The sequence below is a fragment of the Chrysemys picta genome, chromosome 2 (genome assembly GCF_011386835.1).
Source record: "Chrysemys picta bellii isolate R12L10 chromosome 2, ASM1138683v2, whole genome shotgun sequence".
NCBI lineage: Eukaryota > Metazoa > Chordata > Testudines > Emydidae > Chrysemys > Chrysemys picta.
The window spans coordinates 148,196,993-148,333,985 of NC_088792.1; the positions used below are offsets into that span (position 1 = coordinate 148,196,993).

The 136,993-nt window shown below is 58.6% G+C and overlaps 8 protein-coding genes across 18 annotated transcripts; 3 read left to right on the top strand and 5 right to left on the bottom strand.

Moving 5' to 3' along the window:
* The first annotated feature begins 2,235 nt into the window (after positions 1-2,235).
* TMEM150A (transmembrane protein 150A) lies at positions 2,236-23,897 on the top strand. Of its 8 annotated transcripts, none has more exons than XM_065584294.1 (9): positions 2,236-2,384; positions 3,891-4,098; positions 8,235-8,282; positions 8,883-8,969; positions 11,073-11,140; positions 15,361-15,474; positions 21,304-21,431; positions 21,867-22,044; positions 23,015-23,897. In XM_065584294.1, exons 2-9 carry the CDS (start codon positions 4,034-4,036, stop codon positions 23,254-23,256), a joined length of 930 nt encoding a protein of 309 aa, XP_065440366.1. In that variant the 5' UTR covers positions 2,236-2,384; positions 3,891-4,033; the 3' UTR covers positions 23,257-23,897. The 8 variants fall into 8 exon arrangements, with proteins under 8 accessions (XP_065440366.1, XP_065440370.1, XP_005279309.1 ...); XM_065584298.1 differs by having other exon boundaries at positions 15,361-15,426; XM_065584295.1 differs by lacking the exon at positions 2,236-2,384 and adding an exon at positions 2,494-2,896.
* Positions 23,898-25,036: 1,139 nt separating this feature from the next.
* On the bottom strand, positions 25,037-27,237 carry RNF181 (ring finger protein 181). The gene is made up of 5 exons (XM_005279250.4): positions 27,078-27,237; positions 26,820-26,953; positions 26,348-26,463; positions 26,039-26,113; positions 25,037-25,399 (listed from the first exon to the last, which is right to left on the bottom strand). The coding sequence occupies exons 1-5, from the start codon at positions 27,161-27,163 to the stop codon at positions 25,340-25,342; spliced, it is 471 nt and encodes a 156-aa protein (XP_005279307.1). The 5' UTR covers positions 27,164-27,237; the 3' UTR covers positions 25,037-25,339.
* Positions 27,238-27,706: 469 nt separating this feature from the next.
* Positions 27,707-30,350, top strand: LOC135981525 (zinc finger and SCAN domain-containing protein 20-like). The gene is made up of 2 exons (XM_065584301.1): positions 27,707-29,089; positions 29,745-30,350. The coding sequence occupies exons 1-2, from the start codon at positions 28,411-28,413 to the stop codon at positions 30,188-30,190; spliced, it is 1,125 nt and encodes a 374-aa protein (XP_065440373.1). The 5' UTR covers positions 27,707-28,410; the 3' UTR covers positions 30,191-30,350.
* Positions 30,351-34,645: 4,295 nt separating this feature from the next.
* On the bottom strand, positions 34,646-43,983 carry VAMP5 (vesicle associated membrane protein 5). Its single transcript, XM_005279249.5, has 3 exons — positions 43,570-43,983; positions 36,012-36,149; positions 34,646-35,695 (listed from the first exon to the last, which is right to left on the bottom strand). Exons 1-3 carry the CDS (start codon positions 43,570-43,572, stop codon positions 35,471-35,473), a joined length of 366 nt encoding a protein of 121 aa, XP_005279306.1. The 5' UTR covers positions 43,573-43,983; the 3' UTR covers positions 34,646-35,470.
* A 6,066-nt stretch (positions 43,984-50,049) lies between these two features.
* VAMP8 (vesicle associated membrane protein 8) lies at positions 50,050-55,860 on the bottom strand. Of its 2 annotated transcripts, none has more exons than XM_008173926.4 (3): positions 55,721-55,860; positions 52,449-52,610; positions 50,050-51,350 (listed from the first exon to the last, which is right to left on the bottom strand). In XM_008173926.4, exons 1-3 carry the CDS (start codon positions 55,721-55,723, stop codon positions 51,207-51,209), a joined length of 309 nt encoding a protein of 102 aa, XP_008172148.1. In that variant the 5' UTR covers positions 55,724-55,860; the 3' UTR covers positions 50,050-51,206. The 2 variants fall into 2 exon arrangements, with proteins under 2 accessions (XP_008172148.1, XP_065440376.1); XM_065584304.1 differs by lacking the exon at positions 55,721-55,860 and adding an exon at positions 55,191-55,321.
* Positions 55,861-59,476: 3,616 nt separating this feature from the next.
* GGCX (gamma-glutamyl carboxylase) lies at positions 59,477-79,498 on the top strand. 2 transcript variants are annotated; one of them, XM_005279247.4, is made up of 15 exons: positions 59,477-59,633; positions 60,063-60,266; positions 62,303-62,461; positions 69,807-69,972; positions 71,277-71,355; positions 72,490-72,596; positions 73,498-73,661; positions 74,123-74,400; positions 75,068-75,199; positions 76,285-76,436; positions 76,819-76,988; positions 77,305-77,435; positions 77,721-77,868; positions 78,106-78,301; positions 78,661-79,498. In XM_005279247.4, exons 1-15 carry the CDS (start codon positions 59,606-59,608, stop codon positions 78,815-78,817), a joined length of 2,271 nt encoding a protein of 756 aa, XP_005279304.1. In that variant the 5' UTR covers positions 59,477-59,605; the 3' UTR covers positions 78,818-79,498. The 2 variants fall into 2 exon arrangements, with proteins under 2 accessions (XP_005279304.1, XP_065440374.1); XM_065584302.1 differs by having other exon boundaries at positions 59,551-59,633; positions 60,045-60,266.
* Positions 79,499-87,640: 8,142 nt separating this feature from the next.
* On the bottom strand, positions 87,641-96,785 carry MAT2A (methionine adenosyltransferase 2A). The gene is made up of 9 exons (XM_005279246.4): positions 96,618-96,785; positions 93,576-93,653; positions 93,325-93,447; positions 93,017-93,129; positions 92,744-92,887; positions 92,276-92,494; positions 91,061-91,243; positions 90,194-90,327; positions 87,641-89,259 (listed from the first exon to the last, which is right to left on the bottom strand). Exons 1-9 carry the CDS (start codon positions 96,706-96,708, stop codon positions 89,157-89,159), a joined length of 1,188 nt encoding a protein of 395 aa, XP_005279303.2. The 5' UTR covers positions 96,709-96,785; the 3' UTR covers positions 87,641-89,156.
* A 20,657-nt stretch (positions 96,786-117,442) lies between these two features.
* Positions 117,443-127,759, bottom strand: SH2D6 (SH2 domain containing 6). 2 transcript variants are annotated; one of them, XM_024110515.3, is made up of 13 exons: positions 127,309-127,759; positions 127,127-127,179; positions 126,290-126,371; positions 125,694-125,807; positions 125,020-125,048; positions 124,197-124,248; positions 123,992-124,067; positions 123,508-123,538; positions 123,311-123,335; positions 122,765-122,814; positions 122,319-122,402; positions 121,629-121,787; positions 117,443-121,374 (listed from the first exon to the last, which is right to left on the bottom strand). In XM_024110515.3, the coding sequence occupies exons 1-13, from the start codon at positions 127,391-127,393 to the stop codon at positions 121,258-121,260; spliced, it is 957 nt and encodes a 318-aa protein (XP_023966283.3). In that variant the 5' UTR covers positions 127,394-127,759; the 3' UTR covers positions 117,443-121,257. The 2 variants fall into 2 exon arrangements, with proteins under 2 accessions (XP_023966283.3, XP_065440384.1); XM_065584312.1 differs by having other exon boundaries at positions 124,983-125,048.
* Between the last annotated feature and the right edge of the window lie 9,234 nt (positions 127,760-136,993).

The window sequence follows — 136,993 nt, forward strand, 5'->3', positions numbered from 1 at the left end:
AACCCAAGGGTGAGGGGATCTGAGTGTAGGGCAGAGCATGACACCCACCGCTGGGAATCTGCAGCACCTGCCAGCCAGGGATCCCCAGCCACTGCATGCAGGAGCGACCTAGCTGCACAGGGCAGTGTCCTCTCCTCCAGGCTACAGCTGGGGAAACTGAGGCACGGAGTAGGGAAGTGGTGTGTTGAAGGTCACATAGTCCGTGGCAGCGATGGGGCTAGAGCCCTGAGTCCCAGCCCCTTTGCTCCAGCCCACCAACACGCTGACTCCTGGAGCTACTTTGAACTGGGACCTGATGAATTCCCATTTCGCTCCCCCCATACTCACCCAGTCTGCTGTCAGCAGCATTCCCGCCCAGCTGCCCTGCTCCTCGTGGCTCTCGTTCACCCCGCTACCCTGGCAGCAGCGCGGCCCAGAAACCTACAGCCAGTAGGGAACGGGCCCTGGGTTGTCAGATCCATGGTCTCCCATCCCAGGGCCTGCAGCCACCAGGGTAGGAGTGATTTTGGGAATATCCAGGGGACTTGTTTATAATCTCCCAGGCTCGGCTCTGGTGTAACTCCAGAGCCGAGATTAGCCCCCTTCCCGCTGTCTGGGATGTTGGGGCTCTAAGGGTGATGTGGGGAACCGACAATGCAGTCGTGGCTGCTGGCTTGGAGGCAGTGGCAGATTAGTCACTGGGCCAATGGGGCCCGTGCCCAGGGACCCTGGCCAATTGGGGGGGGGGGACAAAAAATGGGCAATCCCGTGCCCCGACTCACTCCGCCTGCCCACCCAGCGCTCCTGCCGGGGAGCAAGGGAAGCCCCCTCATCCCAACCTCATTTCCCCGGCAGGAGAATGTGGGGGAGGGGACCCCACTTGCTTTGGTCCAGGGCCCCACAAAAGCTTAACCCGCCTCTGCTTGGAGACCTGGGGTCAGCGCTGGCATGGTCCTGGAGGGCAGAGAGGGTGAGTCGCAGGCTGCAGGCTTCTCCAGACCTAGGGAAGGCCCGAAAGCAACCGGTGCACCCCTGACACCCATAAGATTGTGGCTGAAGAGGGATTGTGTGGTGGGGGATGGGGCCTGATCCACTCCCTCATCATCTGATTTACATGGCTGGCGGGATGGGGGAAGACCCCTGATCCCAGCACTTGGCAGGGAGAGGCGTCACTGCCAGCGTGGCCAGAAGATCTCACCCACACGGAGCTGGTGGCACGGGGCAGCACTGAGGTTGGGTGGATTATTTCCAGCCTCTCCTGGAGGCGGAAAGCTTCTTGGCTAGACATGCCAAACCTGCGGAAAAAACGCAGAAATTGGGCTTGTTTTTGGCTTAATTGGCTTGTGAGTTGCTTGTTGGCTAGTTTGGAGTTGTAGCTTGTTGTAGTTCCTTCTTTTGTTTTATTAGCTCCCAGGAAAGGGGGGGGCAAGCAGGGTCCAGGGCGGGAGAGAGTCAGAGGTGCACAGCAGGCCCCAGACTGCACGCCGGGGGGATCTAGTCACATGGAGTGTTGGGGTTCTTAGGGATTGGCTTGTTTTGGCCTTGTCTGGATGGGACTAGCTTGATTTTGGGTTTATTGTGAAAGTCAAGGTGCTTAGTTACTGCGGGAAAGTTGGCAACTGTGTTCTGGGCTGATCCACTGCCAGGCTGTTTGTCTGGGGATGGTTGGATCCATCGGGGCGGAGGGGAGCCAGCAGTCAGCGGGGTGTTAAGGATGGTGCACAATGCGAGCAAGACACCCCAGAGTGCATGGCAGGGCCAGGGGCACCAGCCCTGTGCAGCTCCCACCTGCTCCGTGGTAATATCTGCTCCTCCTTTTCCTGAATCCGCATGGGATACGAACACCCCCCTGGCTGCAGCCCAGGCTCCTGACCTCAGACCCACCAAGGCCTGGACTCAGCCTAGAGCCAGGATTTAGACCCTGAGCTGGGACCCCTAATTCAGGACTTGGACCCGTGGCAGGACCCCCCGTATTGTGCCCCCCCCGACCTGTGCTGAGGACAGGACTCGAACCGCAACACAGGAATTCCCGAGGGAGGGGAAACATTGACTCCCCCTCCCCATCTCAGAGATGGGTCAGTCCAGCCTGACCCCCCCATCATTCAAACGTCAAACCCCGCCCCTTCTCAGGGATCCCTGAGAAGCCGTCGTAGAAGCCACGCCCCGTCCGATAGAGCTCCAACCCAGCCCCCTCCGCTCTATTGTCCCGGCTGTGGTCGCTTCGCGCTGCATGGCGGGAGTTGTAGTCCTGCACAAGGGTGGCTCGGAAACGACAGCTCCCGTCGGGCCTTGCGCGCCGCGGTCAGCTGCGTGGGGGCGGGGCCGGCCTGGCCTGTTAAAGGTCCGTGTGGAGCCGGCAACCCCGGCGCGCTGGGGCCGGGACGGGAGGTTGCGGCGGGGAGCGGGTAAGAGACCCCCCCGCCCCCATCCGTGGGAACGTGCCTGGCCCCCTCCCCCCAGAGACCCGGATCTGCCCCCCCCCCGAGACCCGGGTACCTCCACACATCTGGGTCCGCCCCCCCTACTGGCCCCCGGGTTTGTGAGCTCGCGAGCGAGGGCGGTGCGGGCTCCCGTCTGTCCGACCTCGCTCCGGGGGCACTGGGTGGGCGCGGGCGCTGCAAGACCCTGGGTGGAGAAGCCGGGACCCACCCCGCCCCCCCGCGGCCCCAGAGCTGGCAGCGCTGCAGGGTCCCTGCTGCACCACCCCCGGGATCCCGGCAGCGCGGGGCCGGGGCCGGCTTTGCCGGAATGACCCGGGAAACCCGCGGGGATCCAGCGCTGGCGGCGGCCCGGAGGTGCGGGATGAATGAAATGTTGCTGTCCCTGACCCGAGCCCAGCCCGTAACCCTGATACTTGGCTGGGACGCGAAGCCTTTAGGTGTGTGGCCCCAGGGGCTGCCAGGGCCTGTCTCGTCAGGTAAATCGCCGTCCCCTCGTGGTAGCCGATCGGAAAGCGTCCAGGCACTGGCTGTGCCCTGGAAGCTGAATTCTAATCTCACTGCTAGGCGGGGTCCCTCCAGGCCAGGGGGATGGGGAGAGAGAGGCCTTGTCTCTTCACCCCCTGCTATGGGGAGAGCTTTGTTCTCCAGGGCTGCCTAGCTAGCCCAAGTCCCACGCAAGGAAGGAGCGAGTGCCAGAAAGTCTGTGTCCTTGAGCCGCTGGATCAGTGCATGGGGAGGGTGCTAAGCAACAGGGCCAGGGATGGCTGCCAAGCTGGGCCCTTGGCTTCGAATCCAGCAGCATGAAGGTGAAGTAAATGTCCTGCTTCCTTGGTTGGAAGTGCACAAGGAGCTGGAAAGAGAAGGGTGGTGGGGGTGCCTGTAGCTTTGAGGTGGGGGTGTGGCTTAGTGGCAGTGGGGCTGTGTCAGCGGGAGGGGGGGGTGTTGTATCAGTATGTGGTAATGCAGCTGTAGCACAAAGCGGGGGAGCACCCAGGAGCTGGCTGCCCAGGGGCACAGGAGAAGGGTGGGCTGGAAGAATCTGCAGCTGCCCTATGCCCAAGAGGGTCTCCCTGCCCCGATGGAAGCATGGTCATGAAGAACTGCCTGCTGCCATCCTGTGACACTTGCCATATGTCCCAGCATTGACACGCATTGTGCCCTGGCTGCAAGGTCAGGGGTGAGTGGGAGAGGGCTTTGTAGTGCTACCAGGGATTTGGTGGGAGAGCACAGGTGGTCTATACATTGGCTAGAGCCAGGGGGTGGGCCTGGGGACTCCTGGGTCGGTGGGTGGGATGATGGACACCTGCTGTCCAAGGGATGTGGCTGTTAAAGAGGAAAACAGTCCCAACCTGAGGGGCTCCAAGGTAGTGGTGACCTGACACCACCTCTTCTCCCCCCCCCCCCCTCGGTGTAACACTAGGTCTGGCTGCTGTTGGTTGACATTGGCACTTCTCTCTCTCTCTCTTCCAGGCAGGTGCCTTCTGATGGTTCCGAGTGGAGGCCTTGGATTGTAGCTGGTGCCCATCCGTCCCCCCCCTTCTCCCTTCCCTTCCCTTCCCTCCTCATCTCCGAGTCCCCCCACACACACACATGTTCCGTATCTGGACTCACTAATGACAGCCTGGATCATCCTCCCCATTAGCCTGTCCACCTTTTCCATCACTGGGATATGGATCGTGTAAGCAGCCACTTTGCTCTGGTTTGTGTAGTGATGTGGGGAGGGTGCTGGCTAACCAACAGGGGCTGGGATCTGGCTAATGAACAGGGTGCTCCAATAGCCATGAGATTGGGTGGCTAGTCCATGGGCTGCTTCCTCTGACAGTCTAAGCCCCAAACCAGGTGACTTTGAATCCAGTGAAGGACAGGTTCCCGCCTCTCTGTGGGCTAACAACCCCTCCCTTTAGTAGCCTCCTATTCTGTGAACTGATTGTTGCCACCATGTTTTACTTGAGTCTTGGATTCACTCCAGTTCTGCCCCCTCCTGGTGTAACAGTGGCTGGCGGCTCTTTGTGTCCCCAGCCCAGCTCGGGCTCCAGGGTGGCCGCTGTCTGGGGTGCTGGTGTGTGTGGGGGGGGGGTCACGGAGTGAGCACTGAGGTTTGCATTGTGATGGGGTGGGGAAAATGGAAAGGTGGGGTGGGATTGGGAACAATTACTTTGGGAGGTGCAGATACCACTATTCCAGTGCTGGGGGCACCTCTGGGTCCTCTCTGAGCCCTGCCCCTCTGTGATCAGGGCATCAAACCGGCATAAGCTGTGTGATGAATCCTCAGTCGCCAGGCTCCATGAGCTGGGAGCCATAGCTACCTGTGGGCCTGGCCAACATCCTGCCGCTTACACTTCAGTGCGTTCCCCTTGCTGTAGCCCCTTGGCCTGTCTGACACGGGAGCCTGTGGGGGAGGGTTAACTGGATCCCCTTTGCACCAGGTAAATGGTGGTCACTACAGGGCTCAGCATTCTTGTGTCTGACCCATGGTGTCTGCTGAGTTTGGCTTCAGGACTGGCCTTGCGAGCCCAGAACGGGACTTCCTGCCTGCAGGGTGAGTGGTTCGAGGGCTGTGTTCCAACCCAGGACAGCAAAGGGTCCACTGACGGCCGCTCCTAAGGGGCGCAGTTCAGTGCTCCCGCGGGTACAGCCCTCTGGCACTTACCCCCTCCCGCCCCTCCCCCCAGTGAGGGGGAGCTATTGGCCAGTGTGTTTTCAGGCAGACCTAGATGCTAGTGGAGCTGGGTGGGGTCCCTCTCCTAATCCTCCCCAAGGTGCGGTTGGCGTGTCTCCCACGGTCCTCAGCACGGCTGCCTTGACAATAGCCGCCCTTGTCCTCATCTCTGAGAGAGCCCCAGTGTGTCCCTAACTTACCCTGCAGTACCAGGCTCCAGCCACTGGGGGGACCCTTGTCCTCATCCACATGGGCAGAGCCAGGGTCACCCCAAACCGTGTTGGGCTGAGTGCCCCTCTGCAGGAGGGGAGTCCCTGGGGGCTGTCGGTGCCAGGATTGAGGGGAGTGGCCTTGCAAAGCTGCCCATGAAACAGATGGGAATTCAGATGCAGAGTGCTAACCTAGGCGTAATCCCCTGGATCCGGCTGCTGCCTCACCTGCAGGGCCCGCTGCCCCATGAGGTCTCCACAGAGCCCGCTGGGGCAGGCTGGCCAGCCGGGCAGCCTTCCGGGACCCCATCACTGCCCCTGGGAGGCTCTTGTGCACGCTGGGTGCTTAGAGCATCCAGCAGTTGTTGCTGATGGCTCCAGCCCTGGCCTGGGACCTTGGCAGTGAAGTGACAGCTTGGTTAAAGGCAGGGAGGTGGGAACTCGTTATAGATGGTGACCGGGGGCTTGTGCAGTTACACAGAGGGTAGCTCAGAGCCCCTTGTATCTCACCCCCAGCTGCTCCTGGGGTTGGCAAAACCCCCCCCACACACACACACACACACACACATGCTCTCCTGGAGCCACTCGGGAGTTGCAGGGAGTGGGGAGGCTGTGCCAGTTTGACCCAGTCTGGAGTGGCAGGAGCTCAGAAGGGCGCAGGGGTCGGGGGGGCCCTGCCAGGGCTCAGCACCAGCTGCTCTCACTGACTGTAAGTGGAGGTGAGGACTCAGGACCCTGATGGGAAGCAGGGCCTGGTGAGAGCGGGGCGGAGGCAGGGCCCTCGGCCAGGGGGGCTGGCAGATGCGGTGTCAGGCCAGGCCATCAAGGTCAACCCCATCTGCTCCCCCAGTATAAGGAGGTATTGGGGAGGGGGCTGTGCTGGGGGCAGCTCTGCACCAGGTGGGGGAGGGGTCAAAGGTGGCTGGAGGCTCCTCAGAGCAGTTTGCCCCTGACTTTGCCTGTCAGGTGACCTTTGACCATACAGGGTCCTGGGCAAGGAGCGCAGGCCTCCGCATGCACCGGGAATGAGCCGGGCCTGGCTGCCCCCAGCAGCGTGGACACAAGGCTCAGCCCTTCACCCCTGCGGCCCCGCACGTGCCCTGCTCAGGTAGGGGTAGTGACAGAGTGGGGAGAGGGTCGCAGGCTGGGAGCTCAGCTGCCCCTCCCCTGCCAGCTCCCAGGCCTTTCTTGTGCTCTCTTGGGCCAGGCTATCAAACCGTAGTGCCCCAGCCTTGCCAATGCAGGAGTCTGGGCTCCGCAAGGAGTCATGGCGGTGACACTGCAGTGCCTTCAAACTGCCCCAAATCTGGCCCCCCCAGCCCTGCTCCCCACGGAATAGCCCCTGGCCTGCATACCCACTGCCAGCCTGGATCACAGCTCTGAGCCGGTGCCCCCAGGCCCCAGGAGCAGCCCCTCCCTGCCACCACCGCGGTGCTCTTTGCTCTAGCGTGATGGGCAGCTGGGGCAGTGCCCCCTCACCCAGGGCAACAAATGGGCTGTTCCACCCTTCTGCACCAGGGAGCCGATCTCTCCCCCAAGGCGGTTCTGCCATGGGGTTGGGGCGGTGGGATCTGGGCTGTGAGTGTGGATGTTCAGGGCCTGCGCCAAGTAGTGACTGGCTGGAGCCCAGGGAGACTGGCTTGTCCCTGCGCTGGCACCAAAGGCGGCTGTTGAAGCTAAACAGCCGAGCGTGGCAGGACGAAGGGCACATTCCTTCATGTTGCCCTGGCTGCTGCTTGGCTCAGCTCCCCGGGCCGAGTGTGCATCGCTCCACCAGCGGCCCAGATGCCAGGCTGATCTGAGCCATCGTGCTGCTGGGGGAAGGGGAGCTATGGGGAAAGTTGGGGACCTCTCAGAATTGCTGGTAACTTTCCAACCCCCCCCCCACACATACACACACACTTGGTCTTTCCGAAGGTGAGACACCTGGGAGTGGCAGGGGAAGCCGACTCGCAAGACTTCCACTTCCCCAGCTCAGGGATGGCCGTGCTCTGAAACGTCCTGGGGCACGTGCCCTGGTATCGGGTGTGCTGCGAAGCCAAGCAGATCCCAATCCCCATTCTAGTGCCGTTCTGCTCCCTGAAGGGAGAATTTTGGGGGGGGGGGTGGTCCTGCTGAGCCCAATGCCCCCCCAGTAATTCCCCTTAACCCTGCGGAGATACCACCCATGGCAGGGGCTGCTCCTTGGGCAGCATCAGGCAGCGAGGGGCCGAGTCGTTTGGAGACCTCTGTGCGCCCTGTCACCATGCAGGGCGGAAGCCAGTGAGGGAAGATCCCAGCGTTTGCAGAGGTTAGGAGAAATTTGTCTCTGCGCCTGTGACCCAAGGCTGCTTGATGGAGACTTACTCGGGGGACAAAGACTGAGCCCCCCAGTGCTATGGCCGGTTGCTCTTCAGAGCAGAGCCCTGCATGCAGCGTTGGCTACAGAGCCCCTGGCTGCCGGCGCTGCAACAAGACCAAAGAATGGAGCCGTTTGGTTCCCCCAGCAAAGCGTGAGCTGAGCGGCTCCCTGGGCTGGACAGGGCACTGGCTCGTGTCCCTGGAGGGGTTTGCAGGGGTGAGAGTGGTGGTGCTAGGGGGCAGAGGTAGCTGGGTATTTGGCCTGCATGGCACAATGGGCAGGGCCTGTGTCATGTACCCCCAGGTCGGCTGGGTGAGGGGGTGTGGATGACACTGACAGGTCTCTCAGTGCCGGTGAGCTGGCCTTCCCAGTGCTGTGTCCATTCCCAGCATCCCCCGGACTCTTCAGGGCACCTGTCTGGAGATGGCACCATTACCCAGGGCTCGGCTGTGGACACTGGATGCCTCTCCAGGGGTTCTTAAGTTGGGCTCCCCTGCTCCAGTGGCTGGGGAGGTGAGAAGGCTCCTATGGGACAGGAGGCCGGGTAGGTGCATTAATTCCCCTCGCTAGTTCAGGTATGGTGACCTTGGCTCTGCTCCTCGCAGGTACGCCATGGCAGTGATGAACCACCACGTGTGTCCCGTCGAGAACTGGTGAGCAGCAGCCCCCGTGGCTGGCAGTGCATGGGCAGCCCCTGCCAGGTGCTGCAGCCCCACCCGCTTCCTTCCTTGCCCTAGCCAATTGTAGTACCTAATCTAACCAGTACGGTCAGGCTCTGGGGCCAGCCCCCGTGCTCCAGTCCAGCTCCTTGGCCTGGATCCGGAGTGCTGCCCCTGGGATGGGGAGAGCAGGATGTGCCCAGGATGATCCAGAGCACCAGCTGCCTGGCTATAACCTTCCCCTGCCTGCCTAGTGCGTGGGGCCTGGCGGCAGCCATGTTACAAAGGCCCATGGTGGGGGAAGCAGTCCCTCTGTGCTGCCAGGGGAGGGTGCCAGGGCTTCTGGGCAGCTTGGCGGAGGTGGGGCCATGTATCCAGGCCCCCAGGACAGGGAGAGGAGCCCCTATGGTCTCCCCTGCCTATGGAGGGCACCGTGCCCAGGGGTGGGTAATACGGACTATACCACTGCTCTGGGAAGCAGTAGGGCAGAGGTTAGTTGCTCCTGGCCCCCATGTCAGTTCCTAACTCCCCCCCTCCCCCCATGCTGTTCTGGCCCCTTTCATCCCCCACCCCCCACTTACCAATTGATTTCAGGTCCTACAACGAGTCATGCTCCTCCAGCCCTGCCAAGCATGGCTACCCCAAAAGCTGCTGCACCTTGGAAGATGTGCCTCTGATCAGGTGAGGCTGAAGCGGGGGTTGGTGTGAGTGGTATCTGGGGTCCATCACGCTAGGGGCAGTATCCCACTCCGAGGAGTTTACATGAGGCCAGAGGAGCTGCACCCTCTGCCCTAAGTGAGAGAGCGTCACAGCTCCCTCACCCCAGGGCAGCCGCAGCCTCGATGGCTGCCTCACTGTCAGTCTCCTCTTGCCGCCCGCTTCCCCCCCCTCCATGTATCACTCAGGGCTGGGGACAGGGGTGCCGTGGTGGCTGTTTGCTGGGCTCTCCGGAAGTGCCAGTTGCCCAGAGCCCTCTGGCAGCATGTGTTGGAATGAGTCATGGCCAAGCTGCCTTTGTGCAACAGGGAAATGGTGCTGTGGGCCACTCAACCCACAGCCGGGGGGCCCAGGTGGGCACCCACAGGCCTGATCCCACCCTGCTGGGGGCAGCAGTGCAAACCAGCCAGCTCACCCCTGAGCTGCAGGGCCGGAACTTCCACTAGGCGACCCTAGGCGGTCGCCTAGGGCAGCAGGATTTGGGGGGCAGCATTTTGCCACCCTTGGCGGAAATTCGGCGGCGGGGGGTCCTTCCGCTTCGGGTCTTCAGCGGAAATTCGGCGGCAGGTCCTTCACTTGGGACTTGCTGCTGAAGTGCCCCGAAGACGTGGAGCGGAAGGACCCCCACCGCCAAATGCTCAGAGGAGGAGCGCTGCCGCCTAGGGTGGCAAAAACCCTGGTGCTGCTCCTGCTGAGCTGTGGCATTGCATCACGCCAAGTCACGTGCAGCATGTGTGGCATGGTGGAGGGCGAGTCAAGAAGGGGATAGGGGAGCAGCACACCTTGGGGGACCCAGGGCCTGGCGCAATATGTGCCATGTGTGACAGGTTCCCCCAGGGTGCCACCTGGGGCTGGGGTACCACTGAGCCTCTGACCCACCAGCCTGGGCTTCCTCTCACACTGTGCTGCTGTGACAAGCTGCAAAGCCCTCCAAGCCTGCACTTTCACCAGCATTCACACAGGTGCAGTCACATGCAGGCTCTCTGACCACCAGCTTCTCAGCCTAGGCCCCCAGAGCAGTACCGTCCTGCCCTGCTCAAATCTGGCCAGTATATGGGTTTAATACCTGGTCCGCCGCTCCCTCAATGTGAAGAGGACCATGCACACTTGTGGTAACCAAGCTGAGATTTTTCCCCAGGCACCTTAGTCAAACACACACGTGTTTAGATTAAAACTTTAAAATAAGTGTATGAATTCCAGATAGATGTTAAGTGATTGTAAGTGATAGCAAACAGATCAAAGCAGGTTACCTAGCAAATAAACCAAACCACAAACTGAGCTTAACACACTAGATAGCTAGGATATGAATTAGCAAATTCTCACCCTGAGTGATAAACAGGCTGGCAGATTCTTGGCTTTGCAGCTTGGCTTTCCCCGGCTTTAATACACAGGCTAAAAATCCCTTAACCTGGGACCATCACTTCCCCCCGTTCAGTCTTTATTTATCAGGTGTTTCCAGGTGTGGTGTTGTCAGGAGAGTGAGGCCCCCTCACGTTGTCATTGCCCCTCTTTTAGATCTTCCCCCACACTTGCTGGAAAGCTCTTTTGCTGTGACCTGGGTCAGACCGTTCCCATTGTGCAGTGCTATCTCTGAGAGGTTTCTGTTGCACGCAGTTCCTGGGGTAATCCTGGTGCTTGTGCAATTCCTCAGTAAGCCATTAACATTGTTTGGCCTTTTTACAGTTGTACCTGAAAGGCTGCTTGTGGGTGTTTTCAACCTCACAACATGTTTCCATAGCCCATACATAGCCAAACTTCACATACGCCGGTAGCGCATACAGTCCAACGAGATATTACTGTTGAGCAGATCAAGACTTAGATCCCTCACAAGGCACACTTTGTGCAAAACAGAATAATTATATGACAGTGGTGAATATTGGGGTGCCAAGGTGTCACCATGCCCAAGAGGCACGCGAGGGCACAGCTGCCAGGAGCCAGGCAGGTGACCGGCCCAGAGGGGTGCTGGATGGGGGTCACACCCACCCCCTTTCCATGCCCACCAGGGGGAGGCATGTGCTGCTCCGATCATGTCCTGGCTTTGCTGACTGCTTTCTCCTTGCCCTGCAGTAAGTGTGGCACATATCCCCCAGAGAGCTGCCTCTTCAGCCTTATTGGGAACATCGGGGCTTTCATGGGTAAGTGTCCACCCCACCTGGCCCGCTGAGGAGCCGCTCTGTGCAGAGGGCCCCTCTCCTGTGACTGCCTTGGCCTGCTGGCCACGTAGCCCGCACCAGGCTCAGCCTCCCTGCTGTGGGGCCGGATCTGGGACTGCATTTGCTGATCTGGCTCAGTAGAGGGGACCCATTGCTGTTCTGTCCCCAGCACTGCTTCTGCATTGGACTGGGGCCCGACCTCCCCACTGGGCAGGCAGCAGATCCCCACCGGGGCATGGAGCGGGCTGCTCCCTTCCCAGGGTGGCTCAGTGGTGGGTGGAAGGCGTTCTTTGCAACAGAAGTGCTGGAAACTGTTTAAAAATGTTATGCTTGTGGGATATGCTGAGGACGTTGTCACAGACGCACAGGTCATGCCCACTCTCTGAGCCTTTGCACGCCTGTCTCTCGCTGTGGGCCCCCTCACTCTGGACCCCCAAGGCCTCCACTCCCAGAGGGACTAATGCAACCCTGTTCTCTAGACCGGAGTGACTCTCAGCCAGCATAGAATAGGAGGGTTTCTTGAGTGGCTGAACACAGCATAGGAAACTCTCAGGGCCTCAGGCCTGGCCTCCCTCAGCCCAGCACATCCAAGTCTCCTCTGCATCCAGGTGGGCTCTGCCTGTTCCCCCTCTCCAGCCCCGAGCCCCCCTGCTTCCCAGCTGGGCATCTGAGATCACCGGCCCCAAGTCCCGCCTCTGTCCATTGTCTTCTCTCCAGGGAAACAGGGTCACCTGGGCCTCCTCTCCTCTCTTCTGTTCTCTGGCTGGAACCGGTTGGTCAGGTCACTGGCGTCCTCTCTTTATAGCCCATTGTCCTCCCACTGGCCAGAACCGGCTGTGACTCCTGAGCTGGGCCTCCGGGTCACCAGTCGCTGGGGTCTCCATTCTCCAGGCCATGGGCTGGGGTCCCAAGTTCCATGGCTGGTCCTCTGTAACAACAAACTCCCTCTCCCCTCGCCTCGTTAAACCAGTAACACCCAGGGAAACTGCGTCCCACACCCTCTGCATGAAAACCATCGGAAAAAGACAAGAAACCCTCCCCCCCCCACCTCATCACAGGATCCCCCGGCCCAGGGAGTGGGTCTGTCACTGCCAATCCTGTGGCCTCAGAAGCTGCTGTGGCTCAGAGCCCTCACCCCAGGAGCCAGCCCATAAGTATAAAGGTCTTACCTTGGCTTCCATGGGCCTGGCTACACCTTTTATGGTGATCCCAACTGCCCTGCAGGTCCCCCTGGGCCTCCCCAAGTTCTTAACTACCAGACACTTTCCCCTCTGCTTTGTCATCCCTAGAGGTGTGAACCCAGCTCCCCAGTCACTGTGGTGGACACTCCATGCAGGTTGCACGCTAGCAAGCTGGTGGGGGTGAAAATAACCAGTTGATTTAATAGACCCCCCCCAGATTCAGAGATGAGATGGCAAGGGACTGAACAGCTTCCCCTGGCACAGTCAACATCTGCAGGCTTTCCACTGGCTCCCCGCATGCCCCTGCCACAGGCTCCAGCACTCAGGCGGCCCCTCGAGCTCTGGGGGCCTTCCATTGGGGGAGGGTGGGGGGTTTTCTCATCAGGCACTATTAATACGCACAGTGGGGGTGTGATGGGTTCCCTGTGGGGTGCCACCTGGAACTGGGGTACCCCTGACCCACCAGCCTGGGCTCCCTTTACCTAGTACTGCTGTGACCAGCCTGTCAAGCCCTTTCCCAGGCTCCAGCACACATACAGGTAGGGACACTTCCAGATGTTCAGCAGCTGGGTAAGGGGGTAAACAGTGAGGTGGTGAAATTTGCAGAACTACTCAAGATAGTTAAGTCCAAAGCAGACTGAGAAGAGAATCTCTCAAAACTGGGTGACTGGGCAACAAAATGGCAGATGAAATTCAATGTTGATAAATGCAAAGTAATACACATTGGAAAACATAACCCCAACTATACATATAAAATGATGGGGTCTAAATTAGCTGTTACCACTCAAGAAAGAGATCTTGGAGTCCATGGGTGGCGGGTATCGTAGGCATGGGAAGGCCAAACAGCCTGATATCCCTGGCCCGTGCTCCACCCCCATGCCCCACTCTGACTGCTGTTCCCTGCGGCAGGCAGGCTGGGGCCCACTCGCCCCTGGGCCTGGGCCCACCCCAGCCGAGCTGTCTGCCCACCCAGTGCTGGGGCCAACACCTCTGCTGGGAGGTGCCTTCAGAGGCGGGGGGGGCATGCCGGCCAGGGGTCGGGCCCGACGGTGTGGTGCTCCGAGTGGGGGCTGGGTTCTGGTGGGCACAGAAGGGGCAGGGCTGGGGGGCTAGCCTCCCCAAGCCAGGGGTTTACCCACCACCCATGTTGGACTCATTGCAGATAGTTCTCTGAAAACATCACTCAATGTGCAGCGGCAGTCAAAGAAGCTAACAATGTTGGGAATCATTAAGAGAGGGACAGATAATAAGACAGAAAATATCATATTGCCTCTATATAAATCCATGGTATACTCACATCTTAAATACTGTGAACAGGTTGCCCCATCTCAAAAAAGATATATTGGAATTGGAAAAGGTTCAGAAAAGGGCAACAAAAATGATTAGGGGTAAGGAACGGCTTCTGTATGAGGAGAGATTAATAAGACTGGGACTTTTCAGCTTGGAAAAGAGATGGCCAAGGGGGGATATGATAGAGGTCTATAAAATCATGACCAGTGTGGAGAAAGTAAAGAAGGAAGTGTTATTTACTCCTCATAATACAAGAATGAGGGGTCACCAAATGAAAATAGGCAGTAGGTTTAAAACAAACAAAAGGAAGTATTTTTTCACACAACGCACAGTCACCCTGTGGAACTCCCTGCCAGAGGATGTTGTGAAGGCCAAGACTATAACAGGGTTCAAAAAAGAGCTAGATAAGTTCATGGAGGAATAGGTCCATCAATGGCTATTAGGCAGGATGGGCAGGGATGGTGTCCTGTTTGCCAGAAGCTGGGAATGAGTGAGAGGGGATGGATCCAGTGGTGAGCTGGAGCCGGTTCCCACCAGTTCACAGGAACCGGTTGTTAAATTTAGAACAATTTGTTCCAGGACAACCGGTTCTAAAAGGGCTTTTAAATTTAACAAAAGCTTCAGCAGCTGTCCATCCTGTCCCCGGCCCCAGCTCACTTCCCCCTTCCCGCCTTGAACGCTCCGCCCCCCTTCTCCTCCTCCCCTGCTTCCCGCGAATCAGATGTTCGCGGGAAGCCTGAAACAAGCAGCAGGCAGGTAAATTGGGGTGGGGACGCGCAAGGAGGGCTCTAGAGAGGCGCGGCGTGGCCCAGTCCAGCTCCAGCTGAGCAGCTCCCTCCGGCCTGGCCCCCTGGCCCCGCCGAGCGCCCCAACCCGGTCCTGGCCACGGCCGAGTGCCCCCGGCTCCGGCTCCGGCCCCAGCGGTGCTGGCCCCGAGCGGCTCCGGCCTGGCCCTGCTCGGCTCGGGCCCCGCGGCACCGGCCCCGGCTGAGCGGCTCGGGCCCAGCTCAGCTTGGCTTGGGCCCCGCGGTCCAGGCCGAGCGGCTCCGGCCCAGCTCGACTTGGGCCCCGCGGCGCCGGCCCCAGTCCCGGCCGAGCGGCGGACGAGCGGCTCTAGGTGGCGCGGTAAGGGGGCAGGGGGCAGGGAGGAGGTGTTGGAAGAGGGCAGGGGAGTTTGAGGGGTTGTGGGGGGGTGGATAGGGGTTGGGGTGGTCAGAGGGCAAGGAACTGAATGGGGGCAAGGGTCCCAGGGGGGCAGTCAGGAAGGAGCAGGGGTTGGATGGGGTGGTGGGGGGTAGTCAGGGGCAGGGGTTCCAGGGACAGTCAGGGGACAGAGAGACGGGCTGGTTGGATGGGGCAGGGGTCCTGGGGGGCCATCAGGAATGAGAGGAGGGGTTGGATGGGGCGGCAGGGGGCAGTCAGGGGACAGGGAAGGGGGGTGGATGGGGCAGGGGTCCTGGGTGGGGGGGCATCAAGGTACGTGGGGGGTTGGATGAGGCAGGAGTCCCGGGGGGGGGGCACAACCCCCTCATGGGGTGAAGAGGAGGGAACCTGTTGTTTAATATTTTGGCAGCTCATCACTGGATGGATCACTTGATGATTCCCTGTTCTGTTCATTCCCTCTGGGGAACCTGGGATTGGCCGCTGTCGGCAGACAGGACACTGGGCTAGATGGACATTTGGTCTGATCCAGTATGGCTGTTCTTGTGTTCATACATATGCTGTGATCAGCTCTGCAGGGGGAGCCTACAGCTAAGGAACTGCCCAGCTGCTCAAGTGCACAGCCCACTCGAGAGTGTAAACCCCAAATTATACCATCTTGCATGGCACAGAGAACTGTACAGCGTAAGCTCATGAAATCGCCCCCTCCCTCAATGTGGAGAAGGATATGCAACAGCTTTCTGCCCCAAGTTAGGACTCCCCCACACTGGTTTTAGATAAAGCAAAAACAAGTTTATTAACTACAAAAGATAGATGTTAAGTGATTATAAGGGATAGCAAACAGATCAAAGCACGTTACCTAGCAAACAAACAAAACATGCAAACTAAGCTGTCACGGAGTATTGGGGGACTCAGGGCCCTGCACCCCTGGCTTCCTGCGATTCACCATGACTCTCAGCCAGCCAGTAAAGCAGAAGGTTTATTTGGATGACAGGAATACAGTCCAAGACAGGTCTTGCAGGCACAGACAACAGGGCCCCCCTCAGTTAGGTCCAGCTTGGGGTCCCAGGGCATCCCAGCCCACCCCCCTTTGGGGGGTCAGAGCCATCTCTGCCTCCCAGCCATCTCTCCAGCCCGCTTCCAGCACTCTGCCTTCAGCGACCCCTCCCACAGCCTTTTTTCAGTTTCCCAGGCCAAGGTGTCACCTGGCCTCCAACCCCCTCCTGGGCTCCCATGCTACATGCTCAGGCATTCGCCCTCGGGCAGACTCAGACTCCCATCCCCCAATGCAGACTATCCCAGCCACACTCCCCTGTCAGCATTCACAGACCACAGTAAGAACAGTCCCAGTTCGTCACATCTCCCCCCTTCGAGACCGAACTGAGCAGGGTCACTTTAGCCAGTGACCCGGGGAAGTTCGAACCTACCCCCGTTCCCATGGATGCCCCCGCATCCCTCCCATTCCTTGGTGAGAATTACACCAGGCCCCTCCAGTTTCACGCCCCCCCTTAGGTCGGGGGTGCTTGATGGCACTCGCAGTTCGCATGTGGGAAGGTTTATGCGGCCTGTGCCCTTTTCCCACCCCCATACCTCTGGGGTTCCAACTGGGCTGTGGTCTTCTCCCAGCGCTCCAGTCTGGAGGTCTGTGCTTTGGGCTCTCTTGGTTTAGAGCCGCCCTTTTAACCTTGGCCACCCTCCGGAAAGGATCCTTTATGCTGGGCAAGGGTCCTAAAGCTGTTTTCCCCTTGTCCTGGGCCTTCCTCCCCCTCTGACAGGGGTCACAGGATCCGCAGTACTGTCGGACAGTAACAAAGACCCCAGGCCAGTAAAAGCTCCGTAGCAGCCTCTGCTGGGTACGCCAGGTTCCCTGGTGCCCTGAGAGAGGAATGTCATGGGCCCGGCACAGCAGCTGGCGGCGATACTTCTGGGGTACCACCAGCTGCCCCCTGATCCCCCCTGACTCCATTTTCCCTGGGGGAGCCCATTCTCGGTACAGGAACCCCTTCTCCCACAGGAACCTTTTCCGGCCACCTCGTCCCATGGTCTGTACCGCATTGAGGTCGGCCAGGTCCCTTATCTTCCGCAAGGAGGGATCTCTCTGTACCTCGGCCTGGAACTCAGCAGCTGGGACAGGGATGGCCACCTGCTCTTTCTCGCCCACTGGGTCTGAAGCTGTAGCTTCCCTGAGCCGTGTCCCTGGGCGTTCCCTCCCCACCAGGTTAGGGTCCTGCGCCTCAGGCAAGGCACCCCCCCCCAAGGCCAGGGCGCAGTGCCCCTCGCCGGCTCTGACTGCGGGTCACAACCAGTGCCTTTTGGGGGTTGCTTGGCCAGTTCTCCAGGTCCCCCCCCATCAATACCTCAGTGGGCAAATACGGGTGTACCCCCACATCCTTGGGGCCCTCCTTGGCCCCCCACTTCAGGTGTACCCTTGCCACGGGCACTTTGACTGGTGTTCCGCCCACCCCCGTCAGGGTCAGGTAGGTGTTGGGCACCACCTGATCTGGGGCCACCACCTCGGGCCAGGCCAGCGTCACCTCTGCGCCCGTATCCCAGTATCCATTGACCTTCCTCCCATCCACCTCCAGGGGAACAAGGTACTCTCTCCGGAGGGACAGCCCCGCGCCCACCGTATAAACCAAAAACCCTGAGTCTGGAGCATCCAGCCCCCTAGAGGAGCTGGCCTGGGGCCCTTCTCTCTCTTGAGCAGTTGATAAGCTGCCAGCCCCTCTTGCGTGAGAAGCCTGCCCCTCGTCCGTCTGGGCCTCTACCAAGTTAACCCGGTGCGGGTTCGGTCTGTTCAGTCCGTCCTTGAGCTTGGGGCACTGGGCCCGAACGTGGCCTCTTCGGCCGCAGTAATAGCAGCTCATGTCCCGTGGGTCCCCTCGAGCCGGTCGGTTGTCCCTGACGCTGGGCATTCCCCGTGGGAGGGGATTCCCCATATTCCCCCTTTGGGAGGTCCCAGGGTGACTCTCTCTCTGCATCGCGGCGGGCCTGTTCCTTTGGGGCTCCTCCCTGCCACCCCCTGACCGGCTCTTTACAAACTCATCGGCCAGCCGCCCTGCGTGTCGCGGGTTCTCTGGCTTTCTGTCCACCAACCACAGCCTCAGGTCGGATGGCCTCATACAGTTGCTCCAGTACCAGCAATTTAATCAGGTCCTCCTTCGTCTGGGCCTCATCAGCCCACTTGCTGGCGTATCTTTCCATGCGGACGGCTAGTTGCAGATATGAGATCTCAGGGGTTTTATCCTGACTCCGGAACCTTTCCCGGTACATCTCAGGAGTCAGCCCAAACTCTCGTAGCAGGGCCTTTTTGAATAGTTCGTAGTCCCCTTTCTCTGCCTCTTCCAGTTGGCGGTACAATGCCACGGCTTTGGGGTCCAGTAAGGGGGTAAGGACCCGGAGTCTGTCCGCGGGATCAACCCGGTGCAGCTCGCAGGCCGTCTCAAAGGCCTCCAGGAAGTCATCCATGTCCTCCCCCTCCTTGTGTGGGGCCAGGATGCACTTATCAAAGCTCCGTGCAGTCCTGGGTCCCCCCTCACTCACCGCAGCCGGGGGTTCGCTGCCCTTCAATCTTGCCAGTTCCAGTTCATGCTGTCTCTGTCTCTCTTTCTCCTCCCGTTCATGCTGTCTCTGTCTCTCTTGTTCACGATCCCCCAGCTCTCTCAGTTTTAGCTCTTTCTCCCATTCCAGCCAATTCTGCTCCACGGATGCCGAACGTCGCCGGGAGGATCCTCTGCTGGCCGGGGGGGTCACGGCGCCCTCGGTATTTGCTGGGCTCCTCCCCACCCTTCCCCTAGGCATAGGAAGGAGGGGTCTCGGGAAGCCCTCAGCAGCCGGCTGACCACTCCCAGCTGGTACAGACACTGGTGCCTGCGCTGCATTTGCCAGGCTGCTTCCCTGAGACACAGGGATCAGTTCATTCGCGCGATCTTCCGCCTCCAGCCGGGCAATGAGCTGTTCTTTGGTGAGCCTCCCACTGCGCAGCCCCCTCTGCTTGCACAGCTCCACCAGGTCGCTCTTAAGCCGCTTGGCATACATCTTCCTGCTGGCCACTCACCGGCCTGTGTGCTCACAGCTCCCCACAGTTCCCAGGGGGACCCCTAGTGTGCCAGCCCTTCTCGAGGTCACCACCTCTCTGCCAGGGTCGAGCTGCAGACTCCTCCGCCCCTGGGACCACTCGCTGCGATCCCCCCGGGGGACCCTGTTACTGCAAAAGTCCTTCTCGCTGGTCACACACTCCCAGGGGTAATAGCCGTCTCTCTCTCACTCTTCAGCCCGCCTGGTCCCTGTCAATCCCCCTTCGTTTTACTGCTCCCCAGTCACTTACTGCAGGAAGCGCCGTCCACGGGGTGCAGTAGATCCCGCCGCTGCCACCAGTTGTCACGGAGTATTGGGGGACTCAGGGCCCTGCACCCCTGGCTTCCTGCGATTCACCATGACTCTCAGCCAGCCAGTAAAGCAGAAGGTTTATTTGGATGACAGGAATACAGTCCAAGACAGGTCTTGCAGGCACAGACAACAGGGCCCCCCTCAGTTAGGTCCAGCTTGGGGTCCCAGGGCATCCCAGCCCACCCCCCTTTGGGGGGTCAGAGCCATCTCTGTCTCCCAGCCATCTCTCCAGCCCGCTTCCAGCACTCTGCCTTCAGCCACCCCTCCCACAGCCTTTTTTCAGTTTCCCAGGCCAAGGTGTCACCTGGCCTCCAACCCCCTCCTGGGCTCCCATGCTACATGCTCAGGCATTCGCCCTCGGGCAGACTCAGACCCCCATCCCCCAATGCAGACTATCCCAGCCACACTCCCCTGTCAGCATTCACAGACCACAGTAAGAACAGTCCCAGTTCGTCACATAAGCTTAATATACTAAAGAGATTGGATATGAGTAGCAACTTCTCACCCCAGTTGATGGTTCAAGCAGGCTGCAGAGATCCTTAGGGGGCCAGCTGCACTTGCTTACAGCTTAAAAGTTCCTCTAGCCTGTGTCCAGCACTTCCCCCATTTCAGTCTTTGGTCCTTGGGTGTTTCCAAGAGTCTCTTGGGGGAAGTCAGTGAAGAACCCTGATGATGTCACTCCCCTGCCTTAAATAGCTTTTGCATATGGTGGGAACCCTTTGTCTCCAAGCTTGGCTCCCATGCCTTTCAGTGGAAAAACACTGGGATTCCAAGATGGAGTCCAGCACCAGGTGACCTATCCCTGTAGTGCCACAGCAGCCATTGCTCAGAGGCCATTTGTAGCATCCTCAGGAAGACCCTCAGGTGGGGAATAAGCACCTTCTAAGGCCTACTGTTCTCCTTAATGATTCATTAATTTGAATGGGCCCTTCCCAGCCAGCCATCTAGACGAGTGATTTTCAAACTGCGGGTCGCGACCCAGTACTGTTAAAAGTCCCATCAGTGGTGCTGCCTGGCTAAGATAGGCTAGTCCCTACGTGTTCTGACACCGAGCTGTGCCCTGGAAGCGGCCAGCAGGCCCAGCTCCTAGGTGGGGGGGAGCCACAGGGCTCTGCCTTCTGCCCCCGCCCCAAGCACTGGCTCTGCACTCCCGGCCAATGGGAGTTTGGTGGGGGGGTGCCTGTGGGCGAGAGCTGTACGGAGCCACTTGTGCACCTCTGCTTAGGAGCTGGACCTGCTGCTGGCCACTTCCGGGGTGCAGCACGGTCCGCAGTGCCAGGACAGGCAGGAAGCCTGCCTTAGCACCCCTGCTGCACCACTGACCTGACGCTGCCTGAGGTAACCCCGTGCCCCAATCCCCTGCCCAGCCCTGAGCCCTCCCAAACCTGGAGCCCCTTCATGCACCCCAAACCCCTTGTCCATGGCCCCACCCCAGAGCCTGCACCCCCAGCCCAGGGTCACCTCCTGCACCCCAACCCCTTGCCCCAGCCCTGAGCCCTTCCCACACCCCAAATCCCTCATCCCCAGCTCTGTTGGGTTGCGGGCATCAACAATTTTCTTTAACTGGGTGCCCAGAAAAAAAGTTTGAAAACCACTGCCCTAGTGGGCGTTCCCCAAGCGTAAACACATTTGTAATACAGATACACAGTCAATATTTCGCAATTCAGATACAGAAATGATCCATGCACACAAGTAGGATAATCATATTCAGTGAAGCAGAACCTTTCCAATGACCCCTCCCATGCCTTATCTGGCATACAGTCTATCAGAATTGGGCCAGAATGCTCCTCGCTCTGAAGAATACAGGGTGCAGTGTCCCAGGAGCCATCCCCAGGTGCCTCGTTTCAGTGGCGTTAATGGCCCTGGGGTCTGCGAGGGCTTGTTGCTGGGGCTGTGTTTGTGAGCACAGCTGGCTTGGGGGCACCTCCCACAGCTGGCCGCGAGGTGGAGCTGATGGTTCCCAGCCCGCTTCTCTAGCCCCACACATCTCACGTCAGAGCCACGGCCCAGCCATGCAGCTGGAGTCCCGGAGGGGGAGTGCCCCATGGCTCCTGGTGTGGCTGGGGTCCTCTGGGTGTGGGGGGAGGTAGCCCCCAGCCCTGCTAACAGTCTGTCTCTCGGCAGTGGTGCTGATCTGCTTCCTGCGCTACGGGCAGCTGATTGAGCAGAGCCACCGCTCCTGGGTCAACACGACGGCGCTTGTCGCGGGCTGCACCAACGCTGCCGGCCTCGTCGTGGTTGGCAACTTCCAGGTGGGCTGGGCAGGAGCCACCCTGCTTGGGCCAGCACCTGGCAGGGGCCAGGCTCTTCTCCTGCCCTGGCACCCTCAGCCTCTATCCCCCGTACCCTAAGCTAGCTGTGATGTCCCTTTGCTGGGGGGAGGCTGCTGCCTGTCTGGCCATGGGGGGAGGAGGGGGCAGATGCTAGCTCCCCAGAAGGGCTGGGTGAGAAGAGAGGAAGGGGCTTGGCAGCTGTGGAGCAGGGCATGTCTGGGGCATGTGGGGTGATAGGGAAGCAGCACAGAATGGGAGGAGCTACTGGGGTACAGAAGAAGCAAGCCTGGGATGGGGGGGATTGTGCAGGGCCCCTGTGGTGTGAGATCAGCCAGGCTGAACTGGGAGGGGGGAAGGGGGGTTCTCAGGGGCAGGAATGGCCCAGGCTCATTGCTGTCCCTCCCTCTGCCCCAGGTGGACAACGCCAAGTCCCTGCACTACATCGGGGCAGGCATCGCCTTCCCAGCCGGGCTGCTCTTCGTCTGCCTCCAGTGCATCCTCACCTACCACACTGCCATCAGCGCCCTGGACGGCTGGATGGCGCACCTCCGCGTCTCGCTCACCGGCGTGGCCTTAATCGCCCTCGTCCTCAGTATCCTTCTGGCTGCGGGTTCCCAGCCACCTGCCTGGCCCCCTTGCTGCCCAGAAGGCACGGGGCACTAACCCCGGCTCGACATCCATGAATGTCACCTAGGTAACCGCGGGGCTGTGTCCTGCAGGCCGCACCAGGGAGCCTGCTGCCAGCTCTGAGCTAACGCAGCTGCCCCAGGTTTGATCCCTGGGCCCGATGTCCCCCCGTGTCCTCAGAGAGCAGGGTAGTTCCCAGGGCTGGAGCAGAACATCAGGCTCTTCCCTACTGCAGGGTAGGGGCATCACCTGGGGCCACGTCTGCTGCTGAAGGGGCTATAAACTAGCAGCTCCTCTCTGCGCCTCAAACGGGATGGCCTAGCACAGACACTGGGAAGGGCTGTGGCATATGGTGCCCTCTACAGCTCTGCCTGGCTGACCTCCCTGGTGCCAGTGTGCCCCCAGCATGCCAGGGGCTGGCCCTCTCCTGCTGTACTGATGATACATGGCAAGGTCCCCTGCCCCAGGCCTCACCTGTACCCACAGCCTCTAGCACTAGTGATCAGGGGCTGTGTGTTCCACCCTGCAGGCAGCACAGGGTTAAAGATACCCATTTGCCTGAGGCTAGAGCCACATCCCCCTCCCCATGGGCACCTCCTGCGGACAGGCTGGGGCGGGGGGGGGGGGAGGGGTAGTGAGCTCGAGGGTGGCCAGGCTTGGGGGCAGAGAAGGTTCATAAGGGTCATGCCAGGTGTGAGCTGGCCCAGGGGGCTTCTGGCATGCCTCCCCTCCCCTCCAGTGGGGGTATGGGGGTGGTGCCTGGAGTCAGTCCCCAGGGGGAGGGGAATGAGTGAAGCTGGTGCCCCTTCCCCCCATGGTTTGGGGAGGAGGGGCAGGACTCCAAGTCAGTGTGCAGGGTGGGGAGTGGGGTCTCTGTGACTCCACCCTCTGCTGAGGCCACCCCCAGTGGGTGCCTTTCCTTAGCCAGCCCCTAGGCGGTGTCTTCTTCATCCATGAGAGCCCCCTGCTGCAACACCTGGCGGCCATCTGCGAGTGGGTCTTCGTCATCGACATGCTGGTGTTCTATGGCACCTTCGCCTACGACTTCGGGGCCGTCTCCACCGACACCCTGGTGACGGCGCTGCAGCGGGCCAGCAGCCGGGGCTGCAAGTCGCCCGGTGGCAGCAGCACCTCCACCCACCTCAACTGCACCCCTGAGAGCATCGCCATGATCTGAGCAGGGGCTCCCCTCCCCCCCTCTTTGATTTTGTACCAAAAAACATTTTTTAAAGGAAAACACAGTATTGGGGCTGCCCCCCACAGCAGGGCCGAGCCCAGCAGACCTCCCTGCTCGCCAGCCTAGCTGCTGCATCGATGGCCAAAGGGCACCCTCGGGTGGGGCCGACAGCCTTCTCCTACCCGGGCTGGCTCCCGCAGGCCCTCACTCCCTCTGCAGATCAGACCCCTGCCGGCAGCAGCTGCTCAGGGAAAGGAGACCGGAGCTGGCTGCAGGGCGCGACTGCTCATGCAGTCGGGGCAGCCTCTCCTGGGCGGGAGCCCTCTGCACAGGTTCCCTTGCTCAAGCCCCTGCCCCATTCAGGAAGGATTTGGGGTAACCCCATAGCAAAGTGGGGGGGACGCACAGGGCTGTTCGAACATGTCTGACCTTCAGAGGGAGGGTCTTTTCTCCCCCACCCGTTAACCCCTCTCCTTCCTCTCCCAGTCCTGGGGGAGGTCTTGGCAGTGGGATGGGGGATGACGTGGCAGGGGGTAGAGGCCTCGATCCCCATCCTTCTGAGCCGGTTTCTTTGGGTAAACCGGATTGGTATTTTTAGTACTTTTTATATCTCTAAGGTGTATAAAGAGACTTGTATTGGAGCAGGGTGTGCTGCCTGGTCACTGGGGAGCTCCCTGCGGAGGAGCCCTGCATACCTGCCTGGGGTTGGCAGGGCTGTGCTGCCCACTGGGCCAGCCTTGGGCACGGCCGGCCAGGGCCTGGTTCCCCCCTTGCTCATGACACCTCGGAGCCCCTGTGGCAGGTGGCTGCCCCCTGCAGGCCCCAGGGGCAAGCCCTCTCGTGTAAGTGGGGTGGTCTGCTGCAGCTGGCTGGTTACTGAGCTGGGCCGGAGCAGGGGGCACCCACCAGCTTTTCATCCTTCATGGCCATGCCCTCCCTGCCTCCCTCAGCTGGACTTCCATTGCTGGGGAGCATAACCCCACTGGAGGCCAGGATTCTCTCACTGCCCCCCAGCTGGGTGATCTTGCCTGGGGGTGAGCAGAGAGTCCTGGGCCACACCAGGGACAACGCTGCCCAAATCCCTTTTCCATCAAGCTGGGGGTGGGGGGTAGCTGAATCCAAGAGAGGGTCCCCTGGGCCCAGCTGGGCTCCAGCTCCCCCTAACTGGGGAGGAGTGTCACACCAGCAGCCCCATTAAACACAGATTATGGGGAAACAGCCCAAATCCCCTGGCCCTCCCAGCCCCAGCTGTTCTGAGCTCGGTGCTGGTAGGGAGCAAGGAACACTGGGGCTGAACAGCAAAGGAGGAGCCCCATTCACTGCAGGGGACACCCCACCGCCACCCCCATCCCCCTCCTGGCACCAGCAACATGCTGTGATCTCCCTCTGAACAGCAGGGAGGGCCTGCCCCAGGCTGGCCTGCTATCACCCCACCACTGGGGGAGCTAGAGCCAGGGGCCCTGAGACAGCAATTGGGGGCATGCCCCTCTGAGTGGGGAGGGAGTTCCGCCCCCAGGCATGTTCCAGGCAGCCAGCTGGCTGTGGGGACTCTTGCAGGGGCCAAGGCTTAGGGCCCAGGGCAGGATCCAGCACCCACCTGCATGGGAATGAAAGACAGACCCACCCTCCTGGCCTTCCTCTACCCCAGCACAGTCATTCCTCCCCTCCCATTCCCTGGCTCCCCCGCAGAGATGGTTCCATACCCCAGACCCTCACCCCTCTGAAACCACACACCCCCAGCCCCTTTCACTCCCCAGTGATGCCCCATAAACACTCTGGGTCAGAGAAAAACCGCTTTAATCAGCCTGGGGAGATGGCTGGACAGGGGGGTGGGGGTTAGTCAGTTACTCCTGCCCCTGTGGTGATCCCACAGCGAAGTGGGGGAGACTCCCAGGGCTGTTCCATGGGGATGCTGGGGCTGGTCAGCAAAGGAGGGGCCCCGTCCATGTCAGGACACTCCCTGCGGACCCAGCTCTGGAATGTACCCACCCTGATGGGTCACCCCCACTGACCCTGAGAGCCCCCCACCCAGAGAGGGCATCCAATGCCCCAGGCAGGCAGGGCCCAAGGTGGGCCCCCCCGGTCACGTGTACATGGCCCCATGCAGGTACTCCAGACGGTGCTCACGCTGCTGCCTCCGCACCTGAAACATACCAGGGCAGGCAGTGGTAAAGGCGAGCATCACCTGCCCCACCTAACACATCGCCCCCCCCCCCCCCCAGCACGGGCAGCAGGAGGCCCTGGTACCCACCACGTTCCCCTCCCTCGCCGGGCAGTCTGCTGGGGCCCACAGCCAGACAGGGTGCTAAGTATTGGGCTTTAGCAGCATTTCACTGCAATTACAATCGCGCTTCGGGCCCGACCCCCCCACCATCATCATCCAGTGCAGCCAGACGAGTCCCTGGGCTGCCACCTCCAGCCTCTTCCCCAGGCATTGGGTGCCCTGTGACAAACATACCCATGGCCGGCCAGGCAGGCTCAATTCTGGGCTGGAACAGCGGGGGGCTGCGGGTCAGCAGGGAGGGGCACCGGCAGAGCTACCAGGGATGGGGAAAACTGGCACTACTCCACCCGAATTACACCCCAGCCCAGCAGGCCCTGAATTCTCCCCCCTTCCTGGGCTCAGCGTTCAATTTTCTAATGCTTTGCTCCCCAGCCACTTGGCTTTAACCATTTAATGGCAGGAACGGAGCCTTTCCGTGCGCACCCACCCCTGCAGTGGGACCCCACACTGCCCACCCCTGGCTCACTGCAAGGGGCTGCGTGGTAACAAGCACCCCACCTTGTCTTTCTTGTACTCTTCGTACTCCTGGTCGTCCGTGGGCAGCTCGTGGCGGCACAGGGGGCAGGAGTTGGTCTGGGGGAGAGAAGAGAAATCTCGCTGACGCACCGTCCCCTCGCCCACCCTGGCACCTGCAGCCCCAGACCTTTTGGGCATCTCCTTGGCGCTGCCAATTCAGCAGAGGGTCACCTCCCATTGTTTCTGCTTTCAGTGACCTGGCTACAGCCAGCAGCTCGAAAGGGGCCAGCCCCAGCCAGGGGAGCAGAAGCACAGCTGGCCCTGCAGGCTTGTGAAAGGAGTGGCACTTACCTTCCCCAGCCAGGGCAGGATGCAGCCCGAGTGGAAGAGATGCTCACAGGGCATCTTCCTGGCCCCCTCATCCTCCTCGAACTCCAGCAGGCACACGGGGCATTTCAGCCCTTTGTCTGGGCAGCAGCACCGGGCGGCGGGCAGGGGAGAGAGAAAAGCATCAGGCTCATCCCGCCCACTCCCGCACCCGACGCCCCAGGACTGCGTGGAAACGGGCACCAGGACCTCGTCCTGAGCGCCACGGTCCGGCACTGACCCACCCCGCGGGAAGGGAAGCAGAGACCCCGAGTGCAGGCGCAGCAAAGCGTTTCTGTCAGCCGGACACCTGGGTCCAATCCTTGGTCTCATTCAGGGGCGAGGGGGCCCACAGCACTCCGCGGGGAGGGGGTTGGGGCAATGGGGCGGGGCACCAGCAGAGCCCCCAAGCTGCCCAGGCCCTGACGGGGGGGGGGGGGGGGAGGGGCTCCCTCACCTGCCTGGTCCGGCGTCACCCGCACCGTGGGGAGGCTCAACACGGCCCGGCGGGCGGCCGGCGGGGGCAGTCGCTGATCCCAGTCGGTGAAGTCCACGGAGCCCAGGTCGATCTGCTGCCCATTGAACAGAGTCCTGCGGGGAGAAGCCGGTCAGGGGCGGGGCCAGGCTCCTGCAGGGGGGCGTCACGGGGGGGGGGCACGTTCCCTGACCTCCCGGGGTACACGCGCCCCGCCCCCCGGGGCTGCACCCCCCTCACCGGGCGAGCTCCAGCAACACGTTCTCCCGGGCGCGCTCCGCGGGCTCGCCGGGCTCGCAGTTGTGCTCCTCGAAGTAGGAAGCCATCGGGGCCAGTGACTCTCAGCCCGGCCCCGGCCCAATGGCCTCCCGAGACGGGCCGCGCCAGCCAATCCCCGCGGCCGGGGGCGGGGCTGGATGGGGAAGTAGCAGGGGAGCTAATCGCCAATTGGCCGGAAGTGAGGCACAGGGATGCAGCCAGGAGCCAATTGGAACGCGCCGTGCGGAGAGGGGCGGTGATTCGTGCGGGACTGTCTGAGCCCCGGCCCGGACTGAGAGGGGGGCGGAGCTGGGAGGGCACCGCCCTAGGGGCGCTCTCAGCTGGGGAGGGAGGCGCTGCTCTGGGAGCGTAGGCGCACACATCCTGCGGGGGTGCTGCCCTGGGGAGGGAGGCGCTGCTTTGGAGAAGCTCATATCCTGCGGGGGTGCTATCCTGGGGCGCTCACAGCCGGGGGGGAGGGAGATGCTGCCCTGGGGGGACACAGCCTGGGGGGGGATGAGGTACTGCTTTGGGGAAACTCACATCCTGGGGGGTGCTGTCCTGTGGGTGCTCACAGCTGGGGGGGGGTGCAGGCACTGCCCTGGGGGTGCTCACAGACTGGGGGGAGGGAGGTGATGCCCTTGGGGGGGCACTCAGCCTGCAAGGGGAGGGGGTGAGGCACTGCTTTGGGGAAGTTCACAGCCAGTCGTGGGGTCATTCAGGATAATTGTCTTCAGTGTTATCAGGGACTCGGGAAACAGGTCCTGCCATTGGTGATGAGGAATGCCCCTCCCCCCCTCCATCCTTCCAAAACCGGTTATAACCATGGCAGGAATCATGCCTCCTGGGCTCAGTAAGACCAAAGGGATGGAATTTCTGCTCAGCAATGAGCAATGCCCATTCCTCCTAAAGAGAGACCGGTGAGGTGTCGCCTGCAGAACCGCTGAGCTACCAGGAAGCTCTGGAGATCAGCCATGAGCTTTTAGAGACATTTGCCTCTAGGTTCCAGTCCAGCCCAGGCAGTAGCATAGCTGGGGGGGAGCAGGGGGAGCGGCCGCTCCCACACTGAGCACATGGAGCCTTAGGCCTTGGCTACACTTGCGAGTTACAGCGCTGTAAAGCCTCCCCCAGCGCTGTAACTCACTCCCCGTCCACACTGGCAAGGCACTTACAGTGCTGTATCTCCGTGGCTGTAGCGCTGCATGTACTCCACCTCCCCGAGAGGAATACTGTGTATTGCGCTGCCACTGTGGCACCAGTGTGGCCGCCCAATGCACTGTGACTGGCCTCCAGAAGTATTCAGCAGTATCCCACAATGCCTGGTGTAGCCACTCTGGTCATCAGTTCAAACTCTACTGCCCTGGCCTCAGGTAACCAACCATGTGACCCGCCCTTGACATTCCCCGGGAATTTTAAAAATCCCCTTCCTGTTTGCTCAGCCCAGTGTGCTGTGGAGTGCTATCAGCGAATCTTTCCAGGTGACCATGCCTCCATGCGCCAAGCGAGCCCCAGCATGGAGCAATGGCGAGTTGCTGGCCCTCATCAGTGTTTGGGGGAAGAAGCTGTACAATCCCAGCTGCGCTCCAGCCGTAGGAATTACGATACCTTTGGAAAGGTATCAAAGGACATGATGGAAAGGGGCCATGAGCGGGACGCCCTGCAGTGCAGGATTAAAGTGAAGGAGCTGCGGAGTGCCTACCGCAAAGCCCGCAACGCAAACGGCCGCTCGGGTGGTCCCCCCGCGACCTGCCGATTCTACAAAGAGCTGGATGCGATACTTGGGGTTAACCCCACCTCCACTCTGAGCACCACCATGGACACTTCAGAGCTGGGGTGGGAGGAGGAGGAAAATGGGAGTGAGGGTGGTGGGGCGGATGGAGACACCCCGGAATCCCTGGAGCCATGCAGCCAGGAGCTCTTCTCGAGCCAGGAAGAAGGTAGCCAGTCGCAGCGGCCGGTACTTGGTGGAGGACAAACAGAAGAGCAGGTTCCCGGTAAGCGGGTTTTTTTTCTGGAAGGAATTTTTTCGGTGCAGGCTCTTTGGGAGAGGAGGGTTAGGCATGCATGCCTAGATGCGGAATAGTGCATTGATGTGGTTTATCACATCGCGGTAATCGGCCTCGGTAATCTCTTCGAATGTCTCATCCAGAACGTGTGCAATGCGCTTGCGCAGGTTTATCAGGAGAGCCACCGTGGTCCTTGTCCCAGCCCGGCTAACGTGTCCGTGCCACTGTGCCGCGAGGGGCGGGGGGACCATTGCTGCACACAGGCAAGCTGCATATGGGCCAGGGTGGAAGCCGCATTGCAGTAGAAGACCTTCCCTTGCTTCCCAGGTCACCCTCAGCAGCGAGATATCATTCAGGACGAACTCCCGTGGAAAATGTTGGGACAGTGTTCAGTGTAGGTGCCCCCTGAAGCTGTTGGCTCTCCCCAAGGCACAGAAACCCAGAGGACAGTACAGCCCTGAAACACAGTCCCCCTTACTCACCATTTTGAGGCTCCCGTGGGATACGTGTGCTCTGTTTCGGACAGGAAAATTATGCTATTGTGTAGACCCTGTGTGTGCCCTCCTTAAGTGCGAGGGAAATCATTACTCTGCCTGGTATAAACAATGCTGCCTCTCTTAAATGTTGCATTTTGCCTATACAGCTGCAACAACCTTGAGACCTCAGCCGTCCCTCTTATCGCCTGCTCAGAGACTGCAAAGACTCAGGAAGAGACCGCGAAAAAGCAAAGAAGACATGCTGCAAGAAGTGATGCAGCAATCTATTAAAGAGAATGAAAAAGCACAGAACTGGAGGGAGAGAGAAAGCAGGAACCGCCAGGAAAATGCAGCGCACCGGCAGCAAAGCACCGCACACCGGCAGCAAAGCACTGATAGGCTCATAAGCATCCTGGAGCGCCAAGCAGATGCTATCCAGGAGCTTGTAGCCATGCAGAAGGAGCAGTACCGCAAGCGCAAATGCCCCCCCTCCCCCACAGCCCTTGTCCCAAAACTCTTTCCCTTGTGCCTCACTGTTACCTCCAACCCAACTTCCGGGTTCTTCACGCCACCAGCTGCCTCCAACACCAGTATCTTCACCACCCAGCCCTGAAAACCACGACCCTTACCCTCTGCACTCAACCCCCATCACCATGCAGTATAGCTGTCCTGAAGTGCAGCTCTCACTGCACAGCACACCAGACAGGACATACGCGAATCTGTGATTGTACCATTCCCCACTCCACCCCCTTGCCCTTTCTGATTCCCAAGCAACTGTGTTTCTTTTCAATAAATAAATTTTCTTATCAATAAATGGATTTTTTGGCTTTGAAAACATTCTTTATTATTGCATAGAGTAAAAGATTCCTTAGCCCAGGAAATAAACAGGCACTGCAAGTCTGCTTAGCAAACACTGATTCCTAAAGATTGGAACTACTGCACTTCACTCCCATGCAGGGCACCAGATATCACTGCTGGTTCTCAGCCTCAAATTGCTCCCTCAATACATCCCTAATCCTTGCAGCCTCGCTCTGGGCCCCTATAATAGCCCTGCTCTCTGGCTGTGCAAATTCAGCCTCCAGGTGTTCAACCTCGGAGAACCATGCCTGAGTGAAGCTTTCACCCTTCCCTTCACAAATATTATGGAGGGCACAGCACGCGTATATAACCGCAGGGATGCTGTGTTCGGCTAAGTCCAGCTTCCCATACAGAGATCGCCAGCGGCCCTTTAAATGGCCAAAGGCACACTCCACAGTCATTCGGCACCGGCTCAGCCTGTAGTTGAACCGTTCCTTGCTGCTGTCAAGGCTCCCTGTGTAGGGTTTCATGAGCCACGGCATTAGCGGGTAAGCGGGATCTCCAAGGATCACAAAGGGTATTTCAACTTCCCCTACTGTGATCTTCCGCTCTGGGAAAAAAGTCCCAGCCTGCAGCTTCCTGAATAGCCAAGTGTTCCGAAAGATGCGTGCGTCATGCACCTTTCTGGGCCAGCCTGTGTTAATGTCAATGAAACGCCCATGGTGATCCACAAGCGCCTGGAGAACCATAGAGAAATACCCCTTCCGATTAACGTACTCGGATGCTAGGTGGGGTGGTGCCAGAATAGGAATGTGCATCCCATCTATCGCCCCTCCACAGTTAGGGAAACCCATTTGTGCAAAGCCATCCATTATGTCCTACATATTACCCAGAGTTACGGTTCTTCTGAGTAGGATGCGATTAATGGCCTTGCAAACTTGCATCAACACGATTCCAACGGTCGACTTTCCCACTCCAAACTGGTTTGCGACCGACCGGTAGCTGTCTGGAGTTGCCAGCTTCCAGATTGCAATAGCCACCCGCTTCTCCACTGGCAGGGCAGCTCTCAATCTCGTTTCCTTGCGCCGAAGGGTGGGGGCGAGCTTCTCACACAGTCCCATGAAAGTGGCTTTTCTCAGCCGAAAGTTCTGTAGCCACTGCTCGTCATCCCAGACTTCCATGACAATGTGATCCCACCACTTGGTGCTTGCTTCCCGAGCCCAAAAGCGGCGTTCCACAGTGCTGAGCATGTCCGTGAATGCCACAAGCAATTTCGTGTTGTACGCGTTACGTGGCTCGATAGCATCGTCGGACTCCTCACCCTCACTCTCACTCTTACTTTGGATCTTAAGGAATAGTTCGACAGCCAAATGTGACGTGCTGGCGAGACTCGTCAGCATACGCCTCAGCAGTTTGGACTCCATTTCCCGCAGACAGATCGCGCTGCACAGAAACCATTGAAAGATGGCGCCAAAGGTGGACGGAAACAAAGGGATTTCTGGGATGCGAAGCGATGCATCACGGGGTGTTGGGACAGGACCCAGAATCCCTCGCACCCACGCCCCCTTCCCACAACCCACGGCGCCAGAATGGTAAAAGGTGCTCTGTGGGATAGCTACCCATAATGCACCGCTCCCAATAGTGCTGCAATTCCCGCACATGTGGCCACGACAGTGCGCTGGGCAGCTGTCAGTGTGGACAGACTGCAGCGCTTTCCCTACTCAGCTGTACAAAGACAGGTTTAACTCACAGCGCTGTACAGCTGCAAGTGTAGCCAAGGCCTTAGTAGAAAAGGTCCGGGATTTCCCCCCCCTTCCCTTTCCTCCCATGCAGAGTGTGGCACTGCTAATTGGCCGCCTGGGCCGAGTTGAGCCGCTCCCATTGGGCCTCCAGCAGCCAGACTCCCTCCTCCCTCAGCACGCCACAGGGGAGGGGCTGTGTGCTGGCAGCATGTTTAACTTTGGCTCCAGGGGCAGCCAGCGGCTAGAGCTGCATGGTGGTAAGGGGAGTCCCAGGGGGCAGTCAGGGAGCAGGGAAAGGGTTGGATGGTGGGGTGGGGACTTTCTGGGGGTGGGGATGTGGAGAGGGGCTAGAAAATGCATCCCGAGTGATTCAAAGGCCCCAAACATTGCTGAAAGAGCTGGGAAAGTTGCAAGCTTTCTCTGCTTGGCTTTTCATCTGCAATGCAAACCTGTTTGAGGCACCGCACAAGAGATATTTATTGAGGAAGTTCATGCATCTCACAGCTTAAGCTCTTCTAAGTTGGCACAAAAGGATGTGGGAGCAGTTAACAATTCTGTGTGGTTAAGAGATTTTAATTTCCTGGGCCCTGCTACCCAATGCCACAGGGGAGACTGAGTGAGTAGCCCTGCTTGTCCTCTGCCCAGACACAATCCCTTCCCTGCTTCTTTCCCTTGTGTTTGCAAGGGTCTCATTAACATGCTGCATCCGAATGCCCCTCCCCCAGGGCTTCCCTCCAGAGACACAGCCTCCTGGCTTCTCCTTCTTCCTCACTTTCTCCTTCTCTCTCTTTCTGCAGTTTTTCTCCATGCCCCATCCCTTTGTCTGTACTCCCTCCCCACCCCATGCACTCTATTAAGCACGGCTCTGCCTCTCTTGTTTATGGGCTCTGTGCTGGGAAGAGGCAGTGCTACTGTTGTGTTCTCTGCTAGGTCTGTTTGTACCAGACTCTTAGCAGTATCCCTCTGCCTGCTCGCAAAGGCTTCTGGCTAAACACTAAAGCCAGGTGCTAGGGCAGAAGCAGCTGCCCATGTACCTTCAATGGCAGGAGCTGTGTGTGGTCCCTCGCCCCCCCCCACTTTGGATTACGGGGTGTGTCTTGGTGTATATTGGGGTTCCTGTCAGGGGCAGGGAGTGGTTGGATAGGCGTGGAAGTCTTGGGGGTCTGTCTGGGGACGGGGCAGTCGGACAGGTAGGAGGTAGGGTCCTAGGGGGGCAGTTACGGTGGTGGGGTCTCAGGAGGGGGCAGTCAGGGGACAAGGAGCGGGGTGGTGTTGGAGTTCTGAGGGGGGCAGGAAGTGGGAGGGACTGGATGTAATTAGTAATTTGATATGTCAGGTGGCACCTTTTTGTGTGTGTTCACTCCCCCCGATGTTAGAACCTGGCTACGCCACTGAGCCCAGGGTGGGAATGGCTGGCAGGTCTCTGGTGGCTCTGGAGTTGGCAGGTCTCAGCCCAGTTCTTAGCAGACAAGTGCCCACATCCCAAACACTACCCACTGTGCTGGGCACAGTAGGTTATTTATGAAGTGTATTACAGTAATGCCCAGGGACCCCAGTCCTGGACCAGGACCCATCATGCTACATATATTTTGGTAGCACCTAGGAGCCTCCCTCATGGAGCAAGACCCCATTGTGCTGGGCGCTGTAGAGACCCAGAGCCAACAGAGGGGCCTTGCTCATAGGTGCTGGGGGTGCAGGGTTTAGTTTGGTTCACTGGCTCTCAGCACCCCCACTACACAAATTGTTCTGCTCCAAAGAGTTAATCTACATATGAGATGAGACAAACAGTGGGAGATGGACCAGGAGCACCAGGAAACCACAAATGGCTATTTCCACTCAGCCATGGGCTCAGCACACCCACAACGTAACTGCTGTTGAGTTTGTTATAGGCATGATGGCAAAGGAGCGTGCCGACCTCTGCTCTGAGCACACCTTCGCTGCGAGCATCTGGGTCTGACTCTAAGAACATTAGAGCGGCCAGACTGGGTCAGACCAAAAGTCCATCTAGCCCAGTGTCCTGTCTGCTGACAGTGGCCAATGCCAGGTTCCCCACAGGGAATGAACAGAACAGGGAATCATCACGTGATCCATCCCCTGTCGCCCATTCCCAGCTTCTGGCAAACAGAGGCTAGGGACACCATCCCTGCCCATCCTGGCTAATAGCCATTGATGGACCTATCCTCCATGAATTTATCTAGCTCTTTTTTGAACCATTACAGTTACGGGCATAAAGGATGTGGTGTGTGTCTCAGCTTAACCTGGAGATCCAATTTGACTCTTAACCTGGAGATCCAACTTGACTTCGGGTGGTGGGGAGTTGGGGGAACAATGGAAGGGATCGGGCACCCCCGGGCACAGATTGCTGCTGTGAGCAGAGAGCTCTAGGAGGTGGGGAAATCAAGCCAGCCATGTGAGGCCAGCAGACAAAGAGGTAGGGAAGATGGTGGACTCTCTATCGGTTTATCCGTCTCTCTGTCCATCCCCATTTGTCCCTCCCCGGCAGCCATATCGACCCACAAACACGGACATTTTACAAACAATCTGCCTTTACTGACCTGCCCACAGCAGTGCTGGGGCTGGTGCGAAAGGCTGCGGCGCAGGGCAGCAAGAGCTTTAAACAGATCTGGGGACCGGTCTTAAAACCAGGTCGAGTGGTTTTAGCACAACTAAACTAAAGTACAACTGTCTGCAAACCTCTCCCCCCACCCCTATTATTCTAACTAAAGCTTAAGGCACTTGTGAGCGTTCATCTACCTGACCTGCCAGGAAACCTAACGCAGGGGCCTTCTCCCTGGCTGGGGTCCCTTCCCAGGGACTGCATGCGTTATTGTAGGGTTGCTGGGGCTGATCCCAATGGGTTGTTATTGGGGGATTGTATGTCAGAGCTCAGCTGCACACACTGGTTTGTTACTGTAGGGTTGCTCTTGAGCCCTGGGCTGTATAAGTAGGGGCATTGCCAGCAGATCGAGGGACGTGATCATTCCCCTCTATTTGACATCTGGAGTACTGTGTCCAGTTTTGGGCCCCACACTACAAGAAGGATGTGGAAAAATTGGAAAGAGTCCAGCGGAGGGCAACAAAAGTGATTAGGGGGCTGGAGCACATGACTTATGAGGAGCGGCTGAGGGAACTGGGATTGTTTAGTCTGCAGAAGGGTTGCTCCCTGGAGCTGGACTGTCGATACTGTTTCCCAGTGTTGTGACCCATCTGCAAAGGGGCCTTTCTAAATAGCTAAAGAAAAGCCCCAGCTCCAATGGTAGCCCCTGCAGTCTCCATGCGCACGATGTCCATATTGCACTGAGCCCAGGGCACCTGCATCCCTAGCAGAGAGGGCACTGGGTTGTCTCCTTCCCTCAGTCAGCCTGCGTGATGGTGGCCTGGCTCTTGGTGGCCTGGTTCCCGGAGGCCCGGTTCTCAGCGGCCTGGTTCCCGGCCCCGCGCAGCGACAGCCATAGAACCACGGCCAGGATGATCAACACCACGACCACCACTACCACCGCCAGGAATATCTTGTACTTCCTGTTCTCCCAGCGCTTCTTCTGCGCCACCGTCTTCGTCGTCTTGCTGAAGGTAGAGCTCTAGGAGGAAACAAAGCAAGAGCTGTCAAGGGGTGGCCAGGCCCAAGGAACTCGCCCCAGGCTTCAGCTTCCCTCCGCTCAATCCCTGTATGGCTGCCACTTGTAACGCCGGTTTCATCACTGCCCCCTGCTGGCCAGAGTCGGAACCAGGCAGCTGTGTGTCATGGGGCCCGTATTGCTAACGGGAATTCTCCTTTTGGCCCCGCACTGGGAGCCCATTTGCACACCCGTGGTCTTGGATTTGTTCCCCCAGGAAAGTGATGGTGCACAAGCAGCCCCCCCCCAATTGCTCCCTCTCCTCACCCCCCCAGCGTACCATGTTGCGGAGCTCATCTGCTCTGTCGTCCAGGGTGCTGAGCTTGGCCTCCCGGTCCAGCACCTTGGAATAGTTGACCAGCATAATCTGAGTCACCTCCTCTGTCTCCTTCTGGCATCGCTCCAGCTTCTCCTCCACCTGTGGGGAGGACAGGGTTAAACACAGGAAGGCTGGCTTCAGCCTTCTGGGCCAGCTGCTGGGAGGGTTGGTGGTGTGAACCCAATGTCACATTGGGGGCCCCTTTTGGCCTTCAGGACGGCAGGAGCAGGTCCTGGGGGCTAGGGGGAGCTCACTTGTTCTAAGGCTTAACTCACTGTTTCCTGAACTTTGCCAAGCTGTGCCCCCTGGGCTCATCTCTTACTCCCCCTGGGCTCATCTCTTACTCCCCTGGGCTGCGGGAAGATCCCACTCTGCACTCACCCAGGCAGTGGCAGCTCCCCACTCCGGGCGTCACGACCTGGCGCACATGGTCACAGTGCCACTCGGCCTTGGCCCATCTGCCCCTCCGTAGCTGGAGACCCACAACCCCCCCCCCCCCCCGGCACCCTTTGATCCACAGTTTGGGAACAGATGGGTTAATCCCAGGCACAACAGCAGCTGGTCCGGGGACCAGTTCGTACAGGGGGCTTAGGAACCAGCCCAGCCTTCCCTTGTGGTCCATGGAGGGAATGATTTTGAAAGCCCAGGGGTAGGTGGGGGAGGGCTCCCTCCTCCCCATAGGGCAGCATATTGTATTTAGCTCTGCCTGTGGTCTCTTGTGCCCTGCACCTTCAGATCCCTCAGGGCCATGCCAGCTGCAGAGACCACAGCAGGATTGTGTCTGTGGAGACTTTACTTATGTTCTTTCTTGATTCATTTATCCTTAACTTTGAGACACATCATGCCCAAGAGGCCCCATTTGCTCTGTGCTGGGGAGGGTGCAGCCCCTGGCTGAGAGGTGCTGATCAGAGCACGCTCTCTCTGGCACATCCTGCGTGAGTTGCTCATGGAGGACCGGGTGGCCAGAGCAGGAAATAACCACAAGGATAAATTCTCGGAGCAGACAAGCGGATGCCCTCTGACCTCCACAATTCCTGGAACGATGTTCCTGGCTCCTGGGCTGGCGGGATTCAAATCCCCCAGGGAAATATTCTTTCCACAAAGAGGTAAAAGGAATCAGACCAGACCCCAATCAAAGGGTGGAGACGCCCGAGCCAGTCTCTGATCGCTGGGCGGGACAAGTGCACTGAGTCAACTCCAGCAGGAAAGGGGAACAGTGGAGGAAAAATCCTTCAGCGATTACAGGATGCGGGGCCGGAAGCTAAGATCTCAGCGCAACCAGCAAGAGCTGGGCTTCGGAGGCGAGACCTTCATGGAAATGCACAGCATGCTGCAAGGAGCGGGCTGTGGGGCTCAGGATGGGGTGCTGTCCCCTTGAAGTCAGGGAGCGCTCTGCCGCATGGAGCAGGGTAGGATCTGTGTGCCCAGCCCCACTGCTGTGACTACTGCACCCCTCTCCCCTCCCAGAGGTGGGGCTAGAACCCAAGAGTCCTGGCTCCCTGCCCCACCCCCGCTCCTCCCAGCATGGCCAATGCACATGTCCGCAGCCCCTCAAAGGCTCAGTAACGGATACTGAAGATGACACCACACAAAGGACCCTGCTGCTCTCAGCCCCCCGGTCCCCGAGCTGGAAAACCCCCAGCTCATAGCTCCCCACAGGTGCCCATCTCCTAGCACCTGCTGCGTAGCCCCCCAAGGAGAACAGGCATGGGGCTGTCTCCTGCCCCCCACCCAGCCCCCCCCTTTCTCCCCAGCCTGTGGGGGGGCTGGGCTAATGTATCCCTCTCACTGGGTGCTGGGGTTGGGGGTGCGGAGGGCAGGCACTGGGGGGTTAGGAGTTGGGTGCGGAGGTTGGGGTGTGGGGGTGCAGAGTTGGGGTATGCCGTGCGGGGGTTGGGGTGTGGAGCGCAGGGATTGGGGGTTAGGAGTTGGGATGCAGGGGTTGGGGTGCGGAGGGCAGAGACTGGGCGTGCAGGGGTTAGGGTACGGCGTGCAGGGGTTGGGGTGCAGAGGGCAGGAATTGGGGGGTTAGGAGTTGGGGTACAGGGTGTGGGGGTTGGGGTATGGCATGCGGGGGTTGGGGTGAGGAGGGCAGGGACTGGGCATGCTGGGGTTGGGGTACGGCATGCGGGGGTTGGGGGGTTAGGAGTTGGGGTACAGCATGCAGGGGTTGGGGTGCGGCGTGCAGGGGTTGGGGAGCGCAGGGACTGGGCATGCAGGGGTTGGGGTACTGTGTGCAGGGGTTGGGGTGCGGAGGGCAGGAACTGGGCGTGCGGTGCTTGGGGTACTGTGTGCGGGGGTTGGGGTGCAGAGGGCAGGGACTGGGTGTGCGGGGGTTGGGGTGTGGGGGCTGGAATTGGGGTTGCATTCGCCCATGCTGTGGGATTAGCTCAGGGACAGTGCCCCCCTCCCTTCGCCCCAGCCATGGCTGACCCCAACCAAGCCCTCATTCCCCCCCCGCCCGAGCCTCTCTCTCTCCCTGCCCACTCTGCTCAGCTGAGGACAATGCTCAGGGTTCCTCCTGCCCACCCCTGACCCGGGGTCACCCCCACGAGTCTGGGGCGCCGAGACACCCCATGCTAATTTGGTCCCAGCCTTTCTCATAGGCCATGGCCTGGCGCCAGCACTGGGCCAGGGGGCATTTCCTGTGGGGGACCGAGGTGTCGGGAGGTCTGGCTGCTGGAGCGCGTCCCAGTCTCTGGGCGGGGGGGGGGGGGCGGGGAGGGAGGGTTTACGGGAATCAGCCATGTCACTATTGTTTGTTCCGGGCTCCTTTGATTGATGCCTGGAGGCAGCGAGAGCTGGAAAAACAAGTCACCAGGGTAGGGAATTCCCAGCGCTACCAGCGTGGGCTGGACCGGGGGCCCTACAAGATGGGTTCAGTTCCTGGCTCTGCCGTGGACCCCCCCACGTGACCACAGACCAGTCACTGCATCTGGCTGGGCCTCAGCACCCAACCTGCAATGGGATCCTTCCTCCTTCCATCCAGTCAGACCAAGCTCTCTGGGGCAAGGAGAGTCTCTGGGGATCTGGGCAGCGCCCGGCATGATGGGACCCTGATCTCGGGCAGGGTCTGGGCAGCACCCGGTACAAGGGGGCCCTGATCTTGGGCGGGGTCTGGCCAGCGCCTGGCCCGACGGGGCCCTGATCTCAGTTGGGATCTGGGCAGCGCCCCATACAAGGAGGCCCTGATCTCGGGCAGGGTCTGGGTAGTGCTTGGCACGACGTGGCCCTGATCTCGGTCGGGGTCTGGGCAGCGCCCGGCATGACGGGGCCCTGATCTCGGGCAGGGTTTCTAGGTGTGACTGGAATAAACACCCCTCCCTCTCCATGCAGTGGCAATAGCCCGTTAGGCAGCAGGGCAGATCTGGGGCGGATCGCAGCGGGGGCTGAAACAGGAGGATCGAAGGGGGTTTCGGAGCAAAGGAAATGCGGGGCTAGTGGCACGTGCTGAGTCCGTGCTGACGCAGGCAGGTGGGTTCAGAGGCCCACATACCAATGAGGGAATCAGTTGGGGGGGGGGCTGGATTTCTTGGGGAGCCTGGGGTGTGACTTTCCAGGCTACTGCAGGTGCTTGGCTCCTTGGAGACTCCCTGCCCTGCAGCCCCCACCCTGGGGGTGTCCTCCCAGCGGAGCAGCACCAGCCCCTCGCAGGCCAGGGGACGGGAAGGGGCACGACCTGCCCTGAGCAGCAGGGCCCCCGGCAGCCTGAGGATGGGGGACCCGGGGGAGGGGCAGAACAAGCCGCCTTTCCCCACTCCCTGCAGTGGGGCAGAACAACAGATAAACCCACATGTGCAGGGGGCTATGCTCCCCAGGGAGTGGGTGCAGCCAGTGGGCAGAACCCCCTTTGTCAGGCAGGGTCTTTCTCCACCCTGCTCTTGGTCAGTCCCATCATCCCTGCTCGGCTCACAACCAGGTCAAACAGACCCCCAGGCTGGCAGCAAACCCCAACCCACTGATCTCGGGCGGGCACTGGGGATGTTGCTTTATTAGGGGTATTACGGTAGCAGGTAGAGGCCCCAGCTGAGATGGGCAGCCCACCATACAGGTGCTGGCCAGACACAGCCAGAGACACCCCCTGCCCCCAAGAGCCGAGAGCCTCATCAGAGAATAGAGACAAAGGGCCATTATCCCTCTTTCACAAATGGGGAAACTGAGGCCCAGAACAATTCAGTGACTGGACCAGCATCTGTGCAGAGCCAGGAATTCACCTGGCTCTCCTGAGGCCCAGTCCAGCCCCTGATCTGCCAGGCCACCGTGTGAATCTCTTTGTGAAGCTCAGAGCCCTTGACACTGACACCAGCCCCCCTGATCTAACAGGGCTCATCCCAGTGGCTCGGGATCCTGATCCCGCATCACACATGGGGAAACCGAGGCCCAGAGCAGGGGAGGGACTTGCCTGAAGTCACCCAGAGAGGCAGAGCCGGGAATAGAACCCAGGAGTCCTGCCTGCCAGCACAGTCCGGTGGGAAAGCGCCAAGTCCTGTGATGGCTGCTCAGAGCAGCATGTCCCCAGGGAGCCTTGAATAATTTAAATTTCACACACCAGCCCTCTCCCTCCCCCCAGCAGGATGTCCAGCAGCCCTGGGCTAGGCTGAGCCCCCCAGGAGGCAGCCAGGGCCAGCCTGCTTGCTCCTGTCCCTCCCCGTTCTTTGGCTTAGGGCCGTGCAACACCCAGCCCCACGGAGGCCCCAGTCTCAGTCTGGGCTCCTGGGCACCAGGGGATTAGCAGCGCTGGTGGGCACAGCAGATGGCAAATCCCCCTGCCTAGAGGAGGCCGGCCAGCGCATGGCTGCCACTTGGGGTGGAACAAGGCTTTAAAAGTGGAAGCAACTGAGGGGAGGAGGGGCGGGGGGGGGGCAGTTCCCACAGCCCCTGTTCCTCTCTGCAGTGCTAAAGGAAACGAAGCTCCTTAGCCACAGGAGCACGCTATCTACCCACATCCCCAGGGCCAGGCTCCCGGGGTCCCATCTGCCATCGCCCACCCAGCCGGGGGCTAAAGCTGAGCCTTTTGCACTGGGGGGGGGGAGGAGAGGCTGAGCCCCGGAGTTGAAACCAAGATACGGGCCTCTCTGCACAGAGGTTTCCTGTTGCCTTTTGCAGAGAGGGGGAGGGGGGAGGAGGGGCTGAGCCTGGGCTGTTTGGTGGAGCTGCCCTGCTGGTTCCCAGGATCGGGCCCTGCAGCCCGCAGACAAACACCCAACTCCCTGCGAGGGAGGGGGGCGGGTGCCTCCGAGAGACCCGGGTGCAGTATTTACAGCCCAGCGCACGGCGGCTGGAGTCCACGAGCCAGACCCCTGGCTGGCGCACATCACACAGCTGGCTCGCCCAGGCTGGCCGCACGATGCCACATCTGGAACACCAAGGCGGGTACGGGGCAATAGCCCAGCCCTTCCTCAGAGGAGAGCTGCCAGACCCCGCTCCCCGCAGACCCCCCCACTCCACAGGCCCTTCCTCATCTCCCCCAGGAGGGGCTGGGGCCAGGACCGGCTGCCTGCCAAAGCAGATTAACCCTGTAGGGACTGTCACATGCACCAGCATGGCCTTTGAAGGCCTTTCTTCCGTGCATCAGAGTGGGTGAGACAGAACCACAGGCCTCCCTAGGATCTGCCCCAACAGCTGGGGGTCACTATGGGAGATCCAGGGGGCCTGACCCCTACATCTGGGGCGCACTCAGGCTCCCTGACCCCTGGGGAAGGGGTTTGCAAGGGGAGCTAAGGCACAGGCAAGCTGCCACCCATGGGTCCCTGCACCAGCAATCCCTCCCCATACCTGTGAGCAGCTGCTGGGCAAACTCCCCGATCTGTCGGGGCCAGAGATGCTACAGAGCCACAAGGGGGAAATCTCTGGGCTTGTCCACACTACAGTTGCAACCACATCAGGGCCCCAGCAGCCCAGGTGTGCTGTGGGTGTGCTCGTCCCGGGGGGACCCTGCGAAGGGAGGGGCGGCCTGGCAGCCTCAGTGGGCCTGCAGGCAGCACAGCTCTTGGGAAGCAGGGCGAAGTGAAAGCCCTCCCGAGACACGTCGTGGTGCCGTGACGCTGGCGAGCCTGACACAAGAGCTGGGGCTTTCGCACAGAGATAAACGGAGGCCGACAGCTGGGCAGACTCTTAGCTTAGGGCAAGGCCTTGAGGCGTCAGCTGGGGTGGTGCCCTCAGAGCAGCACGACCCCACAGCGCAGGAGCGATGGGAGCCTTACACCGGTACAGCCGAGGGCTGTCTCCCCGGGGAAACCGACCAGCACAGCTAGCGTGGATCACCTGCTTTCCCCCAGCGAGCTCCCTGAAGGGACACAGCCACTTTCCTCTGGAAACAACCTCAAGCAAAGAAAATCTTGCTCCACAAACCCTGAGCCTGCCAGGGCAAGGAATCTCTGCCAGCCCCTCCACACACACAGCAGGTCGATCGGCTCAGCGGTGGCCCCACCAACACTTTTTACTCTTTCTTTTAGAGGAAATGGGAGGGGGCGCCGGAGATATTTATTTATATCTATTTGTACATTGAATAAGGTCTGGGGGGGCATGGGAGGGAGAAGCACCGAGCTCAGGTATCAGGGGCCAGGCCACCTGGCAAGGTTGAGACACAAGGCCAAGGGCTTGGCCACACAAAGACATTTACCAGCCTAATTACAGCACTATAGTGACACCGGGCTAATTCCCCACTTCAGTGCAAGGGTCTTTTCTTGGCTTAGCACTGAAGAGACAAACTAAACCAGAGCAAGCCCCTTTACACCAAAATCCGCGCGTCCACATAGGGTGTATAACCCATGAGGCAGAGCACAGGACTGGCACGTGGGAGACCTGAGATCTAGTCCCAGCTCTGCCACTGAAGTTCTGAGTGACTTTGGGCATGTCTCTTCCCTGCTGTGTGCCTCAGTTTTCCCCACTGGTAAAATGGGGTAAGGACACCGACCTGCTTAGTAAAGCACTGTGAGATCTACTGATGGAAAGCCCAGGAGGTTGCACCTAAGCCCTCCTAGCGGAGACAGCAAAAGAACTGGTGTAGCGCTTGGCGGATAGCCCAGCAAAACTGCCTGGTGTGGCCCAGGCCTGAACTGGTTTAAGATCTCAGCACAGGTTGTCCCGGGGTGGCTGTGTGTACACAAAGCCTCTGCTGACTCCGATTAACTGGTAAACGATTGACTCGATGGGGACAAAGGGTTGCCTGGAGCCGGGATCAGGATGTGGCCTTTGGCTTCTGGTTCACCCGGTCCGGCGTCCGGGAGGGGCTGGGCAGGAAGGCGCCTGTGGCGGGGCAGGCGACCGGAGAGCAGCGGGGGTTGCCACAAGCAGGGAGGAAAACGGGGAGATAGAGGAGGGCACAAAGTTCAGTTATGGAGGGCGGCACCGAACTCGGGTGGGGGGGTGTCAGGCACTGAACAGCATCATGTGCCCCCCCGGGCCAGCGCCCCACCGGGGCCCCGTGACCTCGCAGGGCCGTGGGCAGGGTACCGGAGTCCCCGCGTATAGAAACCGAAACTGCTGCCCGCGGCCGCCCGCGCCCTCCGCCGCTCACCATGGCGCTGGCTCTCGGGAAGCCCCGATCCGCTCTGCCCGGGCCGGGGTCCTGCTACGCCGGGGGGTCCGACTCCACCAGTTGCTCCGGGGCCCTGGGCGCTGCCGGGCAGTCGGGGCTTTCCCAGCTGTGGACGGGGGGTCCCAGGCGGCTGCCTCCCAGCCTGCCCCACAGCGGCCACTGGAGAGGGGAGGGCGGGGCGGGCGAGGGGCCGAGAGGGGCAGGGCCACGAGAAGCGCCTGCCCAGAAAGGCAAGGAGCGCCCTGGAGCCGGCTCAGCCCAGTCCGCAGCGCACTTCTCTCTGCCGTCCTGGCGGCGTCACTCCGGAGTCACACCAAGGTCCCACACTGGGTCACTCCGGAGTCACACCAGGGGGCAGTGTTGGGCGCTGGGCTCTCAGCCTCTCTCTCTTTCTTTCTAGTCTTTTCACTTTCATTCCTGTCCTAAATCTATTCTGGAGTGAATCTGGCAGGGCAGGAAGGGGCCGGATCAGCAGCGGCAGAGGTGGACGTCTCTGGGTGATGGGCAGGGCAGTACGTGGGTTGGGTTCCATATCTGGCTCTGCCGCTGCCCTGCTGGGTGATCTTGGCCAAGTCCCCACCCCTCACTGTGCCTCAGTTTCCCTTTCTGCAATATGGGGATAATGACCCCTCCTTTAGTGAACTGCTTGGAGATCTGTGGATGGGAGCTCAAGACAGGCCTAATTCGGGGAGAGGATGTTTAGCCCCCAGCCCTGATTTGCTCCTGCAGCACCTTTGGGTGTGAATGCAGGGCTCAGCTGTCATGAACCCCAGAGGGATTCTTCCCTGAGCCTGGGGCACTGCCGGTGTAAGCTGTACGCAGCAGGGGCCCGCTGGCTGCAGGTTGGAAGGGAGCTCAGAAGGGGAGGCTGCGAGGGACATTTGGGGGTGTGGTAGAGAGATGGGCAGGGATCTGGGAGGAGACAGCCTGACCCTGGCTCTGGGGAGAAGCAGGCGGCAAATGCTGCTTTGTATTTAATTGCCACTCCTGGGAATTGCTCACAGTTTCCAACCGGCTCGTTAGTTTCTTTCCATGTGCCCAGGTGAACACTGGACTCCCAGGCCAGCGCCGGGGAAGCAGGAAGGTGAGGGCAGGGTGTGTGGCCTTCTCCACGGCATGTGGCAGAGGGAGCAGCGCACAGAAAACACTGCGCGTCAGTTACTACAGGCCACTGCTGCCCCACCTGGCTTCTCGGGGGGGCAGGTTGCATGGGGGGGGGAGGTGTCGATTTCTGGTGTCTCACTGCACGAAAAGCCCCCCCTTTCACTCTTCCAGTCCAAGTGCCTCGCCAAAGGCTCTGGAGGACACGAAGCAGTCAGGGAAAGAGGGAAGGCCCTGGATCAGTAGCTGTTAGACAGGAAACAAAGGGCAGGAGGTGAATGGCAGGGTCCCCTCAGACTGGGCTGTTCAACAAATTCATTAATGATCTGGAAAAGGGCGTGATCAGTGAAGTGGCAACATTTGCCTATGAACTAATATTGTTCAAGACAGCTGAGTTCCGGGGGATCTACCTGGCCAGGGGACTGAAATTCAACATGTCGAGGTGCAAAGTAATGCACCTTGGGGGAAACAAGCCCAACTCCACAGAGATGGGATCTAGCTCAAGAAGGAGACTGGAGTCATGGGGCTAAAACTCCAGCTCAGTTCCCAGCAGTGATGAGAAAGACGACTAGGAACTACTAGCACAGGGATAGAAAATAAGACAAAAGTTATCACACCCCCCACATCAATCCCTGGTGCTCCCACCCTTGGAATCCTGTGCCCAGTGCTGGTCGCCCCAGCTCCAAAAGGAGAGAGTGGAGCTGGCAAAGAGTCAGAGAAGGGGAACAAAGATGGTCAAGGGTGTGGAACAGCTTCCCTATGTGGCGAGAGTGCAAAGTTCAGAGCTGTTCAGCTTAGAAAAGAGACAAATATGGGGGATGGGCTAGAGACACATACGCCCACAAAGGGTGTGGGACAAGTGACTGGAGACATGTTATTTACCCTTTCCCACAATACAAAAACCAGGGGCCACCCGATGAAATTAAGAAGCTGCAGGTTAATACAAACAAGAGGAAGTACTTCCTCACACAATTAATCTGTGGAACTCCTTGCCAGGGGATGTTGTGAAGGCCAAAAGTATAACTGGATTCAAAAAAGTATGAGATAAGTTCACAGAGGCTAGGTCCCTCAATGGCTATTAGCCAGGATGATCAGAGCCACAACCCCATGCTCAGGGTGATCTTAACCTCTGACTGCCAGAAACCAGGAGGAGAAGATGGGTGGATCTCTCCAGAATCGCCCAGTGCAGTGAGCTCTGCCTGAAGCACTGGCCATGTCTCAGGTCATGCTGCAGGGGGCGCATTAAGGCCTTGCCAACACACAGAAGTGGCATTTGGGCATTCACACCAGGGAAGTGCATTGCATCCCCACACCAGCCCACGGGGTCAACGAGAGCGGGGTGCATTGCTCATTTCCGCTGTCATGTATTGCGGGATCCCAGCTCTGTGGTGTGGGGTTCCCATTGGTGGCACAGGGGATGCTGGGAGCGGGAGGTTCAAACACCCATAACCCACTGGGCCAATGGCAGGAACGTTGGTGTCAGCCCTGTGGCTTTGGCACAGTTACACCTGAGATGGGGCAAATCTGTCACTGGTGCCAAATCCACTGATCCCCAGGCTGTTGCACTTGGGATCGCCCTGCCCCAGCGTGACGGTTGTTTACCGTTTAATTACCTAATGGGAAGTGGGCTCTAACGAGGCCTCTCAGCTCCTGGGGGCCGGGGAGGTGGCTGGGGAGTTGCACACTTCCCTTCTTACGCCGTGATGGCGCAGCTGTTGCACAGCTCCTGCAGGGGCTGGCACAGGGCCCCGCGCTGGGAAGGTGGGTGGGGTGGGAACCGGTGCCCGGATTGTCTACAGCTGGTCTCAGTCAGCCTGGGCCGGCTTTCAGGCTCATGGAGCTGGGGCCAAGGCTTCAGCTTTCGTTACACAGTAATTAAGGCTCTAGCCGTGGTGCTGTAAAGAGCCGGCAGAAGGTGACTTGAGCAGAACTGATGCAGCCATGGGTCCCTGAGTCTGCAGGCAGCTACTGTGCAGGCCCCATTCCCCTCCCCCCGTGTTAACTCTGAAACCTAATGTTCACAGTGTAATTGGAGCTGTTCACTAGTTCACTGTAGATCGAATTCCATGACATAGGGGGGGGGGGGCTGATGATAGCAGCAAGAGCTGGGCACAGGCTAGGCCAGTGGCAGCTCAGGCTGGCAGCTTGGGTGTGTGGCACCTGATCAGTGATGAGACCTGGTCTATGGGTGACGCTGACAAGCATGCACACACACACACACACACCTGCGTCCCATTCCCCAGGGCTCCAGGCAGCAGATTTCCACATGAGGCAGCACCAGCTGAGTGACAAGGAATGGTCAGGTGCTGGCCCAGGCCCAGAATGTGCCAGTCCCACCCACTGGCTCGCAGCATGAGATGGGGGTGTGCAGGGCAGATGGGCTGTGGTGGGGAGCCTGCCGGGTCAGGGGGGGACTTGGAGGTATTGGAGTCTGTTGTTAGCTGCTCCCTTCTCCTGGGCCCAGGGAAGAGTTGAGGGGAGGGGGGCAGGGTTGTGGTTGGGGTAACTGGGATGCGGGGGGAGGGGCACTGAACAAAGTGCCCAGGACTTTACCCATTTCAGGGTGTAACTGCATGGGGGCGGGTAGATCCGGGGGTGGATCGAGTGAGGGAGGCCAGGGCCAGTGCTGGGGCTGCAGAGGGGATAGATCAGGGGGTGGGGGTGGGAATCGTGCTGGCACTGAAGGGGGTAGACACAGCGGGGATGGGGTGGCAGAGCTGGGCTGCAGCAGTGTAAACCCAGCTGAATAGTGCTGGCGCCAGTCCCTTTGGCTCATCGCATCTCTGCCCTGGCAGGGACCAGGTGGCACCGGCCTCCCCAGCCCTGAGGCGCTGCAGCCAGTGCCTGCGGCTGGGAGCCACCTGGCAGTGCCCACACGGCGGCAGCTGCTCCCACCATCCTCCCAGTGGCCAGGAGCTGCCAACCCCCCTCTACTCCCTGCCTCCCTGAGCCATCAGACAAGGCCTCAGCCCAGCCTCCGTGGCACCCGCCCAGAGCTGAGGCCCAAGCAGGGAACGCGAGCTGTTCCCCACACACTGCACATTGTCTGTGCCACCCACCCCGGCTGCCCGGGCCGGCTCTGGCACAGAAGCCAGCGTCTCAGTGCTGTGGGCAGCTGCTTAGGGGAACACAGAGCTCCCACAGCCCCATCCAGGAGCGGAAGCCCAGCCTCGGAGCCAGCTGCCCCACTAGCAGATCATGCCTGGTATCCTGGCTCCCACAGCAGCCAGTTCCAGCTGCTGCTGAGGAACGGGCAGGAAGCCCATGGCCTAGGGCCATTGTGGTGTCACCTGCCTATGGAGGGGGTTTCGCCACATCCCACCAGCCGGGGGCTAGCTCATATCCTGAGGCAGGACTCAGCCTAACAGGTTAGAAGTCTCTGAGGTCCCCCCGGCAGCTCTCATCACCAGCCCAATGTCTCAGCCTGCCCGCAAACGCTGCTGAGCTTCTGGCCTCAGGGACACCCTGGGGCAGGGAGTTCCACATGTTAACACATGCTGGTGTGAAACAGAACAGAGCCATGGCAGGGGAGCAGAGGGCATGGCCCAGCCACAAAAGGGTCCATCTGCTCACGGACACGCCCGGTCCTCAAGATCTCTGACCAGCCAATGGAAGTTTGTGCCAGTGATGGAATTGCTTCTAGCTGGTGTCTCATTAGCTGAACAGGTTGCTACCTCTAGGAGGAGCTTGTTTAATTTTTCACATTTGTTTGGTTCTTTTAAGTATCCCTCATTGGATTTGAGCTCTTGATCAAACATTAAAACCAACAGCTGTTACTGCCCTCTGCTGGGTGGAATCAGGTCTGCTCTCCTGTGTGTCATAGCCCCAAAGGGCTAAAGGGGATTCTCCAATAGCCAACTGAGGCAGAGAGGCAGCCACATCTCTCTGCTCAGCAGAATCTGGTTACCCCTGGCCAGGGGATTGTCCGGGAATGACTCCTGGGAGGGTGCTGCATGGGGAATCGGTGATGGTACCTTCTAGTGGCTGAGCCCAGAGTGGACAAGGGGCCAGCAAAAGGCAAGGCTCCTGAAACTCAAGTGCTAGGGGCCTGGGCTTTGGGCCAAGGGATCCCCTCTCCCTGTGTGTGTGGGTGGGGGGGGAAGGTCACCCAGTAATCTCCCCTCCATTGGCTACAGCATGTGGCCCCTGGGCAGTCAGGGCAACATCAGCCTTCACCAGCTGCCCTTGCCAACTTCACCCACATGGGCACTGGTGACAGCCTCGGGCACTGGCTGCAGCCCCACAGGGCTGGGGGGACCCAGTGCCATGGGTGATGTGTCCCGCAGCACCCCCCCCCCATCCCCACCATGGGATCAGCCCATTCACAGGGGATGGAATAGCATCGGCTATGCTTTCTGTATAGGAAATGCTAAGGTGGGGAGAAGCAGCATGGGCAGGGATAGCTCCGAAATCTGCCTCCTCCAACCTCCGGCCCCATCTTCACCACAAAGCGGCTGGAGGAAGGGGACACTTGCTGGTGCTGGTCACCACGGCCCCCTCCCAGCCTGGCCTGTGCCCAAGCAGATGCTTTACGTCTCTCCGGCAGTGGGAATCAGGGACAACAAAGAGCAATAACCTGCTGTCTGTGGGAGGGGCTTCAGCCCATGCGAGGGGTTGGGGTGGGGCAGGGCCGGGTCCTCACTTCATACAGGTGTCATATCCCACAGGGCGGGGCTGTGGTGAACACTAAGGGGGCTCCTCAACAAGGCACAGACAAACGCTGGGGGTCTCTCTCTAGTTCTCCGCCTGCACTGTCACCATTGAGATTCTGCCTTGGGTCAAGCAGTCCCAGGAGGGAACGCTGCGCCCTGCCCCACATGCTAGCCCCAGCCCCTAGCCCTCCCCCAGCTCTCACAACCAAGCTGCTGCCACGTTTGTGCCAAGAGACATGGGCAGGATCCCTGGGTTCTCTTCCTGGCTCTGGCACGGCCTTGGCAAGCCACTTCCATGCCCCAGTTTCAGGGAGTGCAGCATGGCAGATCCTCACCTGGGAGGGGCCCTGGAAAGAGCTGGGGGCAGGGCTGGCTGCCGGGCGAATCCTGCACTCTCAGCACAAGAGGGTGAGGGGCTGAGGGTTACAAGTTGGTCACGGCCTGGAACGCAGGACCACCACAAACATCCCTCCCACCTCCCGCTCCCCGGGCCAGCACACTGCCAGCCTGTGCAGTCCCAGCCTCTCCCAGCAGGGGGCACTGTGGGGAGCAGGCGAGCAGCACAGGCTGGTGCAGGGATCCCAGCTACTCCAGACCCAGCCTCTCCCAGCAGGGGCCACTGTGGGGAGAGATTCCACCGGGACTCAGCAGACAGAACAGAGCAGAGGCGGAGGCTGGTTCCTTCCAATAAATCTCTATTCTCCAGTGAGGTATAAATACATTTATTACAGGGAGCGCAGCCTGCGTCTCTGGGGGGCGAGGGGGGGGGTAGCAGGAAGACTTGGCCTCCCACTCCAGGGTCGGGGGGGGGAGGGAGGCTCTGTAACTACTTCTACTGCTCGGCACAGGGGACCCCCCCCCCCGGTCCGATGGGGGAGCCTGGTCATAAAAACCTAAGATCCACATACACAGCCAAACTCAGGGCATGTGGGGAGGGGGCGGGGTGATTGAGGCTGCAACAAGCTCTGCTCACCCCTCCCTGCCCCCCAGTCGACAGGGCATCCGCCAGCTCCCAGCTGCTCCCCTTGGCAGAGTCTCCCCCTGCAGGCAAGAGGGGGTTACTGCACCCCCAAGAGCACCTGCCTCTCCAGGCAGGACAGGGGGTGCACAGACTATTGGGGTGCCATGGGGTGGCGGCAGCTATGAGAACCTAGGGTGTGAAGCCCATGAGCCCCTGGCCTGGACAGACAGAGGTTGCTGACAAATCCCCTGCCCCCTCCTGCAGGGATCTCTCCTCTCGTTATTTATTAAGGCAAAAGGTAGATCGCTCCTTGCGGGGCTGCGTCTGGCTCAGGACAGAGCAGCCCTTGCCCACGCCCAGCTCTGCCACAGAGAGGGCACGTGCGGGGAGAGGGGGGCGGGAGAGCATTCCCCAGATCCAAGCCCATCACCCTAGCCCCAGGAGCGCCTTCTCCCTCAGCTGGACGAGAGCCAGCCACACTGGGCAGAGGGCACAACCCCGCCCCGTGGAGCCGAGTTGGGGGGCCACGGCCATGGGCGGCAGATCTAGCTCCGTTGGCCACATGGAGAGGGGCTGGGAGCTGCTCCCGCGTGGCTTGGCTCTGCCAGCCTGGGAACACCGATGGGGGTGCCCGGGAAAGGGTGACAGAGGGCTTGGGGGAAGGGAGCTGGGCAGAGCCAGAGGGAGCAGGGGAGTTCCCCTCAGGGGGCTACAGTCCCCAAGGAGCTTTCATGGAGGCAATGGGGGTCAGGGTACGAGTGCCCTCCCCCTCCTGGCATAGGGAGGGGCAGCCTCAGGGGGCTGACAGGAGGCGTTGCCCCCCCCCCAGCCCAGCGACCCTCAGGCAGTGGGGACAGGGAAGCTGTGGAGTGGGGGAAGAGGAAGAGGCTGCGGGGCGTAGCCTATGTGGGGATGACGTTGGTGGCGAAGAGTATGATGAGGATGACGATGATGGCCACAATGACGCAGATGATGGCGATCATCTTGACGTTCTTCCACCAGTACTTGCGGGCCACCTTCTGCGAGGTCGTCTTGAAGTGCTCAGACTGGTGGGAGATATGGGGGAGTTAGCACTGTGCTGACCCAGAGCCTCCAGCCCCTGCCTGGCTTGGCCCTAGGCAGCTGGACAGCCCCCCACCTGCCGGGGGCAGCTCTAACCAGAGGGATTGGGGGGGGGGGGGGGGACATCCGCACCCCCTCAGGGCGAGGCTGCACCTGGACACAGACTCACTGGGCTGGCAGATCGGACCAGCACTGACCTTCATCCATATCTACACAGGCCACCCCAGTTCGGTGCTGGGTTACCAGACGCACCCACCGTCAGAGCCAGCACTGGGGGGTTCACCGGGGCATTTCCTCCCGCTGCAACTACACCGGGCCCGTGGTGGGCCTGGGCTCTCCAGCGTGGCGGATAGAAATCCAGTTTCCACCGCTTTAACTCACATGGGCAGATCTGCAGGCACGAGCAATGGCAGCAGGCGGGTCCACATGCGGGTGCTGCCCCAGCTCCGCTCCTCCAAGCCAAACCGGCGCCGGGGAGCTATGGGCACGTTATTCCAGAGCTGACCACCAGAGGGTGCTTGTGTTTCCCTCGGCAGCTGCTGGCACGGGCCCGGGCTGAGTGCTGAGAGCCTCAGATAAGCAGCGCCAGCGCGGGACAAAGGGCAGCGCAGGGACAGCGCCTCGCTGGCTGCCAGGGTTTATCAGGGGCTGAGCAAACAGCCCCGCCCCGCGGGGAGCGGGCGTCATGCAATGCACGTGGGCAGGGACCAGAGGACTGGCAGGATCCGAACTAGAGTGAGACGTCACTCGCCCACCCCCGCCGAGCAGCCCTGTGCCTGCTTGGCACCGTCTCCACGGCGGCAGCATGCCCAGCTGAGCCTGTTGGGGCAGCAGCGGAGCCCCCACAGCGAGGTTAGGGGTCACGGCAGTGCCCAGGCCTGTCTTAGCTTGGGTGGCACCAGAACCAGGGGCACCCAGTGCCAGGCCTTTGCCCCAAACCCCCTATCGGGCTCCGGCCCCCACCCCCTGGAAATCAACTCCAGACTTGGGGTCCCCATGACCTCACCAGGAACCTCATGAGCACAGGGTCGGGGTCTCCCCCAGCCTGCTGCTCCCCGGTCCCCACCCCCACCAGGGCTCACCGTCGCCTCCAGGTCCTCGGTCTTGTTCCGCAGGTGGTCCAGGTTCTCGCCCCGCGCCAGGATCCGCTCCACGTTCTGCGACATGATGTTTTTCACCCCCTCCACCTCGCTCTGCAGGTTCTTCACCCGGTCTGTCGCCATCCCGCTGCCAGCAGTGCCCTCCTGTAGGGAGAGCGCCCGCCAGGGGTCAACAGGAGAGCGGCTGTGGGAGCAGGACACTTGGCCCAGGCAAAGCCTCTGGGGGCCCAGAGAACGGAGGTCCAAAGGCAAAAGGGGGAGGGGCCCTCGAGAAGGGGCCCAGCTGCAGCCCTGTCCCTCTGAGGAGCTCAGAATGCTTCACAGACTCTGTTCGAGCCCACAGCCTACCACAGGAGAACAATCTTGTGCGGAAACTGAGGCAGCTGACATAGCAAACCCAAAGGCAGGGGCAGAACCAGGAATAGAACCCAGGAGTCCTGTCTCCCAGCATCCCCACGCAGCACTAGGAATAGAAGCAGGTGTCCTGGCTCCCAGCCCCCTGCTCTAACCACTGGACCACAGCACTTCAGCCAGCATAAGGAAGGGAGAGGAGACAGCTGGGGAAGGAGGGTGCCCGGCCCAAGGCCAGGGGGATCCAGGACACCGAGGCAGAGCTGTGGGCACAGAGGCTGAGGGAGGTCCCACAGGGCAGGACTGGGCTGGGGGGAGCTCTCTGGGAGATGGAGCAGAGCACCCCCAGGGTGATTGCCCTTCCCCTCCTCCCCCCAACACTTATCACTGCGGAATGTCAACAGGGAACTTCCAGCGCCCTTGTCACATCTCCACCGCCAGCCGGACTCGCCCAGCCGGTCGGGTCGGTCCCAGCAATCTCCCCTCCTGCAGTTCTGCCCTCTGCCTGCAGGGGGCACGGGGCAGCAGGTGTGACACCGCCAGCCCAGGGGGGCCCAGGGCAGAGCCCTCTGCAGGGGTGGAGAGGGGGCTGTCTCCAAAGCTCTGCTTGGTCCTTGCCTCCTGCGGAGAAGAGACCCAGCAAACTCAGCCCACCCAGGGACCTGCGACAGCCCCAGGATGGAAGCACCCCCTGAGCCTGAGACACCCCCCGGGGGGGGGGGGCAGGGTCAGAGCCACCCCCTCGTCTCCTCCCCCTCCTGCTGAGCCTAGTCCAAGCGGCTGGGCTGGTCAGACCCAGGCATGTCGGGCTGGGCGGGTCCCAGGCCGGAATCTCAGAAACGCTGCCCTGGGCCAGCGCCCAAAGTACGTCAGGCACCAGGGAGCAGAGCCAGCCCAGGGCAGCACTGCCCAGTGCGGGCCAGAGGGAGCCCCATGGGAGCCCCAGGGTCTGTCTGAGTCCAGCAGCCCGCAGAGAGACTCCCCTTTAGACTGGCCCTGGCAGGCAGCACGACTGACACCTCCCCTTTCCGGCCGTTCATAGCAGCTCACCCAGGACCCCCCTCAACCCCCCAGCACCTGCTGCATTTAGCCCCCACCATGCCGATCCCCCAAATCTGACCCCGTTTTTAACCCAGGACAGGTCCAGAGGTGGCCAACATGACTCTAACGGGGGGTGCAGAGACCCCCACCCCATCCCTGGGGAGGTGGAACCCCAGGCCCCCAGCAGGAAGCAGACAGCAGAGGGCCCAGAGCACCCCTCCATTCCCACTGCGTGGCCCCTTTAAGGGAAACCTCCCCAAATCCCTACCGCACCCCTCACTGCCAGGGCACCTTGGCAACACCTGGGGCGCCAGAGCTCCTTCCCTTAACCCTTCAGATCCCAGGCAGCTTCCCCCCCCCCCGGGGGGCTCTGAACTGGGGTGTCCTGCGCAGTCAGCACCGGGGCCAGGAATTAACCCCTTCTCTCCTGACTCAGGTGAATTAGTGACCCCAAATGCAGGGAGCTGGACGTGCCAGCGAGCCTGGGCTGGGGGGGACGGGGACGTTAATCTTTTGCCTTCTGCCCATTTGCTTTGCAGCTGCTCACAGACAGCTCAGATGGACAGACCATGGCTCAGAGCCTCTGTCCCCCTCAATGGGGGATCACGGCTAGGGGGGGCCTCAGCAGCACCAGTCCTTTGGCAACCGCCCCCTAAAGACCGCCCCCTAAAGACCCCCCAACCCCCAGCCCCCTGCATCTTCCCAGCCCCCGCCAGCCCCACACAGCAGGTAGCTCAGGCCAGGAGCCCCCTTTTAGACCCAGCCCAGCTGTAAAGGACGCTATGGCCTCCATCCACTCCACCCGCCAACGCTGCCCCCAAACGCCCACTGAGCCATCTCCCCTCCCCAACATCCCACCCTGGCCCCAAAACAGCTCTGCAGTTCCAGGGGCCTGTCCCCCACCTGTGCCCGGCTCTGGCTGCAGAACGGGGCTTGGGCACTGCAGTACCCCGAGGGCGCAGGAACCGTTAGGCCGCCCACTTCCTCTTTCTAGGCAGCTCTGCAGGGATGGGGGGGGGGGGGGGCTGATGAGACCCAGCGTCCTGGGCGGGGGGAGAAAAGAGAGAGGGCCATGCAGCTCAGAGCCTGTGGATCCATGGGGGGCCTTGGCACTGGGCACAGGACACAGGCAGGAGCCTGTTACTTTGGAGATGGGGGTCTCTCTCTGGGCTCAAGAATGACCCTGCTCCTGCGCCCCCTTTGAGACGCTGCAGACCCCCCACCCCCATTCCCTTCCTAGAAAATATCCCAGCTGCCCCTTCCCCTCCCCACGCTGGCTGCAGCCATCTCCCGCCCCACAGCAATCGCTACCTGCACCCAGCCTCTGCTTACCCAGGCACTGCCCGGCCGTCACCACGGAGACGGCCCAGGGAACAGCCTACAGCGCCGAGCGCGCAGTTCGGGTCCCTTGTCTCAGCCCCCACTTTCTCCCTCTGTCACCCGGATCCTGTCCTGTGTCCCCCTCCCCCCAGCAGCCACCAGACAGGGTGGGCCACGCTCAGCTACACCACAGTGGGTGTATGGCCCAGCTGGGAGCCAGGACTCCTGGGTTCTCTCCCCAGCACTGGAGAGGAGGGGGACAGGTGGTGGTTAAGCTCAGGCAAGTCACTTAACACCCCCCCCCCCCCGCAGCGGAGAAGGGGCGGGGGAGGTGTGTTAGTCAGGCGGGATCCCCCCGCCCCCAGCAGCTGTTTCCAGTCCGCTCCCCCCCCCGGCCCGGCAGCCGCTGTGCAGCCAGCTCCCGAGCCGATCCCGGGACCCTCCCCGCGCGGAGTCACTCCGGATCCCCTCCGGGCACCAGAGACCCCTGTAAAGGGGGGGACTACTGCCCCCCGCCCGCGTCCCCAATCCCGGGCACTCACCATGCTCTAGGGGGCTCCGCTCTCGCCTCTCCGGACACTTCCTGGTGCGCGAAGTTTCAGCCCAAACTTCCTGCTTCCTGCAGTGCAGTGCAGCCCAGCCCGGCCGGTCCCCAGGTGCGAGGGGCGGGCCCGGCTCCTGCCGCTGCCTTTAAAGAGACACGGGCCGGGTCCGGCTCCCCCAGGCGGGGGGATCCAGGGGGTTCGGTCCCCCTGCCCCGGCACAGAACCCAGACATTGGGCCCCCAGTGATGGACTCCAAGCTTTGCCTGCCCCCCGTGTCCCAGGCACCCCCAGGTCACAGCCGCCCCCGCCCCCCCGCTAGGTCATTCACAGACCTGTTCAGGAGATCCAGCTCCCCCCCCCCCCCCCCCCGGGGCAGCCCCGATCCCAGCAGGTTGGTTCTGTGCACTGGGCTAGCGCTTTAGGGTTAAGGCTGGGGCCTTCCCCCACAGTGGGCTGTGGCGGGTCAGGAGTGAATGGCATCGGCAGAGCTGGGGGCCCAGGAGTAGCAGGGGTGAGGGGCATTGGCAGAGCTGAGGGCCCAGGAGTAGCAGGGGGGTGAGGGGCATTGGCAGAGCTGGGTGTCCAGGAGTAGCAGGGGGCTGTGAGTCAGGGGTGAGGGAATCCGCAGAGCTGGGACAGGAGACTCTCCTGGGTGGGGGAAGCTCTGCCCACTCCGTGTCCCATCCCAGCCTGGCTGAGACCAGCTGGTACAAAATGCTCCTAGGGCTCAGGCACGTCTAACGAAGGTGGATCTAGATGGAAACGGCCCTGCCCTGGCACATGGAGCTGATCAGAGCCCAGCGCTGCTCGGAGCAGATGTCCCCAGGGCTGAGGCTGCTGAGTGGAGCTGGTGCGGACCCAGATCCAGACGTCACTGAGTGGGACAGGCTTTGCTCGGCTAGCAATGGTGGTGCCTCGCTGGCAGACTGTAGGCCCGGACACATTGGCAGGGTCTGGGTGCGTGGGTAGGGACTGCTGGGCTGCTGCCCCACTCTGGGGAGAAGCCCATCTATCTCCAGCACTAACACAAGTGCCCATCTCCTGCTTGTACACACCCCCAGGGGGTGTCAGGCCCCTGCCCTGTGTTTGACAGAGAGAGGGATAAACTCTGCCCTCAGGGGATACTGGGCTGAAGAGGAAGCCAGCTGAGGTGGGGGATGGGGCCCAGCAGCTGCTGTCCCCCCCTGGGTTTGGAGATGTTGCCGGTGGGGAGGACAGTGGGGGGCCGGGTCCTGCTGCTTGAGGGGCTCTGGAGGATGCTGGTGCATGGATTGTTGGCTTTGCACGGCCTAGTGGCTGCCTGAACCTGGTCTCCCAGCAGCCCCCAAGCCCTGTGTCGCCCACCCTGCCTCTGGCACTGGTGCAGCATGGGGATTCCTGTTACCACCTCAGCTCCTGCTCACGCATCTTCATCGCCTGATGGGTGCAATCCTGACATACCCTGCTGCCTCCCCACCCCAATAGCCCCAGCTCCCTGCAAACAGGAGAGCCAGCAGGGGTCACAGGGACACAGCCCCTCTCACAAGAAGGCCTCTGGTGCCATGCTGCCCTCTCTCTGGGTTAAGGAGGTTGCTCCCCTCCAGCCTCCATCCCCAAATCACCTCCACAACCAGGGCATCTCCTCTTTCTTTTCTGTTACAGTCGTAATCAACTCTCATGCTCCAGGGTCAGGCAGGAATCCCTATCCTGCTATACAGTATCACGCAACAACTACGGGCAGCATGGGCGATTGGGTTTTCCAGTGCTCCTGAAGCAGCTCGTGCTGAAGATAGGTATGGGAGTGGATGGCTTAGGGTTGATCTGCTCTAGCCCTGCCTGCTCCCAACACGGAGCACTTTGTTTAAACCTGATGGAAACTGACCTGACGTAACTGAGGGAGGAACGGGACAGACGCAAGCCCAGGAAAAGGCTATTTCAGTGCAGTGTTTCCAGACGGCTGAAGCTGAGCCCCGCTTTGTGGGAAATTAATCCAGCCATGCCCCCCTCCCCGTATCCATCTCCCATGCTGTCCCCCCCGCCAAGCCCTTTGTACTCTGATCCTTCCTCTCCCCTCTGGAATAGTGAAGTGTTGCCATTTAAAGTGACAGCAGTGGACACCGGAGCTAGCCCTCACTGGAACAAATGGGGCTTTCATCCCGCACGCTCGCTGCTATTGCTTTGGGCCCTCGGCAAACTCAAGTAGGTGTTGCACTGGTTACCCCCGGGGCAAATCCTTCATCTCCGAGCGATTGGCTCAGGCTCTCTGCAAACTCAGGCAGTTTTCCTCAGGGTCACCAGGGAAAAGTTTTCTTCATACCGAGAACATGGAGTCTGGATTTTGTTTTGTAGCAAAAGCCGCAGCTGTGGGAAACGTTGGGGAGATCTCTCTGTCCCCGTGCCCCCACCAAGCTGGTCCTTTCTGCCTCCTCCCCCTCAGGTCGGAGCCACAGAGAATGTAACATTACGTATAAATATTTGCCTCTTCCCTTCAAAGTGGACGAGCTTGAAGAACCAGCCAGGCTGCACCTGGCCGAGCTCTGCAGTGGGAGCAAAAGGTGTTGGGGTTTCTACAGGGATGGGGAGCAAAGCAAAGACCAGGCCGTGTCGCCCCCTGCTGGCAGGATGGAAATGCAGATGAGAAAGGCAGTTGGGTGGGAGGGAGACGTGTGGTCGGTGGTTCTGCAGGCCGCACCCCCAGCAGCCTCTGTTTACAGCTTTCCAGCCCTGGGTAATTGTCGGTATTAAAAGTCTGTGTTGGTTTACGACTCTGTGTTCGGTGACCCAAAGCAGCAGTGCTGGTACCTGGCCCTTTCCTGCAGGATCCCAATGAGATTTATCAACATGAAGGGCCTCCTGCCCGCCCCCCGCCAAGAGGAGGGGTCAGTCTCATCAACCCCATTCTACAGCAGGGGAAACTGAGGCATTGAGAGGGGAAAGGCCAGAGTCACACAATGAGTCAAGAACAGAACCCAGGAGGGTTTTATTAGGTTTGAGCCCCCAAGCCCCTGCTCTAAGCCCTATATCACACTCCCTTCCCAGAGCCAGGCACAGAACCCCACTCCCAGAGCTGGTAAAACCCAGGAGCCGCCCCGCCAGCTCTAACCAGTAGACCCCACTCCCCTCCCCGGGCTGGTAACAGAACCCAGCACTCCTGCCCCCCAAGGAGTCTTCCCCCAGCCCCCACACTAGCTCCGCCTGGTGCCTGTCACGGAAGCAGGGGGACAATCTGATTAGGGCCCCACTCTTAACGACTGTCTCCTTATCTCAGGAGTTACTCGCGATAAGAGGCCGGCCTGTTACCCAAGCCGGCGTAAGGCCGTTACTGGGCAGGGACCCGAGTCTGCCGGCCGAGGAGCAGCAGCAGCATAAGCGGGTCCCAGCCCCAGCCTCGCACCCCCGGCCCCGGCCTGCCCGTCTCTCCAGCGCCGTTCACCCACCACCCCGCCCAGGCGGCCAGCAGGGCCCGGCCAGCCGCGCAGAGGCCACGTGGAGCGGTCGGTCCCCAGGCCAATTAAAGCCGCCCCGGACTCGGAGCTCAGGGTGGGACCGAGCCTGGGGGGTCCCGGGGGCGCCAGGACCCCGAGCGCGGGGCTGTCTCGAAGCGGGAGAACCCAGGCGTCCGGGACAGGGCCCGCGGGGGGAGGGGCCGCGCAGCGGGAGGAGGCGGAGTAGGATGGGACCCTGGACGCCTGGGTTCCGCCCGACTCAGCGCTGGGAGTGGATAGGGGACCCCCCCGAGCGGCCCCTCGGGGCTGCCGGAAAGCGCCGCCGCCCACCCCGCGCTTGCGACACTCCCCCGCCCACCACTTTGCGGCCGCCGCGCTGGTGACGTGTCTGCGGCCAAGGGGCTCGCGCTGGAGCGTCTCCTAGCAACCGGGGCGGGGCGCTGGGAGTCGCGCGGAGATGGAGCCGCAGCGGGGCCGCGCGGCAGGTACCGGGGCTCGCAGCCGGACTCCTGGGTTCCCGCCGGGCGCTGCAGCCCCCCCCCCCCGCCCGCGACACCCGCCCCGCGGCCCGTGAAGAGGCCCGGCCCGGCCCGGGGCAGGCAGCTGGGTCCCGCCTGGTTCTCAGTCTGCCCGGGGCTGCGGGTCGGGAGTGAGGGGCACCGCAGAGCTGGGTGGGGGCCCGGGGCTGGGGTAACGGGGCTGCGGGTCGGGAGTGAGGGGCACCGCAGAGCTGGGTGGGGGCCCGGGGCTGGGGTAACGGGGCTGCGGGTCGGGAGTGAGGGGCGCTGTTGGGGGACTGGCGTCTAGAGCCCGCACTGTGATGCTGTCTAGGATGCTAAGAACCTCCTGCCCCCCAAAGAATGAAGTGACCTGTCCTGTCTCTCCCCCCCCCCCATGCCCCTGTTGGTTTGCAGCTGCCCTGCTGTCAGAGTCCTTGCCCGGCCGGAGGCGGCGTGAGGAGGTGCGGGGGCCGCCGGAGCCCACACAGCAGAGCAGCAGTTGGGCCAAGCGCCTGCTGGGCTTCGAATGGGCTGATGTGTCCAGCTGGCATCGCTTCGTCTGCCTGCTCAACAGACCCACGGACCCGGCCTCCCTGGGCGTCTTCCGCTTCCTGTTCGGTGAGTGCCCTGGGCAGGGCACGTGCCCTTGGGATCTCTGCTCCTCTGGGGAACCCGACTGGTGAGAGGGCACCTCAGAAAATGTCCTGTGTCCCCGGGGAGCTCTAACCTCCCTTGAATGCTCAGGCAGTTGGTGCTCAGTTTATTTCCCCTCCCTCAAGCCCAGCCTCCTAATCTCGGGCCACTCCAGGGGGGGTCAGTGTTGTTCTCCCCGTTTATGGGAGGGAAACTGAGGTACAGAACTGCTAGAGGGAGAGCAGAGCTGGGGAGACGACCCAGGAGTCCTGGGACTTTGCTCTCACTGCTCCTTGTGCTGCATGGGGTACAGGAGTGGAGAAGTGCAGGAGTCCCTCATCCCCTGGCCTGTCTCCGGGCCCAGTGCTGTCCCTGCTTAGCAGGTCCGTACAGAGGAATCCATCCCTGGGTTACCCAGCCCCCACTGACCAGGCTGCGGTTTGAGAGCGCCCACGTGGTGCTTCTGCAGGCCCTGTCCAGAACCTCTGACGCCCCCCAGCTAGCCACAGGCTCCCCACATCCTGTCCCACCCACCCTACCCTGCCCTGCCACTGTCACTGTCACTGTCTGGCTGCCAGCTGGTTCCACTGGCCGGCTGTTGGGAGTGGGTCCAATCCCTGCTTCCAGCCCTGGGCCGGGCTGGTTTTGCAATGTGGTTAGGGCCATTGTCCTCTGCTTGTGGAGGTGGGGAGGGACTTTGGCCTCAGAGTGCGGGGGAGGGGAGGCCCCAATGGTCAGGAGGGAGCAGATGTGGTGGTCCCAGCCCTGCTTCCAGTGAGATCCGAGGGGTGCCCTCCCCTCTGGCCCCCCAGTGCTTGGACAATGGGGTCTCCCCAGCCCCCTGACTCTAGCTATCCCATGGTGGGGCAGTGCAAGACATCTTCCCCCTGCCCCCAGGGCTCAGCCTAGGGATCCAGAAGCAATGGCCAGCCCAGGCCCCACAGCCTCGTGCCAGGGTGGGTAGCTGTGTCCGCGTGGTTTGCGATGAGCCTGCTGGGGAAGGGGTTAAACTCTCCATGCTGTGGGGGGTGGGGGTCTCCCTACGGGGGGGGCTCCTGGACTCGGATGAGGAGGGTCCTGGGGCCATGCTGTGAAGTAGGGATGGGCTGAGTCAGCACTTGGATGGGAGAGCTTTTTGGAAAAGGGGGCTCAGTCGGGGTGCTGTCCTCTCGGAGTCCAGGCTGACCCCACTGTCCTAGCATGGTGCTAGGGAGAGGGCTGGGAGCCAGGACTTCTGGGTTCTGTCCCCAGCTCCAGGAGGGAAGTGGGTTAGAGTGGGAGTGGGGGAGTTGGTAGCCAAGACTCCTGGGTTCTCTGCCCAGCCCTGCTGCCTTACCCTGGGCAAGTCCGTTTCCCCTCAGGCCTGGCACCTTTCACAAGTGCTGTGTTCACATGACATGGCTCCTACTGCCTATGACAGCCTCTCCCGGTCCTTAGTGGCCCCACTGGACCCCCGGGGTTCCAAGGAGGCTCCCTGCAGAGGCTGGGTCTCCAATCTGCTCTCTGGGCCAGACCTGGGGCTGCCTCCCGGGGTGGGCGAGTCCCTCTGGCCCTTACTGCCAGCCCGGGGCAGGATAGCAGGATCCCTGCTGGGCTGCTATAGCCAGTAAGGTCAGCCCTGTGGGGAGACAGGACGCCTGGGTTCCTGAGAGTGCCCTATGGCAAGTCCCATCCCCTTGCTGTGGCTCAATTTCCCTGCCTGTGCTCAGCTGCACTGAGCCACCAGGGGGGTGGGATCCCCATGCGGGTATTTGCTGTCGGGCGGGTGCTTGGTGGGGTGGGGGTGGCTCCCGGCACAGCTTCCGTGTGGCTGCCTCGTCGCCGGGCTCCTGTGCCCGGACTGGGCCAGGTGGACAGCAGGGCAGTGCCCAACTGCAAGGGCTGCTGGCCCCAATCCGTGCTCTGCCTCTGGGACTGGCTGAGCCTGGGGGGCCCAGTTAGCTCTGGGCTGGACATGAGAGATCGAGGGGCGGTCAGGGGGACCCTCCCCATGACTGACGCTGCCTCTGCCCGTGTCTCAGGGTTGCTGATGGCCCTGGACATCCCTCAGGAGCGCGGCCTGAGCTATCTGGACCATAAGTACCTGGACGGGCTGGAGGTCTGTCGCTTCCCCCTCATCAACTTCCTGGAGCCCCTGCCGCTGGACTGGATGTACCTGCTCTACGCAGTCATGCTGCTGGGTGAGGGCACAGGGCCGGGACTGGGCACTGCGGGTTGGGCTGGGGGAATCGAGGGGGGCTGGAGGAATTGGGAGATATGGGAGTGTGACGTTCCCCTCTGGTGTTGTCTGGACCGGTGATCTGCTAGGTCACTCCAATCCTTGACTCTGGGAGCCAGCCTTACCCTGCTCTGCTGTGAGACCCCCCCCACTCCTGGGCTGGTCACACACAGCCTCTGGCATGTAAGCTGCTCCCAGCTCTTTGCACCGAATGACACTAGTCAATATCTCTGTTCCAAGACGCAACCCTAGGAACCTCCGTCTTGCAGTGCCCAGTTATGCCCGCTGGACGCTGCAAGCTTATATGAGTTCGTCAATTTAACAAAGAAATTGATCTGTACCAGGCTTGTTATCCCAAGGGGAGTCTCTGACACGCTTCAAACCGAATGCACTGCTTCCGGTAGAATAAACAAACAGATTTATTAACCATAAAGGTAGATTTAAGTGATTTTAAGTCCAAGCACAACAAGTCAGATTTGGTCAAATGAAATAAAAGCAAAACTCATTCTAAGCTGATCTTAACACTTTCATTGTCCTTACAAACTTAGATGCTTCTCACCACAGGCTGGCTGGTTACTTTTCAGTCAGGCTCTCCTCTTTGATCAGCGCTTCAGTTGCTTGGTGGTGGTGTCTGTAGATGGAGGTGGAAGAGAGAGAACATGGCAAAGGTCTCTCTCTTTTATCGTGTCCTTTCTTCCCTCATGGCTTTGCCCCCCCACCCCTTCAGAGTCAGGTGAGCATCACCTCATCGCAGTCCCAGACTGATCAAAGGAAGGTGGGGGGTGACTCACTCAAGAGTCCAACAAATCCTTTGTTGCTGCCTAGGCCAGTGTCCTTTGTTCCTGTGTGGCTGGGCTGGGTTTGTCCCATACATGCCCCGATGAGGTGTGAACTGCCCCTCTGCTCTTGGAGAGTTTTTGCCTGGGCTTGTTTTAAGCCTTGAAGACACATTTTCATCCTCATAACTATATACATGAGATTATAACCTACAACATCACTTTAACAACACTGCTCAGTGCATCATGAGCCTTCCAAAGACACCCGAAATGACAAACTTTGCATTGTATGCCACACAATCATTTTACAAGGATGAACATGGAGGTGCAGGGTGTCACCCCTCCCCTCTTAGTTTACTGCAAGAGGGTTAGTCACTGACTAGCTCGAAGGCAGTTTGTTGTTATGGTTCTCTTGGCAACCAGCCATTAAGGCCATGTGGCAGTGTGCCTCAGTTTCCCCATTCACACACAGCAAACCAGGTTTTTTTATGGTATCTCTGCTGTGATAAGCTTTAAACCTGTTTACAGGTGCTTATTGAAAAGTAGCATTATCATAAGGTTTAACATCCATGTCAAAATTCTTATCCCCAAAACTTAACATTAATACCAAAATTTTTTATCACAGATGGAGCATGCTTTCTGTTCACGTACTCTAGTTTGAGGTTAGTTTGTTCATTTCCCAGGGTGTCCTTTGACTCTCTCCTATGTAATCAGTCACTGGCTTTTCCTTCCCTCCAGGGTTCCCCTCTGTGTTGGTTCTTAATTTAATAATGTTTCTGGCATTTTGATATCTCAGGGTCTGGCAAGATAAGGGTCCAGGGGGATCCTGCACATTGACTGACCCTTTGGGGAGCGGTCTCCCAACCCCAGGACTGTACATATGTAGGAAATCCAGCTCCCCTTTGGGGTTACCTGGTGTTTCCCCCTCCCAGCACTGGGTCCTTCCCTGCCCCCTAGAGGGCTGTGATCTGTGCTCCCTGGACTAGGTGTGTTTACCCTTTGATCAGATTCACCCTTTCACAGCAGCTCCCCCATAACTGCTCCCTGTGTCTCACCAGCCTGGGGGAAAGCACCCCCGTTCTGTGAGTTGGGTCATCTGTATTCTGACAGACTATCCCCTGGCCATTTCCTGGTCTCAACTCCTCTGCTGTTACAAAAACAACAAGGAGTTCTTGTGGCACCTTAAAGACTAACAAATGTATAAGATATATAAGAGTACATGAAAAGATGGGAGTTGCCTTACCAACGAACATGTACTAACATGTACTGTTATATATCTTCCTACTGTATTTTCCACTCCATGCATCCGATGAAGTGGGTTTTAGCCCATGAAAGCTTATGCCCAAATAAATGTTTTAGTCTCTAAGGTGCCACAAGGACTCCTCGTTCTTTTTGCTGATACAGGCTAACACGGCTAACACTGAAACCTGCTGTCACAGGCGTTGGAGCTGCATCTTGATGTAAAGAGACACAGTTACTTTCCAAAAACTTCTCAGAAATAGCATCCTGAAAAATGGGAACCTGGATTGGGGTACCTCCGCCACCCCTTTGTCTGTCCCCGAGAAATCAGCTGTGTGACTGCTCCCCCCCAGGAGGTCAGTCACACAGTTCCCTCTCAAAACCTGGGTCACAGGCTGAGTGCCTGGGTCCACAGATGCTGACCCAGCCATCCTCCTAGTGTCCTGGGCATTCTGCCCCAAGTGACTAGTGTAGAGACATTCCTGTACCCCCACTATTCCTTCCCCAGTTTCCTCCTCTGGGCCCCCTCCTAAGACACATTTCTCTGTGCTCCCTAGGGAGGGTTTTATCTTTTATTTAGCTGCAGAACTCTGCCAGCTAACAACTGGGACAGTTTCCTTAATCCCTGACAACCCCTCTCCTGCGCCTGAGGGCATGTTGCCTTCTGCTGAAAAGGAGCTAGTCTCAGCCCCTCCCACACTTGGAAGCACACTGCTTCCCTGTGTTACAGAGTCACAGGAATCCTCATCCACTTTAGTGGTTTCTGAGATCCCCTGCCCCTTCTCTGGGCTCTCGCCTGGGACACATTTCTCTCTGCTCCCTAGAGCCGGGTTTATCTCTGGTTCAGCCGCGACCTGCCGGCAGCTAACAACCTGGACAGTTCTCTCCCTGGGCGGCATTACACCCCCCTCCCTTCCCGATGTGGTGTTGCCTCCAGCTGCAGTGCAGGAGTTGGTCTCAACCACCCTCCCACCTGGAAGCATGTGGCTACTCCCTGCTGCAGAAAAATCAAGGAGACTCTTTCCCATTCTCTCAGCAGTTCCTGAGACCGTACCCTTTCCCTCGGGGGTCCCAGCATAACACTCCCTCCTGCTGCAGGCAAATACTTTAACCTGAGCTACACGGTAAAAATCATTACCCAGGAGCAGGTCGACTAGGAGGTGTTCCATCACCCCCACAGTCAAAACACTTTCCAAACCTTCCCACACCACATGGATTTTAGCTAATGGTACAAGGAATCTGCTCTCGCCCAGGGGTAAACAGTGAAGTGGCAAAGTTTGCAGATGATCCTAAACTGCTCAAGATAGTTAAGACCAAAGCAGATTGTGAAGAACTTCAAAAAGATCTCACAAAACTAAGTGATTGGGCAACAAAATGACAAATGAAATTTAATGTGGATAAATATAAAGTGATGCACAATGGGAAAAAAAAACCCAACTATACATACAATATGATGGGGGCTAATTTAGCTACAACTAATCAGGAAAGAGATCTTGGAGTCATCGTGGATAGTTCTCTGAAGACGTCCACGCAGTGTGCAGCAGCAGTCAAAAAAGCAAACAGGATGTTAGGAATAACTAAAAAAGGGATAGAGAATAAGACGGAGAATATCTTATTGCCCTTCTATAAATCCATGGTACGCCCACATCTTGAATACTGCGTACAGATGTGGTCTCCTCATCTCAAAAAAGATATATTGGCATTAGAAAAAGTTCAGAAAAGGGGTTTGGAACGGGTCCCATATGAGGAGAGATTAAAGAGGCTAGGACTTTTCAGCTTGGAAAAGAGGAGACTAAGGGGGGATATGATCGAGGTATATAAAATCATGAGTGATGTGGAGAAAGTGAATAAGGAAAAGTTATTTACTTGTTCCCATAATATAAGAACTAGGGGCCACCAAATGAAATTAACGGGCAGCAGGTTTAAAACAAATAAAAGGAAGTTCTTCTTCACACAGCGCACAGTCAACTTATGGAACTCCTTGCCTGAGGAGGTTGTGAAGGCTAGGACTATAACAGGGTTTAAAAGAGAACTAGATAAATTCATGGAGGTTAAGTCCATTAATGGCTATTAGCCAGGATGGGTAAGGAATGGTGTCCCTAGCCTCTGTTTGTCAGAGGGTGGAGATGGGTGGCAGGAGAGAGATCTTATACTGGCCTTTGGAACCACACTCTGCTTAACCAGAGAGATCTGGGCCCCTGTATCCCTCTGCCCCAAGCATTCCCTGCCTTTAATTTGGACAGCCGAAACATGCTCCACATCTGGTTCTGCAGAGGCTACGTCACAGAACCAATACGATAGGTTTCAATTGCCTGGGGGGTTTCTGTGTTGAGGATGGCAGAACTAACCTGAGCTATTGGTTGCCTGCTTCCTCCTAGCACAGGGCATCTATTCCTCAGGTGATTAGTGGAATTACATTGATAACACCTGGGCTCTTCTGCTTTTACAGGAGATTTGGGATGAGAGTTACCATTAGAGGAATGGTTTTGGGGTAAGAGTATGTTTAGGCTCCCAACCGTGTTCTCTCTTCCCAGGGGCAAAATGGGATCCTCCCTTTCCACTAGTTTTAAACCCCTCTTTCTGTGGCCTGCCCTCAATAGACGCCTGATTCTGTTCGAAGGCATCAGCTAAAAAATCCATCTCCTCCACAGACTTTATATCTTTGTCCCATAGACACTGCTTTACATCAGCCTTAATATGCTTATGAAATGCTCTTGAGCAACAAGATCCAACATTCCCTCAAAACTTGCCGCCTCCTGACCCTGCACCCATTTCCCCAACAAATCGATCATTTGGTTACATATTCCCCATTACTCATCCCAATAGCCCTCTTCAGATTCCTAAATGTAACTCTATGTTTCAGGGGTAATCTGAAAACTTCGCAAAACAGTATCTTTAAATTTACAATAGACTAAAGCATCTTCAATAGGCATTCCACTGACTACATTTCGAGCTTTGCCAGTTAATTTCGCAATCAGGGTAGGAACTCTCTTATCATCAGGGATTTCATGTATTACACACAGCCTTTCAAAGGTACTCAGATATTCAGCAATATCATCGTCCTCACTGTATGCAGGACATAAATGTTCCCATTTGTGGATTTTTGGAGTGATGGGAGTCGTTGGGGAGTTCTGGTTCTGCTTCTCTAGCAGGTCCAGTTGGTATTTTCGCTCTCTCTTTTTTTCTTCCATGGCCCTTCTGTGTGCAGCCTCTTTTTCTTTTTCCTTTATCTCCAATTCTTTCAGTTGCAATAATCTCTGGTACTCCCGCTCTTGTTCTGCAGACTAAAAAGCTCCAACTTCGCAGTCGCTTCACTGCTTTCACTCATGTTCCTGCTTTTCTGTCCCTATTTCCCTTTCCGGGAATAAACAAATAGAAAATAACAAAACTGTGACCTTAGCCACTGCACTTAAGATTCACTTAAAATCTCAAATATCAATGCTTAAAGTGTGAATTTCACTTGGAGTAACAAGCCGCGCATACAACCTGCTCGCTGGGCCACTGTGACGTTCCCCTGGTGTTGTCTGGACCAGTGATCTGCTAGGTCACCCCAATCCTCGACTCTGGGAGCCAGTCTTACCCTGCTCTGCTGAGAGACCCCCCCACTCCTGGGCTGGTCACACACAGCCTCTGGCATGTAAGCTGTTCCCAGCTACTTGCAACCGAATGACACTAGCCAATATCTCCGGTCCCAGACACAACCCTAGGAACCTCCGTCTTGCAGTGCCCAGTTATGCCCCATGGACGCTGCAAGCTTATATGAGTTCATCAATTTAACAAAGAAATTGATATATACCAGGCTTGTTATCCCAAGGGGAGTCTCTGACACACTGCAAACCAAGCACATTGCTTCAGGTAGAACAAACAGATTTATTAACTACAAAGGTAGATTTAAGTGATTACAAGTCCGAGCATAACAAGTCGGATTTGGTCAAATGAAATAAAAGCCAAACGCATTCTAAGCTGATCTTAACACTTTCAGTGTCCTCACAAACTTAGATGCTTCTCCCCACAGGCTGGCTGGTTACTTTTCAGTGAGGCTCTTCCCTTTGACCAATGTTTCAGTTGCTTGGTGGTGGTGTCTGTAGATGGAGGTGGAAGAGAGAGAACATGGCAAAGGTCTCTCACTTTTATCATGTCCTTTGTTTCCTCTTGGCTTTGCCCCCCCCCACCTCAGAGTCAGGTGAGCATCACCTCATCGCAGTCCCAAACTGCCCAAAGGAAGGGGGTGACTCTCTCTAGGGTCTCTAACAAATCCTTTGTTGCTGCCTAGGCCAGTGTCCTTTGTTCCTGTGAGGCTGGGCTGGGTTTGTCCCATCCATGCCCTGATGAGGTGTGAACTGCCTCTCTGCTCTTGGAAAGTTTTTGCCTGGGGTTGCTTTAAGCCAGGGGTTCTCAAACTGGGAGTCGTGAGGTGATTACGTGGGGGGTCGTGAACTGTCAACCTTCACATCAAACCTCCAGCATTTATAATGGTGTTAAATATATAAAAAAGTGTTTTTAATTTTTAAGGGGGGGTCGCATTCAGAGGCTTGCTATGTGAAAGGGGTCACCAGCACAAAAGTTTGAGAGCCACTGCTTTAAGCCATGAGGATACATTTTCAGCCTTATAACTATATACATGAAATGACAACCTATAACATCACTGTAACAGCAATGCTCAGTGTATCATGAGCCTTCCGAAGACACCTGACATGACAAACTTTCCATTGGATACCACACAATCATTTTACAAAGATGAACATGGGGGTGTAGGGTGTTCCCCCGAGGTACAGAGCGTCACAGGAGGGTGCTGAGGGATCAGGGGGTCATGGGCTGGGCTGGGGAGATTGGGGGCTGCAGTGTCTGAGGGGCCCTGACCGGTTTGAGATTGGGGCTCATGCCCCATGTGGGGGCAGGGGCTTGCCAGGACCATCCCAGACACAGGCATGCCAGGGCTGCTCTGCTAGCTGGTGGCCCTGTGCCCTATACTGCTCCCCAGGCTGGGCCAGGCCCCTTGCAGGGACAGGCTCAGAGCCATGGCCAGCAAGATCATAGAATAGAACATCAGGGTTGGAAGGGACCTCAGGAGGCATCTAGTCCAACCCCCTGCTCAAAGCAGGACCAATCCCCAACTAAATCATCCCAGCCAGGGCTTTGTCAAGCCTGACCTTAAAAACCTCTAAGGAAGGAGATTCCACCACCTCCCTAGGGAACCCTAGGATGGTGCTGGCAACATGGGGTCCAGGCTGGGGAGCCCTGGGGAGGAGGGGAGATCCCTGGCCCCTGCTGAATCCCTCCCACCCGTCCCAGGTGCCCTGGGGATCATGCTGGGCTGCTGCTACCGGCTGAGCTGCCTGCTCTTCATGCTGCCCTATTGGTACGTCTTCTTCTTGGACAAGACGTCCTGGAACAACCACTCCTACCTCTACGGCCTCCTCGGCTTCCAGCTCACCCTCATGGACGCCAACCGCTACTGGTAGGGTGGGGCAGGCAGGGGGTGCATGTCGGGGAGGTGGGGGCAGAGCAAGTGGCAGGGAGGGGCTGGGGGTCGGGGATCTTGAAACCGGCTCTGACTCAGCCCTTTCTCCCCTTGGATCCCCACCTCGGCCCCCCCGCCAAACCCAGGACCCTGTCTGCCTGCTGGGCGCTGACACTGCTGCTGATCGTGGGGGCCCTGGCTGGGACTCCTGGGTCCCCCAGCTGAACGCAGAGCGGGGCGCCAGCCAGGGCTGTGGCCAGGCCCCAGGAGCCCTGATGCCCGAAGAAGTGGGGGGCCCCTTCCCAGGTCCAAAGGCTCTTTCCCCTCCTGGAGAATGAGACCAGCTCCATCTTGGCGCAGCGCCCGGCGCAGGCTGTTGGTGCCTGGAGCCGTTCTATTCACATGGCGTATGAGCTGGCTGGGATGTAGGCTGCATTTCCTAGTGCAGGAGCCCTGCCGAGACGCCCTCACGCTGGTAGCTCTGTCACGCGTGAGTCTCCATGATCCGTCTTGTGTGCGACGGCGCGGTGAGGTAACGCAGCCACCTGCAAAACCAAACCAACTTCCTCCAGCCGCAAACTCTGCGTGACAGCAGGGTGGAGATCGGCCACGCTACTGACGAATACACATTGCGAACAGCCGTCGGGCTCAGTTTCTGTGAGCCAGGCCTCATGCCAAGGGGCAGGGTAGAGCCCAAAGGCGAGGCACCGCTGTCACTCTGGTGTCATGTTGGTGCCCCTCTCCTGGAGCTGCAGGACAGGTCAATGGGGATCGGGCCCCAAATCTTTATACCCGAACCCCCCATTCTGCCCAAGGGGAAACCTTGCAATCTGAGCACCACCCGCATCTGCTTTGCATTGCCCAGTTGCATGGCTGGGCACAAACGCCAAGCCACATTGCCACAAATAAACTGCAGCTCCCCGATGAAACCCAACCCAGCCCCACATCCCCAGCCCTGCCTGGGCCCTTCTACATCACTTACGGGCTCAGCTTCCCTAGCCTAGAAATGGCACCTGACCTGCAGCAAAGCCAGATCCCCGAGCCAGACGGGACCACTGTGCTCAGATAGTCTGACCCTGGCTAGCGCAGGGCTGGCAGAGCAGCCCCGGAGCTGTGGGCGGGGACCTGCTGGGGAGGGGGCTGGAGCGCTTCCCTTGGAGCCCAGCTGAGAGCCGCTGCCCAGCCTGCATTAGCCAGGCTGTGGCATAACTACCATGGTGCCTGCGGGGGAGGGGGCAGCTGTGGCTACACCGCTCCCTGTGCTGGCATGGTCGCGCCCTGACAGCAGCTCCTTCCCCCAGGTCCATCGATGGGCTCCGGCACCCGCGGAAGAGGAACGCTCACGTGCCCCTGTGGAACTACACGGTGCTGCGCATGCAGGTATGGGCGGAGGGTGTCCACAGGCAGCCTCCCTCCACCCACACCCCCGTTGCCTTGCTCTGCCCTGCAGGGGAGCACTGCCCTGGGCCCCTCTGTCGAGTCCCCGGCAAGGAGCCAGCCCCCCCGCTCCGCCAACTCCCACTAATGCCCTCTGCCCTGAGTGTCAATCAGGACCCCTGCTGGGGCTGGCCGTGCCATGCCGGAGAAATGGGCCCCTTGGCCATGCTTCTGAAGGGTGGAGAATGCTGGTGCAGTCCCTTGGGTTGGTCACTCGGGGGCAGCAGCGCACAGAGCACGTCACTGCCTGGGAGGTTTCAGAGTAACAGCCCTGTTAGTCTGTATCCGCAAAAAGAAGAACAGGAGTACTTGTGGCACCTTAGAGACTAACAAATTTATTAGAGCATAAGCTTTCGTGGACTACAGCCCACTTCTTCGGATGCATTAATTAATTGGCCTCTCAGAGTTGGTAAGACAACTCCCACCTGTTTATGCTCTCTGTATGTGTGTATATATATCTCCTCATTATATGTTCCATTCTATATGCATCCGAAGAAGTGGGCTGTAGTCCACGAAAGCTTATGCTCTAATAAATTTGTTAGTCTCTAAGGTGCCACAAGTACTCCTGTTCTTCTTTTTGCCTGGGAGGGTGAGGGCAGCAGGACTCTCCCCCCACCCCCCAAATCTCAGGGCTCTGTGATGGATTGGGAGAGGGGGATGGCCTGGGTGTGGGAGCTAGGAGCCAGGACTCCTGGGTTCTCTCCCCGGCTCTGGGAGGGGAGTGGGGGCTGGTGGGTTAGAGCGGGACAGGCTGGGAGCCAGGACTCCTGGGTTCTATTCCCACCTTTTCTGTTGACTCACTGTGATCTTGGGCCTATCCTGGCCCCTCTCTGCCTCAGTTTCTCCACCTGTGGGGGAGGGATAACAATACCGAGGTGCTTTGAGACCCCGGTAACAGAGGTGCAGGCAGAGATTATCCCCCTCACCTGTTAATGGGGCCCTTTCTCTGTGTGTGAGCTCCCGGGGCCTGCGCTCGTCGGTCGTCGCTTTCTGCCTGGTGCTGGCTGTGCTGGGAGCCAGGCACTGGCCAGCCCCGGGGCTGGCTGGGGTTGCTCACGGGCGCTTTGTGTCACCCAGATCTTCATCGTCTACTTCATTGCGGGCATCAAGAAGCTGGACGCTGACTGGGTGGAAGGCTACTCCATGGGGTCGTTGTCCCGCCACTGGCTCTTCGACCCCTTCAAGTGAGTGTTGGGGTGACGGGGGCTGCCCCGGGGGCAGGGTGAGCTCTGGGTTCATCGGCCCGCTGGGGCGCTGCCACAGCAGACGTTGGCACTGGGGGTAGTCGGCCAGGCGCTAACACCGATCGCCCAGCTTGGCCAGTGCCTGCGTGGGGACACCCCCCGCCCCCCCCCCACCATGGCTGCTCGGCCTGAGCTGGGAGCTCACGCGTGAAACACAAGGGCTCACGACAAGTCACCTGCACACGAACACAACAGGCCCCTGCACTGAAATCCCCCAGCTGGCACCAAGGGAGGCTGGTTGGCTCCTCTGGGTTTGCCCATGCTCCGGACAGGGCGGGGTCACTTACTGGGCGCTGGGTGACGTGGGGATGTCTGACTGCCCTGTGTCGCCGGGCGTGACCCCCCTGTATGCTAGACCCCTGCCATGCTGGGCAGACCATGGTGGTGGGGAGAGTTGGGTGCTGGGAGATAGATGGCCCCAAGTCTTTGCACCAAGGGTTCAAACACAGGACAATCTGCCCTGACATCTGGGGTCTCGAAGGCTCAGGGCTGGGATCCAAATGGCTGTTACAAAGTGAAGGGGACCTAGGGAGAGGGAAGGAGCCCTGGAAGTTCAGGCTGGGGGGAGCTGGAGGGGGAGGGGGCTGGGGCCTGTATTTCCCTCCCTAACCCAGCCAGGGCAGCCATTGCCCCCCAGCCACCAGTCAGTGCCATGAAGGGGCTGTGGCATTACCAGCCCTGCATCCCCAGGGGCTGCTCGGATACAGGGCTTGGTGCTGCTGTGGGGCAGAGAACACGGGCGGTCCGGGGGGGCAGACGACCTGCAGGTGGCTGCAGGGGAGAAGGCTCTCTCATCAGGGCAGGGGATGAGCCTAACCCTAACCTCCTGCGTGCTCCCCAGGCTGGTGCTGTCTGAGGAGATGACCAGCCTGCTGGTGGTGCATGGTGGAGGCCTGGTGCTGGACCTGACGGCTGGTTACCTGCTGTTCTTCGACGCCACCCGCCCGGCAGCGCTCATCTTCGTCTCCTACTTCCACTGCATGAACTCGCAGCTCTTCAGCATCGGTAAGGGGGCTGGTGTGGGGACGGAACCCAGGAGTCCTGCTCCCCCCCCCCCCAAGCCCACATCCCCCTCCCAGCACTGGGGAGAGAACCCAGGAGTCCTGGCCCCAGCCCCTCCGCTCTAACCCACTCGACCCCCGCTCCCCTCCCAGCACTGGGGAGAGAACCCAGGAGTCCTGGCTCCCAGCCTCTCCCTCTAACCCACTCGACGCCTCCCCCCAGCACTGGGGAGAGAACCCAGAAGTTCTGCTCCCAACCCTCCCGTGACCACATCCCTCTCCCAGAGCTGGGAATGGAGTCCTCGCTCCCAGCCTCCCCTCCCAGCACTGGGCATAGAACCCAGGAGTCCTGGCCCCCCATAGCTGCTCTAACCCCACAGCTGCCGTCCTCCAGCCCAGCCAGTGCCCCTTGCCTTGCCCGAAGGGAAGGGAACTCCCTGGCTGATGGCTCGGTTCTCCCCACAGGCATGTTCTCCTACACCATGCTTGCCACCAGCCCCTTGTTCTGCTCCCCGGACTGGCCGCGCCGCCTGGGTGCCAGGTTCCCGGCCTGTCTCCGAAGGCTCCTGCCCTCCATGGAGCCGCCGCAGCCCAGCGAGGCGTGCGTGTACAGGGGGTCTGAGCGCAAGGGCCGGGGCAGGGGGGAGCGAGGGCCGGGGCTGCGCCAGAAGCTGGGTGCCCTCTTCACCGTGCTGTACGTGCTGGAGCAGCTCTTCCTGCCCTACTCCCATTTCATCACCCAGGTAGGGGCCCCCGCGGCTGGGGCTGCGCTGCGCAGGGCTCTGGGGGGAGCTGTGGGGAGGGGAGGAGCTGGGGGATAGCGGAGGGCAGCACTGGGAGGGGTGCTGGGGTGCTGCTCCTCAGTGGGCGTCGCTCAGCCGGGGGGGACAAGCCGGGACCCCTGGCCCGGCAGCGATTGTGCTGCCCTGGCTGATGCCTGGCTCCCAGGGAGGGAGCTAGCTTTGTGGCTGGCCAGCCTGACCCTCCCAGCTGGGGTGACTGCCCCTAGGAGCTGGGTGTCCACCTGGTGACCAGTGGCCCATGTGAGCTGCACAGACCCAGCGGGGTGGCCATGGTCCCACAGCTGGGGCTGCCAGGTGGGTAACAGCAGCCAGATCCCCGACTACCCAGCAAAACAACAGCACAAACCAGCTCTCTGGGAAAGCGGCTTGAACCCGATCGGATTCTGGGTTCAGGGATCCCCGATGCTCCTCCCGACGTGGTCCCTGTCCCGTCCCCCCACAGCCCCCCAACGTGGTCCCTATCGCTCCCCACCTGTGCTCCCTATTCCCCCCCCACACACCCTCCCAATGTGCTCCCTATCCCCCCCATGCTTCCTGTCCCCCCCGCTTCCCCCGACGTGCTCCCTATCCCCCCATGCTCCCCCTGATGTGCTGCCCCTTCCCCCAGGGCTACAACAACTGGACCAAGGGGCTGTACGGCTACTCGTGGGACATGATGGTCCATTCCCGCTCCCACCAGCACGTGAAGATCACCTACCGGGATGGTGTGACCGGGGAGCTGGGCTACCTCAACCCTGGGGTAAGAGACCCCGTCGCGCTCTGGGGCAGAGCCAGGACCCCTGGGTTCTATTGCCGCCACTGACTCCCTGAGGCATCCCTGCCCCGCTCCCTGCCTCAGTTTCCTTCTCTGCGCAGCGAAGGGGACTGGACAACCAGTCTGGCTATCTGTGTCCGGCGCCCTCACTGTGGCCTGGCTGTGCTTGGTGCCCCAGAGGAGGTGGACATTAATGGTCGTTAACAATATTAATTAGCACAGACAATGGGGCTCCTATCTGAGGGTCTCAGGGCACTAAACAAAGGCAGGCCCAGGCCATCCCTGTTGTATGGATGGGGAAACTGAGGCGTGGGGAGCTTTTTGACTGAAGGTTACAGGGGAAATCTGTTACAGAGCCAGGGCTAGAACCCTGGTGTCCTGGCTCCCACCAGACCCCACTCCCCTACCTGAGCCCTGGATAGAACCCAGGAGTCCTGGCTCCCAGCACCCCCCAGCTCTAACCACTAGACCCCACTCCCCTCACTGAGCCCTGGATAGAACCCAGGAGTCCTGTTGACTCATCTTACCAAACTCTGCTTGTCAGTGTGTGGTTCCCTGCCCTTGTGTCCCAGCCAGAGCCCCCTGCGCTGGGATGCGACTGTATCTGGGGCTGGGAGCCAAAAGGGGGCGTTATTGGTTTCTTTAAATTCCCATGGAGTGAAATATGGGGGAGGGTCTCTGCCGGGGCTCTCCCAGCCCTGCGCTCAAGCATGACTCTGTCCCTCGGCGGCTGAGCTGCCTTCTCTGCTGGACTGTCTGAGCCTCGCAGACATGACTGAATTTCCTTGTCCTGTTACAAGTGAGGAAACTGAGGCACTGAGCAGGGAAGGGACTTGCCCATAGTCCCCCCCCCGGGAGTCAGCTGCAGAGCTGGGACCCAGGAGTCCTGACCCCCAACCCTGTGCCTTACGCAGAGGGCTGGTCTCCCTCTGAACCTATGGGGTGGGGAGGTCAGAGCTGGCTCAGAGGCAGAAGCTCGTGGGGATGGAAATCTCCTAACTTGTGGGGGGCTGGGGATCCCAGGGCTGGCTGGCTGGCTGGCGCCTGGCTCAGTGGGCGTGTCCGGGCAGGTGTTCACCCAGAGCCGGCGCTGGAAGGACCACGCTGACATGCTGAAGCAGTACGCCACCTGCCTGAGCCGCCTGCTACACAACTACAACGTCTCGCAGCCTGAGATCTACTTCGACATCTGGGTCTCCATCAACGACCGCTTCCAGCAGAGGCAAGTGCGGGGGAAGGAGGTCCTACCTGCCCTGCGCTGGCCCCAGCCCAGCCAGCCCCATGCCCAGCCTATGGATGTCCCCCAGCAGGGAGAGGACGGAGTAGTGGGAGGGGCTGCTGGGTAGCACTGCATAGAACCAGTGTGTGTGGGGGGAGGGGGGCCGTCGCAGTGCCATGCCCCCAGCACAGGGTGCGTTGGGTCCCATCACACACCCAATCTGGCAGCTGGCACCTCAGGGACTTGATACCCCTTCTGTCCTGCAATGACCCTGGGGCCAGCTGCCCACTGCCCCGGGGGAGACAAACCAGTCAGGGAGCCGGGTACCGGAGCATCCTGCTGGCCCAGCCTCCGGCGCACTCATCGGGTCCCTCTCGCCGGCCAGGCTCTTCGACCCGCAGGTGGACATCGTGCGGGCCGAGTGGTCTCCCTTCTCCCACACTCCATGGCTGAAGCCGCTGCTGGTCAACCTGTCCCCCTGGAGGGCAAAGTTGCAGGAGATCGAGAGCTCACTGGACAACCAGACCGAGGTGGTTTTCATCGCTGATTTCCCAGGTATCTACCTGCAGCCCATTCCTTTGGGGGGCTCCTGTTACTAATAGGACAGCCCCCCTGCCTCAGCAGCAGGGTTGGAACCTGGCACCTTCAGAGCACAAACCTCAGTCGCTGCAGCTTGACCTAAAGGAGCTACTCCATTGCCAGGTGGCTGTAGGAGGCTGTTATCCTCTCCTGAGAAGCTGCTGCTAGAGTGGAGCAGAGCTCCAGATGCTGCCAGTGTGGGTCACGGGTGTGTCCTGTGGCCAGATGGTGCGGGAGTGGGTCCCAGTGGGGCTGCGCTCACCATCCTTTATGTCCCCTCCTATACCCCCAGGCCTGCACCTGGAGAACTTTGTGAGTGAGGACCTGGGCAACACGAGCCTGCAGCTGCTGAAGGGGGAGGTTGTGGTGGAGATCATCAAGGAGCAGAGGAACTACACGCTGCAGGAAGGGGACAGGATGCAGGTGAGGGCTGGGCTTGGGGGGCAGGGGTGGAGCCCGGCCTGTGTCCCTGCCTGGCAGGAGAAGAGCCATGCAGGGTGGCTGGCTGGTTCTCAGCCCAGGTCTGCTGGATATGCTGGGGGGCCATGGGGACTGGGCCCGAGGGTCCTGGTTTCAGATCTGGGGGTGGGGGATCCTCCCCCCAGCTGGGAGCTGTGTTCTGGCTCAGCACGTCTGGCAAGGGCAGAGAGTTGGCTGGTTCTCAGCCCGCTTGGCCTGCTGCCACTTACTGACCCCCCCGTGTCCCAGCTGCCCCCAGGCGAGTACCACAAGGTGCACACGGTGTCGCCAGAGCCCTCCTGCTACATGTACATCTATGTCAACACCACAGACGTGGCCCTGGAGCGGAACCTGACCCAGCTGCAGGAGCTGCGGGACAAGGTGCAGAACGGCAGCGGTGAGTCTCTGGGGCCCTGCCCCTTAGCCTAGCTCCTGGCTGCTGGGACCAGCACTGCCCTGAGCCCAGACCCCTTGGAGCCCTGCTGGGGGGAGTAGCGGGCAGAGATCCCTCCCGCTGGGCACCAGTGGCTGTGTCCCTGTCATGGGGCTCCCCGGGCGTCTCCCTTTTCCTGTGGCGTACAGGCCCCTGGGGGTGAGACGCCATCTCATGCCTGCCCCCTCTCCCCCGGTGCAGAGACGGAGCCCCTGCCCCCAGAGCTGCAGCCCATCCTAGATGGTGCCCTGGGGGATGCCATGCAGACTGATCCCGTCGTCCAGGCCTTCGTGCAGCGCCAGCAGCGATTGGAGGAGCTGCAGAGACGGCGAAATGCCACGCTCGGGGAGCGGCTGCAGCGCTTCGCTGCCAGGAAGTACTTCCTGTTCCGCCGGAGGTGAGCACTTGGTCATGCACCAGCCCGCCGGCGCCGTACAGCACCCGGCACTATTCCCTCCACACACCAGGCCCCCCACTGCCCTGCCGCCACTGCACCCACCTCCTTCCACCCACAGGCCAGCCTCTCACCGCCGGACGCCCTGCCAGGCCCCCACCACTGCACCCACCTCCTCCCAGCCATGAGCCAGGCCCCCCATCCACACGAGCCATGACACCCCAGCTGCCGTACCTTCCCTGCTCCCTCTACCCCAGTCCCGTGAACCACCCCCCATCTGAGCTGAACACCCCCGGATCTGCCCCCCCCAAGATGATCCTTTGGGCCCATCTCCAGCCCTTGCTCTTTCTCTCCCCTCACAGCTTCCTGATGACCTGGATTTCGCTCAGGAACCTGGCGCTGGGGCGCCCGTCCCTGGAGCACCTGGCACGGGAGGTGGCCTACGCCAACATGCAACAGGAGGCGGGTGCAGCGGGGACGGAGGGGGTGCAGAAGGAGCCAGAGCGGGCTGAGCTCTGACCCTAGGGGGGACGGCCCAAGGACACATTGCAGACGAGGGATTCCCTCCCCCCATAATCTCAGCTTGATCGCTCAGTGCATCCTGGGATAGGCACATGCCCTTGGGTCCTCCCGCTTCTGCTGGGCAGCAGTGCTCATGCAAGGGGGACCAGGCCCCTGCTCACAGCCCGAGACCCTCGAGTGAAAAGGCCTGGTGAGCATCAGACCTGGGCCCACAGCACCACAGAGCCTGAGCCCCACGCTGCCCACGGCTCGGCCAGGCTGTCTGTCCCGGGGAGAACTGAGCTTGGGCAGCAGGAAGTTGCCCCACAGCCTGGCTCTGTGCCAGCACCTACTGCCCGCAATAAATGGGAAAAGTGTGTTAACAGGTTGGGGAGTAGAGCATGGGGCTGGGAGCCAGGACTCCTGGGTTCTCTCCCCAGCTCTGGGAGGGGAGTGGGGGCTAGTGGTTAGAGAAGCAGCCTGGGGTCAGGACTCCTGAATTCCATGCCTGGCTCTACCATGGACTCATTGTGGTGCTGGGGACAGACTTGCTCAACGCTGAGCTACCTCGGGGGAGGAGCTGGCCAGGCTGGGGTCATTAGGTGGAGCGTGGGGGGGCTGTCTGATCACTGGGGGCGGGCGGGATGGCTTCTGTCTCAATGGTCTTAACCCTTTTCTCCCAATAAAGCGCCTTGTTTCTAAGCCTGGGGCTGTTCCCTGTGCACTGCCTGCGGGGTGGGGTTAGCGGCAGGCCAGCTACCTGTCCACATGAGCTCTCCCTCCCCTGCACTGAGCAATGCCCCCTCTGTCAAGGAATTTGTGGGGTGGGGGTTGGAGCACAGGATGTGGGTCCGGCTCTGCTGGAAAGTTGCTGTATGCCATGCCCTGAGTGCCTCAGTTTCCCCATTTCTTCTGCAGTACCAGCCTGTTGGGCTGGCTGCAGGAGTGGCTGGGGCAGTTCTCCAGCCTGCACCATGCTGCAATGCCCTCTCTAATGCTGGGCCCACATGTGGGACAGGACTCCAGACTCACAAGCGTGTTTAACTGACTTGCCTTGTGGCTGCAGCCTGGTCCCTATGTTCCCCTGCCTCCCTAAGGCCTGCCCCCCACCGCCAGTCCAGCCCTGCTGCTTTTAACTGCCACCACCCCACCCTGGAGGTCCTGCCCTCGCCCCCCATGCTCCTGCTCATACCCAGCTCAGAATCCCTGCGCCCCCAGGGTCTGTCCCTCCCCATCCACTTGGAGTGAGGTGACCTAGAGCCCGCCTGGATCCCAGCAACATCGGTCTCCTGAGTGGGCTCCTCCCCGTAGGTGCCTGGCCTGGGGTGAGGGCAGAGGAGGCCTGAGGGCTAGGTGCTGGGAGGGTGAGGCTCTGTTGAAGGTGCTGCAGGGCACTGTTACCCCTTGGCCTGAGCATGAGTGAGCTCCCTCCCATGCAGTCTGCCCAGTAGGGAACAGGCAGCGACCCCCAGTGCCGGAGCCCCCTGGCCTGGGTGTTTTGCATCAGCGCAGGCTGGGTTGGGGCAGAACTGTACTGACAGCCCAGCGCTGGGAGCAACACAGAGAGCTGGAGCCAGGGCTGCTGGCTCAATCTCCAGCTGCCCCCACATCCATGGTGTTTTCAACCCTACCCTTGCTCCCCATAGTACTGCCCCCCCCATGGCATGGTCCCCCCCTCCCCCCCAGCACCATGTGCCTCTACCAGAGTCCAGCCTTCAGGCCTGTGCCCATTGGTACTCTTGGGGCATCTTGCCCAGCTGTGAGGGGGGGCCTGGCAGTGCCATGGGCTCCGTGAGGCTGGTGGGGAGGGGGGCAAAGGTTCCAGCCAGGCTGTGGGAGATGCAAACCTGCCTTCTTCCCACCCCCACCGTTAAAGGAACCCCACAGTGTGACTCCAACCAGCCAGCCCCCCAAAAGGGCTGGTTCCTGGGAGCCAGAGAGCTCACTTCCCTGGGGTGGGGCTGATCACTCACCCCCGTAGCCTCGACAGGTTTTTCTGTGGGGGGGAGTGCAGGATTGGGCCCCCCAGCACTGTCCCTGAATGGACCCTCCCCCCACACACCTGGGGGCAAGATCATCCTCCCGCTGACATGCTCAGCCCTGCTCACCTGGAGCGATTAGGGGCGGACGAGGCAGAGAAAGTCCCTCAAGGATTGTTGGATGAAGGCAGCTCCGAGAAAGCAGCTTAAAGGCTTTAGCTTGGGCTGGGGGTAGCTAAGTGGGGCAGGAGGCCACAGGCTGCCCGTGCAGTGCCAGGTCAGCGGCGCTGGGAGGCACAGACAGCACTAGCCTCACCTTAAAGCAGTAGGGCCTGGAAGCCAGGGTTCTATTCCTGGCTCTGAGACAACTGCGGTCCCGTGGTCAGAGCAGGTGGGGGCCGGGAGGCAGGATGCCTGGGTTCTGTTCTGGCCTTACCACTGTGGGGGCAGCGACACACTCAGTACAGCTTCAGCCAAGGCTCAGCCCTGTGACTCCAACAGCCCTTAAAGCCATTCTCCCTGGGCAGCTCCATCTCTCTCCAGGCGCTGTGGGTCACTGTGACGCTGCCTTTACCTATTCCAGGAAGTGGCACGAATGTCTCTGCTAGTGGAAGCCTGGGGCAGGGACAGCAGGGGCCTGTGAGTGACAGGCACTGGCAGAGCTGGGGGGGCGGGGGTCAGAGGAGCAGCATGTTTGCTGGATCAGGCCCATGCCAGTTATGTGTAGGTGCTGTTTCCCTGCAGGCTGGGCTTTCTCCTCACGTCCTCGATACATGAACTATTCAAGAGCTGGCTCAGCTTGGTTCAACCCCCTGTGTCCACACACCCCCCCTGGGCTGGGCCATGCCAGAGCAGGGGGCAAGCTGTGGGTCCCTGCAGTTTACGCAGACCATCCCGGCCTTGAGGTGGAGGTCGGCTCTAATGGGAAGGTGCAGTGGGGCATGGGTGGAGCCAGAGAGGACAGGACCCAGCTGAGCAGGGAGGCTTGGTTCATCAGCTGAATAAGGGAGCAGCCAGGCTGGGCTGGCAGAGTACAAACATCACCATCACTGTACAGGGCTGGCCCTCGCCTACCCTCACTGTGCACCAGCTGCCCCCCCCCCCCCGATCTTTGGTGGCCAGAGCACAGCTGGACAAGGCCCTCAGCAGAGGACTTCACAAGTGCTGGATCAGTGATCCCATGCTCCGCAGGGCTGGCTGAACTGCACTCCCTGGGCCCAGCCCGCCTAGCCTCAGCTGGTTATAGATTGAACAGGGGTGTGTAAACAATCTCCCAGGAGCACCCAAGGGCCCTGGGGTGAGCTGCCACCTCAGACTCCATGGGGCGGCGAGGCTGCTGCTCAGTGTAAAACCAGAACGACTCCTCTGGAAGTAACTCCGGCCTGACACCAGCATCGCTGGCCAGGGAGCTGAGGGTTCTAGGCCTCTCACCCATGCTCTGGCCCATGCTTCCCCACCTGCAAAATAAGGCTTCAAAACAGGGGCCTGGTGCCCAGGGAGAAGTGGGGAACAGCTGCGACCAGCTCTGGGGATCACCTGTCCAGCACAGAGCCCACCTGCAGCTGCTGTAATACAGTGAAAGCCCCAGCCCCCTGCCCTGCAGAGCAAGTGCTGCTCTGGCCCCAGGAAGGGATGCACTGGCACCTTGCTGAAGCTTCCCCCCCGCAATGCAGGGACACTCCCACCTATACAAAGCATGGTACCTCCTAGCCAGCCTGTCCTGCCACCCAAAACACAGCCCAGGGATTGCCTCTCCTCCCCACCCCACCTTGGCTAGTTTCTGTCCTTGGGGCTGTACGGTTCCCTGGGACAGGCCACACAGGAGACTGGGGGTGAGATCTGCCCCACACACTGGCCTGCAGGAAAGGATTCCTGGCTGGTTAGAGCCCAGGGTGGGCAGCAGGACACCCAGGCTCTGCCCTGACTCAGAATGTCTGCAACTCAGCCATAACCCTGAGCTCCAGGGCACGTGTGGAGGCGTGACACCAAGAGCCTATTAGCAGCCACCCTCTCCCACAACCAGACCCAGTCTCTCACCAGCTTTTAGAAAGCCTCTTAGCTAGGTCATCCCATTACCCCCCTGGCCACACATCACGCTGTGGCCCTGACAGCAGACAGACCCAGATCTGGCCAGCAAGCTTAGGGAGCTGGCCCCATCACCAGAGTAGCCAAGTGTCACATGCTCATTAATGGATTCATTCTCAAGCCTCCCTGCAGGGAAGGAAGGATCATCAGTCTTCCAGTTGGGAAACTGAGGCAGAGGGACACTTGCCTAGTCTCACAGGTCAGCGGCAGGGCTGGGACTAGAACCCAGGCCAGTGCCCTAACTACAAGCACAGGCTGCTGGGTGTCTGTTAACATGAAAAATCCCCCTCCTCCCCAGCAATAGCTCATTCATAAGCACCCTTTGCTCTCATTGCTGTGGGACAGAAGACCTGTTCAGCTTGAAATGCACAAATAGCCAAAGGACTGCCCTGTATTTAGTCCCTCTTTTATCACCTTCTACTTCCTGTTTTCACCACTCCCTTCCTGGCAGCTGGCTTCATAAGAACGGCCGTACTGGGTCAGACCAAAGGTCCATCCAACCCAGTATCCTGTCTACCAACAGTGACCAATGCCAGGTGCCCCAGAGGGAGTGAACCTAACAGGTAATCATCAAGTGATCTCTCTCCTGCCACCCATCTCCCCTCTGACAAACAGAGTCTAGGGACACCATTCCTTACCCATCCTGGCTAATAGCCATTAATAGACTTAGCCTCCATGAATTTATCCAGTTCTCTTTTAAACCCTGTTATAGTCCTAGCCTTCACAACCTCCTCAGTCAAGGAGTTCCACAAGTTGACTGTGCGCTGTGTGAAGAACTTCCTTTTGTTTTAAACCTGCTGCCCATTAATTTCATTTGGTGGCCCCTAGTATGGGAACAAGTAAATAACTTTTCCTTATTCACTTTCTCCACATCACTCATGATTTTATATACCTCTCTCATATCCCCCCTTAGTCTCCTCTTTTCCAAGCTGAAAAGTCCTAGCCTCTAATCTCTCCTCCTATGGGACCCGTTCCAAACCCCTTTCCTGAACTTTTTCTAATGCCAGTATATCTTTTTTGAGATGAGGAGACCACATCTATACGCAGTATTCAATATGTGGGCGTACCATGGATTTATATAAGAGCAATAAGATATTCTCCGTCTTATTTTCTATCCCTTTTTTAATGATTCCTAACATCCTGTTTGTGTGGACGTCTTCAAAGAACTAGCCACCATGACTCCAAGATCTCTTTCCTGATTAGTTGTAGCTAAATTAGCCCCCATCATATTGTATGTATAGTTGGGGTTATTTTTTCCAATGTGCATTGCTTTACATTTAACCACATTAAATTTCATTTGCCATTTTGTTGCCCAATCACTTAGTTTTGTGAGATCTTTTTGAAGTTCTTCACAATCTGCTTTGGTCTTAACTATCTTGAGCAGTTTAGGATCATCTGCAAACTTTGCCACCTCACTGTTTACACCTTTCTCCAGATCATTTATTAGTAAGTTGCATAGGGTTGGTCCTAGGACTGACCCCTGGGGAACACCACTAGTTACCCCTCTCCATTCTGAAAATTTACCATTTATCCCTACCTTTGTTCCCTGTCTTTTAACCAGTTCTCAATCCATGAGAGGATCTTCCTTCTTATCCCATGACAACTTAATTCATGTCAGAGCCTTTGGTGACAGACCTTGTCAAAGGCTTTCTGGAAATCTAAGCACACTATGTCCACTGGATCCCTCTTGTCCACCTGTTTGTTGACCCCTTCAAAGAACTGTAATAGATTGGTAAGACACAATTTCCCTTTACAGAAACCATTTTGACCTTTGCCCAACAATTTATGTTCTTCTATGTGTCTGATCATTTTAATCTTTACTAGTGTTTCAACTAATTTGCCCGGTACTGATGTTACACTTACCAGTCTGTAATTGCCGGGATCACCTCAAGAGCCCTTTCTAAATATTGGCATTACATTAGCTATCTTCCAGGCAGTGGGTACAGAAGCTGATTTAAAGGACCGGTTACAAACCAGTTAATAGTTCTGAAATTTCACGTGAGTTCTTTCAGAACTCTTGGGTGAATGCCATCTGGTCCCGGTGACTTGTTACTGTTAAGTTTATCAATTAATTCCAAAACCTCTTCTAGTGACACTTCAATCTGTGACAATTCCTCAGATTTGTCACCTACAAAGGACGGGTCAAATTTGGGAATTTCCCTAACATCCTCAGGCATGAAGACTGAAGCAAAGAATTCATTTAGTTTCTCTGCAATGACTTTATCATCTTTAAGTGCTTCTTTTGTATCTTGATCATCCAGGGGCCCCACAGCTTCCTGCTTCTGATGTACTTAAAAACATTTTATTATCTTTTGAATTTTTGGCTAGCTGTTCTTTAACTCCTTTTTGGCTTTTCTTATTACATTTTTACACTTAATTTGGCAGTGTTTATGCTCCTTTCTATTTACCTCACTAGGATTTGACTTCCACTTTTAAAAAGATGCCCTTTTATCTCTTACTGCTTCTTTTATATGGTTGTTAAGCCACGGTGGCTCTTTTTTAGTTCTTTTACTGTGTTTTTTAATTTGGGGTATACATTTAAGTTGGGCCTCTATTATGGTGTCTTTGAAAAGTGTCCATGCAGCTTGCAGGGATTTCACTCTAGTCATGGCACCTTTTAATTTGTTTAACTAACCTCCTCAGTTTTGCATAGTTCCCCTTTCTGAAATTAAATGCCAGTGTTGGGCTGTTGAGGTGTTCTTCCCACCGCAGGAATGTTAAGTGTTATTCAAATCAGCATATCCCCCAACCAGGCCTCAGCAGAGCTCAGCTCCAGAGCCTCTCTTCCAAAGTTTCCTTTTGAGTCTAAAAGCTCTGACACCAAGTTTTAAGGGGTGTGTGTGCACGAGATTGGATCAGTTTTAATACAACATCACATTTACTGCAAGCTACTTAGCTACCTCAACAAAAATCTTCACTTCCAGCATTTAACACCATGCTAGCACTGAGGGGCTGCTTCACGTAACACACTGGCCCCACTTCAAATGGAGCTGCAGTTCTTGGCCAATGTGTCTGACTTGCTCAAAACACTGACCTCTGCAAGACCCTATTACAACACAGGCAAGCATTTCTTGCTTAAGGTGGTCTGTGTTTTGTTTCAAGGGGCCATTTCGTGTCACAGGATAGCACATCCATCAGCCAGGGGTGAAATGAACTTCAGGCCCAGAAGGGAGAGCACCAACTTGAAATCGAAAGGCAATGCATCAAAAGTAATCCTGCTGCTACCTCAGTGCAGGGACAAGCATAACTCCTTCACTCTTCAAAGGATTCCATTGTCCCTGCTGCTATAACCCATTAACTAGAGGGGGTTCCAGACAGAAGCTCGCCAGGGAAGTGTGTCAAATGCTCCCGTAAGCTGGATAGTTACTGTGCTCTAAGGTGGCCCCTGGAGGTGTATAGTTAGCCAGAGCAATAGAACAGGTTTGTGTGCCTTTTCCAAGGGCAGTCATCTTTGTAAGAGGACTCAGAACCTTTCAGTTATTCCATCTTTAACTTCACCAAGTCACTTATGTTAGCTATTTCAAATGGCTAATTACTGTTTGTTTATAATTAAGATAGTATCACTTGTTAGATGTTATGCATTACTGCAAATTGTTCTCCAGGCAGTGGGAGCAGTGCCAAGCCCAGAGAGCCCATCTCAGACCTGTGCCCCGTGACAAAAGGCAAGCACAACCTTCCCACTTATAAAGAGTAGCTTATACTGCTGTTCTGCAGGACTAATTCAAACTCTGAAATATCCATGTCCCCCACCCACAATGTCACCAGTCCACCTTAGGGGGTCAATAAAGACAGACTAGCCTAAACCCAGGGAGTTAAAGGTACACACTCAGTTACAACCCTGCTAGCATGAACAGATGCCTGCCCTCTAGCACACTAGTTTTCAAACTTTTGTACTGGTGACCCCCTTTCACATAGCAAGCCTTTGAGTGAGACCCCCCCCACTTATAAATTAAAAACACTTTATAAATTTAACACCATTATAAACCCAACCCCCAGTCTGAGAACCCCTGCTCTAGCAGGAAGCCACAGATCAGTAGTGATTCACCTTCTCAGGGGAAGCTCATGGGTTAACAGACATAGCTACCCTCTACAAGTAGACACGCAGCTCTGGGCAAGAGCTTGTACATCTCCCCTCAGACTGCCCGACAGATCAGGGATGTTGTGTGTTTAAGCAGACCACGAGGCATATGCTGGAGTTGGGCTAAATTAGAGTTAAAATGATTTTTCTTGAACCCAAAGCCCCCCTAGCAGTGACAGTCCCCATTAAGCACTACAGCAGGCAATGCAAGGCATTCAGTTATTGGCAGTGGGTATTTAGTGACAGCTGGGAGTTCAGCTCCTGACCAAAGTGCATAGTGTAGCTGCACTTCCAGATCACCTGTGCTGGCATAAACCGGTGCTGCAAGAGGGGGCCCTAGCCAGACTGGCAGAGATAACAGACCCAGTAGGAGGGGGCAGTCCCCTAACAGAACACACCAGAGACTGAATTTCATTGTAGGCTTGATCACAGCCATCCTGCCCCCATGGCTCCTCTTACCCCCCTCAGTTATAATTCAGAAGAAGTGGTGACTTCAAAGTTCTATCCCCAGCCTTAAACTAAAGCACTAGTCTTTCCACAGCAGGGCAAACAAATGACTGGCCTCAAGGAGGCTATCCTGATCTGTCCCCCAGCCCCAGATTGTGTTCCCCCTTCCTACAGCTGTAACCCTAGCATGAGCTTGGCTATTCCCACCTAAATGTGATGCATTGTTCCAGATAAAGTTTGAGCAGAGACTGGTAAGGTAGAACCTAGCACTTTATTCAGATCTTCAGTTAATTGGTGGGATTTGAAGAACCAGACATACGTAATAAACCTCCACAAAAATAGATCATGAAAGGCACTTTCCACTCAAGGCAGAGGCCATGGGATAAGCATGTAAACAAGCTGGCTTCTCTGTACAACACCAGCCAAATCAGCCTCTCCCAGGGCCAGTTGCCCTAGCTTTGCCCTCCCCCTTATGTTTACACCAGCCAGACCCCCTGTAGGTGTGACCCAAGGTTTTTCTGTAGGACACCTTGGCCTATCAGGGAATGCTGGAAACATGGCAAGGAATCGGTGTCCAAAACAAAAAAAAGTGTTAAAAAAGCTGCCATCTGAGCCAAGGGCTTCTCTGTACTCACACCCTGCCCCAGAGAACAATAAATAAGCAATTAGAAAAATGTTCAAGTATGAAGGGTTATTTTTGCCACCTCTCCTCCCCTCCAAATGCACCTGTGGCTCTGAAGGAAGCTGGCTTCTCTGTAGCTACACCAGCCCTTCAGAGCACGAATTGGACCTGGCTTTGAAAATAAAACAAAGTTTAAAAACCCAGGAGGAGTTTTGTGCAGTGTGGAATTCTCCAGCTTTCTTATAAAGAAAAAAATTACTCTGGTACCAAAGTGTGCAGCCTACAGACCTCGGGTACTGCCTGGGGACTTCTCTGTAGTACATCCCCAGGCTGCCAAGTGCCCGTTGGTTAAACAGGAGATGGTGAGGTTTGGCTAGTGCTGAAACCATGCATAGGATTGATTATCTTTTTAAAAACCTTATTACGTACGTCCTCCAAGAAAGACAGCTGAAAGTGGAGAGGTTAAAATCTGGTGCCACTCTGGATGGAATGAAGAGAATAAAGCACCACAAGTGGGTAGAGTAAGAACTGCCTTTGAATAAAAACCGCATCAGGCTGGAGCTCCAAGTGAAACTTGTGTTGCATGCAAGGCTAGTCTGCTAGGGGGAAGCACTCCCAGACAAAAGCTACATAGTCAGACTGACCAGGTTACGGGGACTAGAAGGCTTTACATTCTTAGACACCACAAAATCATGCTGCTCCACAGGGCTGGGGCTGGACAGATGCTATAATGAACCACAGATTCCACATGCATGTTACAAGGACTATTTCTCAGTCAGCATTTGAGGGGGAAATTCACTGCAGTTCTTAGACTTTCATGGTTGGGTTCTTGGTCATACAACAGATCCAATCTTAAAGCATCATTTACTAGACAGACTGATGTCTGCTCATCTCTAGGCAGTTACACAGATAGCTTGTGCTCGCTGTTCCACTAATAGAGTGAGCACAACGCCAGAAATAGGAAGATAGCATAATCTAACTCGTGGTCCCCATAGAATTAATAGCCATGGCAATGGACAAAGTTTGCTGAGTAAGAGCTGAACAGGAGGACAGGATAAAGTTAGGGAAGAGGGGCTCTTTCCCCCAGAGCCTGAAAGCTTCTCTGTAGCCTACGCCAACAGGTCTGGGGAGAAAAGCCTAACACTTTCAATATTTTAGCTTTTTGGGCAGTTCCCATGGGAAGCTGTCCCTACCAAAGTGGCCATAGGCTGCAGTCCTCTGATAAATGGGCTTCTTCAGATCCAGATCCCTGGAATATACAAGTCCTTAACTTAATACAGAGCATTCAATCACAAGCAAAGCAAAACAAGAGACAGTTTTCAGAGGCTCTGGTTTAGGAGAAGTTTTTTGATTCAGCAGGGGGAAGTCATGGAGGCAGACACTCTGTTGGTGGAGCAGGCTTGGAACTGCATACGTCTTGTGGGAGGCCAAGACACCTTCCACCTTGCTATAAAACCCAGACTCAATACAACTGGATTCATTCACTGACTCAAGAGGCTCCTCTCGCTTCCTTTTAAGACTCAGTTGTCATTTCTCAGGCTAGTTTGTTCTTTAGACAGTGTCCTAGACACTTAGCTAGTTGCTGGGCAGTCCGAACTCATCCTGAGAAACAACAAGTGTCCAATCTCGCATGATGTCATAGGATACTTACCCCTTACAGGGCTACAGCACCTCAGGGCCTGGTGATCCATTTGGTGGAACCACTTATCTCTTCTGTTTAAGCAGCTCTTGTCCTAGCCCAATGGCTGCTTCTGACTTTAAATCTGATGCTTCCAGCACAGGTTGCAAAACAGGCATGAATGCAAACAGCAGCTCAACATTGCACCCAAAGGGTTTGGCTAAGATGGTTAGGCAACCAAGTCCTGCTATAGAATCCTAGATTTTAAGTCCAGGAGCATTTAACACCCAGTCCCAAAGGCAACCTCGGCCTTCAAGCACCATTAGTGCTCTCAGATACTTAATCCAAAAGGCCACCTGTTTGGTTACAGAGATGGGGTTAGCTACTAAAGGCAGTCCAGCATGGAGAAGTGTACTTCTACCGTCAGCGTGACATAGTAAGGAATCAATTCCAGCAGCATTTGTACTATCAGTCATTCCCTACTCATTAGCAGCTTCAGATTTGCCTACAAGCAAGTAGGGAGCCATCTCTCCCCCCCCCCATCTGCATGCATTACCATCTTTACCTGACAATAACCCCAGGGCGGAGGTCAAAGTTCTTCTTCACAATCTCTAGCAGCTCCCGCTCGCTCTTTGGAGAAGTGCCATAGTGGAAAATGGAGATGGACAGTGGGTGGGACACTCCAATGGCATATGAGACCTGAGGGCAAAGGAAAGTTTAAACACCTCAGGGGACTTGCAGGGGCAGATGACCATGTGCCCCTTCCCCCCCCCCCCCCCCACACTTCCTCACCTCACATTCTGAAGGGGTACTTTGTTCCCAGTAATGCAGGGGCTCATCTATCCGCTCAAATACTTGCAATAACTGCACCTCCACTCCGTACCTCATTCCACACCCGTTACAGTAGTTATAAGAATGATCAGCTCTCTGTTCAGCTGCTCTGAAGGTACTGACACTGTTCATGTTACTCTCTGCACCGGCCAAGCCACCCTTCTCATCTTACCTTCTATTCCTGGGTCGTTCTTTGCTCTGTTCACTCTCTAGAGTCTATCCTGGAAGGGACACCCAAGCAGTGCAGCACACTGCAAGTTGGTCACTGCCAGCGATGCAGATAACAATACTATTGTGCTTTAGGTTATTACTCCCTGGTTTGGAGCCCGTCTATACAATCAAGAATAGCATTTGCCACTCCCACGGCAAGCTCCAGTTATTCACCACTCTGGTCAGCTGCTTTCCAAATGCCATCCTACCAGTTTGTACTGATGGAAATAGGCTTCCCAATACAGCTAGCCTCACCCCTTTCTTCCCTTGGCACAGCAGCCCCAATGTGGCTTTAAAGGGAGAGACCCTGCCAGCCACCAATAGCAGCTGCTAAATCCAGCTCATTTACAAATATCCCTCTCCAAACTTCAGGCCAGCAGGCTCGCCGTACCTGGACAAGCACTCTTCTGCACAGGCCAGCCTTGACGAGGGACTTGGCTACCCAACGAGCAGCATAAGCAGCAGAACGGTCCACCTTGGTGTAGTCTTTCCCCGAGAAAGCACCTCCTCCATGAGCACCCCAGCCACCATAAGTGTCGACAATGATCTTCCGGCCAGTCAAGCCAGCATCTCCCTGGAATTAACACCCCCATTAAACCGGACTCCATTTAGAAACGCTTGTCAGTTTAGAGCACAGTAACTGCCCTCAATAGCCACTGCTTACACTAACTTAAGCCTAATCCTTGCACCCACTGAGGACAATTGCAAGAGCCCCCTGAAATCACTGGGCATAGGGCTTTCAAATTAAGCCCTCCCCCCCAGTTCACAAGGATCTGGTTTCACTTTTAGTGAAACGGTACAAATGGCAGCCTAATTATATCAGCTCCACTTGCTCCAACACACTTGTTTGCTGACAAGTATTTACTCCACTGAACTCTGTAGAGCCATTAGTTCTGGGAGAGAAAACTGGCTTGCAAGTCTGCACTGGAGGTCCACATTAGCCTGGCTATGATACACCTATTGCCAGAGGGGGAGTTTTGGAAGATTGGTCACCTTCAATGCCTGCATGTGGATTAGATACACCCAAGTGAAACATTCCTTGGAGGATCGAATCATAGAAGATCAGGGTTGGAAGGGACCTCAAGAGGTCATCTACTCCAACCCCTGCTCAAAGCAGGACCAACCCCCAGACAGATTTTTGCCCCAGATCCCTAAATGGGCCCCTCAAGGATTGAACTCACAACTGTGGGCTTAGCAGGCCAATGCTCAAACCACTAAGCTATCCCTCAGGCCAAGCCTATAACAGGGTTAAAAAAATAATTAGATAAATTCATGGAGGATAGATTCATCAATGGCTATTAGCCAGGATGGGCAGCAATGGGGTCCCTAGTCTGTTTGCCAGAAGCTAGGAATGGGCAACAGGGAATGGATCACTTGATGATTACCTGTTCTGTTCATCCCCTGTGGGGAACCTGGCATTGGCCACTGTCGGTAGACAGGATACTGGGCTAGATGGACCTTTGATCTGACCCAATATGGCCATTCTTATGTTCAGTGAACTCAAATTGTCAAGATTTATGCACTCCTCTCCTCTGGTGTATTACTACAACATTCCACCTTTGTTATTAGAATTTTAAAATAATATTTGAATCCATCTCAGTCTTACCTGAGGACCACCAATGACAAAGCGGCCGCTTGGCTGCAGGTGGTAGATTGTATCATCATCCAGGTATTTTGCAGGCACAACTGCTTTGATCACTTTCTCCTTTAGGGCATCCCTCATCTCATCCAAGCAGACATCTTCATCATGTTGAACAGATATGACAATCGTGTGGACTCTAATAGGGATGACAGCACCACGGTCTTGCATGTACTGCACGGTCACCTGAAATGATTCCCCAGACCAGGAGAAGAAAACCAAGTCAGGTACAGCCACATCTACAGCAGATCCTAACGGGGTACAGCAGTGCTCTCCACCCTCCAGACTGCTAAGTAGGACGGAGAATACAAACTAGTGTCATTTCATTATTGGCCCGCCACTCCCCAAAGGCGGAAATTCATTCTGCTCTTGGCTTGCTATAGCCAGGCTCTCGTACATGCCCATTACTGCAGTGTATGACAGGGCTCCACTTACCTGAGTTTTAGAGTCAGGTCGCAGCCAGGGCAAGGTGCCATTGCGACGCAAGTCTGCCAGCTTGGCATTCAGCTTGTGTGCTAAAACAATGGTCAGGGGCATGCACTCCTCAGTTTCATCTGTAGCATAACCGAACATCAAGCCCTGTGGGAGAGAAGAGGGGTCTGAAACCTCAACTTCAACAGAACCACTTACTGACAAAGTGCTAAATATGGTCCTATAAACTAGAAAATGTTTCCACAAGTTGGGAACAGCTGTTACTAGAATACTAACCTGGTCCCCAGCACCAATATCCTCTTCATTCCTGTCTAGATGGACTCCCTGGGCAATATCAGGAGACTGCTGCTCCAAGGCTACCAGTACATTGCAAGTCTTGTAATCAAATCCTAAAACACACAGCAGAATTTCAGGTTCACAGAATAACTGCACTGTCCAGCTAATCCTAGAAAGTTTATCATATTTGTTCCTTAGAACACCTAGCAAATTGGTTACAGATACTTTTAGAAGCCAACAGCCTTATACTCAAAGCTAGAAACAAAAGCTTTCCAAACCCAGAAAAACAAGTGGCTGGAGGCACTTACCTTTGGAAGAATCATCATAACCAACATGTTTGATTGTATCACGCACAACTTTCTGGTAGTCAACAGCCGCTCTGGATGTGATCTCACCGGCCAGGAGGATCATCCCAGTCTTTGCAACAGTTTCTAGAAGAGGATAAGAGGATCTCCATCAACTTCAGTGTCACTCACAGAGAAACAAAACAGCTCTCATACGATAGCAAAAGTGCATCTAACGGGCAATTTCTCCCCTTTTCTAGGCTACATATCCTCACCACAAGCAACTTTGGCATCTGGATCCTGCTTAAGGTGGGCATCAAGGACAGCATCACTGATTTGGTCACAGATTTTATCTGAAAAGAAATCAAACAGCCAATCACTCAATGCACGGTGCACCTCCCTGAATCCCTTTCTCTTTCCGCTCAGTATGTTGAGCTTCAGCCAATTCTGGGAGTCTCCACGCAAATTTGTCAACAGAAAGCAACAACTGCAGTGTTACACAACCCCAGGCAGAAATGCTGTTATCTTGCACTGTAATTTCCTGTCCCTCAGATGCAGCACTTGTCCCATACTATACAGGAGGGTTTTTTGGGGGGGGGGGGGCGGGGGGGGGCGGGGAGAGAAGGGGGTGTGTTAGTGTGGAATCCCAAGTATTTTCTAGTGGAACTTTTAGGATCAAGTTACTATTATGTCAGGGTTTAAATTTAGCCACTTACTCTCCATGATGTAGCTATAAGACAGGATTTTGACATTGTGCAACTTACCCCCGCAGCCCTGAAGAGGACAATGCACTGCATTGCCAAGTGATTCACTTAAGCACCCAAACCACAGCAGCATCTGAGCTGCAAGTGGTTCTGCCCTCAAGCACAAATAGAAGACAACAGCTTCAATTTGGTTTGTACAGGTGTTTAATTTTAGAAAACTGTTCTGACAAAATGGCCACTTGCAGCAAGACCACTCTAGTATACACTCTAGATTTGCACACGTACAGCAAGAGACCGCATGTGCCCAATGTAGCCCCACTGATGGGAATTTTAACTGGCAATACTGTAGGCTGCAGTCATGTTGCCATTAGCCATGGCTGCCAAAAAGCAACCAAGTTGTGAGCAGCAAGCAGCCAGCCTGTGACTGCAGAACTGGTTTCAGCTGGTCAGCCAGCCTGCGCATAGCTAGTCGCTCTAGCATGACTGCTGCAGACAATTATTCTAGAGCAATCTGAAACCCCTAAAGCACTAAGGGCTTTGCAAGAATTGTTCAAATTCTGTTATGAATAAGCTACTCACTACTCAGGGCTAGATGTCGTCCTTGACAATGACCTTTCAGATCAGATTTGGAGCAGACTGACATAATTCTGTGTGCTGCACAGGAATGAAATGGAATAAAGGAAAGCCTGACACTGAGCTAGCCCTCCCATCATCTTTAATCCATTCATTCCTCAGATCTTTCACCAGTCACCCTGAATAGCAGTGCTGGAAATGATGTGACAAAATAAGCATAATTTTCTAGATCACCCAGGGAGGGAAAAAATTCCCCTGGATGTCATTTACAAAAGAACACTTAATCTTTTACACCTTGAGGAAAGATTTTATTAACAGCCCCCAGATAATAAAACAGACTAAAGGGAGGACTTAATGACATCAGAAAATTTCTGGCTAGGATAACTATGCCAGCAACAATCATTTGAGCCCTGCTGTCCCTAGTCTTGTAGTGAAGACAGACTGATATTAGTGGAAGTAGTTTGTTGAAACCAGTTCACCTGTTTGGCCAGACCATAAATGGCCAATGGTTTGGAAAAGGCAGTGACCTACACACAGCAAATGCCACTGAGCAGTCTATTAAGTTGATTGTGCAATGTGAAAGTGATTTATAATGGGAATGGGAATCTAATAGAACAGAGCCCCAAAATGGAGACTGCAGTCAGAAAAAACACAATGTTGTTATACTGAAACAATGCCAGGCCTGAGATAGTATGTTAATCCTTCCTTGTCATGGAAATTAAGGAATCTATCAAAGAACCCATTGACCTCATATGTTTGTCCAAAGCAGTTCCACACAGAACCGGACACTATTTTAGACACTTTCTGTAGTAGGGGTGAGGAAAAGGTAGTGATCTGTAGACCTGTCACTGTTCAAGTCTGAAACACAAGGTTATTAAAGAGTAGCATATATACCATCTGGATTTATGTTTTTATTTAAACCTCAGTTACTATGTTCAGCATCCTTTGAATTCTTTTCTTCCCAGAAATACAGCATTGGAGTGTGGAGACGCTGTCTCAGTACCCCAGCCATCACAGCACTTCACAAAAGCTTTACACAGATAAACAAAAACGAGTCAAAGGGAGGTGAAGTGACTTGCTCAAGGTCACTGAGCAAGTCAGTGATGGAGCTCAGAACAGAATCCACACCGACAACTGCCCTAATCACTAATCTGCTCTCTCCCTACTGGCACTGTGAGGCTATGGCGATGACGACCCTAGAGGTCCCTAGATGGCTTGGTCTCTCCAGCCCAAGAGAGAGAAATGGGACATACGCACCAGCTTTAAGTGCTCACGCCCTTGTAAGTGACTTGGTGCAAAGGGGAGGTGGGTTTCCAGAACAGGTGCAGCAGACAAGCAACTGCACCAAGAGGGCTGCAAGCGTCTTGAATGGTCCCAAAGCACCAGGAGGCAGCTGTGTGTTGTGGGTGTCGCTTTACTGGAGGGGAAGTGCTTAGTCATGTGCGCGGGGCTGACTCACCGCCCCCCTCCCAGCGCACACCGCGTGGAGGTCCCGGCATCACCCCGGGGCGCCATTCCGCCAGCCCCCACATGGCGAAGCAGGCGCGAGCCCCCCAGGTGACCCCACCTCCCCGCTCCGGCGGGAGCCAGCCCAGGGCCCGGACAGGGTCCCCCCGGCTCCTTTGCAGGGAGGCTGATCGGTCCCCGGCCCCGGCGCTGCCCAGAGCCACGATGGCGGAGACGGACAATGGACGGCAAGGGGCCGCCTCCCCGGGGGAGGAAGGGGGGGACTCACCCCCCCCCCCCACCCGAGCCTCCCGCCCCGGTCCCCGCGCGGGGACCACGTGCCGCCCGGCCGAGCCTGCAATGCGGCGCGCGCCCTCGCGGATAATGGCGGAGGCAGCGGGAGCGCGCGCTCGGCCGAGTTTCATCATCGCCCTCCCCTCCGGCGCGCGCATCCCCCCGCCCCCCACAGAGACCGGACTGCTCCGCCGCGTGCACGCGCTTCCTCCTGAGGAGCCCGCGCGGCCGGGCCGATTTCCCGCCCCGTAGAACGAGGCGAGGCCGCGCCCCGCCCTCCCCAGACTCCGCGGCCGTTACCTGGGTGCCCCTCCCCCACGGACTCGGAGGTGAAGAGGAAGCTGCCCTCGTCGATGAAGGCCTCGTGAAAACCGTTGAGCTGCCCGTTCATGGCGACACCGGAAGGAAGCGGCGAAAGAAGAACAAAGGCCCGCAAGACACCAGCCTCGGCAGAATGAGAGCAGCGCCTCCAAGGCACCGGTATTTATACCCTCCACGGCCCCGCCCCCGGCAGGCCCCGCCCCGCCGCAACGCGCCAATCTCGGGGCGGGCGGGGAGAGCGGGCTCGGACTCAACCACCCTCCGGGAAGGGGGCCACGTTATGTAATAAATCGCCCCTTCCCCGACACACCGACCAGCTCGCTCGCAGACGGAGGACGAGCATTTCTTATAACTGACCATAGCGCAAGACAATAATTCATGTCCTTAACTCGGCCCCGGGAGGGCGGCACAGGGAAGTGCTCTGTCTACCCCCCGTGTCTGCCACTTGGACTGATCCCAGACAATAGGTACTAGCTCGAGGCGACTGTCGCCGCAGGGAGGCGCAGGAGGGAAGTGCTTCTGCGCAGGCGCAATGACAGCCTCCCCCCACGCCTGGCCGAGCTGCGACCCTCCCGCCCGCTTGCCGGGAACTTGGAACGGGAAATGTGGCTGCTGCGCGTGCGCAGTGTGCCTCGCGCGCTAAGGAACCAGGAGGCCCGACCCGCTCTGGCGCCCATCTTAGTTTACTCCTTGTCCAATCCCCAGACCATCGTGACCCCCGCACACACACACCTCTTCTCCGGCTTCTCCCGCCGAGCGACCCCGCCATATGCCCCATAGTCCTGTACCCACGTGCCACGTACCCTGCCGGGCACCTCCCCGCCATATACCCCATAGCCCTGTATCCATGTGCCATGTACCCTGACGGGCACCACCCTGCTCTATACCCCCATGGCCCTGTACCAATGTGCCATGTACCCTGCTGGGCACCACCCCATCGTATACCCCCATGGCTCTGTACCCACGTGCCCTGTACCCTGCCAGGCACCATCCCGTCGTATACCCCCATGGCCCTGTACCCATGTGCCACGTACCCTGTTGGGCACCTCCCTGCCGTATACCCCCATAGCCCTGTACCCATGTGCCACGTACCCTGTCGGACACCTCCCCGCTGTTCATTCCCATGGCCCTGTACCCACATGCCCTGTACCCTGCCAGGCGCAGAGCTAAGGTAGCATCTGCACTCGGTGACCAACCCACTGCCACCCAGCCCCTGCCTGGGACATGACGCCGCCTTCCCTGTCATCTCCCTCCCCACACCCAGGCACCCTCCACTGCCAAGGGGCAGTTGCTGGAGAACCCCCTGGGCCTGGCCGCTGGGATCCAGAGGGGTCTGTGGGTGCCTGGGGTGGAGTAAGGCCCCGATCCCCAGGATCTAGGCTTTCATGGTGGAAGCACAGCTTGGGCATGGCAGCGAGGCCGTGGGGGGCAGCGCCCAGCTGAAAGCCACCTGTTGGGGTGAACTTGGGTCAGTAGGCCTCCCTCCTCTTAGGGCAGGATCAATGACTCAGACGCAGGGGCAAGGCAAGTTTCCACCTGTGGAGGGGATAGGAGGAGGAGACGGCCTGAAGGGGGAGGGAGATTGTCCACAGCCTGAGCAGCTGCAGAAGATCCGGGCCTTGTTTATAACCTTATCACACCGCTGCAGCCCGGATGAGCCCTGTGGCCTGTGTCTCTGAATTCAACACAGCGTACACCTGGGTTGCACTGGTAGAACTGAGTAGATTGCATTTGGCCTGAAGACCATATTTTGGTTTCATCATCTGACATATGGGGCGAGCCAAGGGATTCCGGGTGAAATGCACATTAAAGGGCTGTGATCTGCATTGCTCTAGCACTTGTCCCCTGCTGACTTCACTCCTGTGCTTACTCAAACACAAAATCCCATTGACTGGTCCTTTTTATAAATCTCTGGACCAGCCGAACAAATAACGTGTCAGGGCAAAGATTAGGCCAGTTTCTCACAAATTCATGAGGCTTCCACCCATAATGATGACAAGGGGGACACACAGATACAGTCATTTCCACTGCCACACTCGTACACACAGAAACAATTGGAGTTATGATGTCAATATTTACATCTCAGGCAGTATTTTTTTTTTTTTTTTAAGTCAGATGTTGTCCTGATGGCAAAAATATTCAAAATCCAGCCAGAGATGAGGTTTAGGGCCAGGACAGCCAAGTGGCTCCTCTTGCTGTCCTATCCTTTAAGTATTTTACCTGCATCCCTAACTTCCAGGGACACTGTCAGTTAGGCTGTGATGGGATTTTTCAAAAGCACATATTAATAGAAATATTTTAATGTCCTTTTTTAAACATAGAAATTAAATTAATTTTTAAGGCAGGGTTTACCACACACAGCCTGGCCGGGCTCCGGACTGAGAAAGCCTCGTGCAGGCTGGAAGGGGTGAGCGCTTTCAGTTTGTTTGTTTGATATGTAGCTCAGAGCCTTCTGCTTCCTTGTTCAGCATTAGCGACAGCTGTGCCAGGTGAGCGCTCTGGTCCTTGCCCAGCGGCCCAGCAGGCACATGGAGCAGTGGACATATTGCCACCTTCAGGGACGAGCCGGGGGGATTTTCCATAATAGTAATAAATGGTGACGTTTGTGCTGGTAAAAGGGCTCTGCTCTCTTTATCTCCACATCAGGCCAGCTCTGCCAGCAGCTGCTGACCTTCCCAGCTGCTGTGCTGCCAATATCCCTCAGCCCTGACCTGGAGGAACCACAGAGGGATTCAGCATCCTGGCTGAGACTGCCAGGTGGAGTCCTGCTATGATGGTAGTGTTTGGGATGTGGGCACCTGTCTGCTAAGAACTGGGCTGAGACCCACCAACTCCAGAGCCACCAGAGATCTGCCAGCCATTCCCACCCTGGGCTGGACTGGAACCGTTGACCTAGAGGCAAATGTCTCTAAAAGCTCATGGCTGATCTCCGGAGCTTCCTGGTAGCTCAGCGGTTCTGCGGAGTGACACCTCACCGGTCTCTCTTTAGGAGGAATGGGCATCGCTCATTGCTGAGCAGAAATTCCATCCCGTTGGTCTTACTGAGCCCAGGGGGAATGATTCCTGCCATGGTTATAACCTGTTTTGGAAGGATGGAGTGGGGGGAGGGGAAGAGCCACAAGAGTGATTAAAGAATAAGCCTTATAGCGATAGACTCAAGGAGCTCCATCTATTTAGCTTAACACAGAGAAGGTTCAGGGGTGACTTGTATCTACAGGGGGAGCAAATATTTAATACTGGGCTCTTCTGCCTCGCAGAGGAAGGTCTCACACAATCCAATGTCTGGAAGTTGAAGCTAGAGAAATACAGACTGGAAATAAGGTGTAAATTTTTATCAGTGACAGACAATTTACCCAGGGTCGTGGTGGATTCTCCATCATGGACAATTTTTAAATCAACGCTGGATGTTTTCTAACAGATCTGCTCTAGGAATTATTGTGAGGGCAGTTCTCTGGCCTGTGTGATACAGGAGTTCAGACGAGGTGATCAGAAAGGTCCTTCTGGCCTTAGAATCCGATCTTCCATCTCCAACTCCTGCCATTCTCCCGTTCTGGATTGTGTCTTCTAGAAACTTCTTTGGGCCAGATCCTGCTCTTGCTGAAATTTAAAGGGACTTTTGTCACTGATGCCAGATGGAGTAGAGCCACACCCAGGACCCATGTTTGTTTAAGTGTGTGAAGTATGCAATGATTTTTCCACTGGGAGAAGTGAGAGCTGGCTGAATAGATGTCATGATTATCAACCCCTTATTGATATCCCAGATAGAGAGGTCAGATAGATTTCAGCAGTAATCTATAGCTAGCTAGCTAGATCCCCTGCATGTGATGGCTAGATTCCTCTGTTAATAGATCCATCAATCAATAATTCCCCCATATGAGATATATAGAGCCCCTGTGCGCGATGGTCAGACCTCTGTTAATAAATAGATCTGTGACGCTGCCCAGTAGAGGATGGGCTGCAAAGAGAATAAGGCATCTGCTACTAAGATTATAAGCAATGCCTCTGTTAGTTCAAACGGTGAAGGACAGACCAGAGCTCCACTCTCTGCGCCCTGAGTGAGTGGGATCTCTCTAGCCATTCTGTCTGTTGGCTGCAGAGGCTGGCTTTGCTGGGAGGACGCCCCTGGGGAGAGAGGGAGCTTATATCTCTTCCACCACCTAACCTTTCCCAGAGCCCTCCTGTGAGTGACTCAGCATTCTGGGTGCTCAGAGCGGGTCTGGACAGCTCTGTGATGAGAGACAGGTGCAGCCTGCAGGATGCAGAGATAGAAAACAGCCAGCATCGCTCCTGAATGCTAATGGGATTATTTAAAATGGCATTTGCCAATAGGAAAGCAAAACACGTCTAATTGTTCGGAGGCTGAGTGACTGCCGACGTTTCAAAATCACATGAGGGTATACTCTTGATATTGTAATGGCTGGCGTGTCCCCTTCTGGAGAGACTCAAACCTGCTTGGCTGTGTGCCACCCTCTTATCCTGCCGGCAGCTTCTGGCCAGGTTCTGGTGGCAGGGCCGGGGCTGTGCTTTTGGAGCAGGGGCGAGTTCTGTCCCCGCTGTTGCTGTGATGGTCTGGGCAGCTAGCCTGTGACGCCCATCAGCGGGCGAGGGCCAGGAGGCACAGGGCAGGTGGGGAGTCACAGTAACAGTGGGCATAGATGCCCCCTTGAGGTTGATGGAATTGGGCGGGGGAAATCTCCAAACCAGGAGCGTGCACACTGCAGAGATGGCACCAGAGATTATTAGGAGCACCTCACACCCTCGCACGCCCCTGCTGGGCAGCAGGCCTGTTATCCCCATTGTACGGCCAGGGACCAAGGCACAGTGGTCACACAGGAAGCCTGTAGCAGAGCTAAGGACTGAGCCTAGGTCTCCCAGCTGCTAGGCTACCACTGTAACCACCGGGCCATCCTTCCCCTCCCCAGCTGGAACAAGGCTGGCACTGTCAAGATTTCCCAGGTAACGGGCTCCCAATTCTCCGTGTAGGGTTGCCAGTTTTGGTTGGATGTATTCCTGGAGATTTAATCACATGATCTTTAATTAAACATTCATCTTTAATTCCGGGAAACTCCAGAACAATCCTGGAGGGTTGGCAACTTCGCCAATGCCTAGTAAATTCACCCAACAGGGCTGGTTGGGGTTGAAGGGAGGAAGGGGTAAAGAGATGGGTAATTGCCACCATCTATTCCTTAGTGACACTCATGGGCCACGTCAGGGACGGGCATCATCCGCTGAAGCTGGGCCAGCCCTGATGCTGGGAAGGGTTAATCCTGGATGGCCTCAGGCCCAGCTCCCTTTTGTGGACATCTTGGCCGTGTTACACTGTCCTGCATGATGCAAGAAAGCCAAAGTCTTACCAGTGCTGGAGCCGACCCAACACAGACGAGCAGGTCGCAGCGTCCCGCACCCACACCCAGGAGCGAGCTATTCTGCCAGCACACAGGTGCCTCCCAGGCCCTGCCCCTGCTCTCGGGGCCTCTGGAAAGCAGCAAGCCCTGCTCTCGCTGGAGGTCAGCATGGCCAGGCGTAGGCAGTCTGGGTGGCTCCTCCGCCAAGCTGATGTAAGAGTCCATGGCTCTTTCCATGGGATGGGAGGGGCTGGGCCAGAGCCTCTTCACCATGGAGTCTGGGAACTTCTCAGGGCTTTGCAGGTTGAGGGTGGGAGGGACCCTGCGATCCTACGGGGCAGCCCCTTCCTAGCCCCTTTGATGGTCTGTGCAGCACTGCCTCCTAGTGAGGACCCTTCCCCAATGCCCTCTCCTCCTCCAGCCCCTGCCGGGCTCACACAGCAGCATGGAGCCCTGTTCCCGATGGGTTGAGGCAGCACCTAGGTTTGGGTTAACTGCCCATCTGTGCTTCGGATGCCCAGCCCCCTCCCCCCGTGCGCCTGCCACTCTCGCCTTCCTCCCCGTGGCTCAGGCAGCTGGCAGGGAGCACAGAGAGTGACCCGGCGGCCTCTGGCACAGCTGGGGACAGGGGGAGCCAGCACTGTCCCAGAAAGGAGGGCATCAGTCAGTGTTAATCCCAGCCAGCAATTCCTGGATGGCTCTGTGCAGAGCGTAAAGAGCAAACCCTTTTCAGGACTAGGAGCTGAGCTAACAAGCTCTGACAAGACCCAGCAGCTTCCGTTTGCTCTTCATTAACATGGCTTAGGCTCACACAGGGGCTTGGCCCAGTGGCCTGATCACAGCCCCAGGAGCCAGCAATAAACCAGGGATGCAGATCCTTAAGGGACACGGTGGATTCACTGTCACTTGGAGATGGGGTGTCTCTTTCTAAAAGAGCTGCTTGAGTGCAGGCAGAAGCAACAGGCTGGGTGAGGGGCACTGGGCTGGGTTACGCAGGTGGTTGGATGGGATGAGCCAAATAGGCCCTTCTGGCCTTACCATTTAGGAATCAGGAACTAACAAGTTCTAATCCCAGCTCTGATAGTGTCTCTTGTGAGAGTCACAATGTGCCCTATCCAGGCCTCAGTTTCCCCACTTTTAAAACCGGTTGAAGGCTGTTACAAGGATCAAGGAGTGAGTGTATCTCCCACACTTTGAATTGTGGCACACAACGGGTGAACCCTCGGAGGCGTTATTTCTGGATCTTTGTATCCAAAGAAGTGTGCAGAACTTGGATGTAATATTTGCATACAGGTATGATTTAGTAGTAAGACTTTGAAGAGTTATTGGTACCTAGGAAGTGTTATTTCGTGCTTTGAAGCATACTGAGGATTCTTTGCATGCTGGGTAGTAATGCTCACCCAAGTATCATTATTCACTTCACTCACTCAATATTTGCTTTATTTCAGCCTCTTGGAAAGGGCTTACGCTTCGCTGCATGGACTGAACCATCCACCAGCTTCCTTGTAGTTTCGGCGCTTTCCAAGCCAGGTGCCTTTGCTAAGCACATGATACCCTCCCACCAAGGGGCCGATCCACATCTCTGAGCCACGCAAGGAGTCTTCCACCAAAACCACGGAAGACCAGATGTGGCATTCCTGATGTTAAGCCATTTCCGGCCTTGAGACCATCCCCAGGAAGGGGCACTGACCCGCTTTCTGGGTCAGCTTCGCAGCACAGAAATGACGAGTCTGTCACCCCGTCACCTTCCTCCTGCCCCTCAGCTTCCTTCTGAGCTCCAGTGGGCTGCACAGCCTCCAAACAGCCTCCAGCTTTGCACTGTGGGACGCTTCCCCTTGTGAACCGCACTGAGGAGACACGAACAGCGGACATCCTCCCCCCTCCTCCTCACAAACGCCGATTCACCCAGACCTGGAGCTGAAGACCTTGCCCCAGGCACTGGAACCAAGAAGTACCGCCGGCTCCGGCGCCTGGTAAACGCCTGGCACAGCTGGTGGGCATGGCTTCGGACTGGAGCTGCCTCCGCAAAGCATCCAGGCAAAGGCTTCACCTCGGCGATCAGGGCCAAGAGGGTTATGCTGGGGAAGAGGTGAATGGGGTGGGGAACAGGGAGGAGAAGTCTGTCTGGTGCAGGGGGACTGGGAGGAAGACTGGGGATGGGGATGCTCATTCAGAGCTCTGAGGTCTTGGTGGATTCTGGCCCCACTGAATTTTAATCACCCTAATGGCAAATGCAGCATCCTAACGTGCCTGGAATTGGGCTGGCATCACAGGCCTGATCCATAGCCCACTGATGTCAATGGTGGTGGCGTTGGCCCGGTGCTTGTTACTCCCAGGGCAGGTGTCAGCGGGTGGCGCCTTTGCACAGTCTTCCCAGTTCTATTTCTTAGTGTGCAAGTGAGTGGTGAGTCTTGGGAAGACATGCTGTGTTGTGGCTAGCGTGGGGCTGTGCAAGGACCGGAGCAGAGGGAGCTGAGCAAATAGCAGGCATGGTCGCGCTCTGCTTTGGACACCAACAGGTCAGTTCTTGAGGCAGAGTCGCTCTCTGGGAACCCCACAGTCTGAGATCCGCAGAAGAAGCAATTGCCCTGCGTGGTGTTTGTCCATCAAACAGCTCGGCCTGCTTGATACATTTACACAGGGGATTCTATAGTGGGGCTGCCTGCGACAGCAAGGGACTGGGCACGATGACCCAGAAAGTCCTCTGCTCTGATCTCAGTGTAAATATACACGGACGTCTCGAGTATAGCCCAGCTTGGCATCACGGATGTCTCCGTCACTGGGAAGCTGACCTGCAAGGCCCCGGACTCTTGCAGGGCAAAGGGGCGAATCCGAAGCTGGTGGCAGAAAAAGGGGCAACCTCTCAGTCCGAGTGGATCCCAGAGAGCAGCATAGTCCCCAATCCAGCTAGGGCTGTGGAGAGGGAGCGGGTGTTCTTCCGTCTGATTCCCAGGGGAAAGGAGATGGAATTCCTAACATCCTAGGAGATTAAGGCATTGAATTGGGGGGCAGGGGAAGTGCGCTTTCTGCCCCTCCAGTAAGCCCCGCCCACACAATAAGCCCCACCCAAGGAAGTCCCCAGAACAAGACACCGGAAATAGGAGTGTGCGGCTCTTGGGCTCCCATCGGTGGGGCGTGGATCTGCCCATGGGCTCTGCCAAGCTGCTCGGCTCCTTGACTGGGAAAACATAAGCAGTGGCCACGCCCCGTTCCACATGGTGCCACCTTGCGACCCGCCCACTCCTGTCCCACCTGCAGGATGAAATCGTGAACAATGCTGGCCATCGCTGGGCACCCAAGTGAACCCCGCTCCGAGGTACATGGGCTGGCTCGCACCCCTCCCAGCAATTGTCCCAGGCTCTGTGCACACCCGGGCAGACGTCTTGGCATCGGTTCCACGCAGGTCACGTTTCTGAGGCTGTCGTCACAGCTAGAGGCTGGTAGTGTTTTAAAACAAAAGCTGAGGCTCCATGGAAGTCCCCAGCAGCAGGAGCGGGCTGCTAGTCCATGGTGCTGCCACATACCAGCTCAGTGCGAGCCCTCCCCCCTGAGTGGGGCAGCCAGGACCCCCGCTCTGCAACTGGGTGACCATAGGCAAGTCACTTAATTTCTCTGAGCCTCAGTTTCTCCAGCTGTAACATGAGGGGCAGTATGGTCCAGTGGCCTGAAACTCATGCCTGGCTCTGCCAGTGAACTCCTGCAAGACCATGGACAGGTCACGTGCCCTCACTGTGCGTCAGTTTCCCCTTTATCATGTCTATTTAGACTGTGAGCTCTTCAGAGCAGGGACCAGCTCTCCCTCTGTGTCTGCACAGCTCCAGGCACGATGGGATCCTGATCTACGCCGATACTTGCCCAGCTGGCAGGGCAGTGCCAGTAAAGCACTTTGAGATCCCGAGATCCAAGCGCAGAGCTTTGACGATCAAATTCGTGGCTCTGGGAGTGAGGCAGTGACAGGCAAGGCAAAGGGAAATACGACAGCTCCCATTTGAACAAGTAACCTTAACCCAGAGGATCCTCCCAGCTGCTCCTGTGCCCAGGGCCGGCTCCAGGGTTTTTGCCGCCCCAAGCAGCCCCCCCCCCCAAAAAAAAGCCGCGATGGCAATCTGCGGCGGCAGGTCCTTCACTCCGAGCGGGAGCGAGGGACCCTCCGCCGAATTGCCGCCGAATAGCTGGACGTGCCGCCTACCTCTGGACTGGCCGCCCCAAGCACCTGCTTGCTAAGCTAGTCCTGGAGCCGGCCCTGCCTGTGCTCCAGGTGCCTGGGCGGGCCCCAGGCCAAAGGGCAGTCAGCTGAGGAGCACAGCTGTGCCTGCTCTCTTCAACGAGCTCTGTTGATCTGTGAATCTATTATTAAATCAAATAAGGCCAGAGAGGCTAATTATCAACCTGGGTGTGTGATGCCTCGGCCAGTCAGAGCCTTCCTGGATTCGCACTCATTTGCTTATGGTGTGTCAAGGAAAAGAGCAGCGAGTGTATTAGGCCCTGGCTTAGCAGGAAGAAGGCCAAGACAGAGGCCCTGAATGTGCAGCAGGCCCCACTGGGGGTTAGCAGAGTGTTTTGAACCTGGGGCCTTTAGCACCAAAGTGCTGATCTCTGCTGCTTGAGCTAAAAAGGGGAGCATATTGGCCACCAGCAGCAGACTGTTATCCTCACTGTGACCAGGCAGACTTTACAAGCAGGCTATGCATGTGCAGCAGTGAAGGCTTCTCCTACACCATCTTGCCAGCATAGCTTCCACAGTGCTACAGCGAGATCCATGCCTCTGTGGGTGCTCCCTTTCACTCTGATTGCTCTGCTGACATCGGCCGCTGGGGTTAAGAGCTGGAACAAGGCTAGCTTGGGTGGGACTGGCTTGCCAGTGCCCCACTGAAATCCTGGGAACTGATGAGGGGGTGGCAAAGTAATAACCACCCCTAGCTCTTCTCATCTCTCAAAGCTCTTTCCCAAGCTGGTCAATATCCTTACCCCTCTTTTACTGAGACCCAGCAAATCAGGGACAGACCCAGGACTAGCGTCCAGGTCTTCAGAGCACTACCCCTGTGTGCTAGCTATTAGGCCATTTATAGGAGACCCGCTGCTACAGCCTGCCAGCGACAATGACACTGTGCTCACAGCTTCCTCCCAAAAAAGCATGTGCCAGCCTCTGACTCAAAGTCCCCCCCTTGCTTCGCAGCAGGCCCTTGCGGTTGCCCGTTGCTCCTGGGGACAGCTGCGGAAAGGGAAAGCACCGAGCGCCCTTGGTGCAAACACACAGCCACGTGTTTTGCACACCGACGTTCACAAGTGCCTTCCCCAGAAGCACTCCCATGACCATCTCCGATGCTGTGGGTTGGGGAGTGGGAGAGCGCCTGGGAGGTATCTGTGGACATGGAAAGGGGGGTCAATTCAGTGAACCAATCATTTTCCCAGCTGTGCTGCAGAGCACAAGGTAACTGCCGCATAGGCCTAGTCTGCCCTGGGAATTTGCCCTGATTCCAACCATTGATCCAGCTGCACTGTTTGCTCTAGTGCTGCACCTCCCTGCTTGAATCTGGAGCAGGCTGCAGCAGTGTGGCCTAGTGAATAGAGCACTGGACTGGGACTCAGGAGAGCTGGGTTTTATTCCCAGTGCGGCCACTGGCCTGCTGAGTGATTTGGGGCAAGTAAATCACTGCCTCACTCTCTGCCTCAGTTCCCCCATCTGTGAAATGAGGATAAAGATCCTGGTCTCCTTTGTGAAGTGCTTTGAGATCCATGGCAGCTGTGTGCGGGGCTGCGGCAGAGCCGCTGCACTGGTGCCTGGAATCAGGGCAAATCCGTGGGGCAGACTGGGCCTTAGAAACCCACAGGAGCAGAGGGGCAGAGGCCAGCCAGACCGGCAGTGCAATGGGGCAATGACACTGAAGCGGGAGGTGGCGTGGATGCTGTGACTCCTCTGCAATCGTAGGCTTTACATGGGCCGAGCAGACCAAGCTGGGATAAGTCACAGGCCAAGGGGCCCAGGGGGCTGTAAACAAGGCTGGGAGGACGTTCCCTCCTGTCCTGGCCCTCGTTGCACAGCTCCCCTGGGCTGGCTGGGGCTGGCTGATAGCGTTGCACTTCTGTTCTCAGTCGCAGCGTCTCACAGCTGCGCAGGGAGCAGCCGGATGTGGGGCGAACAGGATGGAATTCGACAGCCCGCCCCGATGGAGAGCAGCAACTCCCCTCCCAGACACGGTCACCCCAGGACTGGTACTCTGGGGCATGACCCTGACCCCGTGTCCAGGCCACAGAGCCCAGCCCAGCCCCGGCCAGGGAGCCCTGCATCTTTAGCTCAGGCTGCGGCAGCTCCTGCTTTTCCCTCTGGAGGTCTGGGGAGAGTTGGCCGAGCTGTCTGCCGCTGGCCCTCACCCGGCTGCCAGGAAGGGTGTGGTGGAGGCACCGGGAAGCTGCTGATTTTAATGTCGCCAAGCAACAGGAAGAAGATTGCTGGAGCTAATATGACCAGCAGGGTGGAATTCGGGTAGATGGGCTGGACCTGGGATTGGCCAGGATACCGGAGTTCACACCCCAGTTCTCGATGTGTTAACAATGGGGGGACATCTGTTTCATGGCTCATAATAAACCAGCCTGGCTGGTAACGTTACGGATACGTTGAGGGCTGATCAGGTCTCGATGAATGTCCAGCACCCCACACACATGCCTCACTTCTGGAAAAGGCACCCTTCCCCCAGGGATCAGCTGTGAGCCCCTCCAAGCCAGCTGGAGGGATTCTCCCCGGCTCGGAGCTATGGCCAGCGTGTCCCACCCCCATCACAGCTACCCCAGCGGGCAGGCTCAGGGGACCCACCCCCGTCCCATTGCATTACTCCGCTGGGAGTACCTGGCCTCCCCCCATCTCCGGGTTGGCCCTCCCAGCCCACCCCCAGCCCGCCTGATGCCACCTCCAGTCTCAGAACGTCATGTTCCGGCTGGGCCATGTGGGTTGCCAAGGCAACCAATGATTTCAAATGCCATCTCAGGCAAGCCTGTGGGAGCAGCCCAGGAAGGGGGGAGGAAGTGGGATGAGATGGGGGTGGGGTGGGTGGGGGCTGGAGATGGACACCGAGGGCCTGCTATTGTCGGCCCTGCCTCTTGCATGTGCCGCGGGTCACATTAGTCCAGGGCTGCAGCTAATCCTGTTAGTGCCTGCGAAATAATTGCATTACAAAACAAATGGCCGGTGCTCAGCCCACTGCCGGCTCCCCCGGCCTTGGCATTTGGACCAGCCCTCATTAAAGGCCTGCCTTGGCCCTCGCCTTGTGTTAGCGGCCAGCCCCCTGCAAAGCCGGGGGGAGACTCTGCCCCCCGGGAGCCAACGTCACTGAAGACACAAAGCATTTGGGGGATCAGGCCTGATGGGGTGAGGTTACTGCTGAGCCGAGGCTGCTGACCGCATTCAGGCAACCCCTCCTCAGGGCAGCCAGGACTCCTGGGTTCGATTCGCAGCTGGACCCTGGCTCGCTCGCTGTGAGGCCGTGGCAGGGTCCCCTTCCAGAGCACCAAGCCTAAAGCACAGGCCTAAGCAAGCTAACGCCTCCCCTCCTGGCCACCCGAGTGCTGTCATGTTTCCCCTGCTGTGCCAAGCAGCTGAGTGGATGCAGGGTGTAACAGGTTGAGGATCCGGTCAGGTATTTTTTTTGACACAACCTTGTTTATGTGCTACATCCTGGTTCCCCAAACACGGGGGAGCCAAGCCACAGGAGGGTCTCGCTTTGCTCACAGCCCCAAGACTTTTTTTCTCTCTCTCTCTCTCACACCCCCCTCTGATCAACCAGTAGCTCTTGTACGCCTCCATCCGGCTCGTTCACATTTCTGGGCAGCCAGGCATTTGCCTGTGTTTTGGGTTTGGAGACCACTCTTGGGCCAAGGAAAGTCCTGACCTGGCCCCTGGGACCGAGACGTACAGTTATTTCAGTCATTTGTCCTGACGGAAGGGCACGGCGGAGGTTCCACCCAACCCATAGCCACAACAGTAGTGCTAGTCCAGGCCATGTCTACACTACAAGCGCCACAGATGCAGTGATGCTGCTGTAGGGTTGACCCTTCCCACCGCACCGGAAGGGGTGGTTCCACTGATATAGTGAATCCAGCGCTCCGAGAGGCAGGAGCTAGGTCGCCAGAAGAATTTTTCACAGCTGAGTGACATAGTTGGTTTAATTTTTAAGTGTGGACCAGGCCCTGGGGGTACCTAAAACTAGGGTCCCAGCCAGGACTAGCCTGTGCCACCACAGCCTGTGCTGCTGCCGCTGGGACTTTTAGCAAGCTGTCTCCAACAAAGCTCGCTCAGGGACGTCTCCACACGCACCAGTCCCCCCAGCTGATTGCCGTGCAGACAGACCCACTGAGAGCCAATCCCTGCCCCAGAGCTTTCAACCTACACAGAGATGAAGGGACTTGCCCAGGGTCCACCAGTGGGTCGGTGGCAGAACCAGGAATAGATGCCAGTTCTCCTGATCCCACTCCAGTGGCCTGGCCTGAACTCCGCTCTGAATGCAGGGTGGGGGTGGAGTGTGACTGTGTCTGGCTCTGGATTCCTGGCCCTCAGTCCGATAGACTCCAGCCCTGGGCCTCGGAGGCCTTTCTGTCTGTGGTCGTTATTCAGGCTAATGGGTTCTCTGTTGATTGAGACGTGCAGGGGAAGCGGGTGCTGAGGCTGCCTCTGGTAGCTCCCAGAGCCCCTTGCAACACGCCGACCATCTTCTAACCATCCGGAAGCCTCTTTGGGACCAGAAAGCAGCCAGCAGCCTGTTTTGAACTGGACAAATCCCACCCAGTACACAGCGAAGGCCCCAGGATCCCCTATTGAGCGGGTTTAAGTGGGGGTCTCAGCTTTTTTCTGGCCTTCTGCCCAGAGGATTTCAGCCCTGGTGTTTGCTTTCCCTTTGCTCACAGGGTGCTGTGGGAATGGATCAGACCAGGGGCCCATCGAGCTTGGTATCTGGTCTCTGGCACTAGCCCATCCCAGCTGAGTCAGAGAAAGGAGTAGGAAATCTCCATGGAGCCAGGCTTCCCCCCAGTGTCCGGCACCCATAGAGAGGGCTGGAAAAGCTGGTGGAGCAGGGACTGACGTACGGTTAGGGATCAGGCCTTCCTGGCCTAGTGCAAACCTGTGCAGAGGTTCCCCGTGTCTATGATAACAGCCGGATCAATACGTAGTAGTGTGGGGGCAGAGCACGGGACAGGACAGCCGGAGATGTAGATTCACATCCCATCTCTGCCACAGACCAGACTGGGACTCGGGAGATCTGGGTCTGTTTCTGTCATTGCTGTGCTGGGTGACCTCAGGCAAGTCCTGTCCCTGCTCTGTGCCTCAGTTTCCTCATCTATAGAGGGGGACTAATGACAACGATCCACCTTTGCTCCCTAGGAGGGAGATGGCAGCTACTAGGCTATGTATACACAATGAATAATCCAAAATTAGGATTTGTTTTGCTGTGGTAATCCCCAGCAGCACCTGAAAAGCGTGTCAGCCCGCTCCACCCCCTCTCCCCCCAAGGCTGGTATTCCCGGAGTGCGTGGTGCTGGCGTCATGAGGGCCCTAGCAAGTCCCGGCGCTGGGGGGGGGTGGGGGGGAGGGAGGGCGAGGTATTGTGCAATCCATCCTGCCCCGGTGTGGAATGCAGGTGTCCAGGAGCCGAGGCGCGCGGCTCAGCTGGTATTGATAGAGCTGGGTGGGGGCGAAGCAGGGGTGCAGCCTCACCCGGCAGCCCAATCTGGAGTGTTCCTGCCTGCCGGGGAATGGGTGTGGGACAGCCCATAATATTGGTTATCTGAGCCCCAGAGCCCAGGGCTTATTGGGGCTGGTTATTATGAGAGGGGCATGGACAGAACTCCGGAGCCAACCCCAGTGGGAGCTAGTGAATGTCTCTGCCCCACGATGAGCTGGGCCAGAACCCTGCCCCCACCCCGGCAAGGCCGCGGTGCAGCTCAAGCATTCTCACTGGCTAGAGCAGCAACGGTCAGTGCCCCTGCTCGTGCTCCAGGGTCATGGGAGTGAGCCTGGCAGAATCTGACCCAGGAGCACCCCCCCGCAGGGGTAAACAGCCTGGGGCAGGGAGCCCTGGGGGGTGGGTTAACCCCTGCCACGCTGGGCTGACCTGGGCTGCTGGGCATTTATTGGGACCCAGGGGGCAGGAGCCCAGCGCATCGGCTGATCCCCGTGCTCTCCCTCTCTCTGTCCCAGCTGGTAGCCCCTGTTGCCCTGGTCTCTGTGGCAGTTAGTTTAGGCTCCAAATTTGGGCTGGTAACCAAAGGGGCTTTCCCAGCCATGTGATCCTCCGAACCCTGGCCTGAGCTTTCCCACTGGGCTGGGCTGGGCTGGGCAAGCCCCACCCCAGGCCAACCCCTCACTGCCCCCTGGGCCAGGACTGGAGAGTGAAACTGACCAGGGGGGACACAGTGTGAAACTGACCAGCCTCTGTGAAATGCTCCTTCTGCCTCTGCTCTCCCTGAAACTGGTGCAAATCGGGGGGGTTGGGGGGGGGAAGTGGAGTTTCACGGGTGCAAAGTGGGGAGAAAAGAGAATCGGGGCACAATGTCCTGGCTCCCATGAGAGTGGCCCTGCAGCTGAGCTCCGCCCCCCCGCCCCAAGCTCCGGGGCTCATCTCCTGTCAACTCCTGCTCTTTCCCACCCCAGCTCGCTGCTGCTTAGAAGGCAGGAGCCCTAATGTGCCAGACATTATCCTCCCCGCATCCCTGGAGCTCCTCTGCCTGTTTCCCTGCTGCCCTGCACCTTGTGCAGCCGTCAGCGTCAATCCATACCCGCCCCCTTGCCCTGTCCCACTCGCTCCCTTCCCTTCCTTCCCATTTAGCTGATCTCCTCCTAGCTAACCCCCCCACCCCCTCACATCCTGTTTGCTGCCATCCCTTGTTCCCGCTGCCCTACCCCAGCCTCCCCCCGCTGCAGCTGTCTGGTCGGTTTAGAGCCAGCTCTCGGGGCCGGAACTGTGGGCACCGCTCTGGGGTCGTGCAGTGCCTGGCACAAGGGGGCCCTGTGATTGGCTGGCCCCACACTCTGCTGTTGTGGGTAAGAATGATACGTAGGTTTAAAACACCAGCAGATCAGGACAGGATTGCATGTTTGGGCACAGGATGGAGGATCAGGCCCTCGGGGTCTAGCCCCCTTCAGCAGGTCCCTTTGGGTCACTGGTACCTGAGGGCACCTCGCAACCCCCCTGCTGAGTGGGTCACAGGGTGTGCAGCCCAGGGGTTACTGCAGGGCAGGACGTGGGCCTTCCCCAAACACAGGTGCTCCATTTGCAGAGAGTGCTGGAAAGTCGTTCGGAGCATTACATAATCCTGGCTCAGGTTCCTCGTGGGGATCTGCCGGCAGGTTGGGCAGGCGGGCGCTTGCCCTGGCGGCTGTGGGTGTGTTAGGATTTGTTCTCAGCTGTTGTTCTCCCCAGAGACAATGAGGAGCTCATTGGCCCAAGGATCTAGATGTGTTTGTTGTTCAACATCCCTTGCTTGCTGCCCAGCTGCATCTCACCTGCCTGAGCTGCCTCATGGGGCGGCCAGCGTGGCCTGACATTCCAGCCAGGGCACGTTATCTCAGGAGAGCAGGGAACAGGCACGGAAAGACGGCCGCAGTTTGCATCATCCTGGGCTCCCAGCGATGTGGAGCCTGGGTGGGGACCTGCGCTTGGGGGGGGGGGGGGGGGCCTGGAGACCATGTGGGAAGCTGTGTGGGTGCTTAAGCCTCGTATCTGCAAAACGTGGCTAGAAAGCGCAGGTGCCAGAACAAGCTTTTCTGTCCCTGCTGGCCCTGCTTCATGCCGGCTGCATGGCCACTCCTGGGCTCTGTTCCCGGCTCAGATGCTGACTTCCCCGCTCCGTGCCTCAGTTTCCCCAGGGACGATGACCCTGACCCACTTTGTGATGGGAGATTGTGAGACTCAATGCGCCAGTGTTTGCAAAGTGCTTTGAGATGCCCGGGCCAAAGGATGGGCAGAGGGTGACCAGGGCATGATTGGCTCCCGGCATCCCTAGGGCCTGTGTGGGAGGCAGGAGCCACCTGGGTGGAATCCAGCCATGCAGTGAAGCTCAAGGCCAGCTCGCCAGATGGAAGGCCTGAGTGACACTGAAACTTCAGATCTACCCAGCTCCGTGGCTCAGGGCGTGGGTTCTCCAGCGCTTTAGAGCCATAGTCTAGACAGGGCCTAAGAGTTGCCAGCTGATCCCAGCCATTGTTCGGTTTAATCCCGTAGCCCCGAACATGGCAGGTGGCTGAGAAGGTGCCTGGGGAGTGAGTGTGGGGCTGGGAACATCACTGCTCTCAGATCCTGGCCTTCTCACCCCAAACTCCAGGAGCAATTTTAACTGGAGCCAGTGACGGTAAAGGGGCCTCATTCTGATCTCGCTCAAGCCGGAGTCAATCCAGAGTTACTCTCCTGAAGCAGGGCAAGTGAAGCAAGACCAGGCCCAATGGGAGCTGGGATACCTCCCAGATGCATTTCAGCTCCCTGCCCCACTAAGGTCTCTGAGAGCAGGTGCAGCTGGCTCTGTCCCTGGGAAGCTGCCCTCGCTATGTGATATCTCAGCTGCCCAGAGCAGACACCTGCCAGGGAGAGAAGGGGGGACACACCCCCTGCCATGCAGCTCCTGATAGGGAGGGAAGGCCAGTGTCTGTCTGCACCCTGGCTGGATATGGGAGTGAATGTGCGTCAGGGGCTGTGTGCGTCAGGGGGATCCCTCTGACGGTGCTTGGGACCTGCTGCCAAACAGAGGCTGTGACCTTTCTGGGGAAGGTCCTGGTGAGCTGATACTCACCCTCTCTGATCCCTCGTCTCCCCATGCCTGGGGCGGGGGGGGGGGGGAGGGAGCAGGGCCGTGGCGGGAGAGTGGAACAGTCTGTCGCCCTAGGGCTCTGGCCCATGTTTCCTGGCTGGGTGGTTTCAGGTCTTTGTGCATCAGTGAGAAGGATCAGAGCAAGGCCCAGGCACCAGGTCACACAAGGGACTGGCCAAGGCCCAGGCACCAAAGAAGACACACCTGAGCCCCTAGGACTCAAGTGGGAGGCATGTGGAACATGGACCTTGTGACTCTCACCCAGGCTGCTTAGCTCGGCTGTAACAGAGAATCTGTTGAGGGCTAGTGACCAATTCGTGGACATCTGTGGTGGGAGCCCACATCCTTCCTTCACACATGGCCACGGGGCACGTGGCAGCAGCAGGAAAAGAACCCAGAACCCCCTTGCTTCCACGAGAAGGCAGGAGAATCACTACCAGCTCTCTGCAGTATGGGGCCTAGGACACACGTTGCCACACACGGCATTTGCTGTGTCACAGCAAAGCACTGGCTGTTTGGGGGGACACATGCTGACTGCTGATTGGCCGGAGGGAGGCGGTCACACGTTAAGTGGAGGCTCTGTGTGTCATATGGCAACAGGTGTGAGGGGCTTGGCCCAGCCCCACCACCTTCCTTTCCAGTCGGCTCAGCGGAATGCAAGCTGGGAGGCCTTGCCTTGCAAGGCTGCTGAAAAGGGGCTATTCTAGGCCGGCAGCCATGCCCTGCACCTGACCCCGGCAGCTGTGGCGTGTGGGAAAGATCCTTCCTAGTCAGTCCTGGGAGAAGGGGCTAAAAATAGGATGACTGTGGGAGCCAGAGTTCCGGAGCCAGTGGGATGCAGGGCCCTGGAGCTGTGGCCGGAGCTCAGGCGCCAGATCCTCAGCTGGTGCCAATCAGTTCCGTCGAACCGGATCTGCCACAGCGGCTCAGAAATCCAAGCGGCCGGCCCAGCAAGCCCAGGCCTGGGGCCTGACCCTGCTTCTTGTTTCCTATGGGCCCTGGGGCTGAGAACAATCAGAGCACAGGGCCCCCGGCCACACCTCCAACCCACCCCCTATGGCCCTGGGGGGCAGGGAATAGCCCCAGCGCAGGGCTCCCCGGCCACGCCCCCAACCCACCCCCTATGGCCCTGGGGGGCCGAGAACAATCACAGTACAGGGTCCCCAGCCATGCCCCTGACCCACCTCCTGTAGCCCTGGGGGGCAGGGAATAGCCCCAGAGCAGGGCCCTTGGCCACACCCCCAACCCACCCCGTATGGGACCAGGGTCCGAGAACAATCACAGTGCAGGGCCCCCGGCTACGCCCCTGGTCCACACTGGGAACAGGACCCTTCCTCCAGCTCTGCACCGGCCAGGGAGGCCCCCGCCCAGAGGCTGCTCCCCCCCGGCTCGCTGCAGGCAGGTGCTGGGCGCTCGCCTCACAGTTTGCTGCTCCGTGTGCCGGGCGAGGGACCAGCCCAGCCGGGAGCTGATGCAACCTGCCCCTGCGATTGGCCTGTTTGGTTCCTGCCTGGCATGGCTCCCAGCCCCGCTCTGTTTGCATTTCCAGGAGCACCTGGGGCAGTGCCAGGCCCAGCACAGGAAAGCGGCTGGGAGGGCTAGTGATTAGAGCAGGGAACTGGGGCAGCCGGACGCTGGGATTCGGCTCCTATTTCTGCCGCTGTCACCCCGTACCTCAGTTTCCCCATCTGCGATAGGAGGCCAATGATACCCCCTGTGTGAGGAGCTTGGTGATGGGAGGGACGAGGGGCTGTGGGGGGAGCCGGGCCTGCTAGCGGGCGCAGGACTCGCCGCACTCAGGCACCTTGGCCTCTGTGATGGCAATGGGCCGGGAAAGCCACAGCTGAGCTGTGGGGGGAGGGGAACGGGGACTCTGGTCTGAGGGACCCTCCCCCCCAGGCTTATCCAGTGCTGCGCTCCTGCGGGAAGCTGGCGAGGGATGGACAATCCCAGGCACAGAGCAGGGGCAGCGCCAAGGCCAGCTCCCCACACTGCCCTCTGCCAATGTTCCCCAACCCAGCCCTGCTCTGCTGCTGCAGCTGGCAACAGGGGGCCAGTTAGTGCCTACGGGCCGGAGCTGAGAACGGCCAAACTTCCCTCCCCCCCCCCCCCACGGTGGTCAGAGCTTCTCCATTCCATCATTCATGGCGGTTCCTCTCATCCCCCGCACTGGGCAGCGGTAAGGAGCCCCCAGAATCCTCTGCTCCTGCCCTGGCACTACCTGGGTTATATCCCAGAATCCTCTGCTGCCCACCCTGGCACTACCTGGGTTATATCCCAGAATCCTCTGCTCCCTGCCCTGACTGTGATGGGTTTAGTCACAAAGACCCCCTTGGGACTGTCACCTAGCGTGCTGAATTTAACTCTGCGCCCATTTTCCCTGCCAGCTTGGGACTCCAGAACCCTGTCTTGTTGAGCCAGACATGCTAGCCTGCTGCAACAGACCCGGGGGCTGAACCACGCCCCCAAAGCTGAAGACTTAAGTGAAAACGGCTCAGCAAGTCACCTGTCTCCAGCACCCAGACACCCAGCTCCCAATGGGATCTAAATCTGATTTACTCTGTATAAAGCTTATACAGGGTAAACTCATAAATTGTCTGCCTTCTATAACACTGATAGAGAGATATGCACAGCTGTTTGCTCCCCCACATATTAATCACTTATTCTGGGTTAATTAATAAACAAAAGTGATTTTATTAAGTATTAAAAGTAGGATTTAAGTGGTTCCAGATAATAACAGACAGAACAAAGTAAGTTACCAAGCAAAATAAAACAAAACAGGCAAGTCTAAGCCTAATACATTAAGAGCCTGATTACAAATAAAATCTCACCCTCAGAGATGTCCCAATAAGCTTCTTTCACAAACCTGACTCCTTCCTAGTCTAGGCCCAATCCTTTCCCCTGGTACAGTCCTTGTTAGTTCAAGCCCAGGTTGTAACTAGGGGATTTTTCTCATGACTGGCCCTCAGGTATGCAGTGGAGGCTTGCAGGTAAACAGAGCCATTTACAGTCAATTGTCCTAGTTAATGGGAGCCATCAAGGTTTCAAACCACCATTAATGGCCCACACTTGCAATAGGACCAGAGAGTTATATTTCATATTTCTAGTTTCAGATACAAGAATTATACATTCATACGAATAGGATGACCACACTCAGTAGATTATAAACTTTGTAATGATACCTTACAAGAGACCTTTTGCATGAAGCATATTCCAGTTACATTATATTCACACTCAGTATATTTCCATAAAACATATGGAGTGCAATGTCACGCCTGCCCTGACACCGCCTGGGTTATATCCCAGAATCCTCTGCTCCCTGCCCTGGCCCTGCCTGGGTTATATCCCGGGCTCCTCTGCTCCCTGCTCTGGCACTGCCCGGGTTATATCCCAGAATCCTCTCTGTGCCGCGCTCCCGGCCCCAGCAGTGGGTGATAGATCTCACTCCCAGCCTCCAGCCCCTCCATGGCTGTGGCCAGAGGTAAAAGTAAGCCGGTCCGGTGTACCAGCAAGAGCCAGTACACCGTGCCAGACCGAACTGGCTTCCCCAGGCTGGCGATTTAAAGGGCCCAGGGCACCCTGCAGCGGCCATAGCCCTGGGCCCTTTAAATTGCCTCCCGAGCCCTGCTGCCAGAGCCCCAGGGTAGCAGCGGCAGGGCTCTGGGGGTGATTTAAAGGGCCCAGGTATCTAAAGGCCCCGCCTCTTCCAGTTGAGGTCACGCCCCCTGCTCAGTAAGCCCTTTAAGTTACTTTCACCCCTGGGTGTGGCTTGTCCCTGGCCTGGCCACCCAGCAGGTCCCACTTTGGCCCCGTGCGCCAGCTCCCAGGGAGGCTCCCCAGGGCAGGGCAGAGACATGGCACTAATGCCTGGGCTCCCCCACCAGCTTGACAGTGGCCCTAGGTGTCATGGGGCACACTGCCCTGGTGTGAGCACAGTCTGGGCACGGTCTTTGGCTGGCAGCTGGACAGTCCCCGTGAATAGGGTAGGGGGGACAGAGAGCTGGGGGACAGCTAAAGTGCGGGGTGCATGTGAACAATTGCACTGCATGTGAACAATGGCTGCGTGTGCACACGTGTGAACAGTCCGTGTGTGTGTGTGAGACAGAGAGAACAGTCGCAGGGGTGCATGATCAGTGTTGCTGTGGGGGTGTGACCAGTCGCAGGGGTGCATGGACAGTGTTGCTGTGGGGGTGTGACCAGTCGCAGGGGTGCATGGACAGTGTTGCTGTGGGGGTGTGACCAGTCGCAGGGGTGCATGGACAGTGTTGCTGTGGGGGTGAACAATCGCAGGGGTGTATGGACAGTGTCGCTGTGGGGGTGTGAACAGTCGCAGGCTAGGTGTGTTCAGTGCTCATCCTACCCTATTGGCCTGGGCGCGTCCTGGAGGGGAAAGGCCCTGGAACTCCTGGCACGGTTTGTCTCCGCCAACGCTCAGCCCCGGCCAGGCTCCGGCTGGCCCCCATGGCACGTGCTTGGCTCGGCTGCAGCCCCCAGTCAGGGGCCTGGCGGGTTTCCCTGCCCCTCATCCCCGGGGGGATGGGCTGCTCAGGCTGTAGGGCCCGCCCCTGCCTGCCCCCTTCGAGCCAAGTGATTTCCACGTGCTGCACAGCCAGCCGGGGAGGGGGGCATGCGCCAGTGCCCCCACATGCAGCCACCTCTCGGGAGGGTGTACAAACCGACTCCACTCCACCGACATGCAGCCAGTAGGGGATGTTTTCCCACACCGTCTGCACTGCCCCCAGTGTGGTGCTAGGGGGCAGGTGCTGCCAGGGGCCAGAGGCTGACGCAGGAGGCGGGGGGTGCAGAGAGGACCTGGGGGCGCTGCTGCCCCCCGGTCATTGCAGGGTCCCCGGCTCAGCCCAAGGTGAGAGGAAGGCCCCCAAGGCAGCGGGTCCCCCGGGCTCCCCCAGGGCTGGCCGGCGCCTGCCAGGGGGCCCTGCCTCGCTGCATCTCCCTGCCCCAGGCTCTAGGGGCCTTGCCCAGCAGCGAGAAGCCTGGCGGGTACCATGAGGGCTGGGGTGGGACAGGGCCTCCGCTAACGCCCCCAGGCAAGATGAGGGGGCAGGGAATGGGCTCTGGGGCAGGGGGAGATGCTGGATCCAGAGGCAGGGCCCGGGGGCTCTCTGTGGCCAGGGGAAGGAGCTGTGGCCAGGGACACCCAGCTCCTGGATGCCGAGGGCCCCTGGTGGTTTGTGTGGGCATTGCGTGGGGCTGCCCCACTCCGGCCCCCTTGGGGTCCCAGCCCCTCTCCTGCCGGCCACAAGCCCAGGAATGGGGGGGGGAGAGGGCGCGCGCTGGCCATGAGTCCTGGAATTCGGGGGGGCAGGTGCATTGTCTGCAGCGAAGGGGCTGCTGCAACCTCCCCACCCCCTTGTAGCTCATCACAGACTCTAGTGACTGGGGCCCCGATGGGTCAATGAGCGGGGGCGGGGAGGGGCTCCCTCTGGCCAGCCCTGACTGCCCCCTACTGAGCCCCCCACTCCGCTCCCTGCAGGTCTCCCTTCCACAACCTGCCTGGGCCCAACTCTCCTGGGCTTTCTGACCTCACCTGGCCCCGCAGGAGCCAAAGGGCTGGGTCAAGGGTCCTCTGTCAGTGCCCACGGCCCAGCTCCCCGGCGCTCAGCCCCGCCTGGAGCATCCGGCCATAGCCCCATCTGCAACCCACTGGACACCGGGTGGCAGAGCAGGCTGGGGGGTCTCAGGCCGGCAGGGGCCAACAGTCAGGCCTGTGTCCTTCAATCGTGGGGCTAAGGCCTGGAGGTCCAAAGGGGGCCCATGGTGCTGGGCACGGCCTGGACCCCTGGAGAATGAGCTCAGGGCCCTGTTGTGCTGGGCGCTGCGCAGCCACAGACCACGACTCGGGCTTGGAGCGGTCTGTGGGCGGGGCTAACTAGACAATGCTGGAAAGGGAAACTGAGGCACCGAGAGGGGAAGTGGCAGGAATCGAACCCGCTGCCTCCTGGGTCACAGCCCAGCACCTGATGCAGCTAGTCTCCCCCTCCCCCACACTTGTCTGGATTAGCTGTTGGGGCGAGGCCAAGGCCGGGGAGTCCCAGCACAGAGCGGAAAGCTCTGGAAAGGTCCCAGCCCGCGACCCGGAGGGGCCGATGGCAGCAAACAGGTTCCAGGAGGCGGCCCCAGGCGCATCCCCCCGGTTACTGACACGGGCGAGCCCTGCAGGCTTGGAGATCCCACCGTGAGCAAAAGGCCAAGTGAGACCCAGAGCAACCCAAAGGCTCTGATAGCCCCACCCCAACAGGGGCCCCCCCAGAGGGGAAAGCAGGAGTCGCCACAGCAGGAAGGGGGGAGCTCCCAGCCCCCCAAGCCCTGTCCCCTGCGGGGGCTGCATGGCCCAGCACGGGGGACTCCTGCAGCGTTGGCGCCCCCTGCTGTCCGCCCCAGAGCGGCCAGTGCAGAGAGCCTCGCGTCCCACACGGCAGAGCTGGGGGGTGGCCGCAGCTGGGCCCCCAGCCTGTCCCCGGCCCTCAGGGCTTGACGGGGAAGAGCAGGCAGGTGTGCGCCCTGGAGGCGGAGCTGCCCTCGATCAGCACCAGGGGGTGCTCACGGTAGTGCTGGATGATGCCGGCCACGCTGTCGAACCGCTGGGGGAGAAAAGGGGAGATGGCAGCAGAGAGCGGCTGGGAGCAGCGGGACCAGCCCAACCCTCCCCGGGGCACCGTTCCCAGGGCTGGGTGTGCCCTGCTGAGTCCCACTCACTCCCAGCTGTCCATGGAGCACCCTGGCCTGGCCCCCCAGGCTGAGCGAGCAGCAGGGGCGACCAGCAGCTTTCCCGGGGGTCCCCCCATTCCCAGGGCTCCCAGGGGAGATGCCCCCCCCCGCCCTCCCGGGCACCCACCTCCTCGCGGCTCTTCCCGTCCTTGCCCAGCGCGTACTGGCGGCTGCTCTCCACGTAGCGGATGGGGATGTTGTAGACGTGGCCCTTGTACAGCACGGCCAAGGTGAATGGCTGGTTCCAGCCCTGCCCTGAACTCTGTCGCACCATGAACGCGCTGTCCTGGGGCAGAGGGGGGCTGCTCAGCACTGGGGGGCACCCGGCCTGGCATGGGAGAGGCTGCCAGGCCTGCCCAGGCCCCACCTGCCACAGACCTGGGGCAGCTCCTGGGTGCAGGAGGAACCATGACAGGGTCCCTACAGCCCCAGGGACGGGCTCTGGGCCCAGCCTTTCCCCTCTGTCCCCCCACCCCGACCCCATGGGACAGCTGGGGACTGACCCGCTCACAGTCACAGCGTCAGCAGCAGAGCTGGGAGAGAACCCAGGAGTCCTGGCTCCCAGCCCCCCCCCAACCACTCGACCCCGCTCCCTTCCCCGAGCTGGGAGAGAACCCAGGAGTCCTGGCTCCCAGCCCCCCCAACCACTCGACCCCGCTCCCCTCCCCGAGCTGGGAGAGAACCCAGGAGTCCTGGCTCCCAGCCCCCCCCAACCACTCGGCCCCGCTCCCCTCCCCGAGCTGGGAGAGAACCCAGGAGTCCTGGCTCCCAGGGCCAGGCCCTGCTCTCGCCCTCGCCTGGCAGGTGCAGCCGGTACCTTATTGACCCCCTGCAGGATGCTCTCTGCCAGGTGCCGGTCGCAGCTCCCCGCGTACCAGGCCTGGTCCTGCATGCCAGGATCCTGGGGAGCACAGGAGAGACGTGAGAGCAGCTGGGGGGGGGGGGGGTCAGAATCCCTCCCCCCCATCCAAGGGGCCTGGCCTGGTATCCTCCCCCATGGCAACACTGGGCACTCTCAAGGTGAATCTTCCCAGAATGCACCTGGCTGCCTGTGTGGTGGGGTGGGGCTGGGGGGTGAAGCAGGGACCACCATGGTGAGGGTGGGGAAGGGAGAGTTCTGACACCTCTGCTCTGCCCCCCCCCTTATGTCTGCCCCCCCTGGGACGAGCCCCTCCCAGAGGCTGTGCTGGCTACTCTGGAAGGAAGGTGCCACCCCTCCCGCCCCCCAGGCACAGCGAGCCCACGGGCAGGGCAGGCGCTTACCTCCACCGGGGAGCCACTGCCCCTGGGCCAGGCTGGGGCTTTGCTCGAGGCTGAAAGAGGCAGGACACCGAGGGGTTAAGAGGAGACAAGGCAGATGTCCAGCGGGGCCATGGGCCAGAGGGGAGCTCTCTCAGCTGGCAGCAGTAGCAGGTCCTTTATCCCCCACAGGCCCAGCCCCGGGAGGGCACCATAGTCACCGACACTCAGGCAGGACGTAGGGAGATCACAGGCCTGACCCCCACCAGCTCCCAGCCTCACCCTCACTCCCTGACCCTCCACCAGCTCCAGTGGCCTGGCAGGGGTCTTTCCCGTTCAGTCCCTCAGCTCGCTCGCACCTTCCCAGCACCGAGGGACCCCAAACAGGCCACACCCAGATGGGGAGAGACCACAGGTGCCTCTGCCCAGGGCCGTGATAACAGGGGCTGCGGGTCGGGAGTGAGGGGCACCAGCAGAGCTGGGAGTGGGAGGGAGTCCATGGGCCAGAGGGATAACAGGGGCTGCGGGTCAGGAGTGAGGGGCATCAGCAGAGTTTTGTGGGGCACTCACCTTCGGGGGAGGAATCAGCCAGGCTCTGCAAAGAGAGAGCAGAAGGCACCTTCAATGCAGTGGGGGAGGAACTATCCCGGCCCCCCAGCCCCTCCCCATCCCATTCACCCCACCCCAGGTTCCACCTCCACAACACCCCAGCCCCCTTCCCTCCCACAATCCCCAGTCCAGGTCCCTCCCCCAGCCCCTGCACTCACCTGGTGGGCCCCAGGCAGGGCGATCTTCGGCCTGTTGGAGAGACCAGGAGCATCAGGGTCCTGCACCGCAATTTGCACCCAGACCTTGGCCCGCATTTGGGCCATGATACAGGCAGCTCCAGGGCCCAAGTGGGGGAACCTGCTTCACCAGGCAGGGGCAGCTGGGCCAGGCAGGAACAGGGGAGGGCCAGGAGACGGATCCCCCGGCCCTGGGTGGGAACGGGGCAGGGCCGGGAGCCGGATCCCCTGGGCTGGGGAGGGGAACAGGGCAGGTCCGGGGCATCGGGGTGGGAATGGGGCAGGGCTGGGAGCTGGATCCCCCGGGCCGAGGGAGGGAGGGGGGGAACGGGGCAGGGCCGGGAGCCGGATCCCTGCGCCTCTGGAATGGACTCTTCACGGACGGGTGGGCAGGCGCTTGGGGTCCCTGACCTGCTCCCCGGGGCTTGGCTGGGGGCCAGGCTGGCCCTGCGCGGGGGGCACTCACTTGGACAGCTTTGGGGGCTTTGGCGGGGGCACCTGGCCGAGCGGGGGCATCAGGGCGCGAGTCATCCTGCAGGGAGCTGGAAGGAAGCAGACAAGCGTCAGGTGGGGCGGGGGCCCCGGCTTAATGCCTGGGTGTCAGGAGTCCCAGCCGGAGCAGGGTCTTGGGCCCCCAGGGGGCTGGAGCAGGGGAGGAGGCAGGAACTCACGTGGGCTCGACGGCTCACACACCAGGTAAATCTGCTCCTCTGGGGGTCCCTCCTGGGAAGGGAAGAGACACCCCGAATCACTGGGGGGGTGGGGCCCAAAGCCCCGGCCCCCAACCAGCCAGACACCCGCCGGGTGCCCCACACCCATGGTCCGCAGTGGGTCAAGCCATGGGCAGGGCCACAGGAACACTCTCCCCTCCCGCCATGGATGTAGGGCCTTGTTGCTGAAACTAGGGCCAGGGAGGGAAGGAGAGGGGGGTCTAGTGGTTAGAGCAGGGGCCTGGGAGCCAGGACTCCTGGACTCTATTGCCAGCTCCGCCGCTGACTCCCTGAGTGGCGTCCCTGCCTCTCTCCATGCCTCAGTTTCCCCATCAGTGGCATGAGGAGGCAGAACTGACTCGCCGGATGCAGGGGCGGTGGGTCAGTTGGTGTTGCCCGGAGCTGGCTGGAGATCAGGGAGGTGAGTGTAGATACATGACCCAGCCCCCGGCCGTCTCTGCACCCCTGCCACACTGGACCCTGCTCCCACACACAGGGAATCCCCATCAGCTGTCAGCAGCACAGGGGCTCTGATACACGTGGAGCAGCTCTGACTCCACCCAGCAGAGGGCAGTAGGGTGCACAGGGGGCAGGCTCTCTGCAGCCCCCCATAGCTGGACGTGCTTCCAGAGGGTTCATCTAGGCGGGTGAAGGCAGGGAGTGCCCTGCAGCCCCCGTCCCACCACCCTCCGGGACAGGGTGTATAGGGGGCAGGGAGCGCCCTGGGGTCCCTGTCCCAGCACCTACCAGGAAGGGGGTGTATGTGGGGGGGAGGCTCTGGTACCTTGTCGTCCCACGAGGTCGGGCCGGGATCTGTGGGTGCAGGAACAAGGTGAAGTGAGCAGCAGAGGCTAATTCCCTCCCAAGCCAGCCCCCTCCCCATCCCCACTGAAAGGAGGGGGGTCACCACTGGAGTCCGGGGGGGGGCCTGAGACACGAATCCATGTGACTGGACCTGCACCTCCCCCACCTGCTACCTCACACCCCCCAGGTTGGGGCACGCCCATGGGGACAGGCCTGGGGGGGGATAGAGATTGGGGGGGAGGGGGACAGGCTGGGGGGAGCAGAGATTGGAGGGGGGACAGGCTGGGGGCAGGGATTGGGGGGGAGGGAGACAGGCCGGGGGCAGAGATTGGGGGGGGATGGGGACAGGCTGGGGGGGGCACAGATTGTGGGGGATGGGGACAGGCTGGGGGCAGAGATTGGATGGGGAACTGGAATGGGGCTATGGAGTGGGCAGAATCATCCGGAGCCCGAGCAGGACTGAGGAGAACAGAAGGACCCCATTTGGGAAAGGACCCCAGGAAAGGCCCCAGGGGGCTGTGAGGAACCCTCCGCCAGTCCCCAGGGACAAGCCCCCCCAGCTGCTCCAGTCCTCCCCCAGAAACTCCCCCCACCTCCCAACCCCTCCCGCCCCTGCAGTGCCCAGCCCCCAGGAGGGTAGGACACCCCACATACCCCGGGGTGCAGCGGGGCCGGCAGGCGTTGGCGGGGGCCTCGGAACGGGGATGGGCAGGGAGACCCGGCGACTGCCGGGAGCTGGGGGGAGCTTCGCCCGGGTTCTGTCCTGACCTGTAAGGGAAGGAAGCGGTTCAGCTCCGGGTGCCAGGGGCCAGCCGGGGCGAGAGGCCGCATGGCCAAGCCGGGCATGTGGGGAGCCCAAGGGGCCCCAGGGACCGCAGCAGGGCCCAGCCCCAGAGACTCAGCCCCCAGGACGCTGCCCTCCCATATCCCCCATGGGCCCAACACAGCTACCCTAGCACCTCCGCCCGCCCAGTCACCACGGTAACTGCAACCATCGGCAAGCCCACCCATCACCACGGCAATCACTGCCCTGGGCAAGGAGATCCCCTCCCCCACGGGGCGGGGGCAAGCGGGGACCCCAAAAGTGGAGAGGGAGCCAGGCCGCCCCAGCCCTGTGGCCAAAGCCAGCCTGCATGGGCCCAGGGGAGGCTCCAAGCGGCTCTTCCAAGCTCCCAGGCTGGGGGGACTCGGTGTCTGTGGGGAAGGGGGTCACTCCACAAAGCAACCCCCCCGCCCCCCCAGCCCCTCACCTTTCCCGCAGGCCAGGCCCTGGGGCATCTCCTCTCCATTGCCAGCGTCTGTGCCAGGCACCAGGCTGAGCTTTGACAGGAACTGTGGGTTACAACGGGCTGGTTACCAGCCAGGCTCCCCATGGTCTCCAACCCCCACCCCACCCCCTGAGTAACTCCTGGGCCCAACCCCTAAGTCCCCAGCTTCGGAGACCAGCTGCGTGGGGAAATGGTGGGCTATGGGGGCTCTCTGGGCTCTCCTGGAATGTAGCTGGCCACACGGTGCCATGTCGTCACGTCCACTGAGGGTGGGTGCTGGGGGAGAGGGATTCGGGGTGCATGGGGCACAGTGTGGGGGCGGGATTGGGGTTGCAAAGGGCACGGTGTTGGGGGAGGGGAATTGGAGGTGCAGGGGGCTCGGTGTTGGGTGTGGGATTGGGGGTGCAGGGGGATTGGTGTTGGGGAGGGGGATTGGGGGTGCAGGAGGCTCGGTGGGGGGTGCCGGGGGCTCAATGTGGAGTGGGGGAGGGGGATTCGGGGTGCAGGGGACTCAGTGTGGGGTGCAGGATTGGGGTGCAGGGGGCTCGGTGCTGGGGGAGGGGGATTGGGGTGCAGGGGTCTCTGTGTGGGGTGCGGGATTGGGGGTGCAGGGGGCTGGGTGTGGGATTGTGGGTGAAGGGGAATCGGTGTTGGGGGCGCGGGATTGGAGGTGCAGGGGGCTCGGTGTTGGGGGAGAGGGATTGGGGGTGCAGGGGGCTTGGTGTGGGGTGCAGGATTAGGGGTGCAGGGGGCTCGGTGTTGGGGGAGGGGGATTGGGGATGCAGGGGGCACGGTGTGGGCTGCGGGCGGCTCACTCACCTTGGCCGGCAGGAGGGCAAAGGGCTCCGAGCAGCGCCGGGCAGTGGCATGATCTGGAGGCAGGGACAGGGTGAGATGGGCCCTGGGGGCCTCACTGCCCCCAACCTTCCAACCCCCCCAACTCTGCCCCTCCCCACTCCCCTCCCCCATTGCCAGCCTCCCATTCTCCTGCCCCCCGTTACCTAGGTAGGTGCCGTCCGTGTCCTCCTGCCTCTTGGCTGGAGCCACCTTCCAGGCTTGGCTCTCACAGGGGGGCACCTCGTACATGTCACCCTCCTCGGACTCCTCCGCCGCACTGGGGCCCTGGGGAGTGGGATGGGGGCAGGTGGGTGCTGCCCTGGGGCAGGGGAAGGGGGCAGAGCAATGGCTGGGGGATGCAGTGGGTCGGGGTGAGAGGTTGCATGACGGGTTCAGTGGGTGGAGCTGTGGCTAGGTGGGGGCAGGGTGCATAGGGTGGGGCGGGGCAGGGAGCAGTGTGGGGTCAGGGTGGGGGGATGCAGTGGGTGGGGCTGTGACTAGGTAGGGTTGGGGAGAAGTGGGTGGGTTGGGGAGCAATGGGCGGGGCTATGGCTATGGGGTGCAGCCCGTGGGGCGGGGCAGGGAGCAGTGGGTGGGGCTGTGGCTGGGTGGGGGCGGGGCCATACTTACCGCATGCTCCCAGCTCTCTGTAACACACACGGCGCTGTCAGTGGCTCTGCCCAGTCATCTATGGACCTGCCCCACCCCTCAAGCCTCCCTCCGTGACACTCTGTACCCCGCAGGAGCACCTGGAACCCCATATTCACTGTTGTGATGTGAGGGCCTTGTGAGGCATCATTTAAAAAGCCTCGATCTGTTGAACATTAGCATCCTGTTGAAGTGCGTGTACTCGCATTGTATTGCTCTGTGTTACTGAAATACCTTGTGAGGTGGGGAGAGGCCCACAGCTGACCTGAACAACCATCACCGGCCAGACAGGCGTTGCAGGCCCATCAAGAACAATCCCCTCTCCCAGAGGCTCCTCAGAGAGAGCAAGTACCTATGGGGGCTGCCTGACCCCAGGTCACAGCTGCTAGAAAGATCCTGGCTGGATGAAAGTGTCAAAGAGGTCTCTCCCCTCCCCCATCTCATCAGCTGGAAGATCGTCTGGAGGACAAAGACTTTGAACTGGGGAGATGGGGCCCAGGCTGAAAGGGAATCCAGCCTGTGTATTGAGAACTGTGAGCAGCCTGTAACATCTGTTAGGACGAGAGGCTGCTTGATTCTAATCCTGCTTAGTTTGCAGAATTTAGACTGCAAATTTATTTGTATTTCTTATGGTATTCACCAGATGGTGAAATTGCAGAACTATTAACTGTAGTTTCAAGTATCAGAGGGGTAGCCGTGTTAGTCTGTGTCATAACTATAAAGAGAAGGGTAACAACCCTCCTGTGTACAATAGTATAAAATTCCCCCTGGCTAGAGGCACCAAAATCCTTTTACCTGTAAAGGGTTAAGAAGCTCAGGTAACCTGGCTGACACCTGACCCAAAGGACCAATAAGGGGACAAGATACTTTCAAATCTTGGGGGGAGGCTTTTGTTTGTGCTCTTTGTTTTGGTGGGTGTTCGCTCTTGGGACAAAGAGGGACCGGACATCAATCCATGCTCTCCAAATCTCTCTGAACAAGTCTCTCATATTTCAAACTTGTAAGTAACAGCCAGGCAAGGCATGTTAGTTTATCTTTGTTTTTCTCAACTTGTAAATGTTCCTTTGCTAGAGGGAGGTTTATCCCTGTTTTGCTGTAACTTTGAAACTAAGGCTAGAGGGGGTTCCTCTGGCTCTTCGAATCTGATTACCCTGTAAAGTTATTTTCCATCCTGATTTTACAGAGATGATTTTTACCTTTTCTTTTTAATAAAATCCTTCTTTTAAGAACCTGACTGATTTTTCCATTGTCCAAAGACCCAGGGGTTTGGGTCTTTGATCACTTTGTACCAATTGGTTAGGATATTATTCCCAAGCCTCCCCAGAAAAGGGGGTATAAGGGCTTGGGGGAAGAGGAACTCCAAGTGGTCCTTTCCCTGTTTCTTGTTAAATCACTTGGTGGTGGCAGCGTACCAGGTTTTAACCTAAGCTGGTAGAAATAAGCTTAGGGGGCTTTAATGCGGGTCCCCACTTCCGTACCCTAAAGTTCAGAGTGGGGAAGGAACCCTGACAGTCTGGATCTGTAAAAAGTGACGAAGAGTCCTGTGGCACCTTATAGACTAACAGATGTATTGGAGCATAAGCTTTCGTGGGTGAATGCCCACTTCATCAGACACATGTAGTGGAAATTTCCAGAGGCAGGTATAAATATGCAGGCAAGAAGCAGTCTAGAGATAACGAGGTCAGTTCAATCAAGGAGGATGAGGCCCTCTTCTAGCAGTTGAGGTGTGAAGACCAAGGGAGGAGAAACTGCTTCTGTAGTTGGATAGCCATTCACAGTCTTTGTTTAATCCTGAGCTGATGGTGTCAAATTTGCAAATGAACTGAAGCTCAGCAGTTTCTCTTTGAAGTCTAGTCCTGAAGTATTTTGCTACAGGATGGCTACCTTTAAATCTGCTATTGTGTATCCAGGGAGGTTGAAGTGTTCTCCTACAGGTTTTTGTATATTGACATTCCTAATATCTGACTTGTGTCCATTTATCCTTTTACATAGGGACTGTCTGACAAAGTGGGTATTCACCCACGAAAGCTTATGCTCCAATATGTCTGTTAGTCTATAAGGTGCCACAGGACTCTTTGTCACTTTTAACTGTAGTTTGTAACCTATCATTTAAATCAGCCAATTTTTAAAAAGGGCTCCAGAGGTGATCCCGGCAATTACAGGCCGGGAAGCCTGAATTCAGTACTGGGCAAACTGGTTGAAACTATAGTAAAGAACAAAATTGTCAGACACGTCAATGAACATATTGGGGAAAAGTCAACATGGTTTTTGTAAAGGGAAATCATGCCTCACCAATCTACTAGAATTCTTTGAGGGGGTCAACAAGCATGTGGACAAGGGGGACCCAGTGGATATAGTGTACTTAGATTTTCAGAAAACCTTTGACAAGGTCCCTCACCAAAGGCTCTTACGCAAAGTAAGCTGTCATAGGATAAGGGGGAAGGTTCTCTCATGGATTGGTAACTGGTTAAAAGATAGGAAATAAAAGATAGGAATAAATGGTTGGTTTTCAGAATGGAGAGAGGTAAATAGTGGTGTCCCCCAGGGGTCTGTTCTGGGACCAGTCCTATTCAACTTATTCATAAATGATATGGAAAAGGGTAAATAGTGAGGTGGCAAAATCTGCAGATGATACAAAACTACTCAAGATTGTTAAGTCCAAAGTAGACTGCGAAGAGCTACAAAGGGATCTCACAAAACTGGTGACTGGGCAACAAACTGGCAGATGAAATTCAATGTTGATAAATGCAAAGTAATGCACATTGGAAAACATAACCCCAACTATACATACAATATGATGGGGGCTAATTTAGCTACAACTAATCAGGAAAGAGATCTTGGAGTCATCGTGGATAGTTCTCTGAAGACGTCCACGCAGTGTGCAGCAGCAGTCAAAAAAGCAAACAGGATGTTAGGCATCATTAAAAAAGGGATAGAGAATAAGACGGAGAATATCTTATTGCCCTTCTATAAATCCATGGTATGCCCACATCTTGAATACTGCATACAGATGTGGTCTCCTCATCTCAAAAAAGATATGGTCTCATCTCAAAAAAGATATACTGGCATAATCCCAACTATACCTATAAAATGATGGGGTCTAAATTAGCTGTTACCACTCAAGAGAGGGATCTTGGAGTCATTGTGGAGAGTTCTCTGAAAACATCCACTCCATGTGCAGCAGCAGTCAAAAAAGCGAACAGAATGTTGGGACTCATTAAGAAAGGGATGGATAATAGGACAGAAAATATCATATTGCCTCTATATAAATCCATGGTACACCCACATCTTGAATACTGCGTGCACATGTGATCACCCCATCTCAAAAAAGATATATTGACAGGGCCGGCTCCAGGCACCAGCCCAGCAAGCAAGTGCTTGGGGCGGCCAATGGAGAGGGGCGGCACGTCAGGCTTTTTGGCGGCAGGTCCCTCGGTCCCTCTTGGAGCGAAGGACCAGCCGCCGAATTGCTGCCGACGACTGAAGCGGCGGCAGTAGAGCTGATCACGATCGCAGCTTTTTTTGTTTTTTTGTTTTTTTTCTTCCTGCTTGGGGCAGCAAAAACCCTGGAGCCGGTCCTGTATATTGAAATTGGAAAAGGTTCAGAAAAAGGCAACAAAAATGATTAGGGGTATGAACCGGCTTCCGTATGAGGAGAGATTAATGAGACTGGGACTTTTCAGCTTGGAAAAGAGGCAACTAATAGGGGATATGATAGAGGTCTATAAAATCTGACCAGTGTGGAGAAAGTAAATAGGGAAGTGTTATTTACTCCTCATAACACAAGAACTAGGGGTCACCAACTGAAATTAAGAAGCAGCAGGTTTAAAACAAACAAAAGGAAGTATTTCTTCACACAACACACAGTCAACCTGTGGAACTCTTTGACAGAGGATGTTGTGAAAGCCACGACTATAACAGGGTTAAAAAAAGAACTAGATAAGTTCATGGAGGATAGGTCCATTAATGGCTATTAACCAGGATGGGCAGGGATGGTGGCCCTACCCTCTGTTTACCAGAAGATGGGAATGGGTGACAGGGGATGGATCACGTGATGATTACCTGTTCTGTTCATTCCCTCTGGGGCATCTGGCATTGGCCACTGTTGGCAGACAGGATACTGGGCTAGATAGACATTTGGTCTGACCCAGTCTGGCCGCTCTTATGTTCTAACCAACTCTGATCTCTCTGCCTGCTACTTATAATCCCACACAATCGATCTTTCTGATAATAAATCGATGTTATATTTCACCGAACACAGTGGGGTTTTGGTTGACTCTGAGCTCAGGTTAACAGGGACTGATGCCTGTTCACTACCCTTTGTCGAAGTGGTGAATTGATGAATGGGTGTGCACTGTCCAAGGGGCCCTTAAGCAGAGGAAGACGGTACAGTTCTGGGGAGCGAGGCTGGGGGCTGGGTGAGGGGCTGGGGATTTGTGCGAGGCTCAAGGAGCGTGCGGTGTAGCTGGCTGTGGGGCTCCCCATGCTGGCGGTGACACTGATCACGGGCTGGGGTTGCTGTTTGTCACTGGCAAGGCTCTGTGAGGGACAGCCAGGCTGGCGAGCTGGGCCGGGGGCTCAGGCTGTCCTGGGGGATCCCGTCACACCCTCCACACAGGGCAGGCTGGGGGAGCAATGCAGCCACCGCAGCCCCGGCTTAGCCGGCGGCTGCCACCGACCCCCCAGCTCCTGGGGTTAGGACCATCACTTACCCGGCCGCTTGGGGGGTGGAGGCGGGGTCTGAGGCCTGTGGGGAGGAGACACAACAGGAGCCCCATGAGCCTCCCTGCTCCATCCCTACTGTGCCCACATCACCCCCACCCTGCATAGCCCCCCATGCCCACATCACCCCACTGCCCCACCCCCCACATTACCCCCACCCCGCATAGCCCCCCATGCCATCACCCCACTGCCACACACCCCCACGTCACCCCCACCCCCACATAGCCCCCCATGCCCACAGCACCCCACTGCCCCACCGCCCACGTCACCCCCACCCTGCATAGCCCCCCATGCCCACATCACCCCACTGCCCCACCCCCCACGTCATCCCCACCCCGCATAGCCCCCCATGCCCACATCACCCCACTGCCACTCCATGACACCCCCACCCTGCATAGGCCCCCATGCCCACATCACCCCAGTGCCCCATCCCCCACGTCACCCCAACCCCGCAAAGCCCCCCATGGCCACATCACCCCACTACCCCGCCCCATCACCCCCACCCCACATAGCCCCCCATGCCCACATAGCCCCCCCCATGCCCACATCACCCCACTGCCCCACACCCCACGTCACCCCACCCCTCATAGCCCCCCATGCCCACATCACCCCACTGCCCCGCCTCCCACGTCACCCCCACTCCACATAGCCCTCCATGACCACATCACCCCACTGCCCCACCCCCCAGATTACACCCACCCCGCATAGCCCCCCATGCCATCACCCCACTGCCACACACCCCCACGTCACCCCACCCCGCATAGCCCCCCATGCCCACATCACCCCACTGCCCCACACCCCAAATCACCCCCACCCCGCATAGCCCCCCATTCCCACATCACCCCACTGCACCACACCCCACGTCACCCCCACCCCGCATAGCCCCCCATGCCCACATCACCCCACTGCCCTGCCCCCCATGTCACCCCACCCCCACTTAGCCCCCCATGCCCACATCACCCCACTGCCTCCCCACATCACCCCCACCCCGCATAGCCCCCCATGCCCACATCAACCCAGTGCCCCGCCCCCCGCATAGCCCACTGCTGACATCACCCCAGTGCCACGCCCCCAACATCACCCCCACCCCGCATAGCCCCCCATTCCCACATCACCCCACTGCACCACACCCCACGTCACCCCCACCCCGCACAGCCCCCCATGCCCACATCACCCCACTGCCCTGCCCCCCATGTCACCCCACCCCCACTTAGCCCCCCATGCCCACATCACCCCACTGCCCCCCCACATCACCCCCACCCCGCATAGCCCCCCATGCCCACATCAACCCAGTGCCCCGCTCCAGCCCCCCGCATAGCCCGCCATGCTGACATCACCCCACTGCCCCGCCCCCCACATTACCCCCACCCCGCATAGCCCCCATGCCATCACCCCACTGCCACACACCCCACGTCACCCCACCCCGCATAGCCCCCCATGCCCACTTCACCCCACTGCCACACACCCCACATCACCCCACCCCGCATAGCCCCCCATTCCCACATCACCCCACTGCACCACACCCCACGTCACCCCCACCCCGCATAGCCCCCCATGCCCACATCACCCCACTGCCCTGCCCCCCATGTCACCCCACCCCCACTTAGCCCCCCATGCCCACATCACCCCACTGCCTCCCCACATCACCCCCACCCCGCATAGCCCCCCATGCCCACATCAACCCAGTGCCCCGCCCCCCGCATAGCCCACTGCTGACATCACCCCAGTGCCACGCCCCCAACATCACCCCCACCCCGCATAGCCCCCCATTCCCACATCACCCCACTGCACCACACCCCACGTCACCCCCACCCCGCACAGCCCCCCATGCCCACATCACCCCACTGCCCTGCCCCCCATGTCACCCCACCCCCACTTAGCCCCCCATGCCCACATCACCCCACTGCCCCCCCACATCACCCCCACCCCGCATAGCCCCCCATGCCCACATCAACCCAGTGCCCCGCTCCAGCCCCCCGCATAGCCCGCCATGCTGACATCACCCCACTGCCCCGCCCCCCACATTACCCCCACCCCGCATAGCCCCCCATGCCATCACCCCACTGCCACACACCCCACGTCACCCCACCCCGCATAGCCCCCCATGCCCACATCACCCCACTGCCCCACACCCCACATCACCCCACCCCGCATAGCCCCCCATTCCCACATCACCCCACTGCACCACACCCCACGTCACCCCCACCCCGCATAGCCCCCCATGCCCACATCACCCCACTGCCCTGCCCCCCATGTCACCCCACCCCCACTTAGCCCCCTACGCCCACATCACCCCACTGCCCCCCACATCACCCCCACCCCGCATAGCCCCCCATTCCCACATCAACTCAGTGCCCCGCCCCCCGCATAGCCCCCCATACCCACATCACCCCACTGCCCCACACCCCACATCACCCCCACCCCGCATAGCCCCCCATTCCCACATCACCCCACTGCACCACACCCCACGTCACCCCCACCCCGCATAGCCCCCCATGCCCACATCACCCCACTGCCCTGCCCCCATGTCACCCCACCCCCACTTAGCCCCCCATGCCCACCTCACCCCACTGCCCCTCCACATCACCCCCACCCCGCATAGCCCCACATCAACCCAGTGCCCCGCCCCGACCCCCGCATAGCCCGCCATGCTGACATCACCCCACTGCCCCGCCCCCCACATCACCCCCACCCCACATAGCCCCCCATGCCCACATCAGCCCACTGCCCCACCCCCATGTCAACCCCACCCCACATAGCCCCCCATGCCCACATCACCCACTGCCCCACACCCACACCCCGCATAGCTCCCCATGCCCACAGCACCCCACTGCCCCCCTACGCCACCCCCATCCCGCATAGCCACCCATGCCCACATCAACCCAATGCCCCGACCCCGACCCCCGCATAGCCCGCCATGCTGACATCACCCCACTGCCCTGCCCCCCATGTCAACCCCACCCCGCATAGCCCCCCCATGCCCACATCACCCACTGCCCCACACCCCCACGTCACCCCCACCCCGCATAGCTCCCCATGCCCACATCACCCTACTGCCCCCCCACCCCACATAGCCCCCCATGTCGACATCATCCCACTGCCCCGCCTCCCACATCACCCCCACTCCACATAGCCCCCCATGCCCACATCACCCTACTGCCCCACGCCCCACATTACCCCCACCCCGCATAGCCCCCCATGCCAGCACCCCACTGCCACACACCCCCACATAGCCCCCCCATTCCCACATCACCCCCATGCCCACATCACCCCACTGCCCCGCCTCCCACATCACCCCCACTCCACATAGACCCCCATGCCCACATCACCCCACTGCCCCGCCCCCCACATTACCCCCACCCCGCATAGCCCCCCATGCTCACATCACCCCATTGCCCCACATGCCACGCCACCACCACCCCGCATAGCCCCCCATTCCCACATCACTCCACTGCCCCCCATGTCACCCCCAGCCCTCATAGCCCCCATGCCCACATCACCCCACTGCCCTGCCCCCCATGTCAACCCCACCCCGCATAGCCCCCCCATGCCCACATCACCCACTGCCCCACACCCCCACGTCACCCCCACCCCGCATAGCTCCCCATGCCCACATCACCCTACTGCCCCCCCACCCCACATAGCCCCCCATGTCGACATCATCCCACTGCCCCGCCTCCCACATCACCCCCACTCCACATAGCCCCCCATGCCCACATCACCCTACTGCCCCACGCCCCACATTACCCCCACCCCGCATAGCCCCCCATGCCAGCACCCCACTGCCACACACCCCCACATAGCCCCCCATTCCCACATCACCCCCATGCCCACATCACCCCACTGCCCCGCCTCCCACATCACCCCCACTCCACATAGACCCCCATGCCCACATCACCCCACTGCCCCGCCCCCCACATTACCCCCACCCCGCATAGCCCCCCATGCTCACATCACCCCATTGCCCCACATGCCACGCCACCACCACCCCGCATAGCCCCCCATTCCCACATCACTCCACTGCCCCCCATGTCACCCCCACCCCGCATAGCTCCCCATGCCCACATCACCCCACTGCCCCCTACGTCACCCCATCCCGCATAGCCACCCATGCCCACAGCACCCCACTGCCCCCCTACGTCACCCCCATCCCACATAGCCACCCATGCCCACATCACCCCACTGCCCCCCCACATCACCCCCACCCGCATAGCCCCTCATGCCCACATCACCCCACTGCCCCACACGCCACGCCACTCCCACCCCGCATAGTCCCTCATGCCCACATCACCCTACTGTCCCCCCACCCCACATAGCCCCCCATGTCGACATCACCCCACTGCCCGCCCACATCACCCCCACCCCGCATAGCCCCCCATGCCCACATCAATCCTGTGCCCCGCCCCCCGCATAGCCCCCCATGCCCACATCACCCCACTGCCCCACCCCCCACGTCACCCCCACCCCGCATAGCCTCCC

Coding starts and splice junctions, on each gene's coding strand:
- MAT2A (XM_005279246.4), bottom strand. CDS start 96,708: ATGAACGGGCAGCTCAACGGTTTTCACGAGGCCTTCATCGACGAGGGC. Junction 93,654..96,617: donor CGTGGGGGAGGGGCACCCAG/GTAACGGCCGCG, acceptor ATTTCTTTTCAG/ATAAAATCTGTGACCAAATC. Junction 93,130..93,324: donor TTATGATGATTCTTCCAAAG/GTAAGTGCCTCC, acceptor TGTGTGTTTTAG/GATTTGATTACAAGACTTGC.
- RNF181 (XM_005279250.4), bottom strand. CDS start 27,163: ATGGCTTCCTACTTCGAGGAGCACAACTGCGAGCCCGGCGAGCCCGCG. Junction 26,954..27,077: donor GTGTTGCTGGAGCTCGCCCG/GTGAGGGGGGTG, acceptor TTCTCCCCGCAG/GACTCTGTTCAATGGGCAGC. Junction 26,464..26,819: donor GGTGACGCCGGACCAGGCAG/GTGAGGGAGCCC, acceptor GCTGCTGCCCAG/ACAAAGGGCTGAAATGCCCC.
- VAMP8 (XM_008173926.4), bottom strand. Junction 51,351..52,448: donor CCGAGGACCTGGAGGCGACG/GTGAGCCCTGGT, acceptor ATCTCCCACCAG/TCTGAGCACTTCAAGACGAC.
- SH2D6 (XM_024110515.3), bottom strand. CDS start 127,393: ATGTACGAGGTGCCCCCCTGTGAGAGCCAAGCCTGGAAGGTGGCTCCA. Junction 125,049..125,693: donor CGGCCCCGCTGCACCCCGGG/GTATGTGGGGTG, acceptor CTGCACCCACAG/ATCCCGGCCCGACCTCGTGG. Junction 123,539..123,991: donor AAGCCCCCAAAGCTGTCCAA/GTGAGTGCCCCC, acceptor TCTCTCCAACAG/GCCGAAGATCGCCCTGCCTG.
- VAMP5 (XM_005279249.5), bottom strand. Junction 35,696..36,011: donor CAGATGAGCTCCGCAACATG/GTACGCTGGGGG, acceptor GTTTCCTCCTAG/AGCTCTACCTTCAGCAAGAC.
- TMEM150A (XM_065584294.1), top strand. CDS start 4,034: ATGACAGCCTGGATCATCCTCCCCATTAGCCTGTCCACCTTTTCCATC. Junction 4,099..8,234: donor ATCACTGGGATATGGATCGT/GTAAGCAGCCAC, acceptor TGCTCCTCGCAG/GTACGCCATGGCAGTGATGA. Junction 21,432..21,866: donor TCGTGGTTGGCAACTTCCAG/GTGGGCTGGGCA, acceptor CCTCTGCCCCAG/GTGGACAACGCCAAGTCCCT.
- GGCX (XM_065584302.1), top strand. CDS start 59,606: ATGGAGCCGCAGCGGGGCCGCGCGGCAG. Junction 60,267..62,302: donor CGTCTTCCGCTTCCTGTTCG/GTGAGTGCCCTG, acceptor CCCGTGTCTCAG/GGTTGCTGATGGCCCTGGAC. Junction 74,401..75,067: donor ACTCCCATTTCATCACCCAG/GTAGGGGCCCCC, acceptor CCCTTCCCCCAG/GGCTACAACAACTGGACCAA.
- LOC135981525 (XM_065584301.1), top strand. CDS start 28,411: ATGCCTGGTGTAGCCACTCTGGTCATCAGTTCAAACTCTACTGCCCTG. Junction 29,090..29,744: donor AACAGAAGAGCAGGTTCCCG/GTAAGCGGGTTT, acceptor TTGCCTATACAG/CTGCAACAACCTTGAGACCT.